This window comes from Dromaius novaehollandiae, chromosome 16 (assembly GCF_036370855.1).
Source record: "Dromaius novaehollandiae isolate bDroNov1 chromosome 16, bDroNov1.hap1, whole genome shotgun sequence".
Classification (NCBI taxonomy): Eukaryota; Metazoa; Chordata; class Aves; order Casuariiformes; family Dromaiidae; genus Dromaius; species Dromaius novaehollandiae.
The window spans coordinates 6,939,294-7,079,153 of NC_088113.1; the positions used below are offsets into that span (position 1 = coordinate 6,939,294).

General features: G+C 54.5%; 3 protein-coding genes across 7 annotated transcripts; 1 reads left to right on the top strand and 2 right to left on the bottom strand.

The window, feature by feature from the left end:
• Positions 1-5,796: 5,796 nt before the first annotated feature.
• On the top strand, positions 5,797-20,591 carry GSS (glutathione synthetase). The gene is made up of 13 exons (XM_064521391.1): positions 5,797-5,993; positions 7,754-7,890; positions 9,135-9,280; positions 10,883-10,958; positions 11,571-11,710; positions 11,857-11,973; positions 12,483-12,563; positions 13,859-13,936; positions 15,779-15,845; positions 16,479-16,673; positions 16,936-17,017; positions 17,653-17,842; positions 18,614-20,591. Exons 1-13 carry the CDS (start codon positions 5,804-5,806, stop codon positions 18,735-18,737), a joined length of 1,623 nt encoding a protein of 540 aa, XP_064377461.1. The 5' UTR covers positions 5,797-5,803; the 3' UTR covers positions 18,738-20,591.
• Positions 20,592-22,549: 1,958 nt separating this feature from the next.
• ACSS2 (acyl-CoA synthetase short chain family member 2) lies at positions 22,550-61,741 on the bottom strand. 3 transcript variants are annotated; one of them, XM_064521393.1, is made up of 19 exons: positions 61,359-61,741; positions 60,816-61,011; positions 41,081-41,172; positions 40,155-40,258; positions 39,737-39,809; positions 38,866-38,941; positions 35,988-36,102; positions 34,295-34,333; positions 31,379-31,516; positions 30,945-31,115; positions 29,891-30,024; positions 29,183-29,315; positions 28,651-28,707; positions 28,248-28,328; positions 27,448-27,550; positions 27,230-27,298; positions 25,751-25,927; positions 24,615-24,689; positions 22,550-24,430 (listed from the first exon to the last, which is right to left on the bottom strand). In XM_064521393.1, exons 1-19 carry the CDS (start codon positions 61,480-61,482, stop codon positions 24,303-24,305), a joined length of 2,085 nt encoding a protein of 694 aa, XP_064377463.1. In that variant the 5' UTR covers positions 61,483-61,741; the 3' UTR covers positions 22,550-24,302. The 3 variants fall into 3 exon arrangements, with proteins under 3 accessions (XP_064377463.1, XP_064377462.1, XP_064377464.1); XM_064521392.1 differs by having other exon boundaries at positions 27,442-27,550; positions 61,359-61,740; XM_064521394.1 differs by lacking the exon at positions 34,295-34,333 and having other exon boundaries at positions 27,442-27,550; positions 61,359-61,738.
• A 9,931-nt stretch (positions 61,742-71,672) lies between these two features.
• MTCL2 (microtubule crosslinking factor 2) lies at positions 71,673-119,355 on the bottom strand. Of its 3 annotated transcripts, none has more exons than XM_026101134.2 (15): positions 118,586-119,355; positions 104,714-104,938; positions 101,445-101,603; positions 96,991-97,053; positions 90,725-91,960; positions 89,361-89,483; positions 87,709-87,834; positions 86,988-87,218; positions 86,176-86,283; positions 85,550-85,717; positions 83,128-83,379; positions 82,875-82,946; positions 82,280-82,350; positions 80,413-81,856; positions 71,673-80,039 (listed from the first exon to the last, which is right to left on the bottom strand). In XM_026101134.2, the coding sequence occupies exons 1-15, from the start codon at positions 119,267-119,269 to the stop codon at positions 79,890-79,892; spliced, it is 5,112 nt and encodes a 1,703-aa protein (XP_025956919.2). In that variant the 5' UTR covers positions 119,270-119,355; the 3' UTR covers positions 71,673-79,889. The 3 variants fall into 3 exon arrangements, with proteins under 3 accessions (XP_025956919.2, XP_064377465.1, XP_025956920.2); XM_064521395.1 differs by having other exon boundaries at positions 82,875-82,940; positions 89,361-89,486; XM_026101135.2 differs by having other exon boundaries at positions 89,361-89,486.
• Positions 119,356-139,860: the final 20,505 nt, after the last annotated feature.

Consider the following 139,860-nt stretch of genomic DNA (forward strand, 5'->3'; position numbering starts at 1 on the left):
GTTCCTCTCCTCCCCTTGTAACTAGCACCTTCTTCCAGTTGGTGGAGCAGGATTTCTTGGGAACACTTGCACCAGCTCCTACTCCCCAGGCAAGGGTTGACCATAGATCCTCTGTCTATGCTCCTGTAACCCTCTGGTGTTTCTAGTTTTGGCTTGAAACAGTTGTAACAGTCACTTTCTGAGCCAGGAGTTTGTCTAGCAGCAGTCACACAGGAGGTGGAGAGAAGGGGGTGATTGACGGCATTCTCTGACCGAGTCACCTCACCATTCGCGGGAAGGGGGCACACGTACATGCCAGGGACATAACCCAGCTGCAGTGCATCAGCATCTATGTTGGTCTTGACATTTTTTCTTCCATCCATTCCCACTTGCACGCCTTCCCGCAGCAGCTCACCTTTTGTGTTGTTAGCTGGAATGCCCTTCTCAAAGTAAGACCGTGTGACTGCAAGCTGCATCTTCTTGTCCTCATGCTTGTGGACACTTTCCGAAGATGAATGATCTGGGAGCATAGCTTGGTAACGTTGCCAATATGTTTCATCTATGTCACCTGGCGCTTTTTCACAGGAGATCACACCTGAGGATTCAGACTTACCAGGTTTCCTTCCAGTAACAGAGCTGCTTTTGCTTTTGCTGGTAACTGCCTGGGAAACATCTTCACTGAGGAAGAGTCTGTGGGGAGGGACATGGCCACATCTGCACAACAGGAGCTGATTCAGGACTGAATCTTCAGGAGGCACCTGGGCAGCATCAGGCTTCAGTTTCTCTGAAGGGGCGTTATTATTGTCCTCAAACATGCTTCCCTTCTCCAGTGGCTGAGCTAGGTCGTCACTGTTCCCAGTGCACGGTGAGCCCACGGCACTAATGCTCTCTGAAAGCGGCAACGCTCCAGCCACAGAGCTCTGACTCTGCCCCTTCCTGCAGGGAAAGGGGGTGGCCGGGCTCCCCCTCTCACTGGTGAGCAGGGGGTTGCTTGGGCTCTCCTCCTTTGGAGAAGAGGGGGCCTTGAAATGCTCTCCCTCCTGCAGGAAAGGCAGAGGATTTGCAAGATCTCCCTTTTGTGGGAGAGGGAGAGGGGGAGTTGAGAGGCCTTCCTGTGCTCTCTCTGTGCTGTCTGCAGAGGAAGACCTCTCCTCATTAGTGAGCGACCCCTCAAACTTCTGTTTCCCTACAGACCGCCCAAAGCAGAAGCCGAGGATGCGCTACATCTTCCCATCTGTCCTCCTCCGGGCTGGTGAGAGGCAGTGAGTTTCCTCAAAATTGCAGTTATCACTGGGTCAGGACTGCCAAGAGAGGCTGTATGTTACCACACCACTTCTGGGTAGCTACCTACTAGGATGTCAGGGCTTCACAGAAGCACCACGTCTCCTCTTCAGATGCAGCCTGACATTCAGGTTACATAGTGGAATGCAATGGACAGAAGAGCTTCTGTTTAGCGTATTTAATGTATCAGTTTCTGCTTCTTCCCCAGTTTTTAATTATGATCAAAGACTGTAAAGGTATAATATCCAAGTCCCTTTTGAAGGAAAGTTTGTAGGATTGCAAGGTTTCTCTTTAAAATGTTGATCTTGTCGTGTTTCTCTGGGACTGAGCTACACAATGGGGTGTGTGAGGGGTCTGATTCTACCTTGTGTATCTTCAGATGACACAAGGAGCTGGTTCTCACCCGGAGGTTCAGCTCTAACTGCCACCGGCTCCCTTGGCACGTGGCAGAATCAGCTGATTGAGGATGCCCCTCCAGAGGCTGGGGCACTCCGGGGGGGCCCCTGGCAGGAATCCTCAGCGCCCAGTTAAAGCAAGAGTCAATGAGTTAACACACAAACCACCATGCTCAGTTGACTGCAATCTGCCAGCTCTCTCAGATGCTGCTTTCAAGGAACATGAATTTACCTGTTCACCAGCTGAGGTCTTGTGACTGGAAATGCTTTCAGTTTTATGAACCACAGGAGCTTTCGTCTAGTGCAGTTTTCTTATTACAACTTATTATGACAACGTTGCTTGACATTCACAGAGGATATTCTCTCTGGGGTATGTCCCTCCACACGCAAAGGCAGCTAGCACAGCCTTATGGTTTGCAGCAGGAGGGTAAGTAACAGGCAATTGATTTCTCCATTCCCTGCTCACTAGGTGGGGTTTCCTGACTGTGATGAAGGACAGCGTCTGTGTGGGTTGCTCAGAACTGAAGAGCTAGGGGCTTCTGCTTCCGGCAGAGGAAACCTTTCTGACTGGTCTGGAAAGTCTTCAGAGGCTTGCTGAATCCAGGAGACAAAAAAGGTTTTGGAGACTTCTCTTATGGGCGCTGCCTGGTATTTTGTGGATGATTTACTTGCAGCAGGAGACTCTCTTCACAGCTTGTATTTTTGTCACTTAGGCTATTCCCCAAGAGCAATAGAACACCAGTTAAGTCATTTGGTCCTGGGCCTTTCTCCTGCTGTCCTCCCTGCAGATGACATTGATCCTCTGTATCAGTGCGGGAATAACGATCACTCACTGTCACAGTCAGGGATCTCTAGAGAGGAAAACGTCGGTTACTTTCAATAAATGGTAATTCTATCCAGCCCCAAAATTGTAAGATCTATTCCAATAAATCAGTAAAGTTATTGTCCCCAGTCCTAAGACAAGACATGATATTGGCAAGTATTGGCAATGGGTCTGTTATAGAAAACTTCTCTACCAAACCATTATTCATTCTTCAGATCAAAACACTCCTGGAGCTTAGACAGGATTTGTAGTCCAGTGTCCATTTTACCTTTGCAACCACTGTGATTGCGCAAAGCACTTGCTTTCCAGCAGGAGCCATTAACAACAGTCACTTCCACTGTCACACCATGTTGTGCTCCCACTGGACATAGCACCTAAAATGTGAACATGGTCTAAGTTTTTTTTTAAAAGAGGCATCTTTGAAAAAGCTGCCTTCAGTCCTATAAGGGTGAAACTTTTACAGAAATCACATTCACTATTCACAGCGCATTACATGGTTTCTAAAGCTAATGGGAAAGTTGGACACCTTGACTGTCTCTGCCAACACCTTTCCAGAGCCAACACATTGCTACTGGTATTGCTTCTATTCTGCAGTAGTTCTTCAGAGTTGAACCATGCTCTACCAATGAGACAAAAAATGTTTCTGCTAAAGAAATCACGATCTTTCACCGAGCCCAGGGTGAGTGCGTACGTAGGGGGTGTTCCCTGCCATTTGCCTCAGCTGGGACGAGAGGGTTGGTGCAACAGTCGCCACACTGCAGCCTCCTCTCCCTTATCTGCCACGCACCAAGACCAGCCCTGACAAAAGCAAAACCATACCCACAGCACTGCACACAGCCACGTCGCAGGGGCAGAAACCATCACAAGCTTCAACGGAGAGAACCGCAGTCCCTACACGGACATCTCAGGACTGAGAAACCCATAATGTAACTATGTGGTGGGTTTCCATAAGGGTGGAAAATGGAAAAGAACTGGTAAAATTGTTCTCCCATCTATTAACGCACCATCATTCTATAGTCAAGACAAGGAAAAAACGGTGTTGAGGCAAGAACAGACTTCTCCACGCATGCCAGCACTGAGTACTTCTGAGCACACCTAAGGGCTGGGCCATTCCCTTTGCCCCAAACTCAGGCAATTAAAATATGTAATTTATGTCTTACAGTTTCTGAAATGGGCTCCTAATTTTTTCTCTTTAACCTTCAGAACTAAGCAGACTGGAATTCACTGGAATTTCACTCTTGGAAACATAAAGGATGGTTTTCATTAGCTTTAGCTGAAAACCGGTTTCCCAAAAGCTGCCCTAAACAAGGGAAATTTGCTAAGAGGGACTTGGCTGCTCTGACAAACCCCCTTTCCTCCCAGCTGGCTCTGTCGCCCTCCGCAGGCCACCTCAGTGGTCCAGGCGAGACGGGAGACCCAGTCGCGATCGCAGATGTCTCTGGGAAGACGCCTTGACGTTTTCTCGTGTGGATAATACGGGACACAGTGGTGGCGTCTGCTTCATCCAGGGTGTGCGTGTGCGACCACCCTGACAGAGCCCCCAGCACCACTGTCCCCTCCTGCGGCTGAGGAGACGCTAACCCAGGCGGCCCCCACTGCGGGGACGCCCCCAATGCCACACTCTCCTATGGCGAACAGCCCCTCATGTCACCTACCCCCTGGGGACAGCGCAGTGCCAGCTCCTCCCGGGGAGGCCCCCAAATCAGCTTGTCCCATGGAGTGTCCCCACATCATCTCACCCCACGGGGAAGGCTCCAGTGCAGGACACTCCATGAGGTGCCCAATGTCATCTCACTCCCTGTGTTGCTCCCACACCACCTCGCCCCATGTGGTCCCTCCACCTTACCTCACCCCATGGGGTGTCCGCCCACATCGCGCACCCCATGGGGTGCCCCCATGTCACCTCGCCCCATGAGGTACCGCCACATCACTCACCCCATGGGGTGTCCCCCCGCATCGCTCGCCCCATGGGGTGCTCCCAGGTCACCTCGCCCCATGGGGTGCCCCCACATCACCTCACCTCATGGGGTGACCTCCCACATCGTGCACCCCATGAGGTGCCCCCACATCGCTCACCCCATGGGGTGCCCTCACATCACCTCACCTCACAAGGTGATCCCCTACATCGCTCGCCCCATGGGGTGTCCCCCCACATCACCTCACCTCATGGGGTGTCCCCCCACATGGCTCGCCCCATGGGGTGTCCCCCCACATCACCCCATGGGGTGTCCCCCCACATTGCTCGACCCATGGGGTGCCCCCACATCAGCTCACCTCATGGGGTGTCCCCCCACACGGCTCGCCCCATAGGGTGCCCCCACATCACTCACCCCATGGGGTGACCCCGCACATGGCTCGCCCCATGGGGTGCCCCCACATCGCCTCACCTCATGGGGTGTCCCCCCACACGGCTCGCCCCATGGGGTGCCCCCACATCACCCCATGGGGTGACCCCCCACATCGCTCGCCCCATGGGGTGCTCCCAGGTCACCTCGCCCCATGGGGTGCCCCCACATCACCTCACCTCACAAGGTGATCCCCTACATCGCTCGCCCCATGGGGTGTCCCCCCACATCACCTCACCTCATGGGGTGTCCCCCCACACGGCTCGCCCCACGGGGTGCCCCCACATCACCCCATGGGGTGACCCCCCACATCGCTCGCCCCATGGGGTGCTCCCAGGTCACCTCGCCCCATGGGGTGCCCCCACATCACCTCACCTCACAAGGTGATCCCCTACATCGCTCGCCCCATGGGGTGTCCCCCCACATCACCTCACCTCATGGGGTGTCCCCCCACACGGCTCGCCCCACGGGGTGCCCCCACATCACCCCATGGGGTGACCCCCCACATCGCTCGCCCCATGGGGTGCTCCCAGGTCACCTCGCCCCATGGGGTGCCCCCACATCACCTCACCTCACAAGGTGATCCCCTACATCGCTCGCCCCATGGGGTGTCCCCCCACATCACCTCACCTCATGGGGTGTCGCCCCACACGGCTCGCCCCATAGGGTGCCCCCACATCACTCGCCCCATGGGGTGACCCCCCACATGGCCTGCCCCATGGGGTGCCCCCACGTCACCTCGCCCCGGGGCCGTACCCCTCCCCGCGCCGAGGTCCCTCTCACCCACCAGCTCCGCCCCTCCCAGCACTCCCCGCCCCCACTCCCGCCACGGTCCGGGGTTCCCCACCTGACGTCACAGCATGACGTTATGCCGCTCTGTGACGCACTCCCGCCCCGGGATACCGGACCGTCCGTCCCCGCCCTCGGGCGCGCGGCCTGCTCCACCCCACAGAGCGCCCCGCCCCCTGCTGCGGCTGCGCATGCGCATCCGGACGCTGGGCCGCGGCTCCCCCCCTCAGCTACGGTGGCGCGGAGTGGTATCGTCCTGCCCCGCGCTGATAGGCCCGCGGCGCCGCCAGTCGGCCGCCGAGGCGGGGCGGAAGTGGGGGCCTGGCCAATCGTCTGGGGCAGTGCGGCCGCGCGGAGCGGGCCGAGGTGCGGAGGGGGCAGGTACGGGCAGGTAGGGGCCGGGGGTATGAGGAGCGCGGGGGCGCAGGGAGCTGCGCAGCCGGGGTTGTGCGGGGCCGGGGGGCTGCAGGACACGGTGCTGGGTGCCGGCAGGGCTGTGGGGTGCTGGACACGGGGTGCTGTGGGGTGCGGGGTGCCGGCAGGGCTGTGGGGTGCTGGGTGCAGGCAGGGCAGTGGGGTGCTGGGTGCAGGCAGGGCTGTGGGGTGCGGGGTGCCGGCAGGGCTGTGGGGTGCGGGTGGCCGTGTGCCGGGCAGGGTGTCGGGGCTGGCAGGGGGTTGTGCGGCTCAGGCCTGGGCAGGAGCTGGCAGCCCCGGGACAGAGCTGCTCCGCCTCCGCGGCCCCCCGGCGCTCGTCTCCGCAGTCGAGGTCCAGGCGAGGGCCTGGGCCGCGCTGGGAGCAGGGCCGGCGTCCCGGGCCGGGCGGGCACGAGGAAGCAGCGCCCGGACTCGTGGGGCAGCCGCGGGTTAAGGCAGCTTGAGGCAGGCACAGAGCAGTGCTTGTTCTGGCACCTTGCCCCGCCGTGGGGCGAGGAGGGTGCAGGGTGTGTGCAGTTGCCTCCGCTGTGGACACTCATTTCTGCGCTGCCGAAGGTGGACTGCCTGTTCCTCCTCTGAGGAGAAGCAATATTTGGATTAATCGGCCACAGACCTCCCTTACGTAGATAAAAGGGGTCCCTTCTCCCTGAGCCGTTTCGTAACAGCAGCGACGCGGTGGCAGAGCTCAGCTGTGAACAGAAGTGTTGGAGAGGGCATCGCATCCCAGCTGAAGCTGTGTCAGCAGCTCTCCTGGCTGTGCAGTGACATAAAACTTTTGAGCAGGATTCCCTAAGACTCGTGATAAACCGCAGTCCCCAGCCTTTGGGACTCGCAGTACTAATTGCGGAGCTGTACGCCCATGCGTGTGGCCGCGCGGGTTTCAGCCCGGCCTGGAGGAATGAATCCCAGGCTGGCTGCGTGCAGCACAGATGATAAGGAGGTGCCTTCATCCAGCACTCACATGGGTCCAAGCATTGCCATAGCACGTGCATAAAACCGCTGTGTCTCCTTTCTAAGCTGAGCTGACTTGGGGCCGTAAACAGCCTGGTTTGCTCTGGGAATGCCCCTCTGCTGACTGCTGTGACAACATGCTAATTATGCCTTAATTAGTGTCATGTACTACCACCCGGATCAGGAGCAAGGCAGTGTTGTAACCGTGCAGCCTGGAGGTGCTGGTGTGCTGTGGCATGTGCCTGCGTTGGCGTGGGCTGCAGGAGCAGGGTGTGTTGATGTGGAGCACAGCCCTGAAGCTGTGCGGTTAGTACAGAGCTATCCACGTGCCTCTGCACCATGTAACTGCCCTCCGTGCATCAGTCTCTTTTTCTGAACATTATTTCCATGTTTGCCAATGTGATTCTAGAGAAAACCCTCCTCCCTGATGTGGAGGGACCAGGGCTTGACCCAAATTTGACTGGCATTTTCTCCTCAGCATGGAAAGTCAGGGAGAGCCATGTTTGAAAAATGTTGTGACAGCTCTCTGGCGACGACATTGCTGAGCTCTCTGTGCTGTCTGCAGCCTCCTCGCATGCGTACCTGAGCTCCTACAGAGCGACAGCTCCCCAAATTACCTACCTGAGTTTCCCCTGGCCCACCGCCAACCCTCCCGCCTGCTGCTGTCCCCTGCGAAATGGGAAAGGTTGGGTTGTGTGTCAGGAAAGGCTGGGAGACTTGGGGCCAGGCAGGTGATTTCTGCTCTGTCTCCTCAGTACTGGCAATGGCTGCCCTTTGGGAAGATGTCCTGTACAACGAGCTGGTCATCCGGGAGGCAGCATCGCTCGCCGTGGATGCCGCGCTCCTCGGAGGCATGCTGATGCGGACTGAGGAAGAGCCCAATGCTTCAGACGTAAGTGCCAGAACAAAGTGCGTTCGATCCTGGTCAGAAAGTCAGAGTGAGTCAGCAAAGCGCGGGAGCAGCGCAGGAAGGAACTGGCCATAACTGCTGGTGTTTGCTGGATCTGCATAAAACAGGCAGTGCTTTGCTGTGAGCACACAGCCGTGCGGTCAGAGCACAGCTGGCCTGTGGGCTGTGAGTGTCCCTCGTGCCCTGTAATGCTGATGAGTGTCTCTCCCCGAGAGACACCCTATGATACAGTTCTCTTTTTTTCCAGTGGGAAGGATGGGTCTGGGGTGGCTGGGAAGTTTGCCAGTAGCTTTGCATGTGTTTGGGGAAGTTTGTCCCCTCCTCGAGGTTATCTGACCAAGACCGTCTCACTGACCATGCGGTCCTTGAACCACAGGAGCCTCCCTTAGAGAGACGTCTTTTGTTTTTGACGTGGCCCTGGCTACAAGTCAGCCTTTGCTCCATGAGCAGGCGGAGGACATGGGTATGGTGGCGGTGAGGACAGCCGGACACGTAGGATTCCCTCCGGTAGTTCACTGGGGGTGGTGGTGCTTGTGAGGGACTCGGCCTGTTGGAGGAAGATGCCGTGAGGCGTTGCTGTGGAGGAAGTACTCCTGCGCAAGGGGGTGAAATGTTTTGGTGGCGGCTCCCGAAGGAGCCCAGGGGCAGGCAGCCAGCTGCCCTCAGAGCTAGCTGAGGTACGCAGAGGAAGGTCTCCGCCACGGGATTACTCTTTGTGCCGACCGCAGCAACCCCCGTTGCCGAAGGGACTCGAGGGAAACTCAAGAGGTGTGAGGCAGAGGAGGGGAGCCTGGGAAGAGAGGCCAGACACAGAGCTCAGAGGAAGATGCACTGATGCACCAAAACTGAGAACTGGCAAATTCACCTTTTCTCTGAAACGGGGGAGTTTTGGAGGTGGCATTCTCCCATCAAGGTGGAAGTAGAGTTTCCTTTAGATGGAAGGCCTCAGCCCAGCTTTAGCTCTGGAGCCGCTGCTCCTGCCTCCGCAGTCCCCCATGCATAGCCTGTAAAGCAGAGCCGTCCAAAGTTAGCGGTCAGCAGGTTTCAGGCCGTGTGTCCTATCTGTGGTGCATTGAAAGAGCTGGAGAGGTGGATAGCTTGAACCTTCAAGCAAGCAGAGGAAACACCTAGTTTTAAATTTTGTCTCCTTTAGACTATATAGTCTGGGGCAGGTTTCCAGCACTGTAACATTTTGAGGAGAGACCTAACTTTTGTCTTGCTTCCAGGTGGTGAATTACGCTCCCTTCACGTTGCTCCCATCAGCAGTACCAAGTGCCCTGTTTGAACAAGCGTATGCTGTTCAGCAAGATTTTAACCTGCTCGTGGATGCCATTAGCCAAAACAAAGAATTCCTGGAGTGTACTCTTGCCAAGTATGGGTTTCTTTTTTTTTTTTTTTTTTGATAGTGCCTTTTAAAGAAATATTTTAAATGTAAAGCATTTATTGCTCTTCAGCTCATGCCTTCCCCTGATATTTCTCATACTGCTTTCAGCCATTCCCAGCTTCTATCCAGATGTGTCCTTCATGCTGAGTGTGTTAGAGCATAGGCACGCCTGTCCTCTGCAAGAATCTTCTCTCCTTTGCCGTATTACATGTCCCAAGATTAATTTTCATCATCTCTTTGTGCTTTGGGGTCTCCTTGGGCCTCACAGAAGATGTGAGGTCTGGCCAAGAACTGACTCCCCACAATGCCTTCAGTTTAGCCAGTCTTCTAGGCCTGTGGCTTCTCGGCTTGCTGGCCCCTAGGCGTTAAATTCAAGTTGCTGGAGGCTTCTTTGAGCCCTGGATTTAGTTGTCTGTTTTGGTCTTGTTTCACATCTGCCATGTGGCCATGGCTGTCTGATAATCAGCAGTTCTGCTGCATGCTACGGTTGCTAAGAGGAGGTGTTTGTTCCTTCCCCTACCCTTACTCTGATGGAATCACCCCAATCCCCTACCTCCGCAGCAGTGGTGGGGAGGTGAGCCGTGAGCTTTGGGTGCTGACAGGTCAGCCAGGTTCTGGCTCATGGGCTCTGCTGGATTTATTTGTGGCTGTTGCCCTGTGCTGGAGCAGAGGGGTGGAGAGGAGTCTGAGCCCTTTGGGGGTTGAGGAGGGGCAGGCATGGGGCATGTGGCCGTGGTGATGTGCTGAACTGCTGTGGCTGAATGCACAGAGACAGAGCCAAGAGCTTGGATGGGACTGAACCAATATAAGAGTTAAACACCTGCAGGAGCAGGCAGGATGATCCCCTTCAGGGCTTCTTCCCCTGGAGGGGATGGCCATGATTGTGGTCCCTATAATCTCTAGGGTTGATGCTTCCACAAAATCCGTTTTTCTTTGTGCTGCTTTTTCTCTACTGCCTGGCTGCGCAGATGCTGGCTCTCTGGCACCTTGCTTCAGGGACAGAGAAAATGAGACTGCTTACCAGTATAGTCCATGTTTTGCCAAAGCCTGACCCCTTGGAGCCTCTTTAACCCTTGTTCCTGCTCTGTAGCTACCTGCAAACAGAGCCACGGCTGGGGGCGTGTTCATACCTGTGGTTAAGGAACGCAGAGCTTGGGGTTCTGCTACCTGCCCTGTGCCCGCTCCTACACGATGCCCCAGGGCTGTACTTTGGAGGTGCTGCTTGTAATTAGCTCAGGAATTTGGGGCTCTGGGTAAAAGCCAGACTCTTCTGGCAGGCCCACAGAGCGCTTGGCACTGCAACGCACAGGACTTTGAGCCCAACAGGACAGAGGAACTTGTTGAAACTCCTGAAGTTTCTTTTGTGAACTTTGTAGTGAAACAGAGAGATTCCTGATTTCTTTTCTCTGTCTTCAGAGTTTTCCTGTGTTTCTTTCCCTTTGCTTGCCTCATCTCTCTGACCTGCAAATTAGTCCTCTCTGCACAGAGGTGCTTTTAGTAGCATAGCTGTGCTGAGCTGAGAGAAGAATGAAATCTCTTGTTTCTCTGTGACAGCATATGGTGGCCGGTCTGATTTTTCTTTCTCTCTAGCACCATCAAGGTAGATGACTTCACAGCTCGACTCTTCAGAATCTACACGCAAGTTTTGGAGGAAGGATTGGCTCAGGTACCTTGGCAGAAGACCCCAGCCATCAGCAGGCTTGCCACTTTGCTTTGCAGTGCGATTGCCTGGTATCTGTGTCTGCAAGCTTCATTGCAGCTCTTGGCTTTGAATTGTCCTGTAGTCAGGCAGGGTGCTCCCTAGGTTACGATGTCTCGGTTCCAACCTGTGAGCTCACTATCTTGTCCCATTTGGCAGTCATGCCTTTTGGATAGCGCTGCTGGAAACAGCCAGGCCTCGACTGGGAAAATTTAGTATGTGCTTGTCTTGTCTTCTGGGAGTCTTGGGAGGATGCAGGGACGCCTTCTACGTGCTCTGTCAGGACCTGTTCTGAGGGGCCTGTCCCTGCAGAAGCTCATTTTCTCTCAAGTGTTGGTAGCTCCTCTAGTGTACTGAGGAGGTTTGTGGGGCCTGAACAAGGGCCAAAGGACTTACAGGCAGGTCTTGCATAGGTATTTATCAAAGTGAGAGTGACTGGATCTGCCCCCAGGAAGATTTTGAAGTGCGGTCATCAAAGGGATTTGCAGTAAAAGGCAACAAGAGAACTTTTCTGTTATTCCAGACATGCAGGGAAATGGAAATTTGCTCCCTCTTCACCTTGCTTCCCCTCTCTTTTAGTCTGTGTTTTTAGGCATAAACCGCTCTGATTACATGTTTGACCGTGGTGCGGATGGGACACTGGCTCTGAAGCAGATTGAGATAAACACCATTGCTGCCAGCTTTGGAGGCCTCACTTCCCGAACTCTAGCCGTTCATCGGTAAGGAAGCCAGCTCTGCAACCAAGGCATTGTGGCAGCTGTATGGCAGGGCCTGTTACCATCTGTCCTTGCACGCTCTCCAAACTCCTGCTCTACAAGTCTGGGCAGTGGCTGTCATGAAATTTAGAGCTTCTTTTGTGCCACAGGCAGGTGTTAAAGACGCTGGGAAAATCTGAGGAGGCATCACATCTGCCGCCCAACAATCCATCAAAAGGGCTTGCCTTGGGTATTGCAAAAGCCTGGGAGCTGTATGGTTCACAGAGGTAAGGAGAAAGAAGCTGCCAGAAGCTGTGTTATCTTCTCTCTCTTGGGGATGCACACATTTTTTAATCTTAAACTGCACTTCTTGAAAGATGCCTGTTTGATAGACAAGCTACTCTTGAAAAGGTTGTGACCATCCTGTGAAGAGCAATGCTGTCATGTTAGCATGCAGGGCTGCTCTTTTGGGCCTCTGTGTGTGCAAGGTGTCCCATCACTCCTGGATGTGCCGCAGAGTAGTGCAGAGTGACTCTGGAGGAGTTGTGTGGTTCAAGAACGCTGCGTGGTGCTTAGTTTTCCTCCTGTCCTTTTCCCTTTGTACTTATGCCCAGCACTGGCTTATTAATGACACAAGATCAGTACTGCTCTCCGTTTGCATGCTCAGCCTTAGAAATGCTGGAGAAACCTAGCAGGAGCACTGCAGGAAGACTGAACCTCAAAGAGATCAAAAGCTTGTGGTTCTGGGTGCATGTGGTGTTTCTGGGTTTAATTATGTTCTTGGTATCTCTTCCAGTGCTGTGGTGATGTTCCTGGTGGAAGAAGTCCAAAGGAATATTTTTGATCAGCGATGTGTAGAAAATGAACTTTGGAACAGGTAATGGTTAAATTTCTTGGGATAAGAAAGGAAGGAGATGGTGCAATTTTGGCGGGGGTGGGGGGTGGGGAAGAGAAGCAGAGTGAACTGCTGGAGGGTTGTGATATTTCCCTCGAGGCAGCTTGTCAGGCCCACTTCTTCTCTAGGCTCTCCTTTCAAGCAGGCGAGGCTATGAGTGTAAGAACAGGTCATGGAAAGATGAGGATGGGCAGAATTCATTTACTTTTTACTTTGTCACCTGCTGTGAAGAATAAAGTAAAAAATAAATGTATTTTTCTCTGGTGGAAGAGGACATGTCATGACATGTAATGGGATAATCTTTATCTTGGGCTTATTGCTGAGATCTGTTATGCAGCTCTCTTCAACGTTCTTTCAGTGGCCTTCTGCCTAGTCTCAGCACCCACCTTAATCTTCGCACACACCTTCCAGTGCCGCAGACAAGCTCTTTGCTGGAAATACCAGCAATGATCAAAGCCCCTGGTCTCCAGGGCCAATTTCTTGTGGACTTTGTGCCTGTGTATTCCTGGGAGCTGCACCAATGGTGGCTTTGCTGTGGGACGGGTCTCTCCAACAGGACAGTCAAGAGCAGAGCTGCATTGGTGAGGGTCCTGCTGGTTCTCCTGCTCGGGACTGGGCACATGATGTTTCATAAAAGCTTAATTAAGGAAGCTTCAAGGACGTCTGTGAAAGATCTGTGCAAAATAAGCAATGTGGCTGTGGATTAAAGGGCATTGGAGAGGGGGGTGTTTTGATGTCATCTAGCCCTGAGCCCCTTCAGACTGTGCTGGCGCAGTAGGAGACCTTACAAGCTCACAGCTTTGTAGGAAACATACTGGCTGCTGATTGTGTCTCTAGATCAGCAAGACCACACTGCCTCTTTGTGGAGAAAAGACTATAAAGCATGAAGTAGGGAAATACATAGAGGAAGTAAAACTTTTATCTGCAGCTTTTGGCTTTGAAGCCAACAGTGAATAAATCTGTCACTTAGGGATAGAAAAAGCAGAATACTAAATTCTCTTAGAAGCACTTTAGAAGGTGAGAGATGAGTATGGAAAAATCCAGCATGTTTAAGCATGTATTCTTCCTACAGTGTTCGGGCTGGAGAGAGAGGATGAGTGCTGAAAACAGGGATTGGTTTGACCTGAGGAATGCCACCTGCTCCATAGTACAAAGCATGAATTTACTTGTGAAAGAGCCTACACATTCTCCTTGTTGGGTCCAGTGGTTCCACTTTTGACTTCTAGCTCAAGTAACTCTATGCACAGCCTGGTGACTCTCCTGTTCCTCTCTTACAGGAATATTCGGGTCATCAGGAAGCAGTTCAGAGACGTGTTTGAACAGGGGTCTCTAGATGATGCCAGGAGGCTGTATATGTGAGTATGAGCCAAGGTGCGCATTCCTGGCTGTCTTTTGGGTACACAGAGTTGGCTATATGACAATATTTTGACCTCTAAGTGAGAATTTTCAGTGGTATGTTTTTCAGTGTTAATAGTGGCTCTCTGCAAATGCACTTCTCTTCTGTGCTTCAGGGCTGCTGCTCCTTCCTCTGGAGCAGAAATGATTTTGTTTTCCATGTTGGTGGGATTTTGCATATACACTTTAGTCCCTTACACATGAAGACGTAATTTCCCTCCTTCAAATCACAGCCTTCAGAGCTCTCCAGGATCTTTGCTTTCTTCATGTACGTCTGCTATGAAAGTACTGGCTATTTCAGAGGTTTCCTCAGAGACATTTCCTGTTTACCATTCACGTGATGCTCTGCTAGTGGGACTTGGACTGGGTTATTAGTGCTAGAAGAGGAAGTATTACATGTCCTTACAGGATTTGTTAGTTTTGAATGCATTCAGCTTCTCATCCGTTCCCTGCAAAGACTGGGATGCGGGCTTATAGACTCCTTTCACAGCAAGGCAGTCGATTCCAAGTGTGATGTTTATCCTGACTTCCGGGGTAATGTACTTGGAGCTACGCAAGCCTGAAGGAAGAGGTGGTTTCATGCTAATGTTATTTCTATTTGTTATTTCTATTTAGGTTAACTTTTCAATGTAGTTTTACATTTGGTGCTTTTGCCACATTTAATTAACACATTTGTCATTGCCAGACAGTTAAGGGGAGAGAGTCTCCACTGTACTTCCTCCAGAGCTTCCTCTGTCTTTGCTGATGAATGCTTTTAAATAACAGTCCCTGCCTGCTACCCAGCTTCTGTGTTGTTACTCCCTGACCACATGCAGAGTTCGTATGGCCAAAGCTTGGGTGTGTGGTGCTGCAGGTATGCTAACAGCAATGCACAGGATGTTTTGTTGCCGGGGGCAGGATGTTGAATTGGTGTCCTGCCCTTGAGCTGGCACTGGAGAAGGACCTCTCAGCTCCAAGAATCTCCTAGGCCTGGCTCCCAGTGGTAAAAGCTATTTAAAAAACTAGATTCTCGCCTCCCTCCTGGGCTGAGTGTGTGAATTATCATTATTATTAGTGAATTATTGAGACATCAGTTAGTCACACAGAGGCCTGATGTAAGCTCCCTGTGTCTTGGGGCAGGGCAAGCCAGCTGGAGCTCTGTGGAGAGAAGCAAAGGGGTTTGCAGTCGTCAGCTTTCTCTCGCAGAGAAGAGAGCTTCCTCTGGGAGGTCAGCCAGGCTGGTCCCCCTCAGGAGGAGGAGGAGAACAAACAGCATGCTCAGGAGGCCTAGAAGAAGGGGCAAATACGAAGAGGGAGGGGATGTGGAGATAAAAACAAAATGAGCTTAAAAGGGAGTTTTGGCTCCAGTGAAACCCTGTTGTGCTGGCTTTGCAGTGGGACAGTCTGGGGGCAGTGCATGAGCAGGAAAACACAGACGGGACCCATTGTAACTGAACTAGATGGTTGTTCGCTGATACTTTTTGATGCAAGCAGTAACTGTGGTTGCCGAGGGGGTCGCATACAAATGTAGACCTCAAAATATTGGAGTGGGCCTTTTGTGGAGGAACGTGTCAAGGTGTCTGTTTCAAGCACCTTGTTAGAAGGGTGGACACCCTGATACAGAGGCTTAGACCTGCTCTTTTGGTGTGGGAGAAGCTCTAGCTTCTGCAGCCCAGCCAGCTGCTCAGCCTGGTCCCATAACGCTTTGTCTGATGCCATCATGCCCCAGAGCTGTCTGTGTGACCCCTGGAGTGTTGGAGGTCTTCGGCAGAGGTGTGGAAGAGCTGGCCTCATTTGGTGATTGTTTTTGGCTTCTATTCCAGAGATGGCCAGGAGGTAGCAGTGGTGTACTACAGAGAGGGCTACGTGCCACAAAACTACAATCTGCAGGTCAGTACTGACTGCTGTGGTCTGAGGAGCTGCAGTGCCCAGCAGGTCTGAAACTTCCTATGATCCCAGGTGGGATCAGTCCTATCCTGGGTAGGATTAGTCCTGTCCAGCATGGCTGATTGCATGGGAAGCTGTGACTCTGCAATATGTACGAGTGCCCCTAGCACTCTCATAATGCTCCTGCACAGGCAATAAGAAAAATGAATGGTTCTTGGAGGAGAAAGCCATTTGTGTGCTGACCCCTTATCTGCAGCACTGAACCGCTTCTGTACAATATGGTCTAGTGTAGATATTAGCACCTGCTTAAAGAGTTAAGACTTGAACTATGGATAATTTTCTGCCCTTGAGTATGTGTTAGGACTACTAGGCTGGAGGCGATAATGATGCAGACCAGATCTTGCTGTTGTCTGGAAGTGCCAGCACTGGGCAAACTGGAGAGGGGACGGAATTGAAGGCATTGAACTAACCTGGCTGTGCTATTACTAGAGGCAGGAGGGGATCCACATGTGCATTTGTCTGCTTGTCTCCAGCATGCCATGCTTCCTGTGGTGTTTTGTATGTCAGTAACTGAATAGAAGAGGGTGAAGAAAATCTTTTTTTGCTGGTGGGATGGTTCCTCTCTCTTTGTCTTAGAACTGGGAGGCACGATTGTTGCTGGAGAGGTCAAGGGCAGTGAAGTGCCCTGACATTGCTACCCAACTTGCTGGGACCAAGAAGGTCCAGCAGGAGCTGAGCCGGCCAGGGACGCTGGAGAGACTACTGCCTGGCCATGCGGAGTCTGTTGCTCGCATAAGAGCAACATTTGCTGGACTTTATTCCCTGGACTTGGTGAGTGTGAGCGGGGTGAGTGGAGCATGTCTGGAGCAGGAATGAGTGTGCAGTTATGCTCTTGGCCTGTGTAGTGTTTCTCTTCAGTTAAGAAAACTGCAAAGTGGTAGTTAAAACTGATCTTGGAAATGCATTATAAAATCTGACCTTCTTAGGGGGGTTTGTAGCCTTGGTAGGTACCCTGGTGGTCCTGCTCGGAGAGGGCTGCGGAGGAGCCCCTGCTTTTCCTTGATGCTTTGCTGTTGCCATCCTTCCCTGCCAGGGAGAAGAGGGAGACAAGATGGCTGCTACAGCTATTGCTGACCCTGACTGGTTTGTGCTGAAGCCACAGCGAGAGGGTGGAGGTAGGAGCTGGAGTGGGTGCTGGGGGGTTTTCGTTGTTGTTCTTGCCATATCCAGGACAGGCGGTAGCTCTGTGATGGCTCATGGTCCTGTACTGAGGAATAAAAGGATGTCTTGTAGCTACCCCTTTCTTATGTCCCTGTAATGGGTGCAACACAGAAATTCGCTGGCATGTTTAAAAGCTATTTTGGTCCTGCCTATACTTTAGAAACAGCTCTCTTTACCACCTCTTCCCATCACCTCATGTGGCCTTACTGACTCTGGTAAGGTGTTGTGAGGGAACTGAGGATGAGCTACCCAGCATCTCACATGCATGACCATGAGGCCCATTATGGATGTGACCAGCAAGAGCAAGGCATTCTGGGCTGGCCAGGAGCAGGCAGCTTGTCTGCCCCTTCCTAAGATCCTGGCCCAGCTGCCCTGCTGACCACAGATGCGGTGGGAGCTAGTCACAGCGGTAATGTTGGGCAGCTTCTGAAGAGGCTACCCGAGCCCCTAGAGCTGGGGACAGTGGGAACTCAGACAGCACATGGCAAAGGCTGCACCTATTTGGGCTGCCTGGGCCGACTGTATAGCTGGAGCAAATGACTTCTGCTGCTGTGCTGGGATGTGCTTGACCTGCTGGTTTTGTTGTCAGGGAACAATCTCTATGGTGAAGAGCTCAGGCAAGTTCTGGAGAAGATCAAAGACAGCCCTGAGAGAACCTCTTACATTCTGATGGATAAGATCAAACCACAGCCATCAAAGAATTACTTGCTGCGGGCTCACACTCCTCTGAAAGTTTCAGAGTGCATCTCTGAGCTTGGGATTTTTGGCGTCTATGTCAGGTAAGAAACGTGAGGTAGATACCTGTTGTAGCCAGCACTTGCTTTGGCAACATTTTCCTCTCTGCACTGTCTGAACACAGCAACAGGGCAGATGTCTCTGTGTAGGTGAAAGTAGATGGAACAGATGTGGGTATTCAGTCACTGTCCCTGTCAGCTACTTTCTGAGCACTAGGTTCAGATGCTGAACTGCTGCTCTGCATCTGCTGCCAAGCAGGTTGTTTAAAAACAGCAGAGCTAGTGCTGGCAGGCTGGTGTAATGGCCACCTGAAATACGAGCATCTCACCGCTGATTTTTTGGGGTGGTACCTCTCAGGATCTGGATGTAGCAGCAATGCTTTGCTGATGCCCTGGAGGTCTCAGAAATATCTGAGGGCATAACATGGTTGTGCTCAACCATAAATAACTGCTGTTTTTGTTTAAAATCATCTTAAATCCATGGAGATGTTTCCATAATTTATAAATTGAAGTCCTTCTCATACAATTTTAGAAACAAATGTACTCTGGCAGCATTCACAACCTGACACTGCTTGTATGCAGAGAAATCTGACAGAAATGGCCCAGCTGAGCACACGGCTGTGTTATTGCTGTGCAGAAAACAAGCACAACTTCGTTATTAGCAGAGGCCTCTGCACTAGACTGGAGGGGCTTTACGTGCCAGTTAACGGCCCTGGGTTGTAGCTTTGATGGGGAACGTCAGTCTAATTCTCCAAAGCAGTAGAAATGCCAGAAGCTTTCTGCTGTGCCGGTGCTCAGTCGTCCTTTCCTTTGCAGGCAGGGCAAGGAGATGGTGATGAACAAGTCTGCCGGCCACCTCCTGCGGACCAAGGCAGTCGAGCATGCGGATGGTGGGGTAGCAGCTGGTGTGGCAGTGCTGGACACTCCCTACTTGGTGTGAGGAGGTGATGCCCCATCCTGCCTGCCTTGCTCTGCTGCCCGAAGAGCTGATCTGCCACAGGGATGTTTTCCTTAGGGTGCAATTACCAAGGCCTGAGGTGTTTGGGATCATGAGAAGGGACTGTACGAACATAATGGTTCCAAAAGTCCTGCGTGCCAGCCCCAGCTTCTCATTTGCAATTCCTCCTGCAGGAAGAAGGGATTCCCTTCCTCTGCCTGCTCAGTGGGTCCAGCCCTGCCCCAAGTTCATGTCCCAGCCCTGACCTCCCAGTATTGCGTTGATTTGGATGTTTCCTTGGGGTCTAGCCTGCAGGCAGTATTTATTGCAAACTGAAGGGTAAGGTGCCACACCAGGCACTTGTGCTGTTCCCAGTTCTAAGCTCCTTGATGCTGCATTCTTTTCCAGAGAGAAAGAGGAAACCCAAAGCCTGGGGAAAAGAAGGAGAAGGGGGATGTGAAAGTGTCAGCCTTCCTCTGTGGGCTTCGTGGCCCAGTGCCCCTTGTGCTTTCCCCTTTGCCTCAGTGCTTTCCAAATTGTAGTTGGGAGCCCATTTCTGTGTGTCCACGGCCCCTCCAGCCCTTGCTTAGGGACTGCTGCCCTGATTCCTACCTTTCCCTATGCTGAAGGATCCTCACATCCTGTGCAAGAGGCAGCTGCTGTGGTATAATTCTTCCATGGGCACCTGTCCCACTCTTGCTTTGCCCAGTTCCTTCAGGAAGTTTTTTTGGACTGAGTGTTCATCCCAAATAGAACTGTCTTGCTGTTCAGGACCACATCCAACTGCTTCTACAATAAGAATGAGAGGTCTAGCTGCTGGTAGTGTGACATGCTCTGAACAGAAGCTGACATGGCTGCCCACTCTCTCTGTCCTTCCTCGTGGCAAAGGAGAGCAACTGGAGCCTTCTATCACAGCCAGTGTGTGGATTTTTCTTGTTTTTTGTTTTTTGTTTTTTTCTTGAATCCATGCGGGCTTATGCCAGTGCATCCTGCTGAGTCACACGCTGAACAGCAGCAGATCAGGCAGATACTATATGAAGCAAGAGCCATGGCAGGGAGCAGGGCAGCAGCTGAAAGGTCTGACCTCTTTAATCATCCTCCCAGGACTTGTGGTATGGTGTGACAGGTAGCTTTGTGGGTGGGAAGCAAGGGTGCACAGAGGTGAGACCGAGGGGAGCAAACCCAGCCTGAGCTGCCGAGCACTCGGCGTTGCTGCCTGCTGGGTTCTTCTGACGCAGGATTTTGTTAGTTCCTAGATGGAGCTGTGGCAGCCCGTTACTGCCTCTGTGGCTGTGCCACTGCTGTCACACTGGGACCAGTGTAAGTGGATGGCAAGAGAGGTCTCCCTTGGGGTTTCCTGAACTGGTGGAGACAGTGCAGGGGGGAATTAGGCTCTGCTCTGTGCCCTGGAGGAGACCGTGCTCTAGTTCCTAGGGGCTTTTGCCCATTCCACTGATGTGGCCCTCCTCCACCCAGCCCTTTGCTCAGCCAAGCAATTCATAGTGAAACATGAGAGGAACCTTTCTGGAAGTGGCCTGGTAAAGCACCCAGGTAGCCTTAGCTCTGCTTTTCAGTGACACCTGACAGAAGACCCTTCAAGGCAATATTTCTTAAGACTGAATTTGCTGATTGGATCTGTGCCTACACCCTGCCACATGCATAGCTGCTCTGGTGCTGTGCAGCAGCCACCTAGGGCAATATTCAGGCTGGGTGCTTTAATCATGAATCTTTGAACTTGGAAATCTTTCAGTTCTTTAAGTGTAACTGGTTCTACGATTCCTGGGTTGTTGGTTAGTGGTGGAGGGGGATCTAATTACCCCCATGCAAAGATTGATTAAAATGTACACTCAATCTGAATGCTGTTCTTGTGTCAGTTTTGTCTGGGCATACACATGCAAGTAAGATTTGCTCATGTTTTCTTGCTCTGTGCCAAGAGCATCTCTTACAGTGCTGGGCCTCTTGACTCTTTGGCTTTACAGCTATCAATTATCACCATACCAGGAATTGCAGCACTGTCAAAGTTTGTGGCTGTGAGGCTTGGAGGGACTGGTGGGGCTGGGTCAGAGCTGTCATCATTCCATTCTCTGTTGATCTCTACTTCCTTGCTCATCTCCTTTGTGGCTGCACCAAAATGTGGGGCTGTTATTTTTCTATGTATGTAACTGGAAACAACCCTGCAGGCTTTGCAGGCCCAGGTTCAGGAGGCACGAGGGCTGACAGTCTTTCTCTGTCCCCACAAACAGAGTGTTTTTTTTCATGTAGGACTTTAGGAAGGAAAGCCAAACCCAGCAATGGTTCACCAGGGCAGCAGGCCTGAGCTGTACTCAGACCCCTGATTGCTGCACTGTCCTGCATTAAGTAAGTCAGACCTTCTCTTCTCTCCCTGGCAGATGGTCACTGCTCCAGAGGAACGAGCTCAGCTCCTGTGCTGCTGTGACATGCCATATGCTGGCAGGTAGCATGCTGCCCAGGAAAATAGGATTGAATCTCTTTTGAAGGGATTTGAACCTGCAGCCAGGCTGTCAGGGAGAGTTCACCACCAAATATCGAGGTGGAAAGAATGAGGTGCCATCTTCTGTGGCTTGTCTTGACATTTACCTGCTCTCAGAGGCAGGTAAACGTCTCTAGATAGAACAAAGGCAGTGCTGAGGTTGCCCTGGTGGGATGCCTTCCTGTAGAAGAGGGACACGGACCTGAGCCAGCTGCTGCCAGGCTCTGTTTGTGGGGCCATGTGTTGCTGACCTGTTCCTAACCCTGCTGCAGGGGTGTGCATTGCAGCTGAAGGGCTTTTTCTGCCCATGCTGATGCAGCTGGGCTCTGTCTTAAGCAAGTGTTGTTTGCCCTCATCTCTCCTGGGCTCTGCTCAGATAACCTGCCTGTTCTTGGAGCAGTTGAGTTTTTTTAGGCATGAGGATATGGTTGAAACCTCTCCTGTGGACAGACTTTTCAGGGAGAAGTAGTCAGCACCTGGTATGATTCTCCCCCCCCCCATAATGTGCTCTCTGACACCAAGTCCCAGGCAGTTGGTTCCGCTCGACTTTGTTGCTGAAAAGCCAGGTTTTATCTGAAAAGGTCTTACGGAGACTAGATCTCTAGACCGCTTCAGCATCTCAACTGTCTTCTCTTCTCCTCCTGCCCCAACCTTCTGGAAGAGCCTAGCAGGATTGGAGGTAGCCATAGAAGCAGAGCTCTGTCCCAGCATGACCTTTGGGCAGTGTTGTAAGCCTGTGCATGGACCTTTCACTTACCTCTGCACAACTTGCCCATGGTGCACCAGAAGATTAAAGACAAACTAGCAGTTTCTGATCATGTAAGTCTCTGCAGATCCATGCTGGGGATGCACAGGCTCTCACCCTAGAGCCCAGCTGTTCTGCTCTATCCCCAGTGCAGGGAGGGCAGCACAGCTTGAATCCTTTAGGATTCTTTTTCCTTTTGGAAAACAAGGGGGGAAAAAAATCACCTCCCACCTATAAATCTATCAATCCCAGTCTGTGAAAAAGCATTGCACTTGTAGTCACCTACCTCTCTCCATCCCCAAAAGTAAGAAGGATCCTGCTGCTGCTGCTTGACCACAAAACTGCTGGTTTGCACTGGATGCATGAGCCTAGCATGGCAGAGCTGACTCTGCTGCACCTGCAGAAGTGCTGTCAGCACTCAGTGCCGGCACTGCGTTTGTAGGCACAGACCTCTGCCCCGAGGAGCTCATGATTTAAATAACATACCCAGGATAATGCAAGGCAGGTCCAGTGGTCCAGGTCCCGCTGGACTCGAACACCAGACAAGCATCTACAACTAATGCACACACACCATACCTGTTTCCATTTTGTTTCCTTGATTTTTATTCCTTTTTTTTTTGCATAGAATTCTAGCTGTCTCCAGCCAAAATTACATAGCAGAGTAAAATAGGAGGAGAGCAGGTGTAGGCTTTCTTCTAACAAGGTGGAGCAGTGGTACAGAGCTGTGGGTGGAGCATACGACACAGGCACACATTGAGGTTATATATCACAGGCAAGTACTGTGCAAATGAGAGTAGCAGGTAAGAAATGAGACTTGGACAACAGCCTATCAGAGGACCTCTAACACTTCCCATGAGCAATCTGCCTTTGAGACAGCTGCTTCTTCCTTTCCAGACCATCTAGAAGTCAGCTCCTTTTACAGGTAAAGCCTGTATGTTGGGGTTCACAAAACAGCTGTTGCAGCAAGTTTTAAAGCCCATTTCTCCTTTGGTTAAAGTGTAAACTCAAGCAGCTCCTGTGTATTTCCAATACAGACATTGCAAAGGAGGTATCTTTCCCAGCTCAACACAGGGCTGGAGTTAAGTTCAATCAACTTGTGGAAGAAGTGTTGGCTTTGGCAGTACCCTTTGGCTAGAATTAAGATTTTCTCCCCCTCCCCATCATCAAAAAGCCATATCAGATTTAAGTAAAAGCTGGCTTTAAATGCCTTTCACCATTTTATTTCTCATGAGAAAACATCTTGGAATAACAGCCCTGCCTGCCTTGGTTTCTTTGTTGCAGCAATGGTCTTGCTGCCCTCTAACACACACTTGCTTTGCCTATAATGGGAAAAAATGCCTCTCTATAGTGTGTGGGGGTGGAGGGGGGGGTGTTTTTTTTTCCCCTCTCCCCTTTCCTTTGGTATCAGTAGCACCCACTCCTACCCCCAGCCCTTGAAAGAGGCAGCCAGCTGCCCTGCCTCTGCTAAGCTTAGCTGGTGGCATCAGAGAGCAGATGGAGACAGCACTCTACAGAGCACACCAGACCAAGACCGTGTCCTCTCAGCCTCAGGTTCTCTGTTCCTGCCACAGCCAGCAAAGGATCTTGGATTGGGAAAAATGCAATAGCTGGCAACACACAACTAGAAAATAACAAACCTTGGTACCAAAGAGTTGTATCAAACCTGCCTAAAGAACAGAGCTCCCTTGAGCCTTGCGCCATTCCATTTCAGGCTAGGGGGGCCTCTGCTAACAAACAGCTTGGACAGTAGATGCAGGACTAAAACTCACTTACATAGCTCTGATGGGAGAGTGTTAAGTCTTCTCCCAGCTTACAGCACTGGGTAGAAGAGGAAGCTTAGCTGGGGTGTGGAGAATGGCAGATGCATCTGCCTTGCCTGCCTGCATTGAGTAATTCCAGTACTTCTGTGTTGCCAGCTTCAGCAGTAAAGTACCACTTCCCCTCCAACCCCTCAGTTCCTTCCCGCTGCAAGCAAGACACCAGGGCCCCTCAATTACATAAAATTAATTAACCCCCCCCAGCCCCCTCCAAAAATCATGAACAAGGTGATGAAAAGGGAAGAGCACAAGTCCCTCTGTCACAAGTGAACGAGACTGGAACCTCAGGTGCATGATACCGATCTGCAATAAGACGTGCGCACTCCTCAGAGGCATGGACGTACTAGTGAGATGAGGCCTCTCCAGAGCCAGCCTTTCCCTCGTTTATAGCATTTGTACATTCAATTCATCAGGTGAAGGTTTCTTCTCCAGGGCGGACAGCAGTTACTTGAGGGACCCGCTCATCAGGACACTGCTGCTGCTACAGTTCTGCTCAGTAGGGACAGGTCATGCTGCTACAGTTTAGTATCACATCTGCTGTTGAAAAGATGGTTTATGATGCCTGGGTTTGCCAGGGTGGAGATGTCCCCCAGATCTTGGTCGTTTTTGGCAATCTTCCTTAATATCCTTCTGGTAATCTTTCCTGTAAAGGCAACCATGAAAGGAAAGCTGGACTCAGGATCATTTCAGCATCCCTGGCAGAAGAATAGGGAGTGCCCAGACCTACTGCATCCCACTGGTCCTGGGTTTTGTCCCCCTGGGCTTCAGTGGCCCAGGAAAACACTTTAGGGATTTCCATCCTCTGGCACTGTAACTACACCCCTTACCTGAGCGAGTTTTGGGCAGGCCAGGGGCATACTGGATGTAATCAGGTGTTGCTATCGGTCCAATCTTTTCTCTGACTAAAAAATAAAAAAAAAAGAAGATTTTTATTGTGCCTACCAGGAGATGCCAGGCACATCCTTTTCAGGCAGGATGACTAATTTAAGACATACTGTGGCACCGGCTTATGGGGAAGCTTGGTGCCCATGTGGTGCAGTGCTTGGTGCTGCTGCACCAGAGCCTCAGAGTTGTGGAAAGGGGGAGCAGGACCTGCAGTGCCAATGGAGCTACAACACATCTTACCAAAGGCAAAAGTTGCCACAGTTTCATTCTTGCTATTGTCAAGACACCCTTATAATGGCTTTTATCAATGATTATTGCCATTTTGACAGAGCAAGAACCAATCCCCCATTTGGTTCCTGCAGAGAAGAAACTGCCATGGATGCATTTCCTGTATTAAGGGCTGCATTCCTCTGGCAGTAAAAGAGCTCCTCTGAGACCAGGGCACAACCAACCAAAACATTACCCCAGGCAATGAAGCACTTGGGGAAAACACGCTGGATCCCCATCTATTTCTACCCTGTTCTTCTAATGTCTGACCTGCTTTGGACCAAAGCTGTGGGTTTGTCACTCCCAAGCCAGGAGCACACTGTCTGGAGGTGGACTGCATGAAGGCTGCAGTAAGGCCACCTCCTGCCGAAACTCCCTGCAAACTCTGTCTGTAGGTCCTTGCTCAGGCAGCACCTTCTGGCTTTAGGAGATGGGGTTCCCTTCTACTCAAAGCAACCAAACTCTGCTGCAAGTCTACCCAGGAGAGCCGTGGGAGCAATGCCCATGCAGAAGAGCACTGTTGCAAACAAATGTCTGCTGGCTACCCGAGTTCTTTGCTCAGCTGCCAGCTTCCAAGAGGTAGAGGTGGCATCACATGAGCAGCCAAAGGCCAGGAGATCTAATTTTAGTCTTCACCAGCCGTGCTCTCCAATCAGAGGGGGCACCTTGTCGCAGTTGTCCACACTGGATTCCCCAGACTACATGCACCCTCGTTTAAGCACCCAAGCCCTTAACCCTTTGCCTGCCCAACACTGCCACCCCACCCCCCTCTTCCTGCCATGCGGACTCCCAAATGTTTGGCTCTTGCTACCTTGCTTTTTCAGCTCCTCTGCCAGGTTCTTGGTGAAATCGTGGCCATCTTTCAGAGTCACAAAGCAGTAGAGGCACTCGCCTTTCAGCGGGTGCGGGTGGCTGACCACTGCAGCCTCAGAGATGGCTCCATGCTCCAGCAAGGCTGACTCCACCTCTGCTGTGCTCAGCAAGTGGCCTGGAAGCAGAGAGGGGCAATGCTTTACAGAGCCGTACAGGGCTGGGGCCCTAGAGCCTCCCAGCAGTTGGGAGGAAGAAGCCTGCAAGCATAAAAAGCCCTAAGCTGTAGGTTTGAGACCACCAGTTCCACATTTTGAGAAAAGAAAACAGCTCGAGAAATAAACCCACTTCAGCAGTGCACTGCTTGTGCTGTCCTGCACAACCGACTATTGCTCCCATCAGTGCAGGATTAGCTAAGAGCTGCAGACAAAGGCTACGTGCCCCTGGCTATTATCCCTCTTACCTTTAGGCTTCTTAAACAGATTTGTGAATTGTTCACAGCCATCAGATTAAACAAAGCAAAGGCTGAGAAGGAGCTGGACTTGGTAAGAGGAGACCTGCCCACAAGGTCACCCGGAACATGCAGAGAAGAAAGAGCCTGAATCTGCAGAGCGCAAGAACTGGCTCTATTGTGCACTGCTGAAGGTCATCATTTTGGGGAGATGGAAAAAAGCTCCTCAGCATGGGGCAGGAGCACAATTCACTTTTGTACATCTCTGCTCCAACTGTACCTGCATTCTGTCATTCTACCTTGGGACCGCTGGCACTGAAAACCAAGGGAAGATGGTCAACTCCCCAAATGATCGCTTAGTGAAGAACAAGCACTGCCGTCGGGGAAATCAGAAGAAAGGATCTAGTTTGATCCAGGGGCAAGCACAGCAGACATCTCAAAACCAGCGATAAGTACCTGTAGGCTACAGCCTCCAGGAAAGGAGGAACGGAGCTATTTAATGCAGTATATGGAAGGCATGGTGGGGTGAAATGAAGACACCTCAAAAGACTCAGGCAAGAGAGGTGGGAGAATCTCCATCCCTGGAGACTTTCAGAACTCACATGGACAAAGCCCTGAGCAGCCTGATCTGGCCTTGAGGTTAGCCTCCCTGGAGCAGCCGCTTGGATTAGAGACTCCAGAGGTCCTGCCCATCCTAAATCTTTTTATGATTCTAAGATCTCCTGTGACGCTAAATGCTTCAGCATGGAAGCGCCTTGAATGCTTAGAAACTTCCTCTAAGAGGCTACAGAAGGCTCCTTCCCTCCTCCAGCATGTTTCCTCTGGAGGGATTATCCCAGAAAGTCACAAAGTCACAGTCTCTGCTGACTTGGAAACAAATGAGATCTTGCAATTAGATCCAGCTTGAGGACAGTTTGCTGGGCAGAGTCATGGATACAGAACTGTGTCCCATAAAGCAATGTTGTGGTTTTAACTGGTATCAAAAAAAGTACATTGGCTCCCACTGAAGACAAAAGATGTTTTTCTTACCAGAAACATTCAACATGTCATCAATTCGTCCTGTGATCCAGTAATAACCATCTTTATCTCTCCTGCAACCTAAAAATAGCCAGAAATGACAGCGTGAGGAAACAGTGCCAGCCCTCAGAGCAACTGATAAGGGATTCTGAGACTAGGACATAGCAAGATTTAAATTGCTGTCCCCAGGCCTCTGCAGCCACGCACTCCTCCGACAACCTTACCATCACCTGTCACGTAGTACCCAGGGAACTTCTTGAAGTAGGTGGTTTCAAATAGCTGGTGGTTTCCATACACCGTGCGCATTATTCCTGGCCAGGGCTGCTTAAATACCTGATCGGGAAAAATGCAGACATGAGTCAGTGGGAGCAAAAACCACCCAGCAGTGTTAACTCTTGGTCAGTTGTTTCAAATCACCTTTATTTACCCAAACAACCGTCACCAGCAGGTGCAGTTCCTACACTGCTCCACAACCTATCTAGCTTAGCATAATTTATCCTTTTGCAACCGACAGGCACATAGAAGCAACTATCTCACACTGAAGAGCTCTTTCCAGGATCAGGATATCAAATATCTGCTATTCTACCTATCCCACTCCAGGATTTTACAGACTGTATTTCTTGTGTGATGGGAGGGGAAATAATCCAGCAGGGGCAGCAGTATGTAGTAATAAAAATGCTACAGAGGTGATTGTGGGTGATGACACTCAGCCACTTGCTAGCCCTGCTCTCACTGCAGTGCTGCTCTATTGGGGAAGTCTCACCATGCTTGGCAGAGGGGAAGGAGCTTCTTTGAAGAGCTGTTGCCTTCCTTCTGTGTTGCTCATCTGTGCAATTGCATCAGTGATTGCTTACACAGCTTGTTTATGGCATAAAACTCAGTTATGGCAGTAAAGGTTGTTCCTACCACTGAAAAGGTCCCTTGCCTGGAACCAAAGTAGGTGGAGATGCGTGTACTCTACTAGGAATGTGCCAGAGCTCGTGGGGAACAGACAAGGGGAGGGTTGGGAGGACAATCAGCCCCTCTTTACCAGGTAGCCTTCTGCTTCTCCTTCCAGCTCTTCCCCCGACTCGTTCAAGATGGCAGGGACCACACCGAAGAAGGGGAACGTCTGCCATGAGGACCAGAGAGCAAGGAGAGATGGAGGTGAGCCCACACACTAAAACCCTGTGAACCAGATAGAGTCGGGGGGCAGAACAAGGGCAGCTTTGGAGATGACATGGCAAACAGGGCCTGTAAGTGCAGCTGCACAGGGCAGGCCAGGGATTTTGTGTCATGGCCACCTCCCCCTGCGGAACTCCTTCCCGTGGACCACTCTGGCCAGCCTGAAACCACCTCAGCACATATGCCCAGGCTGGGGCATGCACCGGGCCAGCCGCTGCTGCTGGGCCTCGCCACAGCCCTCCCGGCCGGGGGAACACACCACTACTCACGGCAGAGCCCGGCTTCATGGGGGTGGCGGCGGGGAGAGGCGTCAGCATGTGGCCACCCTGCAGGGAGAGGCAAAGTGAATGCGGTTAGGCGATGCCAGCCTGTCCCACAGCTGTCACTTGGCTCCAGTCACCTCACGTCACAGTCAGATGCTACCTGCTTAGAACAGGCAGAGACAGGGCCTCAAGGAGGATACAGGGGGGCTGTGTTTGGGCAGGAGGTCCGGGAGCTGCTGGAGAAGAGAAAGAGGGGGAGAGGGAAGCTGCAAGCAGGGATCAGAGCAGACTGTGGCAGCAACCATCTGAGAGGAAGGTCTCCCCATGGAGTGTTTGAGGTCCATGAAAGAGAGAGGAGAAGGGGAACCAACTGATTCACTCATGGGGCACAGAGGAGGTTGGGAGGCTCCCGGACAAGCAAAACAACTATTCCCCTAGCACCAAAGCAGCATTATAGCAAACCTGCAAAGATAACCCCGCTACCTGCCAGAAGCATCAGGGAGGGAGAGGTCCCACAGCCACCCAGGCAAGAACTCACCGTCTCTGTCTGCCAGAACGTATCCACAATGGGACACCTCTCTTCTCCCACCACGCGGTAGTACCACAGCCAGGCTTCAGGGTTGATGGGCTCCCCAACAGTCCCCATCACCTTCAGAGACTTCCTGCTGTGCCTGCAGAGCAGAGGCAGGGGCTCGCAGAGGCACGGCAAGCCGCAGGGAGAAGCTACTCCTAAGCCTGCCGGTGCTGCAGAGCCTGCAGGTGTCTCTAGGCTACCCAAACACTTGGGGTTTCCAGGCACAGTTTAGTCCCTCTGAGTGCTCTCCCATGCGCGCAGAGGAGAGACCTCCGTGGTTTTGATATGTCCCACTCCAAGCTCACAGCAGGCCAGACACAATCAGCTCTGCTCTCTCTCTTCCCTGGGTTAAGGAACAACAAACACAGGCTCTCTGTTCAGCGCACCTCTGCAAGCTTCGGCTCAGGAGCAGGGCAGAGCAGAGCCTGCAATCTCGGAGCTTTGCTGCAGCTTATGGTAAAAGAGAAGGACCTGCTCCAAAGTGCCATAATGGAGCTAATGCATAGGGTGCCTGCTCATCCCTGGGTTGAATGCAGAAGATCCTGCTTTGTTCAGAAAATGCAATGGGGAAGCTGCTGTTCAGAGAAGAAGTTGTGAGCCCTGGTCCTCTATCAGGAGCCTGGGGCTGTGCCAGAGCCAGGGGTCCTCACGCCATAGCGGGGCAGCACTCACTTTTTGACAGGCTCCTCCCCATACTTCATCAGCAGCCGGATGGCTGTGGGTGCCGTGTAGAACTTGGTCACCTTGTACTTGTCAACAATGCTCCACATTCGCCCAATGTCTGGGTAGGTGGGGACACCTTCAAACTGAGTGGGAAACAGAGCAATGACACAGCTGTTCATCAGCACCACCTCCCTGCAACCATCTGCAGCACGTTCACAAGCAACAGGCGCTGAGAGCTATGGGGAACAGCAGTTGGATCCCAATGTGTCCTCAACTGGCATGCAGGGGACACTGTGCAGTGTGAAACCAGTCTGGTCCATGGCCTCATCTTATCCCCTCCTCAGTATGGATTTATCACCCCCCCACCCCAACCCCAGATGTCCTACCAATGTCCCCACAAACATCCTAGCAATGAGAGCACTTGGGTGGCTATTGCAGCAAAAGCTGCCCCAGCAGACCAATGACACTCCCCACAAGGCATGGGGTGATTGGTCCAAACATGGAGTTACAGAACCACAACCAAAGGCATCAAGAACCTTAAGAAGATTCTCCAAACGTGAAAGTGATTTTCCTGTTTGCATTTCCCCATGGGAGTCTTGGGAAAAGGCCTCTGGCTCCCTGTTTTGCCATACACTGTCAAGGGAGATGCAGGCACAGGAGTTAAATACATGTTGTCAGACCAGCTTGAGCAGTATGAATATCACTCCCTGCTCATGATCCAGCTTTCATATTAGCCTGCAGAAGCCCTGACTCCCCTGGTACACGAGACTTGTATTTCTAGGGGAAAGAAAGGGGAGCAAAAACTAACAACCCAAAAACCATGCACACAACCTAGCCCTTCCCTCTACAGCACTGAGCAGTCACCCAAGCCCTCCTGGGGACTGCTGCCCTTCCTCGCAGAGAACAACACACTGCAACATAGCACAGAAAGTATGGGGGGGGGGGGGTTGCACAGAAGGAAAATGTGTCCTGCCATGCTCAGCACAGAGCAATTCAAGGATGCAGCTCAGCATCATGATCAACACCTTGGTGGAGAGGCACCCAACCGCCACCCAGCACTTACTAATACACTAGTTGCCCCATTTGCCAGGGGTCCGTAAGTGAGGTAGGAATGGCCTGTTATCCATCCGATGTCAGCTGTGCACCAGTAGATATCCTCAGGGTGGTAATCAAACACATACTTAAATGAGGTGGCAGCAAAGAGCATGTATCCACCCACGGTATGCAGCACACCCTGCAAGAAGGCGGCACAAGACCATCAGGGCAAGCTCCCAGCCCATGCCCTCCCCATCCCAGCCCATGCTCAGCCTCACTGGTCCATTTAGCACAAGCAGCAACTGAACAGGAATGACCCACACATCCCCTCTCCCAAAGCCTCCATAGCTCCTCTTCCTACTGAGGCCTCCCAAAGCAATCCTCGCTGGTTCCCGTCTCTGAGGTATTACTGCAGTTCAGAGCCTGTCTCCATGGTGCAGTGAGCTGGGCAAGGGAGCGTACCTTGGGTTTCCCAGTTGAGCCGCTGGTGTAGAGGATGAAGAGTTCATCCTCCGCGTCGCACCACTCGGGTTCGCACTCCGTGCTGGCACTGCTCATCAGCTCATTCCACCACATGTCCGTGGCTGGATCCCAGGGGGTCTGAGAAAAGTGGAAGATTAGAAATGGGACCTCCAAAAGAAGAGAGAGCGGACAAGGGGCCGCAGCCCAACTTCTCTGCCCCTCGTGGCCCATCCAGGCAGGTACTCACAGCATGGCTTCTGCCTAGAGCCTTTCACCAGCCGTTGGCCACAAACCATGCATGAGAGCTGCAGCTCCCATTCGAGAAGCTCCTTTCGCAGCCCACAGCCACCAGGAAAACCTTTAAACAAGGTCTGACTACAAGACCTGAAGCATGTTTTCCCAACCACTGGCAACGCATATTAATCCCTCTCACCAGCAGCTGTGAGAGGGGCTGCACTGGCTGCTCTGTGCTGTCGTGGCAAACGGGCTCCCCCTCCTGCTTTCTTGGAGCTGTCCCCAGCGGCAATCAAACACCAAAGCAGCAGCCGTCCCTTAGCATGGCCACATATTTACCGGCCACAGACAACTCGCAGGGACCCCCACAGCAGACGCCAGAGCTATAACAGGACTATCAACACTTTCGACTGGTCAGCAAAGGTCACCCTGAAAGTCACCTTGGCTGGCAACAGCTCCAGGATGGCACAGCTCAGTGCAAGGCCTGATTTCCCCTGACCTTCTCTCCTTTCCTCAGAGGAACTTGGGAACAGCTGATCGGGCAACACTCCTCAGCCAGAGAGCAGACCTCCACTTCCCACATCTCTGCGAGGCCAGGCACGCTGACCCAAAGCCTTGCAGCACAGGAGGCCAACTTGCAGCTGGGGCACATCTCCTCCTTGCAGAGCCAGGGCCCATCATGCAAGCACAGCCTGCACACAGTCCTCAAGCTGCAATCCAGGCTCCAGCAGTCACTCAGATAAGACTGTCTCATTAGCAAACAGGACTGGAATTAGAATCTGGTCCAGGAGGCAGAGATGTGAATGGCCAGATGCCACCACAGAGAAGTAGGAAGGAAACCTGGACACCAGAGCACCTGGCTGCAGCTCAGCTCATGGCACTTGCCAAGTCGGTGGGTGTCCAGGCTCAAGGCTGTCCTGTGTGTGTGAGCTCCCCGGCAATGAGCTGGACCTGAACAGCTCCTAGCTCCAGGCTGTACAAAGCAGCTGAAGGGAAGCAAATGCCAGTACTGGAAGTCTTCCACCCCAAAATTCCCTCAGCTGGGATGTCTTGAGGCAGGGAGAACAGCCAAGGGATCGCACAGTGATTCTCTGTGTCCCTTAAGATGTTAAAGTGCCACTGGGATCCCACAGTCCAGCAACAGCCAGAAGCTCAGCACATACGATGCAGGGAATGCCAACTGCTCTGCCCCTTTGCTGATGGCATGGCACACCTGAGTCTGTTTTGAAAGCTCACATGAATCCCCCAGCTCTCTCAGGTAACTCCTGGAACCCAATTTCCACACCTCTTGCACATCATCAAGCTCCCAGCAAGGTACAATGTCATACAAGACCAAGTTAGGCTCCCACCGACCCCTCAGTCACTTTCCTGCATCCCTCATTCAAAGATACCTTAATTTTAGCAGCAAACTTCCTCCAACCTATGGTACAAGTCAGAGCCCCGGTATGGCACACAGCAGTGCAGCCAGGCCTGTCTTCAGCTCACCTGCTATCCAGGGGCTGCCAAAGAGCACATTGCCTTTTCCCAACCCAGCTAAACAAAGAGGTTAAAAAGGACACACAGCAGAGACAAAAGCGGGGCTGCCTGCAGTCTTTGAGCGGTGCTCCACACACTTGAGTTGGGCACACTTCTAAGTAACAAACACAGACTTTGGTGCAACCATGCAAGGCATCCTGCCCAACACCAGACACCCTGCTCCAGAGACGCAGGCAGGTCCCTCTGCTGTTTCCTGCCAAGCCCCCAGCCCCTGAGCAGCTGGTGTTGGAGGACTGGAGAAAGCCTAAACCTCAAAAACCAGCTCTTGCTAATAGAAGCCTGCCCAGGTGACTATGGGCAAGCCCTGACTCTCTGGGTGCTCTGGTAGCGCATGTGTGTTGGCTGGCCATCGCTTCACTCAGGCGGGTTCCTCAGGTCGTAGCTCCGGGGAAGGTGTTAGCAGAGTCCACCCACTGGGTCAGGCACTGAAGCTCCAGGCTTCCTGCCCGCAACACACAACAGAGGCTGGAAAGTTGCATGCAATTCCTGCCAATCTCATTACAAAGGGAAGCACATCGTGAGAACTGCTTTTAAAGGGAAACAGATGAAATGTCATCGTAACCCTGGAAGCAGGACTGTGAATCCCAGTGGTTCTGCATTTCACCTTGTCAGCAAGTTCACGTGCATTCAGATGTCTTTACAAAAGTGGATTGCCTCCAGCAGCAAAGTTGGTGCCACTGCATTAACACCAAAAATGCACAGAGCTCTGGCTGGACAGGCAGAGGGTGCCGCTGACTCCAGGTTACACTCCACAGCTTTTTGTTGTCATAGAAAACAAGGAGGTTCGGACCAATCCTTCCAAAGAGGAAGCAGAAGACAGGCTATCGGCCCTAGCAGGCCCCAGCACACGTCCCCATGTTCTCCACAATCTGATTCTCCTTCGAGAGGCCTCCAGCCTTACAGCAACCACAGGCGCCCCAACCACATTCACTCACTGCTCTCACTCGGCTGGGCAAAAGGGACACAGGCCTCCAGTGACTGCAGCCAAGCAGCAAGTGATATCTATCACTAACATGCAACTGCTGGTAACCCAATTAGGAAGACACGTGTGGCCGTGCAGAGTCAGAGCGGTTAGAAAGGTGGAGCACTGGAGGGAAGCAGGGGGAGTGGAACTGAGAGAAAGAAGGCAGTGCTGCATGTAAATACCTTGGGATGGAGTCTCTGTGAGCTCTCAGTCTTTTTTTCCTGTTAAAAATCCACAAAGAGGGTGTGAAAGTTGAGAAGCGGAGGATCCACATCAGGCTTTGCAGGCAAGGAGTAGTACAGGGTGCTGGAGGATTGGCCTGGCAGGGTGAAAAGCCCTCTGATGCAGGGCCTCGGCCAGGAGATGCCCTCCAGGTGAAAGCCTTGCCATTTCCATTGCATTCCCTGGATATGTGCTGCCTCCGCAGCAGGTCTCTGTAAGCCTCCCCACTGAACACACACACACAACCAGTTGGGGACAAAAGCCCAGAGCAGGCAGACAGCCCGCTGGCCTCTAAAGGCACTCCGCAAGCCACAGGCACAGAGAGAAAGCACTGACAAGGGAAAGCGATCCTTACTAAAGTGTCTGAACAAGTCCAACAGCAAGAGCTGGAGGGTAACACACAGGCTCCCTCCAGCCTCCTCCTCCTCCTGGGACATTCTGCACAACAACTTCACATCACCAACAGCAACCAGCGCAGGGGGTAAGCTTTTCTACAGCCTCCCAACCAAGAACATAGCATAAGAATGGTGGCCTGGTCCAGTTTTCCCACTCCTTAGCAGCTACCCTATCCTAGCAAGGGGAGGAGCAGAGGAGGCCAACGTAACATGCCCAGGCGGGCAAGCAAGAGACAACACCTCCATAAAACTAATATAGCTGCACAAGCAAAACTAACTCAAAGACACATAATCTGCTGTACTTGTTGTTCCAGGGATCTGCACAGGCCATCCCTTTTGAAAGCACAGCCCAAAGTTCAGTCGAACGTACTCTCCCAATAAAACCCATTTCTGGGTAAGCACCAGCCTGCGCTTACCATATACCAGCACCCGGAATACCTCAATGCACTGCTACAAGGTACCCAACATCTCTCTGCTCAGTCCTCTCTCTGCAAAGACTTGGGGCAACTATCCATATTCAACCAACGGAGAGCATGTGTGCCCTCACCATCTCTCACTAGCCATCATGGCACCCAGTTCCACCAGTAAAGGGAGGACACGCTTTCTGCTGGAGACCATAAACAGTCTGAAAAGAGCCATTTTCTATCAGGTGGGGGCACTGGCATGTACACTGGCTGGTCCAAGGCAGATGGACAATCCTGAGAGATAAAAACAAGACACCTTGCCTTGCTAATGTCAGCTACACAGTAGCTGCATGATTTCTATCTTATGATTAGCTATTATTACATCGTGAGACTGTTGCATCCAGGCCACAAGTAGAAATCTCCTATTTTTCCCTCCCACTTCCACTGTCACAGCTGCAGTGCAGGAAGACATGGCTGCTTGCACAATAGGGAAAATAGACATAGGATTAAGAAGGAAAAGTCCTTCTCCGGGCAGATGAAAACATGCACCTTGTCCCAGTCCTAGGGGCTTCCAGCCTTTGGAAGATATACCCTGCTGTGCTTTCAGGGGTCCTGTGGGCTGGCAGCTAGTGACAGTGTTAAAGGAAGCAGCAGGGAGAGGATCTTGGAAAGAGATAGGAACCCTTTCTCATACCACTTGCAATGCAACGACAGGGAGCAGAGGAGGAAACATAACAGAAGTCAGAAAACAGGAGCATCCAGTGAAGCGCTGCAGTGGTTTCACATCAGTCGATTTGCTGGGCTGAGACCCATATCAAAACCACACCATCCTCCCATCATCCCCAAAGACATACCTGCATGTCCTGGCAGAGCCTTTTGAGAGGGGGAGACTTGCTGCACGTCCCGTCCACCGCTAATTCTTCCCTCCCCAGGTGCTTGACCACGATGCACTTTTTCAAAGGGGAGCCCCTGAAAAGGGGGATAGAGTTGTCAGATGAGACTGCTCAGACAACAGCAGGCTAAGCCTGCCCTTCACGCGTTTTACAAAATACACTGGAGGCAGAGAAGAGGCACCTGAGCTGCATGTGTTCAGCTAGAGCTAATGCTGCCTGCCTGCCTGTGCCATTAACTCACTAAAAACAGCTGCTCTGGCTGCAGCTCATGGAGGGAAGAGGCTGGATTTCCCCATAGCCAAACAGCTCAGCATCCCGGCTGCACACCAGATGGGGTCTGACCACAACTGCGCAGGAGGCCTCCAGTACCAACCCAACAGTCCACATGTACTTCAGTTATCTTCACCCCACCGTCTGCCGTTTGCCTCCCCCCTACCTTGCTCAGCCCCCCAGCTTCTGCCAACTTTTCTCTAGTGATTTCTCCTGCCAGCAGAGGAAGGGGCCATTCACACCCATCCAAAGCCCCCAGACAAAGGAAGGAGACATCAGGCCCATCAGCTCCTATCAGTGTGCTCTGCCATGGTGTAGATCCCTAGCACCAAGATGATGCTGTGGATGTCGCATGCACTCCTGCCAACAGATACAGCAGCTCACAGGAGGAGGCACCTTTGTGTATTCTTCCAGTGCATCCACCAACGGGCACTTACTGGAGTTCCCTAACAGTCCCATCCCTTTTCAACCACAGCTCAGGCTTTGCCTACAACAAGAAGTGCCTTATATGACCAGCATCCCTCACTCTGGCAGTACTTCTTCTCACAGGCGACATGAACTTGCCAAACAGATCTTCAGTTTAGGCTGTGCTCATGACTGGAAGGGGCTCCCTGCCCACGTCAGCCCCAGATCTCTGCGTCAAGCCCTTCAGGCTCCACAATCCTGCAGACTCAGCCATGCAGACTTCAGGCCAACCACGAATTGCCAAGGGACATGAGCCCCAGCAACACTGCAGCATAGGAACAGAGCTTGGAGAAGAGGAGAGTTCTGTTCACAGCCTACGAGGGATTTATGAAGTAAAATCCCTAAGCGGAGTGCCCCACAGGAGTCTCTTACAATCCTCTGTTTGCAAGATGCCTTACAAATTCCGAGTTTGCCTGTCTGTGAGTATGAACGAGACCTCCCACAGCACCCATGAGATGTCAGGTGGTTGCTCCCAACTTGAGGTGTGACAAGCCATCCACCTTCAGAAAGAAGAAAGGCTTCCAAAAGGCTTCCAAAGTTCCAAAACTATATACGGAAAAGAATGGCTTTTTGTCCCATTACTGGGGGATTAACAGAGCATACATACGATGTAAACAAAACAATCACATCTCCTTTCAACCCAGTCAGGGCACCAACACATTGTCTCCATCAGTCAATTACATCAGCTTTAATTCCCAGCTCCAGGATAGCCTCTGTCCTGCCACATAGCTACTTCCACAAACACAGAAGCTTGAGTTTAAAATTCTTTGGAAGAGTCTGAATTTCTAATGTGCAGAGTATCTGCCGTAAATTTGCATGTGTGACCTAACTTATAAAATCAAATTCAGTCTCACGTAAGCTACACATTTTTCTCTCACCATTTGCGGGGTTCATGTCTGAGCAGAAATTTAGATAACAGCTGATGTCTGTCAAAAACTTGATGCAAATCGGAAACACAAAGCTAAAAATGTCCCTCCCAAAGTCTTCTCTGTACCAACGCTGATAAGAACCCCATGTGAGCATTTACTCACTATCCTGGTCTGTAATATAATGAGCATCCATTAATGAGACTTCCAACTCCAGGGAACATCTTAAAGCCTCAGGCATTACTTGGAAATTTGAATGCAAAAGTCTGGCTTACATTTCTGAATGTCAGCAACACTTGTCTATGAACCTGTTGCTTTTATCCTACCTTACCAAACAAGGAGTACTTTGCCTGCTGCTCAAAAGGTTACAGAAAATTCCTGAGCAGTATCCGTCTGGTTTTCCCCCAAAGATTACCTACTATTATGATCTCTATCTGTCTTATCCATGCAGAAGCTAGAGCAACTGGAAGACATGGTTCAGAAGTGGAAGCATAGGGATCTGGATGTGGTCCTCTGGGTGCCTGTGACGGTGTGTATAAGCCTGGTGAGATCACTTCACTGTGATTATCATCACATCTTACAGAAAGGGAAACAAAGTCTGCCTGTCTCCTTATGGTTTACCAGTATCTCAGTGAAGATGCTTAAAAGAATGAAACAACTTAACCATATACCTGCGCCCAGCTAGGCACTGATCCCCTGGTGCACATGCTGTTTCATTTCAACTAAAGTGCCTGTTCCTGTCACACAGCTGTTTCCCAAACTTCAAATATTTCTGGTTTATATCTCTGTTTCTCATTACTGTCAAACAAGAGACTTGTGGGCAAGATTTGAAGCCCCATCTTAATGTGCACCACGGCACTGTGTCAGACTCTTTGCAGCTTGCATGGAGGTGCATTATTCCTTCCCGCTGCAACAGCTGCCGCAGGCACTGCGAGAGCTGCCATGGGCCATTGCAGAGGGGCTGCTACAAGAGTGGGGGTAAGACAGTCTGTCTCCAGCAAATCGCATCATCCAGCATGTGGGCTTTCAGGTCAGAATGAACAAGACAAAAGGTTTAAAGAAAATATTTTTCAGATGAGGGAATCCATTTGTACATTACTTTGGAAAGGCTTATGAGTGCACAGCAGTTCATATCTGACCTGCTGCGAAGCTTGTCACCCTGTAACAATTTCCATTTCCATTTGTGCAGCAGTCAATTCCAGCAGAAATGCCCTTCTTACAGGAGAACCCGAACTTACTTGTCTTTACATTTCTGGAGGGCTTCATCTGCAATCTGCTTCAAGCTAATCAGCTTGTCCCCTCGATAAAAGGCATCTGCAAAACCCCAAGGAAAACATTAGAAGGGTTCCTCAGCCGAGGCAGCCTGGGACATCTGAAAAAAAGAAAGCAGTTTCAGGAGGGGCAAGCAGAACTCATGGACCAGAGTGAGGGAAAGTAGGCAGCCAGCCACTGGGAAAGGTTTCCTAATAAGCCCTTTTAGCCTAGAGAAACAAATGCCAAGAGAAATGGTGAAATTCCTTCCCTGGGAGAAGTCAAATTTGACCCGAGGACTCTCTTGGGAATAGTCTGACATGGCCAGAGCACAGACTGCAAAGTCTAATGGGTCCTTTCTGTAGCATGGACCTATTAATAGTTACATCACTATCACAGAAAACAGTTGGGGAAAAGGCAGTGGACTTGCACACAAATATTACCACTTTCTCAATCCTTTGCTTTACAAGGTGGAGAGTTACAATACAAATATTTCCTTGAAATTGGTGAGGGAGGGAATTCTCATATTCAGACTGCCCAATAAATGATGCATCTTGGAAACATCTGGCTTATTTTGAAGATGAACATGGATGAGACGCTTTCAGAAACGTTATGAGCAGCTGGTGACAACATGCATTACAGAACAAAGTGGGAGGGTTGCTTAAATACTTCAGTGCACATTCAAAGTGGAAAACAGTACTCAAGCACAGCTACAAGCAGTTTATCTGCCTTACAGCAGCTCAGCTGAAGCACTGCCCTTCCTCCTCCACATCCAAGTTCATTTAGCTTCTAAAATAAAGACCTTTCAGACAGCCAAGAGTAACAGCCCAGGGTTGGGGGCCTGGAAGCACGTTTTACCTGCTGTAATGAGAAGTGAACAACCACAGTCAAGAATCCGCTCACAGAGAGAATCTGCCGAGAAACCTGCAAACTGATGGACATCGTACAACCAAGTTAAGAAGTGAGAGAAGAGAAAACAACAGCGGCTATACAGTTCATCCAAGACAACCGATAGCACCAGGTGTTGATGGAGAGAGCTAAAGGAGAGGGAGACTCCCTAGAGACCTATCAGTGGGAGAGAGCAAAACCCCTGAAACACCATTCCACAGTTAAAGGCAGAAGAGGGCTAGGAAGCAGCACCTTAATTTAGTTTCCACTCATCTCATAGTCAGCACCCATCTTTCCATCTCTCCCAGTTCCTCCCCCTGGCTCTTGTGATAACAGAGCTGCTATCCCCTACTCAGCACTGAGATCAACGTGCAACGCTTGTTCCTACCACAATGGAATGAAGAGCCCCAATCCTGGCACAGGCAAGCATGGCTACAACCAGCTCCAGGATCATTGGCATGTAGATGGAAATGCGGTCTCCTTTTTTCACGCCTGTGGAGGGAAAATGAGAATGTCATTTTTCCATGCTAATAACCTGTCAAAACAACTGTGAGTGCAAGTCTTATCTGCCCCTCAGATGGCTAGTACACAAGACACTATAACCATAACAAAAGAACAGGATATAGGAAGAAACTAATGACTTTATTTCAACAATTACATGCACACAATAAAGCTTCAGGTGGAGTTATAGCTGCACAAGCCTCGGGCATTATATCTCAGCAATCCAGGCAACAGCACATATCCATAGGCATGAACTTCCACTGCCATTTCCCAGCAATGCCCACTTGGCCAAGGCAGACAGACTGGGAGTGCTCTGGCACCCGGCAATGTGAGGAGCATCATGCCAATAATGAAAGTGCAAGAAAATGAACAGAGTTCCAGGTTTTCCAGACACACCGGGTACACACTTTGCCTTTCAATCTCTACAGCTTGAAAGATAACTTGTAAGGTAACTGCAATGAACGCTCCATATTCTGATCGGACAGGGCCCCTGAAGGAGGCAGAAATGCAACCACTGTGACCTGGAAGACGTCAGGGCAGGAAGTCCTGCGCACAGGTTCCTCCCCTATGCAGCTTACACAACCAGCGTTAATTAGCTTTCACAGAAGGAGCTAATATGAAACCACAAAAGTGCTTTACAGAGGAAACCTGCATCTACCCCACTTTACAACTATGGAAGCATAAAGAGAAGTGAAGCATTTTGCCCAGAGTTACTCAACAAACTAGCCGCTGTGCAAAAAATGGACCCAATCTCCAAAATCCTGGTCTAATTCATCCCAACTGTACAACACTCCTCTGACTCCACTTGCATACCTTGGCTGCGGAGAACATTGGCAAACTGACAGACTTTGTGCAGCAACTCATTGTATGTGATTTTCGCAGACTCCCCAGGCTCGTTCCCTTCCCTGGAAAAGCAAGGTAATATCTGTTAGTATAAGAGCATTACAAGGTAACAGTGACTCTGCAGATTCAGAGGTCCTTACTGTTGGACAACATTTGTGTCCTCACTTGCCCTTCTGAGCAAAGAGTAACTAGAACCCAGAGATCCCATCTCAGACTAAGCTTCCCCAATAGCAGGAAATTTTAGTCCGAAGTCCCCATTCCCACACAGAAAACTAAATCTGAAAACAATCGAATTCATGCAGTGGAAGCACATAGTATTTTCAGGAAGGAAAAAGAGAGGCAAGAAGGGGCTAACAGAAACAGAGTTAAGGGTGCACACACTCAAGAGCAAGCCCAGATTTATGGTATGGCACCCTTGTTCACACACACTTATGCCTGCAGACATGTTTGCATGAAACATTGGCCAATGTTGTCATGCAGCAACGCCCAGCCCTTAAATACCTACCACCTGATGGACTGGAATGGGATGCCAAGGGCTGTCTTATTTTCCAAGGTCATATATAAATATACCCATGTACGTTTGTAAGTGTCACGTCTGCTTTGCGCCACACTCTCTGTGGTCCTCCACAAACCAGCTCTGGGCTTCAGCAACTGAGGTGCCAGTTCAGTGGGACCTTGACACTAGCATTAGACACACACTGATGGGAAGAAGAGCCAAGAGCTACACGCAGAGATGGAAGCGAAATGGCACATCCCCACGGAAACAGTGTGCTACTGAAGTAAAAACCAGCTAGATTTAACATGATACAACACTTCAGCCATTGCAGAAAAGCAGACGTGGTGGGACTCACAACGGATCAGAAGATTAACACAGAATTTACAACGATTTCACACTAGGCAGAGCAGCAGTCTCCCATGCCTGGGATATACATTCCCATCTCTCTCAAGGCAGCCAGCACACAAACATTAGTGATCCGTTAAAGAATCGGGGACTATCATCCTGAGCTGAGTCCCCCCTAGAAAAGTGTCCCCATCAGCATGTGCAGCCAAATGAAAAACTACACAACTTCTGGGGAGAAGCCAATAGTACATCTATGCAGTCTCCTACCTTAGGACTGCAGCAAGACTCCACCAAACTTGGGAACAGAAACCTCACATCTTAAACGTCTCATAGTCCAGGAATACAAAAATATTGACTGAATTCTACCTAAAACTAACCACTGCTCCCCCTTCCCCTAGAATACAGACAGAAGGAGACCTCTTCTGAAACATAAATGCATAAATGAACACCCTTATTTCTCATGCAGTTCCCCAGGAATGGCCATTGTGTGTCCCAGTGACAGGACTGATATGCTCAGACAGCAGATGCACTCCTCCGGGAAACAGAGTAAGCACTGGGGGAGGCCCATGGGTACATGCTGCCCACTCCCTGCCCCGCACGACAGGGGCCGCAGGACTGGTGGTTACCTTTGGATCATCCTATTCAAAAACCACCGATGGATCTGCCCTTCACAAGTTTCGCTCATCCCTTTCGATACCTGTTCACACTTCTAGTTTCCACGGCGCTCTGTGGCAGTCAGGTACCCGATCCCCTGACACCTGCGCTGATGTGCGCCGGGCAGCGTATCTTCTGGCCAACAGCTCCTGAAAGGGGATTCCCTGCTTCATCCTTTACGCAGGTTTGGCCCCTTGTGAGTGCGAAGAGGAGAGGAAAAAGAAGGCAAAGAGGAAGAAATGGGTGGGAATGAGAACTAGTGCTTGGGGCAGGAGGTTCAGCTCTGCCCTCTCAACAGCTTTTCCCCTCCCTACTAAGAGCACCACTTCAAGCCAAATGACGTGCAAAACCATTAAATGGGGTCCCCTACCACAGGCCTCCCAAAGAGTAAAGAACAACTAACAAAACAGCTCTGCCAGCGCCGTGCAAACCAGCTTGGGTCCAGAAGTACGTCGCCATCGCTCACGTGGCTCCACACCTCAGCGGTGAGCAATATCTCATCGGTGCAATCATAACGGTGCCTAACGTCGGCTGGAGCGCGTGTGCTGCTCTGCGCCACGGGGCCACCAACCCCTCGCCTGCAGCCGGGGCCCGTGGCCGGGTGGGCATCGCGGGTGGGCCTTGTGCAACCCCCAGGCAGCACCGGCCCTCAGCACAGCACCAACGCGCACAGCAGAGCCCAGAAGAGACGCTCCCCCCGCCCCCGGCTTCGGAGCGGGGTCTGATTACAGCCCTTGCTAAAGCAGAGGGCGTTTGGGAGGCCGGCCCGGCGCAGGCCGGCCCGCAGGGCAGGCTCGCCACAGCCCTCGGCCGCGCCGGGCTAATCTGGGCAGCGCGAAATCAGGTTTGCCCATCGACCCGGCGGCGTAACGCCTGCCTGAGGAAGGCGAGGAAGGCTCCGCTTTGCGCATTAAGCTCGGGAATCCTCTGACACGAGCCGCTGGCAAGGCAGGTCTCCGCAGCGGCTTGGCTCCCTGCCTTGAACATTAATTGGCTTCATTTCTAATTGGTGCCTCCGTACCACGCTGCAACAGCGCCTGCCCTGCAAACAGCTCTCCAAGGGAGCTGATTCGCTTCAGCCTGGGGCGGTTGCTCTTGCGGCAAGATGAGCCGATGGTGGGATGGCGACAGAGCCAATGGGGAGGGCGCCGGCGCGCCCCGCGCTCACGCGGCAGCCAGCGGCCGAGTGGCGGCTCGGGAAACACCGGCGGCCTCGGGGCGAGCGGCTCTGCTAGCCTGCCTCGGGGAGAGCCGCGCCGCCCCGCTGGGTCTCGCCACGCTGCGGTCCCGCACGCGGCACCCGCAAGGGTCCGAGCCTGCCCGGCGCTGAGCAACGCGGACAGGAGTCGCCGCTCTGCTCCCAGCTCTCCCAGGAGCGGGGCGCGAGAAGCTGGTCTCCACGCAGCAGGTCCTCCTCGTCCTCACTCAGCTCCGAGAGGGAAACGCAAGGCAGGGTGTGCGCCCAGGCTTGTCCTTAGAGCCAGAGAGCACAGGGCGCTGCCAGAGAAACGAAGAGCAGGAGAGCAAAGTCAAAGGGAAGTTAAAACTTTTGCAAGGGTTTTCAGAGCGCTTCAAAAGTCCTTTCATAGCTTTTTCTGCGTGACACTGAAAGCGCTCCCCTGGCATCAACAAAAGACACCTCGGGCTTCAAAGCCAAGAATTCAGATTTCAACAATATCTTTTCCTTAATGGAAAATGAGTCACGTCCATATTTCTAAAGCAAAAGATGCCTAGTTTTGCCGCAAGGACCTCTGAGCAGTCTCTCAAGAGCAAGTGAAGTCTCCCTATGTCTGAAAATAGTTTGGAGCACCCACAGCTACACTCAGCAGATTACAATAGCACTCAGAGATTATTCTGCCCTCTTCTCTGGCACAAAAAAGAAAAAAAAACAAATTATGTATTTTAGACAGGACACTTGCAGCAATGCCCACACTCACTGTTCAAAGAAAAGAAGTCTATGCTTCAAAAATGAGCTTGCAAATCCCTGCAAGCAAAGCTCTGTGAGTGGCATCTACCCTTCGGTGCAGAGCAGATAAAAGCGAGAGCTGTCGGTGCTGAGCGTCTCACAGGAACTAAGTGACTTGTCCAAATTCAATTAAAAAAAAAAATCAGAGAAATAACATGAAAACATTACCAAAGTACTCACTTTAATACCCACAAAGTGCCTCATCAAATCCAAACGCACTCAAGTATATCTTTTTTAGGAATTGCTGATGAAAATAGATGGCAGCCATATTGCTGTCACTGCTAGTCTGTTATCTTTGATCTAACGGCAAGTCTTCTTTTCAAAGTAAAAACCAATTTTCAGATCCTCAGGCCTCCCAGATACATTGTTGATGAACTATGTGGCGAAACACAGTTTGAGCCTGATGTTTTTCTCTTCTCCCTCAGACTGAATCCTGCATTTAACAATTGGCAACCCAAATTTTACAATATTTCCTGGCAATGATAGAGATGTATTTGAGATTTTTAGCACTTGAGAAGCCCATTTTTTACACGCTCTATGTTGCGTGCATGCTCAGCTCGAGAAATGCATTTTGTGACCATATGGTCTCAGATGACCACTCATCAACTACATAAATGCAAGTCCTCTAAACTAAACACACAGACACACACTGGTGACCTTCCAAGCCAGAGAGAAGAGGCAGACTTTCTTCTGCGATCCAATCCTTTGCTGAAAAAGTCAACTATCATGCAAAGATGATACCTTCTTCGCGGCCTTCAGCCATTTGTTACTAGGACCAGATAGCCGAAGAGCCTCAGGAAGCACCACCACAAGGGTGTACAGGGTGGGAGTGCCACGCTCTATGCAAAATAAAAACCCACACAGTTTAATAAAGGAGGCACAGGCTCTGCAGAGTACTTAATAAGCTTCTCCCTTCTGTCAACTGTCAAAATAATGGCCTCCCCAGTTCCGAAGAGCGGCCACGACACACACAAAACTCAGAGCACAGACCTCCTCTGGCTCTACCAGCGTCTCAACAAGATGCAACTCTGTGGAGAACTCAACCTGAGCAGGGGAGGAAGAAAACTTCAGATGGGAAACCTGAACAGTCTCACCACACTTGTGGTGAAAACACTCCTTAGAGAAGGTTCATAGACCTACTGCCTGCTCAGCAGAGAGTTTTGGCCTTGGAGATGTAGAGCTGCAGCCATGTTTCACTTGATGCATGCACAGCAAAGGCTAAATCAAGGTTAAACCTCCCTGCAAGAGTGACCAAGCAGGCCAGGAAAAGATTTAGTGTCACAGGTACACTGTGCAGCAGGGAAAATGGGTTGTAGCAGCAGGCATGCATTTCCTGAGTGGTGCATAAACTTGCACATTGTCCCTGTGAAGCAGTGGACACTGAAAAGCCAGATATGGAAGAGGTAGGAGGAAGAAGGATGAGGAGATGCAGCATGGAAAAGAGCGAAACTGTGGCCAGATGTGCTTTTTGCACCAGAGCAGGTTAAAAAGTTACCATGCTTTGTCAAACATTGTAACCGGCAACAGGACTTCCTTCCCAAGCGCTGTTTTGCTTTATGTAACCAGGCCAGCCTGATTTATTTGGTGTTGCCCATCCAAGCAAGTTCAGTCCATTTTAACTGCTACTTCTCAACTGTAGGATAATAAGTAGGTAGAGACAGTAACTTCTTAAACTGCTACAGCTCAGTGTCCTAGGAGATGAATGTTTCACAGAGCACCCAAACTGAACAAGTCAAGCTGACCCAAAAATGAAGGAGCAATGCTGCTCAGTGCGTGTCTTGCACCATATTTCCAAAAAATGATTATAACCTGTTTGACGAATGCAGCCTCCCTGCGCAATGCTCTCAGCACTTGTGCAGAAGCCTGGGAAGCACAGGTTGCATGAAAGATAATCACGTTTTTTTGGGTAATTGTCAGTGATAGTTGTGATTTACAAGGGTTATAATACCACTAAGAGAAGCTTCAGAGTCTCAGGCAATCAGTACACATTACACGGAAAAATCATGCAAAGGAAAGTGAACAAGCTACAGCACTAAGCCGAAGACTACCTGACCCCTGTGAATACTCCCACTGAGGAAGACAGGGGCTGAAGATCGCTCAGCTGAAGATCGCTCAGCTTCCTCCTCTAGGCTCCTGTGACCATGCTGCTCTCAAATGAGAGCACTGACACAAATTTAACAAGCTTCTCCATAGCAGTATTCCCCTAGCAGAGCTTTCCTAGACTGACAGCTGTCAGTTACCAAGGACAACTGGGGTTTGGGGCCAGGCAGAGTCCAGCAGAGAGGTGGCAGCAGTATGGAAAAGCACCAGGGAGACTGCTAGAGCTCCTCTTTTCTCTCCTTACAGCTGGCTGGAAGAGGAGAAAGCAAGAGAAAGGTGGCCGAGCCTCGCTCCAAAGCCTCCCGGCACTGAACTCAAAGCCAAAGCTCCAGGGATGCTCCCGGCAGCTGCAGCGGCCAGTCCCTTTGGGAACCTGGTGGGCAAGTTTTGGGAGTGCAAACAGCCTCAAAGCTGTCAGGTTTCATTCTCCAACGAGCAGAGAGGCCACACCAGCCCGTGAAGCAGTAGCGTTTAATGCAAGGAAAAGGCTCTGCACTTGAGGCAGTGGCAGGGCTCCCAGCTGAAACATGAAAGGGAAGAGTTAAAGGGTCCTTTCCCAGGTGATGATCAAGTTAAGCAACGTAACAGGGAGGACTTGCACAGTGGAGAGCTGTGAACAGCTCAGCTGTAGCCACCGGGACTGTGGGAAAATCTGACTCCTAAGTGTTGCTGGTGCCATCCAAAATAAAATGCAGTCAGAGCACCAAACCCCTTCTAAACCTGGGTCCATGCCAGTGCCCGAGAGGTGCGGGATGGAGCCCGCAGCTCCTGCTCCTCCAGCAGCTTGTCCCCAAAGCACAGACGCATGGAGATGGCAGAAGCCCTCTGCCCATGGCAGGGCAAGCACCCTCCGTGCTGGGTGCCACGGTGCTCCTTGCTCCTGTGCAAGGTCACAGCGGGTGGCCAGCCAGCCCAGGGGCTTTCTGCTCTGGCCGGCCTCCAGAACAAGAGCGACCGAAATACCAGACAGAGCTCAGCTGGGCCAAGCTCCTTCCATGTGTGGAGTGGCTTCACGCGCCTGCCATGCGGGTAATAAAAGCCTCAGGCCTCTTAGGCACCTGCACGAACACCCGCCGGCTGCGTGCTCAGCTAACGCAGCTCACGGCTGCTCACAGAGCTCTCCAGCGCCATTTGGCCTCCGTTATTCTCAGAAGAGCCAGGAAACCCGTGGCCTGAAGACAGGTTTGGGTGGAGACAGCTTGCGGGTGTGGTAACTACAGCTGCTGAGATTTAAGAAAAAAAAAGAAAAAAGAAAAAAAAAGGACAGCCTTCTCCCTCCACACCTGTCCTTGCTGATGCCATCTAACACCAAAAAGGCCTTTGAGTAGGAAGTGCCCTTTAAAGTCTGTCCTTGAGGAAACAGATTTAGGTTGCAATGTGAAGTCTGGAGGGACCAGCTGTATAAAATAATCAGAAAAAGACACCATTTCATTGAAAAAAAAGTATATATTTGCTGGCACATGGACTGTTCAATATGGAAATGCTCATAAACACACTGCCCAAAGTGCAAGCATTTTCCAGCAGGAGTTTTGCACAGACGACTCCAGCAAAAAGCTAGTAAGGCTAAAATGGGTGAAAAAACTTCATGAGAACATTTCATAATAGCAGGACAGATTGCCCTGCCCTTGCTTAACATTATCCAAGTTCCCGATCTCCCACCTCCACAACACAGGCCAGCAAACACCCAAAGCAGTTCTGGGAAGGGGGAGAAGATTTTCTGGTAACAGGCTTGCCAGAAACATCACCCTCTGCATTCCCAGCTGCCACGCTCAAACCCTATTTCATCATGACACAGATCAAGTAGGAAGAGAAAGTTGCATAACAACAGAGCCGAGCCTCAGAGAGGCTGGCAAAAAAGGTTTCCAACTACATTCAGAAATATTTGGGAGTACTTTGAGAGAAAACTGCTGATGTAAACCAAGCAACAGAAAGCCTGGGGAAAAGAACAATCAATTTAAGAATATCTCCTTCTAAATCAACATAGTTAACTCAGAGACCTGCTCTTCTGTGGCGACACAAATCAGCCTATGACTTCCCTCTCCGATACCCCCATACACACAGGTAGGACCTAACTAAGCTCTCAGGTCTGTCTCTGTTTGAGCCAGACCATGTACCTGAGGTGAACAAGTTCCCGTTGCTGCAAAGAAACCCAGACCACGCCAGCAAACAGTGCCCTGGGCGTTGTGCCCACGTACGAGCAAAGCGGGCTGCCGGCTGTCAAACTCGCAAGCCTTTCAAACTGTGCACCAAAGCAGGGGCTGGCCCAGGTGTCCCACCGTGGACAAGATTTTGCAAAGCTGTTGGAGCCGATGGTGGAAGTCTGGTCTCCCAGTTCCTCCTTTGGTGAATCTCAAAGCACTTTAAGAACAAGGCCAACCCTGTTTTTCACTCAACGGCTGAAAAAGCCAAACTGCAGAGGTAGGAGCGTACTTGTGCATTACAGAGCTGAGAACACAGCCACATCATCCTACCCCTGAGCTCTGTGCAGTACGACATGCCACCTCCAGCCCTGGTGCCCATTCTCTCCAGCCCAGCGGACTCAATCTAGGGCATCACCGTGCCTGTACTTCACAACACAGCTAAAAATAGAGCGTATTTCTAAAGAGACGTTGGGCTACCAGCTGCTCTCTGAACAAGGAATCAGCCCTCTGATCACCTTTACAAATATCAGTCCCAGTTCTGGAAGTGGACCCGTACAGATCCACTTCTCAAGTTCAAACAAATCCATGCAGGGTGTAAAGTGCTGACCTAGTGCAGAAGTTTTAAGAAACTCCCATAAGCAGCAGAAAGATTTCTAACCTCTCCAGAGGCTGCTGGTGCAGGAAGCAAGAGCTTGCCAGTACGGAAATACAGCCTGCAGTGAGAATACCCAACACCCTGCAAGTGTCCCACAGCAAAATCTGCATTAACCCTTCTGTTATTCATTCTAAGTACATTCTCAGCTACTATTTGCAGCCTTCAGAATTCTAACAAGTATCAGAAGCTTCTAAAGAAATTTATTTTTTTGCCATTCAACCCCTGTTCACTGCACTTGTTCTGCGAGCCATGCCTACAGTGCAGAACCCAACTAGAGGTGAACACCGTTCAAAAATCACTGCTATCTTTAGTGACCCTCTAGAATTCCCTCCAATCTTTCCACTCATTTGGCAGGCTATGCCCAAGAATTTGCTCCAAGCCCCTTTCACTAGACTGTAGGATGCTCAGACATCACTAAAGGAATCAACACTTCACAGCGTACACTGCTGTTGGTTAAATAGCCAACATAAGCAAGCAAGTGAAGTGGATGAGATAGGGTTTGTGGTGCTTATGTTTACGCCCAAGAGCAGAAATGCTCAGCAGTTGTATTTTTGGAGAACACAGGACTGACAGCAGTCTCTAAGCCCTGTTTCAAGGAAAGTCTTCTCATTGCTTTTTCACATTTCCATGACCAAACAAAGCAGAGAGTTTACAAGCAATACAGACCACATGCAAATCACCCTGGTGCTTATGTCAAGTTATTAAACGCTGACATGCATACGTTCATCAGCAAGGGGAATTCTGCTAGTCCATCACCTGCGGCTTTACGTTTTTCTTACTTATAATAATATTTGTTTGATATTCAGTAACAATAAAATAGAGGGGATATACGCTAATTCTAATTATCTTCTTACTTCCTAAAGTATTTCACAATACATAAAAACAGCCAATAAAGAAAAATGATGGCCTTTTACCTATTTTATCTAAAGCAAATGCTGTTTAAGTTTATTTTTTAAACACAATGTCTAGGGATCATGTAGTATTTCAACACAGCTCATATGCAAGACTCGTTGCACCAAGTTTCTCCAATATTTGGGTTATCTCAGCCATCACTTCTAATCTTGCAAGCTAAATCCACAGAACACTGCACCAGATTGTGACAGTTTGCCATAGGAGAAAACATCTTAGATGTTTATCATAAGTAACATTGGCAGAGAAGCGTGGACTGCTTTTGCCAGTCCAAGAGGAGGAGAGCTTATTTCAAGTATGACACAGCTGACTCCTTGTTTAAACACTTTGCAAACAGTCCATGCAATACACAAAATCCTGGATGAAGCTTTCATAAGTAAAAAAGTCAACAAGCTGCCTGCATCTGGTAAATGTCCCATTTTGGAGAATATTGCATCTCTGGGTGGAGCACGCTGCCAATTATTCAAGACTTTCTACAAACAGTGCATGCCAGGCAAGGTGATTTCAATGGAGGCTCAAAGAACATCCATCAAGCCCATGACAGGAAATTAAGCCTTTAATCAGATTTTTGGTAGACCTATCAACTTCATGCCTTGGAAACCTCCAGAGGTGATGGCCAGATGTCATGTGCTGAACTGTCATCTCATTCCATATTGGAAATATCTTAGACGAAAGTCAATGGCAACAGAACATGCCTAACTATCGGGCAGGCCAGATGCAAAAGAGAAACCAGGAAGGCCAGCAATTCCCCTGGAGGCATTCCCCTAAAGAAGGAAGGGGACACCTGCCAAAACAATGAGCTTTGAATGTCTACAACAAAAAGTCAATTTACAAAGGACTGCCAAGTCTCATGATTTTTGCACCACACCCCATTTTGACATTCAACCCATCGAAACTGCAGAATACCAGCTATCCTTTCAACAAACTATGCAGAGATGCAAATAGAGAACTGAAACCCTACGCCAGACACAGGCAACGGCTCTAACACAGCCCCAGAGTCTGAGAACAGGCAGGAAAAGTCCGGCTCATCACGCTGGTGAGATTCAAGAAGTTTTGTCAAAGCACTGGCAAATCAGTACTATAGCCCATGGCTTGGGGCACAGAAAGCCCAACAGGCACAAAAACACAACCGCCCGTGGGGGAAGCGTCATGCTTGTAACAAGCACCCACTAGAGATCTCTTCTTGCAGAGCCTGACCACCTTGGCCCCTGTAAATGCCTCTAATCGGAGAAAGTCTCATGCACTTGCAGGCCTGATTCCTTCTCCATGTCTGTTCCTTTCGTGCCACGTTGCTTGGGAAGTACATACAAACCATTCACACAGCTAAAATAAAATAATTGGGTTATCTAGTCAGCAGAGAAAACTGAAGGCTTGGATCCTCCATGGAGGAGAGCATGTCCTTAATGTGCACGAAACTTCACCATTCTCTTTATCCACCTGTAGTTTCACCTCTCCTGTCAATATCCCCCATACGCAACTGCTGCGTAATCACAAAGCTCCTGCCAGCAGTAAGCAAATTATTTTTAAAATATATTGAGGTGCCTGTAATCTATGCCAATGTTACAAAACATAATTACAAAAGCAAGTTTCAAAGGCTATGAGAAAATCCAAGAGCTAGCATATATGCTCATACATACACCTCTCTCCTCTCCCAGGTAGTGGTGTGCAACTATGCACTCAGAAGTGTGTGGAAAGAAGGCTTTGCAAAGAGTATTAAGCCAACCTTTTAAGACAGTGGTGCAAGAAGCGATTCATGAAAACCTCTCAAATCCCCTGTGCTGAACCAACAAAGCCAGGCCCTCTGACAGTCCAGCGAGCAGCATGAGGAAGAAATACCAAATATGAACATGATGAACAAACCACAGGTTTCATTTACACTGAGCTACTACACGTCAGGAATGGGACTTTCACAGCAGCTCAGCCACCAGCCTCTTCAACTAGAACAAAAGAAATACCTTGCTCTGGGTCAGAACCAGGGTCCAGTGTTTTGCCCCCAACAGCAGCAGCAGATGCTTATGGGGGGCATGCTAGCCGACCACCTTTGGCGGTCCAGACGCTAGTCTCAATACTGATTCCCAGGGAACCTACAGCTGATCTTGAAAAGTAACCATTAAAAGAGAGGAAGCAAAGGGCAGGGCTTAACCAGATCCATAAAAAGACCATTTCCATTCCTGAGGAACTTAATTTGCTGAAGGTCTTCCTGGAGAAAATGATCCGTGACGCTGTCACCTACACGGAGCATGCCAAGAGGAAGATGGTCACGGACATGGACGTGGTCTACGCCCTGAAGTGCCAGGGACATACCCTCTACGGCTTCGGCAGTTAATTTCTTGAATAACTTCTCATGGGAAACCTCATCCAGGGCTGTCTGAAAACAGTCATATCTGTGGGCTTCCTGACACCCTCATGGAGCTCCAGCTGGTCTGTGAGGCAGGATCTCCCCTTCCAGTAGCTCTGCTGACTCTATCCCCACAGGCTGCACTGCTCCATGTGCACGGTGACCTTATTCCTTACTACAGAACCCACCACGGATGCAAGCCAGATTCACTGGTTCTTAGTTCCCAGGACCTCTCTACAGCCCTCTCTGTAGATGAAGTCAGGTTGGCAACCTCCCAGCCCTCAGCACAGTGGCCCTTTGCAATAGCACATTGCACACCCTGGCCAGCAGTTCTGCAATTTCACATTCAAGTTCCTGCAGTGGATGCCATCTAATCTTGGGTGGTTGCCATCTAATCTTGGACTCTTCTATTGCCATCCAACTTATTTATTTGGTCAAATACTTCCTGGCTATTCCCTTCTATATATATAGACAGATACTGTTTCCCTGTCAGTAACTGCTACCAAAGGTTTCAGAGCAAAACACCAGGAACAAACAGCTCTGACACAACCCAAACGAAAGCTGCTTCCCTGACTCCGCACCGCTGCCAGTATGCGTGCTCAAGACGGAGGGCTTCTTTGTACCACCGCTCTCCTTACAGCTCAGCCTGGCAGCAATCGCCCAAGTGCTGCCAAGGGCTCACTTTCTTTGCAGACTTCGACCCAGGAATTGTTAAAAGGGATCATGAGATGGGAGAAAAGCCCCATTCTGCCTGCGGGGAGCAGGTTTACAGGTTGTCTGAGCTCAAAAAAAGCTACTTGCAGCGCAGATCTTCAATACTACTGAACGTCCTCCGACAGAGGCATGAGTCCTGGGAAATTTCACAACAACCAAGACTACAGATAACTACAGGCAATGTGTAGTCCAGCCACCAGCATCCTTTAATACTTGCCTTCCTCCTGTGTTGCAGAGAGGGGCCAAACAGCGGCAAAAGCTGTGCAGGCAGGACACCCGCCCTGTGCAGAGGGAGGCCTGAGCATAGCTGTCACAAATTGCTGCTTCCAGCAGCCTCCTCCAGCCACTCAAGACAACACAGCGCAACCAGTAGTAGCAACAGCTATGTGGGTCCGAGCCTCTCGCCTCCCCGCTCATCCTCCTGGCCCGACAGCTACCTGCAGCGCACCCCGAGACCGAAAAGGTTCTGCAGGACGAGAACGGGGCCAGGAGTCCCAGAAACATCACGTCATCCTTCCCAGCATCTCCGTAGGAATCGCATGCATATCTGGCAGGGATGAGTCAAGCTGTGCTTTCAAGTCAGTCTTCAGAAGAAAAACACATTTTCAAGTGACTACATATCTGCCAGCTGTGTGAATGGCTCCTAACACGACAGAACACTTAAAACACTGACTCAGAGCATCCAGGAAAGCAGCCCCAGCACACCTGCACACGATGGTACGAGTCTGAAGAAGGTGTTTTGCTGCTCTCAGGTGTTTAGCTCATCCCTTAGGCAAAGCCCCTCACCTGTAGGCACTGTCACAGAGATTTCACCAGAAATAAAGAGAATGGAGGAGGCAGCATACTGAGCAAAAGCCTGTTAACAGAAATGCACTCGGGACAGGACAACCTCAAGACATGACAGAAGAAAACTGGTGGATGCCAGATCTCAGCAAACATGCATGCACATACACACGCAGCCTGTGGAAACAAGCTCCAGGCTACGACCACTATGTTTTCTGGGCCATCCCCTCGGGCCAGGCCAAGCATCTCCAAACCCTCAGCAGGTACCACCACACTGCCCCAGGGCAGCCCATTACCCATATCCCATCCGCAACTGCTCCCACAGTAGGGCAATCAGTGTCACTAAATGAGACTGGTTAATTCTCAGTCCAGCATGGCCTTACTCTAAACAGTCCCCAGCTGAAGATGGAGATTCCATCCACCAACAAAGAAAAGTCAGGGAGCTACACCTGAGAACAAACTACAAATCACTTCAGTCCCACTTTGCACTTGTATATAAGGACCCAGTGCTGTCTATGCTACTGCCACAGCACTAATCATACTGGCATTCACCTCCTGACTGGCAGCACCTGAGAACAAAGCTTTGGGAAGAGGCTTTGTGCAAGCCCTGCACTACCTTTTGGGCTCGGATCAGATGCTTTGAGACAGGTTAGAGCTCCTGGAACAGGAACAAACCTTCCAGAGCTATGTAGCGAACCTGCTGACCAAGCTCAGGTGGATGCTGGTGAGCCAAACCAGTGCCACTTCCTTTGGCAGAGGCAGTGCTGCCTTAGCACTTAGCAGACGGTGCTAGATACAGCATTATCTCCTCACACCTCTCTTTAAATGAATTTGGTTGGCCTTCCCATAGCTAATCCTCAAGTTCTTCACTAGTTCCTGTGTCTTCCAGTTCTCAGCAGTTAGTGACAGTGCACATGCTGCCTTCTGTGTCTTCACTTATATGTCCTTTCACTGTGGTCTGGGGCTGAAAATAAAGACATATTACTGTTTTTGCTGAATTTCTTAACATTTCTGATATCGCCAGCTGATGTCCCTGGCTGTATGCACTACATGCCTAGGCTGTACCCAGTAACTATTCAGAGTTCTTCCAGACTTTCTTTCAAGACTCTTCAGTTGATTTAGGGAAACCGTGCAAGGCGTTCTTACTTCCCGCCTTGCTTCTTTTCAGAGAGGCCTGGATGTGTCCGAGCTGCTATAGCTATCTTCTTTCCTCCACATTTTAATACCAAGTTTTTATTAATGCTCTCACCATTCCCACTGTTGCAGTAGCCAAGCAGCTCAGAATCAGAAAGCAGCTCTGCAAAGCAGAAGTGTTCTCTTTTAAAGGTAGGAGAAACACCGTTCTAAAGCATGCAGGAAACTGGACAGATGCTGCTACTACCAAAAGTTTTGTAACAGCCACACAAAGTCCCAAGGATGGCATAAAACACACCAGAAGACAGCTACCCTTCTTACCATGACTCAGACTACAACTATCACAGCTCTCAAAGGAGTTTACAAGATCTGCAGCTTAGTGAAACACAAGTGTATCCTATATGTTTTATTACTTAATTCAGGTGCACCTAAATTGCCCCATTCCCAGCTACAGAGCAGCAAACAGTTGAACAGTGCAATAAGTAAATGCCTGCCAATAATTAAGACCACAGCTCTATCACACCACTCTCAGCACATGCCAAGCCAAGCAATGGGGAGGCTACACAGATCACTGAGGATGTACTCCAGAAGACCCCTCCCAGAAGACCCCTGAGATTTGCAGGCACAAGTAGGTCACCCCTTTTCCAAATGAGAATTCCCATCGGCAGAAGGGAACTGTACTGAGCCTGGGTAGTGCTGCAAGCACTGATGAAACACATGGTAACTTCTCCATGAGTAATGCTGCTCCTTGCTATAAAGCTTACTGGAATTACCCTCTTTTAAGTAAGCCCTTCAGAGTAGTTAACTGAGGAACAACAGCATCAGCTATGGCTCTTTAGTAGCACCAGCCCAGTAGCTCTGGCTGCTCTTGCCAGCTTGCAAATGTATGCACGGAAACGTGTATCAGTGAGTGCCTAAGTAAATGCAACCCTCCCGCTAGTGAAATTTCTTTCTTCTAAACAAGTTGTGTGATTTAGGGACGTGCTTTCACTACTAGAAAAAGTGTTGAAAGAGGCTGCACCACTGGAAGTATAAGTCATTCAGGAAATTACTAAAGAAATGAAGAGTCAGTTTGGCATGGGACACTCCAAAGTCCTAAAGCCAGCGGGAGTAGCTGAGTGCATCACATCGAAGCTGGCTATGATTAAGCACTTCTGAAAATCTTGATGTTAACAGACACCACTGCCAGTGCCATTTGTGGGATAGTAATGGAAGACTGATACGTGTAAAGGTATCTAAAGATAAAAGCACACTGCCGATCTAGATTCTGGAGGTCAAACACTTTGACTGTTCTCAGCAGTTTAAGGCAAGAGTATTTCTGCAAACAGAAAAGGTCCAGACCCTGACAGCAGAAATGCAACTGTAACACAGTCGGCATCTGGCTTCATTTCAACTCTGAGATGACACATCCCAGAATAAAGTATCCCAGATTGAGCTGTGGCTGCCACTCTGATAAGAACAGCAACCGGTCCAACACCTACCAGCAGCCCGCAGGGGCCCCGGGAGATAGCACGTGTGATATTTTCTACTTTTTTGTTGCAGGCATGTGCTCAGACTGAATGGGCATTTGGACTCTGAGGAACAGTGAGGTGCAAAGGGAAATCTGTATCCTCTCCAGGAAGCTGCTGTCAAAAAACTGTTATTTCCAGTTTCCTGCTGAAAACCTCTAGTGGCAGTCAGGGAGTAGTGCTTTGCTTTTCAACTGATTGTTTTTTAAACAATGCTCTCCCTTTCTTACAGAAAAATTTATCTTAAGAAATCTTACAGCTACAAGCCCCTAAATCCTTTATTAGATTAAAAAAAAATCTCCATTTTATTGTTGTATGTCATGTTTATTCCAGATCCAGAACTGGAACGATTAGCAGTTATTTTTCTGTTTAAACAAAGCTGCAGTAAGTTCTGGCAGCCTTTACTATCTTTGCTTCTCCTTTCTAAATATGTTACTTCATATGCAAACACAAGAAAGCAGAAAACTGATAGGCTCTTCCGAAGCCGGCAGCACTCAGCTAAGCCCAAGCAGCCAGGCCCACGGTGAGACAAAACCACAGCGTGCCAAGTTCTGCCTCCAGGTCCCCCCAGGAAGCTGCCAGTACGACAAACAGGCTGACTGGTTTGAGAGACAAAGTTCACCCATAAGCGCTCTGCTACACACAGATCAGGAAACTGAATATGTTTTGTCCAAGTACCTTTAAACCCAAGGGTCTAATTACGGAAAATATCAGAGAGTTTTGTAATAACCGTTTTGTTTCCTGAATTCCCACCTCATTGTATTTTTACCTCCAGAAGCTGACCAGGCAGACACTTATTCTGGATTATTAACAGGCATTTCAGCACTACCAAGAGTTTGCCTATGCAACAGAGGTGAGCATGGTGGAAGCGTACTGTTTGCTAGCTTTAGTTAATGCTAGCAACAACCACCGGAAAAAAGTCTTCAGGACTGGTCCAAGTCTCATGCAAGTGCCCTCAGCATCTCAGCCGGTGTGCCCAGTGCGTTATGCCTGCAAGGTCCACGACAGCTAGGGCAGGTATCTACCACAGCATTCACTTCAGTCTTCCCACACAATTATGACAGAGATTTCACTTTTGAGAGAAGCACTTTATCAGAAACATTTCCTGGCTCTTCCGTTACGTTTTAGGCCACATCAGCAACACCAAACACAGAAAGAGGAATCAAAAGCAGCAGGGACAGAAATACTTCTAATGTTCATGAGCGGCAGGAGCTATCATAGTGAAACAGGCAACAGAGAAACTGCAAGTGTTTCCTACTGGCTCAGGGGGGTAGTTTTGAACTACACGGTCCTAACAGCACCTAGAGGATGATACCCTGATGGCAAACGTCACCTAGGTACCAGTTACGCAGTACGAAGAGATCCCACAGACAGCCCTTTGCGCTGAAAGAGCAATCTCACACGGGTAGGTCGCAGAGCTTGCCTGCACATCTGATCACAGCATTGCTCAGAGCCTGGAAGGGCCCATAGGCCAAGGCACATCCCCAGCTTCAGACCCTTGAGCACAGCTGGTTTCTGCAATACAAGATGACGAGCAGCGCTACAGGAATTTTCAGAGCAGCTTGGCAAGGACAGATCCTGATGAACCACTAGCTTCTTCCTGTCTAGGCAAAACTTGAGGCAACCACAGACAACACAGTAACAGCAGCTCTAGTTTTTGTCAGGACACACTTCTTAGAAAGGCTCTGCAATGCCTGGAAACACTATTCACTTTTCCCTAATTCCTCCTCTCTGAAAGCAAAGGCTGTGACCCTGTATCTTTTCAGAGCTCTCATACAGTTGATCAGTCACCGATACCTCAGTATAATCTCAGCTCTTTTCCCCATCTAACTCTCCCCATGTATAAGACATTCCTTGAAGGAAGAAATTTGCAAAGGTATTAAAAAAAAAAAAATTCCTAGGAATTCTCTTTGGCTTTTGGAGGCTCTTGTTTCTTTTTTTGGCCTTTCATAAGCACAACAAATCTCAAGGGTTTTAGAAAACTGGGCTTGCTCAATAAAGTGTTTTGCACAAATGCGCAAGCCCAGGGAGCAGACACTGTTTTGTCACTGGAGAAAGGTATGTGTCTGGAAGGCATGCGCGTGTTCCCAGAAGAGTACTTTTACAAACAACAGCCCCTAGCCCTGTTACTTCTATGGGTAACAACCCCTAGCCCTGTTTCCTCAAGACCCTCCGTGCCACATGTTTGTGCTGCCCATCTTTTCAGCGTGCCTCTTCATCACGAATGATAGATTCTGAAGTGGACAGTGCGGTGTCTGAGGCTTAGCTGTGAATGAAGCACACTAGGAGAATTTGCCCCAAAACTGTGTCTGGAAAAAACTGCCTGCTAAGAGGAAAGGGAGATGATATTTTAGCACTGCAAACACAGAGACTGACACGCACCTTTTTAATACCCGCTGCAAGTATTGCTTAGCATCACAATATCCCCACAAAGCCTGCCAAAATAACTGATGAGAAAAACCTTTACTAAGGCCAATTTAAAGCTGTAGGTTGCTGCCTATGTGTCACACACAGGTGTTGAGGTGGAATAAGAATGATGAGGCAATGAGGAGCATCCTCTTTCCGTAAATCCCAGCATGGCTGCCAGCCCTGGCTGCCCGGGAGCCTGCCAAATGGCTTTTGTTTGTCCTTGACACACCTTTACCTGAATGAGCTCACAAAGGAGTTTTCCTCCAAAAGCTGAAGTTATTTTACATCTGAGCGAGTTGGAGAACGTAGCTGGCTGGTAGGGAGGTAAACTCTTTCCACCATTTCACCTGCATAAGCTACAGTCTTGTCAATATGATTATTTGTTAGGTGGCAATTCTTCTACTGAAGTAGCAGGTGCATGTCTGGAAACTCAAGTATGAGCCCCTAGTTATACAACTTTAGAGAAAACTAAACTGCCATAAACATGTTCCTTTGTGCCAGGGGGTGGCCACAAGCCACTTTTATGCCAGCGACGTGGCGGGGGACTCTGACTGCACCAATTTATTTAGAGCAGCACAGTTGTTCATCATTTAAGAAGTCCAAGTATTTTTTTTTAATTGCAATGACAGTTAGGATTTATACAGCTGCTCCTCTGAAAGCAATCACAATAACCTAAGCTAGCACTGCATCTTCGCAAGCTGCATGTGTTTCGCTTTGCTTCTGTACTGCCACATACAGTTATGGGTACACAGATGCAAGATAAATGCATGAGAGTTGAGTGAAGCAGCAGAACGAGAGTGGGCAAGGCAGCGTCCTCGGCTCAGGGAGCAGAAGCGAGCTGCCAGCTGAGCCAGGTCTGCTGCAGAGCACTAATTCTGGATTTCAGAAGTCTCTAGTGAAGCCCATTTTATGCCAATATGAAAGTTTCAGCTTCATGTGACTTCAGACTAGTAACTACTCCGAAAACAAACAGGCAAACAAACTCAAGACAGGGCTGGAAGCCCTGTCAGAGCTGTCAGCCTTTTAGAGAATTTCACAGAGTTAAATAGCTCAAAAGCAAGAAATCAATACATCATTTCAGCATTTAGAAGAACCTTTCTGCCATAGAGGTAGAAACTTGACAGATGGGCAGAATGTGGAAACAGGAGGTCCGCGTTTAATTCACTTTCTGATTTTGGCTGTTACTTGTTTCTGATCCCATTTCCCTACCCACAAAGCAGCGCCTACCTATTTCACAAGGGTACTGTGGCACCTGCCTAAATAAGGTCTGTAAAACAGTACGACTGCTCTCAGCTTTAGTGGGTACAGCGACAAAGGCAGAGCCAGAAGTTCCTGCTACTACGCTGTGCCACTTCAGTGCATCCCCAGACTGGTGAAGAAGCTCAGTTACGCAGCCCCTTCGTGGAAAGCAAACACCTGCTGTACCTATGAAAAGATTAAAGCCTCCTAGGTTTTATCATGCTTTAATTCACCCCAAGAGAAATCAGTATCATTTATATACTTGGCCATTACACTTACACACTGTCTACATTATAATAAAAACAGGACTTTACCAGTAAAAAGCAATTTTGTCCCCCAGCTTTTTCTCATGGACATTTCTATCCAACAGGTTGTAGCAGATGTTGGTCGTTGCCCCTTTCATCCATTCAATAAAGATCTTTCCTTTTGTCACATCGAAGTTGTACTTCAGAAAGGGCCCAGAGTGCTGGGTCTTCCAGTAAAACTCTTTGGCGATGTCACCCCAAAATTCTGCAAAGAGCAACATTTGGATGCAGGATAAAGGGATAAATAAGTAATTAATAACAACAATAACAAAAACCGCGCTTCTCTGTATCTTAAGCAACGCGCTGGGAGGGCCCGGAGCCCGGGCGGCCGCTCCCGGCGCAGCGGCAGCGTGCGGGGCTCGCCCCAGCGGCGCAGGGGGACCGCGGCCGCCGCCGCCGTGCAGACCCCGCCGCCCCGCGGCCTCGTTTCCCGGCACCCGCAGCGCCGCCGCCGCCGGGAGCCGCCCGCCCGCCGTGGCCGCAGGCCCGAGCAGGGCGGCGGGTCGCGCCGCGCCGCGCCGGCCTCCCCCGCCGCGGGGCCCCGGCACCCACCGTGCGGCGCCTCCACGGAGCGCTGGTAGAGGCGCTCGTAGTGCGGCAGCGAGGGGACGTGCGCCGCCGGCAGCAGCTCGGGCCGCGGCCGGTACAGGCGGGCCTGCTCCTCGGGCAGCACCATGGCGGGGCGCCGGCGGCTCTGAGCGGGCGGGCGCCCGCCGAGGCCGCTTCACAGCGGCGCCGAGCCGGGGGCGGGGACGGGGACGGGCACGGCGGCGGCCCGCCCTCGCGGGGGGGCCCCGCCACCCGCCCAGCTCCCGGCGCGGCCCGGCACCGCCCGGCGCGGCCCGGGCAGGCCCGCGGCTCCCGGGGGGTGGCTCGGCCGGGCCCGCCATGTACGGCTCCGGCAGCGCCGCCCCCCTCAGCCATGTTCCCCCGTCAGCGCTGCCCCCTGTCAGCGCCGCCCCCCGCTTCAGCCGTGTTCCGCTGTCAGCGCTGCCCCGTCAGCCATGTCCCCCCCCATCAGCCATGTCCCCCCACGTCAGCGCTGCTTCCTGTCAGCGCCGCCGCCCCTTCAGCCATGTTCCCCCGTCAGCGCCGCCCCCCTTCAACCGTGTTCCGCTGTCAGCGCTGCGCCTGTCAGCCATGTCCCCCCCATCAGCCATGTTCCCCCCCGTCAGCGCTGCCTCTTGTCATCGCCGTCCCCCCTTCAGCCGTGTTCCCCCGTCAGCGCTGCCCCCTGTCAGCCATGTCCCCCCCATCAGCCATGTCCCCCCCTGTCAGCGCTGCCCCCTGTCAGCCATGTCCCCCCCATCAGCCATGTCCCCCCCATCAGCCACGTCTCCCCCATCAGCAGTGTTCCCCCTGTCAGCTGTGGCCCCCCCTTCAGCCATGTCCCCCCCAATAGTGGTGTCCCCCCATGCAGCGGGGACCTCCCCACAGTGTCCCCCTACCAGCCATGTCCCGCCCCATCAGCAGTGACCCCCTGCCAGCCATGTCCCCCTGTCAGCCATGTCCCCCCTGTCAGCAGTGTTGCCCCTGTCATCCAGTCCCCCATCAGCAGTGTCCCCCATCAGCCCTGTCCCCTGCCAGCAGTGTCCCCCGTGAGCCAGCCATGCCCCCCCCAGGGCCAGCGTCCCCACCTCGCCGAGCGCCGGGGAGCGGCCTGAGGCGCCCCGCGACGGCCGCCTCCGCGAGCCCTGGACAGGCCCGGCGGCTGTGGGCAGGCCCCTGCCTCCACCCCGCGCTGGCCCTGCTCCGCACCGTGCGGAAAGGCACCACTGTATGTCACACAGCCCCACGCCACGTCTCGCAGAAAAGCTTTAACCCCCCTGCAAAAGCGGGTTATCCACTGATTCCCCCCAAGGCAGATGGAGGGGGATTTACTGCGCAGGGGGAGCAAAAAAGTGTTAGGCTCTTTGCCACTGGATCCCCTGAGCTCGACTTCATCAACAGAGCCCACGCAGGGGCTGTGGGGGTGCTGGGTACCTGCAGGCTTGCGTCCCACAGCTGCTAATGGGCTAGACACCCCTGAGCATGTGCGATTTCTGCAACAGAGTAGAAAATGCAGGTGCACCACAAGAAGTGTGGCAAGTTTCAGGACTCCAACCCGAAACATGAAAATGTGTCACTCCTTCACCAGAAGTGCCTGTGTTGCATTAGATCCTAAACAATAAGGTAAACACCTGACACCAATTTGTAAATACTCATGGTGTGAAGCACAGATGGGTGAGTACAAGCCTTGCACTTTAGTTCAAGAGACTCTGCTTCTCTGTCACTGAGTGGCTATGTGAAAACAGTACATCGGTTCTCTGTGCACCTTTCCCTCTCCTAAATGTTACAAATCCTGTGCAATTTGTGAGAAATTAAATAAATTTTTCACCAAGAGGACAGACAAACACTGGAACAAGGGACCAAAAGGGCTGTGAGGTCTCTGTCTTTGGAGATCTTTAAAATTCAACTGGACCAGAGACTGAATAACCTGCTCTCACTGGACCTGCCCGGAATCAGAAGCAGGACCAGGGGCCTCCAGAGGGACTGGCATGATTCTGGGATACTCTGATCTTAGAGAAAGGGGCTGCCTACATGTGTGCCTACCATAATGGACCTGTTGTCAACTTAGTCCTAATATTTGCATGCAATAAGGATCACCACACTGAGCAGGGCTGCCCTGACTGTATTGCCGAGGCACTTTTCCGGGGAAGGTCTCCTGAGAGAGCTTCAGTTCTGTCCAAGGAGCTGCTCACCCTGTTCCTGTGGGCAATCTGTGCTGTATTTTGGGCTTGGGCCAAGGAACACTCAAAAGATAAAGTCCATACCCTTGAACTTGCCCAGTATTGTACAGGCCAGGGAGCAGGGCCTGGTGTCAGTGACCAGGTACAGTATATTGTGTGATCATTGGTATTTTCCATGGTTTAATGCACTCCCTTGGAGCATTGCACTGCTGTACACCATGGGAGATGCAAAGCAGTGGATTGGTGAGCATTATTTGCCAAGGTCAGGGAGTTTCTACCTGGTCAGAGATGGTAGAAAGCATTACAGACACATTCTGCCTTGTGCAATCTTCCCACCAGCAAAGAGGCCAGAAACAAGTGGCTGGTGGTTAGAGCGTATTTCCCTCTGAAGACACTTCCTTGTTTCAAAGCGCACATCTGTGCTACCAGATACTGCAGCTCCCCAGTTTGGCTGTAGTCTGCTGGCTATTCACCCTGCTCAGGGGCTAAGTGTGTTCTGTGGTGCTGTTTGGAAGGAAGGCAGTGCTCAGGAGTAGCTCAGATGATCCCTCACTCCACGGGCTGTATCCTACTGGCAGCATCACTCACACATGCCCACTACAGCTGTTCAACACTACCTCAGCAGGCTTTGCAATCCCAAATAGGTCAGCTGCTCTCATACTACACTCTAGGGAATATAACAACATTTCCTTAGTTTTACACTATAAAATCACTGTCCTGGAAGGCTGCAACATGGCCTCACATTTTTCACTTCATTGTCAATAGCTAAAAAATCACAAGAAGGAATAGATCTTGGAGTGCAGAGACTACAGCTCTACTAGTAAAGCAAGTGGATGAAGGTGAAGTCTCCAACACAAGCTCACATTCATCCAGGCTGCTTAATTGTTAACATGGTCCCTGTTAAGTTTTGGCCTGGGCCGACCACCATTCACAGTTGGGAGTAGCAGAGGCCAGGGGCTGTGCCAGGAAGGAAGTGTGCATGAGGTCATTTGTGTTGAGGGGGAAGATTGCATATCTGTAATGATGTGAGCTGTGTCAATTGCTATCTAAGCCAAAAAAAAAAAAAAAAAACCCAAAAAACAGGCTCTGCCCTGTTTTATTTAGCAGTATTGCCAGAGCACAACACTACCCTGTGCACGGAGGAGCTAGAGAGGGTATGGCCAACATGCACCAGAAGGGGCTTGTGAGCCAGCCTGCCCCACTTTGCCTGGGACCCAGGGCTGGCTCTGTGGGCAGATGCAGTATGGACACAGTGTAGCTCTGGAAGGTGTTTCCCTCCACCAGCCAGCATTATTGCAACCTCCAGGCTCCCTGCCACAAGAAGATGGCTTTAAAGAAAAAGTGAATTTGGTCCTTCAGGCTAGACTCCTTGGCCCGGGCATTTCTGAAGCTCCCAAGGATCTGAGAGAGCTGCGGTCCTCCAGCATGCCTGTGGACCTGCAGGCCAGGACAGCACCAAGAGTTTTGGGGTACATGTGGCACATCCTTCAACTACACCAACTGGAAAGTGCACTGATCCTCATCATCTGTCTCCTGCAAAGAGAGACAAACCCACCGCTTCTAAAGTCCTTCAGAAACCACCTCACATTGAATATTTTCTGAGTTGCCAGACCTTAGTTTCAGCAGCTTCAGTCTAGAGGATTTTGCATTTGCAAGCAGGGCTCATTACAAACCTAACAAACCTCCTGTCCCTCATTCTTGGGGCAGGAACTTCACCACTCTCCCTGCCATGGGAAGGGTGCCCCTCATGCCGAGGTGCAGAGCTGGGAGGTACCCTCTGGTTTCCTTCTCATTGGCCTTTTGCTTTCAGCGATTTGTCCAGCTTAAATTCTTCTCCAGGCTCAGTGACAGCATGATTTCTCTCAAGCAACTGTTGCCTGCTGTGGGCAGGGCTTCCTGAGCCACGAGGCTGGGGCAGCACCATGTCCCAGCAGCCTGTCAGCTGTCCTCTGTCCAGCATTGCCCAGTATGGGCTGCCACAGCCGGGGGATTTTGTTATTGTGCTTCAGCTGTCCACAGCTGTGGCCCAGGAAGCTGCCTGATGGGGACCAATTGCTTCATCTCGCACATGGCACCTATGAGGAGGAAGACTCAGGATAGCCTTGAGAACATTTAGCCTGCCTTCTACCCGTGATGAACTGCTCTCACCTGTCACAGCAGTTTAATAGCTGTCCAGGTGTTGCATGGACAGGGCTGGGGACCACACAGATGGTCCCTGCTGCACTGCATGACCATGCTTTCCTCTTCCAGCTCCTCCTGTCCCACAGCAGCTTGCCTCCAGCCAGGGGGTCGAAGGGTGCATGTGGTTCGGCCAGGTGCTGCAGGACATGCTCAGAGCTCAGCTCCCAGCTCTCCTCCTGACTCACCAGGCAGCCTCGGAAAAACAAAATTTCTAGCCCTTCATTTCCTCTTCCTGTAAAGGAATGAAAACACATGAAGGGGACACATTACTGCACCTTAAGGTCCTTTGAAGAAACCTGGGGGGGGGGGGGGGGGGGGGGAAGGGTACTGGCCAGGTTCAGTGGTGCCTTGCTCGCGCAGTCTGCTTGGGGTGCTCTGGAAACAGCCTCACATGGCAGCGATGCTGAGCGGAGCGGCCCTTGTTACGGGACTCTCCACTGCACATTTCCTAACATGCAAAGCCTCCGTGTTAGGCTGTTGGGGGTGGGGAAAAGAGGAACTGGAAAATCAGAATGGGCCATGCAGCTCAGGCCTTTGCAGGCCGTCACTCTGCACCAACCTGTGAGCATGGCACATATCTGCAAGGGGTGCAGGCAGCAGGAGGCACATGGCTCATTCTGCCAGGGAGGAGGCAGCCTCGCATGCAAAACTTGAGTTAATCTGGGAAAGAGGGGTGCTCCAGGAGAGCAGCCGACTTACTCATCTGGATAATGCCAATAGGAATCGCAGGACATTTCCTTCTGTTTGGCTTTTTTGCTGAAAACTGGGTAGGACTCCCATCCCTATGCAAGCAAATAACTGAGCATATCAGATATGTGGTAGCCTGAGGCAAGCAGACCTCTCCTCCCTTTTCGTGCCCTTGCTCTCCACCTCATGCCTACCTCCTCTGCGGCCCTGTCCTTCACCCACTCACTTGATCAATACTCCTCTTGCTCTAAAATATGCTCTGAGGATAAGTCCATGTTAGCAAGGAGTGGTCAAAACCTTGCTGGCCAGCCAAATGCGTATGGCTGAACCACCTCGAGGGTTCCCACACGCTCTACCTCTGCCAGAGCAAGGACCCTGCTGAGGCACAGCCCAAGTGTGCTGCGGCACGGCCACGCCACGGGACCATGCGTCTGGCCACGTGCAGGGAGAGGTGCCCCACTGGCCTGCGACGAGGCTCTGCTGAGTGCGGGCTCTGCGTAGAGGGGGCTTTTGGTGAGCTGCTTGGGGTGCTGCTGAGGCTAAGCCGAACCAGTGGAAGGGGCTCTTCCGCAAGCTGTAAGGATGAGATCCGAGTGCTGTGATGACTCCAGGGAGTCTGGAGCTGGGGGACAGAGAAGGCAGATGGTGCATGTGAACAGGTGAGGGAAACGGCAGGACCAGATCTTTGTGGCTAGGGCCTGGGCTGGATGTATTCACTCCTTCACCTTTGCCGTCTGGCTGAATGTCTTTTTTTTTTTTCCTGAGTGAGCAGCATGCAGCTCAGCAGGGAAACACAGGAGGAAGCTACCTGGGAAGGTACAGCGGTGTCTGATCTGCGGATCACCAAGGTTGGTGAGACGGCTGACGCCCACGTGCTTGTGCCTCTGGGAGGAGGGCAAGAAGCCACCTTCTCTCACATTGCTGCTCTTCTTATCCCAGAGCAGCTCCTGGGCAGGCTAGCCTGAACCTGGGCCCGGTGAGCTGTAACAGGACCAGCCTGGCAGGTTCAGCAGCTCATTGATATATGGCTGTTGAGGATGGTAATCAGAGAAGATATCTTTTTAGCAAGGACCCAGCCCCCAGTGAAGACATCACAGGACAAACAAGATTATGGCTTGCATGAACATGCCAGAGGCAGTGGGAGGCTTTATCAGAATATGCTGTAGCAAGAGGGAAAAGTTTTCTTGTACTAGAGGCAATGTAAAGGGCAGGGAATTGAGGAGAAAAAGAAAGGAGCAAAGGAACTGGAAGGAATCCCAAGTGACACCAGCAAGTGCTCCTGAGATCTGCAGAGCAGGCGCAAGAGAGGGAGCTGCTTGGGCATCCGACAGTGAGGATCAGCTTACGGTCTGGGCAGCACTGCCAAAGGGGTGTGCTCAAGGTTAGATGCACTAAAATGGGCTCGCAGTGCTCGTGCCCCTGGCAGGCACCCTTGTTGGCCTCTGCCACACCAGCGCCTGTGCAAGAGGTGGCATCGATGGCTTCCAGCAAGCAGAGCGTGGGTGTCAGGCCGCATGTGAATCCAGCGTGGTTGGTGGTGCAGGCTCTGGCTTGCTTTGCAGAGGCAAAAGGGAACATGGGCAACCCAAGCGGCTCCTTGCTGCTGCGCACTCGCAGCAGGCACTGCTCGCCGTCCGACTCCTGGCCAAGCCCAGAGCTCACTTGGCCTGGGGCACCCCAGAGGCTCCTACCCCAGTTTTCAGCCCTGGGTCAGTCCGGGCAGCCCCTCACTCACGCCACGTGAACCAGCACGCCGCGGCTATGGGGTTAAGCACACACACCTTGCTGCAGATCAGCTCCTCCCCCGCTCTGGCTGCAGAGGAAATTTTAATCAGTGCCGCGATAACAGCCTTTCAGTCCTGCTGGGAATTATCAGCGCCTCTGTTTGTAAATGTAACTGTTCAGCCCAAATACCAGACCCAGGCTGCAGCGCACACAGCTCTGCAACCCTTTGGCTTAAGCAGCCTCCCCCTGCTCCGCCCAGTCGGATGCTCCCGGCCCCAGCGTTGGTATTGGGCAGAGAAAACAGGCTGGGTTGTCCTGAGTGCATGGATCAAGCCAGAGCCATCTCATTCCCACCTGCACAACCGCTGGGAGAGAGACTGCTGAATTTCAGTCTTTTTGAAGCTTCGGAGAGAAGCTAATGAATATCAGAGCCTGGTAATTTATCCCTCTGCAGAGTACACTCTATATATGCATAATCATTTTACATTTAGAGGAGCTAATAATGCAATCACTGTTATAAATCAAACCCAAGAGACGTATTACTGCTGTTTGCCAGAGCTCTTTGAGCGATCTAGACACAAAAAAATGGCTGTCTGCCTCCTGGACGGAGCCAATTAACCTTATAAAGATGCAGTCTCCTCTCGCAGCAGCTCATTTGCTTACTTGGGCTCTGCCAGCTGCTGCTGCTCTCGTTGTGGAGGAAGGAGCAGGGGCAGTAAGATGTTCAGCAGGGGCCTGGGCTGCAAGGGGAAACAAGACTTGGGAGAGCTGGATGAGAGATGGTGCCTTGATCAGTGGCTTCTCGGAGAGCTTAGCGTTTAATAGCTGGTCTCATCATGCAGTTTCATGGGTGTCCCAAAGCTTCAGCAAGTATCCTTCCCCATCCATAAACACAGTCGTCTCCTTTATGCCTGATTTTACTGAGCAGTAGTAGATAACCGGGGTGGAGAAACCCCTGGCGCGTCAGGGGCTGCGGCCCCTGCGGAGCAGCCGAGCTCTGCGGGCTCCCGCTGCCTGCGTCTCCGGCAGCACAGGCCGGCCGCAGCCTGCACAGGGAGACAGCAACGGCGTGCCCTCTGCTGATGAGCTGCCAGCCGTGCAGGCCCGTGGTGCCAGCAATGCAGGGACTGTGGTGGCAGCGAGGCAAGGTTTGTGGTACCAGAGATACAGCGTCTGCAACACCAGCGATGCAGGGTTTGCAGTGGCAGTGATGCAGGGTCCAAGCTGCCAGAGATGCAGAGCCTGCAGGTGCAGCAATGCAGGGTTTGTGGTTCCAGTGATGCAGGAGGGCAGTGCAGGCAGTGCAGGGTCCACAGTGCCAGCACTGCAGGGTGTGTGGTGACAGCAGTGCAAGGTTCATGGTTCCAGCAATGCAGGGGTGGCAGTGGTGCAGTGTCCACAGTGCAGCAATGCAGGGTCTGAGCTGTCAGCAATGCAAGGTCCATGGTGCCAGTGATGTAGGGTTTACAGTGCCAGTGATGCAGGGTCCAGACATGAATACACTGCAGCCAGGTCCCACGGTGCAGTGTGTGGGCTGGCAGTCCTGGGTCTCATCCTAGCAATGGGCTCTGGGTGCAAAGGTCCCCACACCCTCCCCTAGCACTGTCTGCTCCCACTGCCTTCCCCAGAGCTGTGGGATGTCTTCTGGTCCCTGGAGCAGCCAGGAGCTGAGCCTCCTGAGATGCTTCTCTGGCACCCAGAGAGGAATAAGGCCGTTAGCTACACGCAGAGGTCTGGCCTGGGGTGTTGCCCAGCCCTGCACCCTGCTACCTTGTTCATGCATGAAACATGTTCATGGGTGAGGGTGAGGACTCATATGTGGGGACAGAAGTGTGTCCCATGCTCAGGCAGCTGGAGGGGGGGAGGTGACAGAATTGCATCAGCTCTTGGTGGGACTACAAGGGCCCTTGCCAGTGCCCAGCAAGCAGGCCTGCCTCTTGCTTTGCCTCCTTCTGGCTTGACCACATCCTGCCACTCCACATGTGGACCAGGAGCAGGACAGGCCCGTTCTGAGGGAGTGGGATTTGGGGTGTTGCAGAGATGTGCCTGTAGCCAGGTGGACGTGGAAGCAAAGAAACGCTGCTGGAGTGGGGCTGGTGGGGAGCTGAGGTCCTGTACTGACACCAGGGGATGGTGTGGCCTGGTGCCTCCCCAGTACTGAACCCACATCCCTACCCCATCTCCAAACTGGCATCCTACACGCTGTGGTTTTGCCTCTGGACTTGAGATCACCCCAAGCTGTCTTCCCTGCTCAGGCCTCAGGGCTGCAATTTGTCCTGGGGCCAGGCTCTTCACTGAATCCGGCCCTCATGGATTGAGCTCAGGGAAATTACTGGAGCTTTGCAGGAAACGCAGGATTGGGAGCATGATGCGATGCCTTCTCTGTGGGCAGAGCAGCCAGAGCAGGGCTCCCGTCCATGGAAGGTGCTGGAGAGAGACCGGGCACAGATGGCATCTCTGCTGTCCCCAGGCAGACATGGGACCTCCCAGCAAAGGACCGGAGACCTCCTTTGCCCATGGCATCCTCTGCAGCCCTTCCCCATGGTGCCATGGTCTCCCTGTACCCACAGGAGAGCCCTGAGCCACCTACCATCCTCCCCTGAGCTAGCCTGGCTGGGCCAAGGGATGGCATTGTCCATCCCTGCAGCTGTGCTGGTCCATAGCCCTGGGCCCAGTGCTCCTTCCTGAGCTGTCGTGCTCCATCATGCCCTTGTCATCCTCCATCCTGGCACCCATCCTGGGAGAGCGCAGGGGGTGCACCCTGGGTCCTGCCCGTCCCGCCACCTCCCAGGCTCTGTGGCTCAGTTGATGACTCCAGTCCCCACGGCTGGGTTAATTCACTTGCTCCAAAGCTGGCAAAGAATCACCCCTTCTGCGCAGGGCAGCAAAGGCCGGCATGTGATGCCAGCTTGTGCCCCAGGACAGCCATAGCACGTGCTGGCCTGGCCACGCACAGGCTTGCAGAGGACTCCCATGGGCAGAGGAGCCATCTCTAGCTCCAGCTGCGCATTCATGGATGGATGGATGAGGAGGGCTGTGCAAGCCTGAGCCCTTTAGCTCAAAGGTGCCAACTGTATGGGACAGTGAAAGCCCATTGGACCTTGCAGTATCACGGGATGGGGCAAAAGGCAGCAGGTGATGCTGCTGAGATGTGTGTCTGGAGACAGGCAGCAGCCTCCTGCACCCCAGCCATGTCCTCAGCACCTGGGACCCCTGAACTGGGGTCCAGGCACTGCTCACTCATGGCCTCAGCTGTCCCCCAGCCCACAGTGGGGCACAACCTCTGGGACTTTGAACAGGCTGTGCCTGACGGCACAAGGAACAACGCCAGCGAGCTCAGGCTCTCAGCAGACGCTACAATACGGGGACTGTTTCCTTTGCTGTCTGGGTCATTACAATACCACAGGAGCTGCTTCTTTGCAGCAATTGGTGTCCCCAGAAGGCTGTGCAGGCAGGGGCTTGGCAGCGCTGGCACAGGAAAGCAAGCGCTGGAGACGCTCCACTGCTCCGACATGCTGGCAAAAAAGAGGACTTAGAGACAATCTTGGACTGTTTTTTTCATAGAGAATTTTTTAGTGTTTATTTTTAACAGACTTGGTTTAAATTTTTGTTTTCTACAATAATTCAATGTAAAAATCCCAGTACAATATACAACAGTTTGAACATTTGGAATAAGAAATCCAGCTTGGCGAGACACCTAAGTTCAGCTAGTTTCTAACACAGGTAGCAAATTCCCTCCACCCCTCCCCCAAAATCACCAGCCAGGAAGGCATTTGGATGGCAACACTTTACAAATGACACCCCCCCACACCCCGTCAAGACAGTGGCCACCCTGTCTCTGCTGGTAATGCAGTGGGACAGTCCTTTAAACACATCACCATGGAAAGGGGCAGGAGACCCTCTGTGGGATGGCTGGGAGCCTCCAACACTGAGGGGCAACGCCTGCCCTCAAGAGAGGCCAGCTGGCCCTTGTGCGCAAATGATGTGGGATGCTCTGAATGGGCCCTGCATGCAGTTCCCTCAGGGCACAAGGCTCCTGTGGGATGGAGAGGAGGCCTGTCCTCCCCTTGGCAGCAGCACCAGTAGCCCCATGCCCTGGTGTAGCCATAAGGGTGTTGGAAGGGGATGGCCATGTCCCTGCATGGCCCCAGCCCAAGGGAAGCAAAATGAAGATGATGCAAAGGTCCGTGCTCTAGGGTCTGAGAAGTTATCTCAGGGATACCCCTTGGCTCAGGCCTGTGACCTGGCAGTCTTTCCGGAAACCCCTTTGGCTTGGCCCATGCTGCTCAAGCAGCATGAGATGGTCCTGCTCAAGCAGCATGGGGTGGTCCTGCTCAAGCAGCATGGGGTGATCCTGCTTGAGCACCATGGGATGGTCCTGCTTGAGCAGCACAGGATGGCCTGCTCAAGCTGCATGAGCAGCTGCAAATGGCAGAGATGGCCTTTCATGTCTGGCCTTTCTTGCCCCTCTCCAAAATCCTCCACTTGTTGGAGAAGTCTTCCACAAAGCTTGCACAGATGTGTATTTTAGAAACGACCACAGGAGGCTCTTGTTCAGCTCCTTGCTCCAAAAGAGCTGTTGCTAATGCTAAATCAGGGCACTGCTGACTTTGTCTAGCTGAATTTTGAAGCCTTCCAAGGGCAGAGATTCTCCTACTTCTCTTGTGACCAGTTCCAGCTGTACCACCTCCAGGGAGAAGTGTTTCCTGGTTTCCAACATGAATCTCCCAACCTGCAATCTGTGGCCATTGTTTCTACTAAAAAAGAGCTCTGAGCAGTGGGGATGGGATGGGGGCCTGGTTCTCCATCTAACCTAGCCCTCACAGTCCCATCTCCAACAGATCGTGACTCTTTTGCTTGCAAGAAGGATGGTTGGGCTGAAGGTGGCTTTACTGGGTTGGTAAGAGATGGGATACAAAGCAGGGAGAGAGGGAGATAACAACAGCAGGAGTCAGACATGCTGGGAATAAGAGAGTACAGGGAGGACAGAGGACAGGAAGGATGGCAGGAGAGCAGGCTGGGAGATGGGAGGGGAGGGGTAGAGTTGAGAGGTGAAGGAGAATGAAAGGGAGGTGAGAGGGGGAGATGTGGGGTGAGGTAGGATAGCTAGAGATCAGTAAGATGAGAAATGAGAAGGGGTGAGTGGGAAATCCGTGAGGTAGGTGAGATACTTGGAGGAGAAGGAGGGATGGGGAGATGGGGAGAGGTGGAGGATTATGAGGAGGAATAAGGAGAGGGTGGGAGGTAGAGAACACTGAGGAGGACGGGGGGGTTATGGGAGGCTGAAGATGAGGAGGGAAAGGGAAATGGCAAGAGGTGATGGAGCATGAGGAGGGATGGGGAATGCCGGGAGGTGGAAAAGGCTGAGGAATGTTGGGGAAATGATGGCAAGTGAAGGAGAATGACAGGAGGGATGGGAAGATGATGGAAGATGACAGAAGACAAGGAGGAGTAGGGAGACTGAGATGGAGGAAGAAAAGGAGGGATGACGAGATGGTGAGAGATGGAGGAGGACGAGGCGAGATGGAAGGTGACGCAAAGTGCAGGAGGATGAAGAGGAAAAGAGTGTGAGGTTGGAGGTGAAAGAGAAGGAATGGACAGATGGTGGGAAGCGGATGATGATGAGGAACAGGCCAATAGTGGGAGGTGTTGGGGCATGGGGAAGGATGGGGAACAGTGGGAGGTGGAGGAGGATGAGGAAGTTTGGTGAAATGATGATGGATGGAAGAGGATGATAGTAGAGATGAGGAAATCATGGCAGGTGAAGGAGGACAAGAAAGTATGGGGAAATGGAGAAAGAAGAGGAGGGATGAGGAGATGGTAGGTGGAAAAACATAAAGATGGGTGGGAGATGGGAAGTGGAGAAGGACATGGAGGGATGGGAAATGGTGGGAAGGTGAGGATGGATTTTGAGATGGAGGGAAGTGGAGAAGGATGAAAGGGATGAGATAGGAGATAGAAGAGGATGAAAAAATGGGGAAGAATGAGAAGTGGCACAGGTTACAGAGGGTTGGGTTGTTGATGGAAGTTGATGAAGGATGAGAAAAGATAGGAAGAGGATAAGATGTAGAGAAGAAGAGGAGGGATGAGGGGATGGTGGGAGCTGATGGAAGATGAGAAGGGATAGTGAGATGTTGACAACTGGAGGAACAGGAGGAAGAAAAGAAGCTGAAGGTGAAGCAGGAGGTTGGAAGGGATGGGAAGGGGATGGAGGAGGAACAGAAGAGATGAAGGGATGGTGACAGATGAACAGGGGGTGGGACGCCGTGGGCAATGCAGGAACACAGAAGGAAGGGATGGATGTGGTGGGTGATGGAGGAGCACAGGGGGGAGAGATGGATGTGGTGGGTGATGGAGGAGCAGGTCAGGGAGGGATGGATGTGGTGGGCAATGCAGGAGCAGAGCAGGGAGAGATGGGATGTGGTGGGTGATGGAGGAGCACGGGAAGAAGGGATGAAACATGGGCGATGGAGGAGGAGAGGATGGAGCGATGGAGAGATGGGTGATGGAGGAGCAGAGGAGGGAGGGATGTGAGTGGCTGATGAAGGAGCACAGAAAGGAGGGATGGGATGTGGTGGGCATTGGAGAAGGAGACGATGGAGGGATGGGACCTTGTGGGTGATGGAGGAGCAGAGGAAAGAGATATGATATGGTGAGTGATGGAGGAGCACAAGAAAGAGGGATGGGATGTGGTGGGCAATGGAGGAGGAGAAAACAGAGGGATGGGAGGCAGTGGGCCATGAAGGAGCAGAGGAAGGAGGGACAGAAGGCGGTGGGTGATAGAGGAGTACAAGAAGGAGGGATGGGATGTCATGGGTGATGGAAAAGGAGAGGATGGAAGGATGGGAGGTCGTTGGCAATTGAGGAGCACAAGAAGGAGGGATGGGATGTGTTGGGCGACTGAGGAGGAGAAGATGGAGGGATAGGAGGTCATGGGCCATGGAAGAGCAGAGAAAGGAGGGATAGGAGGTGGAGGGTGATGGAGGAAGACAGAAAGGAGGGATGGGAAGTAATGGGCAATAGAGGAGCACAGGAGGGAAGGATGGGAGGTGGTGGGTGAAGGAGAAGGAGACAGAGGGATGGGAGGTGGTGAGCAATGGAGGAGCAGAGGAAGGAGGGATGGGATGGTGGTGGCAGAGGAGCAGGTCAGGGAGGGAATGGGATGTGGCAAGAAAGGGAGGAGCACAGGAAGGAGAGACAGGAGAAGGTGGGTGATGGAGGAGAGGAGGGAGGAAGGAATGGGAGGTAGTGGTTGATGGAGAAGAGGGAGGGATAGAGGCATGGTGGGTGATGGAGGAGCAGGGCAGGGAGGGCTGGGATGTGGTAGGCTAGGGAGGAGCACAGGAGGGCTGGGACATGATAGGTGATGACAGATCACAGGAGGGAGGGATCACACAGAATCATACACAGAATGATTGAGGCTGGAAGGGACCTCTGGAGATCATCTAGTCCAACCCCCCTGCTCAAGCAAGGATGGGTCGTGGTGGGTGATGGAGGAACACAGGAAGGATGGGAAGTGGTGGGCAATAGGGAGGTGGTGGGCAATAGAGGAGCAGAAGAAGGAGAGATGGGCCATGGTGGGTGATGGAGGACCACAGGAGGAAGGGATAGGTCATCATGGGTAATGGAGGATAGTAGGAAGGGATGGAATGACCACATGCCATGGTCAATGGAGGAGGAGAGGATGGAGGGATATGAGATGCAGGGTGATGAAAGAGGAAAGCAGGGAAGGATAGGATATGGTGGGCAATGGAGGAGCAGAGGAAGGAGGGCTTGGAGGTGGTGGGCGATGGAGAAGCACAGGAAGGAGGGATGGGAGGAGTTGGGCAATGGTGGAAGACAGAAAGGAGGACAGGGAGGTAGTGGGTGATGAAGGAACACAGGAAGGAAGGATGGAAGGTGGGTGTTGGAGGAGCAGAGGAAGGAGAGATGGGACATAGTGGGTGATGGAGGAGCAGGTCAGGGAGGGATGGGACATGGCAAGCAAAGGAGGAGCACAGGAAGGAGGGATGGGAGACGGTGGGTGATGGTAGAGCAGAGAAAGGAGGGCTGGCAGGTAGTAGGTGATGGAGGAGCAGAGGAAGGAGTGATGGGAGGTAGTGAACAATGGAGGAGCACAGGAAGAAGGGATGGGAGGAGTTGGGCAATGGTGGAAGACAGAAGGGAGGACAGGGAGGTAGTGGGTGATGAAGGAACACAGGAAGGAAGGATGGAAGGTGGGTGTTGGAGGAGCAGAGGAAGGAGAGATGGGACATGGTGGGTGACAGAGGAGCAGGTCAGGGAGAGATGGGACATGGCAAGCAAGAGAGGGGCACAGGAAGGAGGGATGGGAGATGGTGGGCGATGGAGGAGTGGAGAAAGGAGGGATGGGAGATGGTGGGCGATGGAGGAGTGGAGAAAGGAGGGACAGGAGACAGCAGGTGATGGAGGACCTGGCAGAGGAACGGTTTAATGTAGTGAGCCTGGAGGCAGCTCAGATCTGCCACTGGTGAGGGGCAAAAGGGCAGAACAGCAGGGGCAGTGACGGGGACGGAGATGTGGGTGAGACGGGCACGTGCAGCATTCGGGTGAGCAGCCAGGTGGGATGGGATGGGGGTGGCACCTGGGAGGAGCAAGAAGCACCAAGAGCACCGAGGAGCAGTAACAGGAGCGCCATGCAGGGTGGCAGGGCCTGGGGAGACGATGCAGAGGACCCGCATGCGAGGACAGGGAGCCTGGCTGTTGGCGTGGTGCAGCCCGGTGGCGCGTGGGGGCCAGCACACGAGGAACGGGGATGGGGACAGCCAGGCTGGCGAGGGAAGGGGTGACACACGCAGGCTGGGCGGCTGGAGGATGGGGGAAAGCCGGGCCGGAGGAACAGGGCCACCCCACGGCACGCCGGCGGGAGGTGCCCGGCCCCAGGGAGGACATGGCCGAAGGGTTGAGCTGAGGGCTTGCAGGCCCTTATTTATCACACGACAAGCAGGCACGTCACACCGGGGTGGCACGGTGGCGCGGGACGGGGCCCCGTCATCAGGGGCAGGAGCGCCCTTCATGCGACCTTGGGGCTGCGCCAGCGGAGAGGAACCAGGAGGAGAGGGGCAATGGCAAGTAGATCTTTGGTGGAGGGCAGGACTCGGCCGAGCTCGGCGCCCGGCAGCCAAATTAGCCACTCTCATTTCAAGTAAATTTTCTACCGGGGCTTGGCCAAAGCACTGCACGGCACCTCTGCCCTCGCGAATCCCAAGCGCGGAGGTGCCGGGGCTGCTGGTGGGCGCCCGGCTCAGCACCGGACACGGGCTGCCAGGCCCCGGAGCGCCCGCCGCTCCCCCGCCGAAACGCCCAGCACCGCTATTTACAGAGTGAGACAGAACTGACCAGTATTACAAATAATTAAAAGGCAGTTGTAAAAATGAGAAACCACGTTCCAAAAGTAGAGAGTCTCTAAAAAAAAAACCAAACCCGAGTTATCAATGAAAATGCTAAAAACCACCCCGAAAGGAACTATGTACAGCAGGAGAGACTGCCCGCGTTACCGCTGCGCCTCCCGGGGCACGGGACCCCGAGCGCCCCGGCACGCGCGAGGACGCGGGGCCCCCGCGGGCCCCGTCCGCCGTCGGGGCTGCTGGTGAGGGTGGGCAGCGTGCTGCCCGTGCCGCATCCCGCACCCCCAGGGGACGAGGGGCCGTGGGGCTCGCCGGGGCGGCCAGGCGCCCGCGGGAGGAAAAGGCAGTTTGTGCAGAGCCTGCTGGGCCCTGGCCGACGCCGGCGGGTCCTGAGCCCCCGGCAGTGACCGGCCATCGCTGCGATGCTGACGGAGGCTGCGACGTGGCAGCGGTGCTCGCGTGCAGCCTGCCTGCTGCGGGCACGGCGCAGCCGGACGGGAGGGGGCAGCAGCTTCAACAGCAAGAGCGCTCTTTCAGCGAAGCTGCAAGATGCGATGACAGCAATGCGCAGAGCCCCCAGAGCAATGCGCAGAGCCCGTGGAGCAACGTGCAGTGCCCCCAGAGCAATGCACAGAGCCCCAGAGCAATGCACAGAGCCCCCAAGCAATGCCCAAAGCCCCCAGAGCAACGCACAGAGCTCCCAGAGCAACGTGCAGAGCTCCCCCTAAGATCCAGCCACCTGCAGGCAGCTCCACCTGGGCAAATCCCTCCCTGGCCCTTCTCGCAGCCGGGGGGAGAACAGATGGCACCCAGCTCGTCCCCACGGCAGACTCTGAAAGAGGTCAGGCCAACGGCACCCTGCGATTGCCTCCCTCTCCCTCGGCTGCAAGGGGAGCGCAGGTGACTAACGCTGCTCTGGGAGCGCTTTGGGGGACAACCCCGGGGCCTGGCCGTGGGTGGACATCCCGATGCCCACCGCATGCTCCCAGCAGGTGCCTTTCACCCCTCCAAAACGGAGCTGGGGAAGCACCTGGTGAGCTGCAGGCAGGTACTGGGGCTTCACTAGCACCTTTCGCAGCCGCGCATTATTTTTGGAGGGCGAGATCTGCGGCTGCACCGGAGCACCGTGCCGCCACGGGGGCTGCATCCTCTTCCCTCCCCGGTGCTCCCTGCGTAAGGCTTGTTCTCGCGGCTACCAAATGCTGCGTGGCGGAGACCGCGGTTGAAGCTGCAGCCTCCCAGCCCGCAATCTCTTAATCCAATTGGTGTTTTTCCAATTTAGCTCCTTTTTGTTACTTTTAAATTGCACTTGGCTTTACATTGCAGGCTGTCTGGAGATGGGCACGGCCAAAAACGGGGGCAAAGAGGGGAGGAACATGTATCTGCAGCACTTGGATGAGTGAGTAACTAAAAGCGGCTCCAGGAAGGGAGGCGGGTGCCCTGCTGCTCCCCTGCCAGCTCTCCGCACCGGGAAAGGGTGGACGTGCAGGGAAGGATGACTGCAGCCCCCCAGGCCGCGGCTGGAGCAGGACGCAGGCTGGGGAGGAGCCGGGACGGAGCCCGGCCTCCGGGCCATCTCGGGGATCCTCCCCGCTGCTCCTCCCGGCCGAGGAAGCACGTGCGGCAGGCGGCAGCGGGCTGATGCAACCGCGCAGCAATCGCGGCCGGGCAGGGATGCGCCGGGGGCTGCGGCCGGCGCTGCCTGCGGCCGGCGGAGCGTGGAGCCGGCACCCTCCGCCCATGCAGCCGCGCTGCCCGGGCCGGGAGACCACACGGACAACGGCATCACACGGACATCCATCGACTTTATACAGTGGGCCCTGCAGGGCTTCTCCCACCGGCCCTGCCGCTACCTACGTTAACAGTGTCACTGCGGCGTTTTCTCGCACGGCCGCCCCCGTCGGCTCCCCCTCCGCGGGGCCCTCGCGAGCCGCGGCCCAGCGCTAGGGAGTCCTTGGCGTGGTGGGCTCTCAGCTGGCTTTCCGGAGGCCGCTCCGGGGCGGCTCTTCCCCGGGACCCTGCAGCCCAGTGCCGGCTCGCGCTCCGGCGGGCAGAGGCTCCGAGGCGCAGCGGCTCGGCACCGGCTCTCTCCTGCTGCCCGCGCTCCCCGGCGGGAGCGGCGAGCCTCACCGCGCGGCTCCTCCGTGCCAACGGCCCTCCGCGCCCGGGAGCCTCCGTCGCCGGCTTGAGCGTGACATCTGCTTCTTAAGCATCCCCGCGGGCGAGGGAACAGTTAGGAGACAGATGTGGGCGCACCCGTCTCTGAGAGGGGCCGCGGGGCCGCGCTCGGCTCCCGGGGCACGGCTGGCACCCGGGCGGCAGCGGGAGTCGGGGAGGGCGCTCTGCGGGCAGGACAGCGGAAAGCAGACGCACTGCGTAGCCCGGTCCCTCTGCCCTCACTCACTGGAGGGCCCCAGCTTCTCCTCGGCCCTGCCGGGCTCCGAGGGGTGCAGTTTGCACTTGGAGGGGGAGTGGCGGACAGCGGAGCGGGACGGCCGGGCGAAGCACGAGGTGAGGGACTGGGAGCTGCAGTCACACGCTGTGTCCTGCAAAGAGAAAAGCGGGGGGATTAGAGGGGCTGCGCAGCCAGGAGCTGCCGCCGGGGCAGGAGGGCACCGGGAGCCTCCCATCAGCACTGCGGGAGAGCCCGGAGCGTGGGCGGGGGCAGTGCGCCCTGATCCTGCTCTGGGAACCAGGCTGTACCCCTGGCCGCTCAGAGGGACTCGTCCCTCCTGACAGAGCAGATCCTGTGCTGCGGTCACAGCCAGGCTGCCCCGGCAAGGCACCGAGCCGTCCACCAAAGCAGCCCACATCTCGGCCCGGGCAGGAGGGAACATCCTCTGGGTCTCCAGCAGCATCCAGACTCCTGCCCTGCCCTAGGACATGATGCTACAGTCAGGACAAAGCAAGAGCTGTTACCTCGCTGGCTATAGCCGAGATGAGGTCCGGGTCCCGTGGGGTTGTGTCCTTGCTCCCTTGGCCTGGGGACAATGGCTTCGGGTCCTCACAGCTGCTTTGCTTGAGGACTTTCTTGTTCAAGATGCGGGAGACGGTTTCGGCCTGGTGGTAGGTGGCAGGGGTGGGGTGCTCCACTTTCTTGCTGCCCTCCTCACCAATGGCCTCCTTCTTCTCCACAGTGGCTGTGGGGCTCTGCGCCCTCCCGCAGACGTTCCTGAAGAACTCCTGCACAATGCCGTACTTGGGGGCTTCGGGCTTGGCCCTGCTTTCCGGGCAGCCCGGTTTCCAGATGGACTCTGTGCTGCCGGAGTGCTCCACCACGCTGAACAAGCTGGACAAGCCGTCATTGATGTTGCTGAGGACGGGGCTATCTCTGGTTGTTGTGGACCGGGCCCAGGCAGACCCATTTTGCTTGCTCTGGTGGAGGTTCCAGAGGCTCCTGTCCTTGGTGGCATCCAGCTTGGAGGAAGACCTTCTCTGGAGTTTTGGGGAGCCGTATTTCGGGGAGCAGCACGGCCGCTCGATCCTGGAGTGGACCTTATCCAGAGAGGATGAGATCTGCTTGCTGCGCACAGACATGAGGGAAGAGCTGCGCGGGGACCAGCTCTTGCTGTGCATGCTGCTCCGGGGCAGGTCTGTCTGCAGGCCGACACTCACCGTCTGGATGGTCTGGGTCCCCACGTTCGCCAGCCCCACTGTTTGGCTGGAAGTGCTTTTCACCTTCCTCTCCAGCGAGCTGGAGCGGATTGCCTGCCGCACGCAGTTGGTGATCTCCTTCATGTCATCGCTCATGTTGCCAGAGATCTCCAGGTCGTGCAGGGAGGATGGGAATCGGGGAACTGGGGGCACCGTGCTCTCCACGGTGCCACCGTCCAGCAGCTCTCGGTGCTGCTTGGAGAAGTTGCACAGCCACTGGCTATATGTGTTTTCAGCACTGTCTGACTCCTCTGGCTCTTTTGGCTTGGCCATCGTAAACAGGAAACCAGGTTCAATCATAATCTTCCCCTCCTTGTTGTGGACCAGAGGTGCCTCCAGCCTTCGGACCACAGGGGGGCTGTAGTAGATACGGATCCCCGTCTTGTCGGGTGCCGTGTAGCTCCTCTGCATTTGCTTCTGGGATGGGTCATGCCCAGAGAGGTTGCTTGCCCGGGAGTAGTCCCAAGAGGAGATGCCCAGCTTCTCTTTGGCCAGGCTGTCGGGGGCAGGTTGCTCAATATTCACATATGTACAGTTCGGGGGAGGAACGCTGGTGCTGTCCCGGATGCCGCTGGGCAGCAGCTGTGCAGCTGGAGATGCCTTCTTGCCTCGGGAATGGTCGACGAGCCCCGGCACAGTCTTTCCAGGGAGATAGGGAGAACAGTCGAGCAAGCTTTCAAACTCTGACATAGAGGAAATGGACTTTGTCCTGAAGGGAGAAGAGAGGACAGGGATCACAAGATGCCTGGCAAGGCTACTAGGCTGCCAGTCGCGGGACTGGGTTGTGGGGTGGCACGCTGCCGGAGGCACCCAGCAGATGATGACTATCCTGATGGGATTCCTCCTGGGCACCCTCAGGGGGCAACAGGGGCTCTCCATCACAGGCAGCACCACAGTCTAGACCTTCAGCAGGGCAGTCTTCCCTCTCCCCACCCTGTCACCCACCCCTGCGCTGGCCCCACACCCGGCCAGGCCTGCAGGCCTCTCTGCATGGCAAGGGCGAGATGTGGGCACCTCTGCCCCAGCTTGGAGAGCTGCTGAGCCTGGGGACATGCTGGCTCAGCCCCTCGCAGCCTGTTCCAGGCACTGGGGAAGTACCAGGTGCCTTCTGCAACAGGCACAGCTCTCTCACCTTTTTAAGTTGGTTCCCTTGGCTTCTTCTTCAGAGATTGTCTCTTTGTCTGTGATTTTTTCATTGAGAGCCTAGGAGGACACAGAAGAAAGCTCTGGCATCAGCACTCACAGGATCAAAATACGCAGATGTGCCGAAACGGGGGCTGCGCCCTCCTCCTCTCCAAGCAGTAGCACCTTCCCCTGTGTGCCATGGCCCTACATCCAGTTCCCATGGTTACAAAGGGCTCCCTGTGCCCACAACCATTGTAAATCATCTTTTTTATGCCCAGAGACCCCACAGAAGCCCCCAGTGTTGATCAAGACAGCATGAGCCACCTTCTCTACTGTCTTTTCTCCCTAATTCTTGGCATGTCCCTTGCAACCACAGCCAGGAGACTGTGTGCTGTTCAAGGCAGTGATTATTTGGGCATATGCCAGCTCCACCTGCCTTTCAGCATACAGCCGAGCTCAACAGAGCTCTGTACACCAGCATAACACAAGGCACTTGAGCAGGCTGCGCTGCACCCCAGTGCAGATGGGGTGGGCTGCACCCCGAGAAGAAGCCACGGGACCAGGCAGCCTGCCCTCACCCCCCTTAACCCTCTCTTGCCCACCTCTTTCCAGTTGCTGCTGTGCTTCTCCATTTCAGAGTGCTTCAAAGCCCACGGGTTGGCTCCTTTCTGCAACTGGAGAACACGCCGGTCACTTGACACATGCAAGGCACAGCGGCGTGCCTCTCTGGGCAAGCAAAGCAGCTGCCCCTTGCCCCTTGTGCATGCCCCAAGACCATTTACATGCTCTTGGGGCACGCACAGGGATCAAGCAGCAGAAGCCAGAGCATGTGTGCGTGTGCAGGGGATCCTGTACCTGGTTGATTTTGTTCTGCAGGTCCTTAGCTTGCTGCTCTGCCTGCTGCTGCTCTTCCTTGAACCGGGCCAGCAGCTCCACCTTCTCCTGGTTCCAGTTCTTCTCGCTGATCTGGAGCTGCTTGGTGAGGTCCATGACAGCGCTGTAGGACTCGGCCAGGAGATGCTGGTGCTCCTCTCGCTCCCTCTTCAATGCTACCTTCCAGTCTGGCAGAGCTCGTTCTGCGATCCCTTTGCCTGCCTTTGACTCCAGCTGTGGGGACATGAGGACGAGCAGATAAGTCCCCAGGACTGCCTCCATGCAGGGATTTCAGGGATTGTGCAACGGGCTTGCTGCTCCCAGGAAAGGATCAGGGAAGGCCGGGAACAAAATGTCCCCCATTCTGACAAGCGTCAAGGTGGAACGCTAGCTACCGGCTCAGCACACATCCTCTCACACCTTGTGTTTCACCTCATCCTGGGCAGGCTGTTGGCTATCAGGGACCCAGGGTTCAAGCGCTGTGCAGGATACCCATGGCAAATGGGCAGACTGTGCTTTGGCTATGGACACCCCAGTTCCCAATGCTGGTCCCTCAAAATGACCCAAGTTTCCTGAAAGCAGTGGCTCATACATGGGAGAGGACAGGGGCTTTTTAAGGAGGTACCATGTGAAGACAGGGCCTGGGCAAGCAATGGACACCCTAGACCTCTGGCCAGCCCCGAAGCAACACAGATGCAGAGAAGTTACCCCTGAGCTCGCCATAGCAAGCAGAGATTGTTCCCACCAAGGGGCTCTGCTGATGCCTGTGCCTGACCCCAACAGCCATCATGGGTACCAACAAGCCCAGGTGTGTGGGAGGCCCCAGTCCAGCCCAAAAACCAACTCCAGCTCCCCAAAGCCAGGAGCTTGTGATGGCTGGAGAAGCAGATGGCCATAGCTGCAAGGCAACATGCCACTGAAGAGCAATGTCCTGCCATGCTCATGTCCTTCCACCTGTCTCAGAGCAACTATGGAAAGGGGCAGAGGGCTCGAGCAGCCGTAGGGGTGCTGCTTCCTCTGGTGGTACCAGCAAACAGGGCTGGAGACCACGTCTCGCACTGCTGGCTTTAGGCTGCGTTACAGAGAGGTGTGGTGGGGCAACAAGCTCGTGTAGCATCTCCAAGGAGGAGGTCCTGTCACACAGGACAGCTTGCCCATGGACACATTTGAGGCCAGCCCGCCCCGTCCTGCCACCACGCACGGGCCAGACAGCCCAGCAGACGGGCGCCTGGCTGGACGTCGGCTGAATGGCCCTCCTGCCCCGCAGCCTGCCGGCAATCCCGCCAGCTGGACCGTGTCCTGCTCCGGGCCGCTCAGAGAGGGGCAGCGACCTTCTGCTCATCTCTCCGAGGGAGGGCAGAGCCGTCCACGAGGAGCTGCTCCGCCAGGACGCTCCGCCAGCCAGGAAGGCCCCAGGTGCAGGCAGGGATGCTAATGCCATGGGTCCCTGCCAGCCTGGTGCAGAGATCATGCTTGCAGCAGCTCTGCTCTCCTTTGGGGAGGAGTGAGGGGAACTGAGGACACCACTAAGCTGTTCCCAGATAAACCCTCCTCTGGAAGCACTGGTGCCCGCTCCGACGAGCAGCGTGGGAGGTTGCAGCTGCACACCCACCAGTCGCTGCCGCCAGCACGGCGTGAGGGGGCTGAAAGCACTCGGAGCCCCCGCGAGCCTCAGCACACCAAAGGCAGGGCAGAAAGGGGCTGGGGGCCACACAGGACCACCTCTGCGGGCAGGAGCCTGGCTCCCCCCAGCCCAAGGGTCATGGGGCTGTAGCTTCGGGCAGGCCCCCAGCAGCCAGGTGAGCCATCACCACCTCTGGCCCTGGGCAGCAGGGCAGAGCCACCCCTCTGTGTCCGTAGGTCCCCTGTGGCTCGTTGCAGCCACACGGCCTGTTTGGATGGGTGCAAGCTGCTGACCCACGGTGTAACCCATGGAGAGCTGGGCTCCGAGCGCCTGCCCAAGGGACACGGAGGTGCCAGCGCAGCTAGCCAGCTTCCCCGGGAAGGAAAGGGATCAGCATCATGCGGGGATGACGACAGGGGAGCGCAGCTGGGAGGCTCTGGAGATGACACCTCTCATCTCCTGCAGAGCCCCAGCAGCTCCATCTGGCCCAGGAGCATCTGCAGGAGCCACGACCTGCCTGGCCCACGGGCTGGGAGTGCGCTGGGCCGAGGCGCCCATCTCGCCGCTCTGCCTCTCCTGCCCCAGTCCAGCTCCGCAGAGGAATAAAGCGCATCCTCTGCTCCAACAGTCAGATTTTCGAGGCAGCCCCGTTGCTATAGAAACTCGCCTGGCAGAGCCGGCTGCTAATCGCGATTCCTGCAACGCCATCCCTTCCTCCCCGGCCTTCCCCGCTCCCAGCCCCCAGCCCCCGTGCCGTGCGGCACACGCTGCAGCTCTTACTTGGGCGATGTGGCACTTGAGCTCGGCGCGCTCCATCTCCCAGGCGGCCTTGGCCTTGGTGAACTGCTGCTGCAGCTCGTTGGCGCCCCGGCGCTCTTCGCGCAGCTCCGTGCACAGCTCCTTCAGGATCACCTTCATGTCCGCCAGCGTCTTGATGTACTCGTTGGGCTGCCGGCAGGGAGGGGACGGGGGGTGAACACAGGACACTGGGCCCAAACACCGGGGCAGGCAAGGGGGGACCAGCACCCACCGCCCCGGCAGGGCTGGGACCTTGCGGGCCCCATGCAAGGCTCTGCCTCCCTCTCCACCTTGCCGCCTCCCCCGGGAGACAGGCCCACGCTGGGCAGAGCGGCTGGCTGTGCAGCCCCCGTGCTGGGCGTTCGACCCCCCACCCTACGCAAAAAGGGTGCTCTGCCCACACCCGTGGCCCCTTTCCGAGGGCTGCGTACAGGCACTGCGTCACGGCCACATCCACCCCCAGGGCACGGGCACGAAGCTGGCCCCATCCACGCAGCGCCGCGTGCCACGCAGCCGTGGCGGGGGTGCAGAGGATCCCGCCTGCCCCACTCCATCTTGGGGACGCAGTGTCCCCCACCAGGCAGGGCCCATGGGGACCCCCCACTCACCGTGTTGGGGGTCCAGGCGTCTCCGACGCATGTCTTATTATCCGCTTGCTGCTGCGGGGCGAGCTCCTCCTCCTCGATCAGCAGGTACAGCTCCTTCATGCTGTTCACCTGCAAGACAGACGGCCCGGCGAGGCTGCTGAGCACGGCCCCAGCTCGGCGCCGCGTGGTCCTGCCCCGCCGGGGCGCACAGGGGCTCGGCAGCACGCGGGAGGGTAGTGAGGAGATCCATGCAGAGCAGAAGCAAGCAGGCTGTGGGGCTTTCTGGGCGACTGGGGACATTCAGGGCTAAATCCCTGGGCCAGGGACATGCTGGATGGCAGAGCAGAAGGTGGGCGACTGCCTTCCCCCCTCCTACCGCTCCCCCGCTCCTCCGTACCCAGCAGCAGACCTTAGTCTTGTGCCAGGAGCGGAGTCATCTCCTAGCTGTAACCAAGGGCAGCCCATAAAGGGGTTGTTGTTTGCAGGCCTCGGACACAGGCCACCGCTGCGCAGACGCAGCAGGGACTGTGTGGAGGTTTGCTCTCCCCAGCGCCGTGCTCAGAGGCGGCCGAGAGGAGAGCTGGTAGGAGCCTGGGCATGGGGCAGGCAGGTGCTGGGCACGCTTCCCCGGCTGGCACACACGCAGAGCAGCTGCCTTGGCACAAGGCACAGACACGGAGGTGGGCAGGTCCCCAGGGATGCCCAGCAGCATGCAGAGAAAAAGCAGCAAGATTCTCCCCTTGGTGGGTGCTGAGCACAGCACGCAGCCCCCTGCCCCGCTCTGCCCGACCGCCCCTTCCTGGGCAGCACGGGGCCCGCTCTGCCCACGGTACCTCCAGGAAGTCATCACCCTCGCTGTGCACGATCTTGCCCTGGCGCCAGCGCTTGAGGAACCACTTGAGCTTCATGAAGAGCAGGAGGAAGTTCTGCTTGAACTGCTGGGACTCCTGCACCAGGAGGTTCTTCTCCTGGCTCCAGAACTTCTGCTCCAGCCGCCTCTGCAGGTTCAGGCTCTGCAGCTCAAACTCCCGCCTCAGGAGAGCTTTCTGGTGGTCTTCCTTCAGCTGTGGGAGAGACGTGACTGAGCAGCCAGGGCCTCGGCCCATCACCTGCTACTGCTGCTGGGAGATGTGACCTTGCAGAGGCTGCTGTGGGAAGGGATGTTGCCCCTCAAGGGTTCTGGCTGGCAAGGGCTAAGCCTGGAGCGCGGCCCCATATTTTATGTCCCCAAGCCAACTCATGATAAGCTGCAACCTCCTGGTAGTGTGCTCTGACCCAAGGAAAGTGGGGCTCTGAGGCCTGTCAAGGCAACATCATGCAGGGAAGGTTGCATGGCTGCCTACCTCCATGTAAGGAGAGGCACTCTTGGCCCCTGCACTCTTCGGGGAGGGGATAAGCCAAGTGTCAACCTGAGTGACACCTAGATCCCCAAGGGAGTTGCAGGCTTGGAGCCAGAGCAGAGCCCAGGTGCAGGAGGCGCTGGTGGCAGCATGGCCATGCCTACTGGGACCTGTCTCTGGGGCCCATGGGGGACTAGGGCTGCTGCCCACTCACCTGGCAGATCTTCTGGGAGAAGTTATCCACCTCATCCTTCCTCAGCTGCCTCTCCTGAGAGAGCTGCTCCTGCATGCCCCGCAGGCTCTCGTTGGCTTCCGCCAGCACCAGCTGCAGCTCCTTCATCTGCAGCAGCAAGAGGGGCAAGGTGGGTCCACGCCCACCCTGCCACCCTGTGTGCGGCCACAGGCCAGGGCCGGGAGGCCACAGCAGCATGGTGGTGGACGTGTGCTGAGAGAGCTTATTCCATTTCCCCACGTGCCTCACGCGTCACAGCCACAACACAGAGCAGGCAGCATCGTGCACCTGCCTGCTTTCCAGCCAGGCCCATGGTGGGGTCATGCGAAGGCTGGATCAAGATGGCTTCCAGAAGCAGATTTTGAGCTTCAAGTGCTCAGGGAAAGATCCAGACTCATTCCGGTGGTCTGGAGCCCAGCACTGGGCCTGGGGGGAGCTCCCACGCACAGGGGCCCAAGCCCACCCACCAGGGCAAGGGGGCCTGCAGGCAATGGGTGCATCTCCCCTCCACTTTGTGAAGAACCCAATCCACCCACACGGGAACGACCCATCACCTGGGAGCCTGGGCTCCTGCTAGTTAGATAAAATAGTGGGGTTGAGCTGCAAAGCCCCCAGCCTAAGAGAGACTGGGCTGGAGCAGCAGGGGATGAGCACTAAAGCTTTCCCTGAGGAGTCTGTCTGGTCCAAGATCCAGGGCCTGGACTGCCTGGGGCAGAGCAGGAGGGCCAGGACACCTCAGCTACAAGCACATGGTTGCCTTCTGCCAAACAAGCCTGCAGCAAATTATTTTTCCAACCAAAGCAGAGGAGACTCCATTGAATGCTGATCTGCCAACGGCCTGTTTGTCTGTGCTGTGAAACGCAGGGTGAGGTGAAACGGGAGAGAGCCAGCCTCTCTGTCGGGTACAGCGCCGACCACGTAACACGTGGTGCCGGCAGCAGGCGATTTAATGGGCAGATGGATCCTTGCTGACCCTTAATCCAGAGACATCTCCAAAAAACTGTGCCCACAGCCACACTGGGGTCTGAAGGCTTGTCCCCAGATCTCCTGCACCCTGACCCCCTCAACAGCTGAAAAAGGCATTTGACAAATACTTGGAGCAGATGCTGGTGGGGTCACACCTGGATGGCTGTGTGCAGTTTTGCGTCTTCCCCTTTCACAAGAGGAATGTGGAAAAACTAGAGGGGGCTTGGTGGAGGGTGGCTGAGACGGTCAGGACCCTGGGGCACAGTATCTATAAGAGGTAGATGGAGCTGCACTGGCTTAATTTGCAAAAGAGAAAGCTATGGGGTGACATCTAGCAGCCTGCAACTCCTTGAAAGGAAACCAAACTCTTCTCAGCAGTGCCAGGTGATAAATCAAGCAGCAACAGTCACAAACTGGGGTTTGGGAGGTTTAGGTGGGTCACCCCAGTGGCATTTTCAGCCTCTGCTGGGAGCACAGACCTCACAGGGGCGCGGGGGAAGCCCCATCCCCGCAGCACTAGCCAGCCCAGTCCAAGGAGGACTCGCTCCTCTCCACGGCACTGACCTGGGCCCCCAACCCTGCTGCCCCATATCCTGCCGGCCCCACACTGCCCTGTGCCCAGCTAGGACACAGCCATGCCCAACCACCCCGGGGAGGCTACTACATACCTCGGTGGCATAGGAGTCGTTCTCATCAGGTCGGCAGGTTTTGTAGCTCCGGGAATGTGCGGTACTGGGGTCCATGTCCTTGGTGTGGGTGATGCGGTAAGGGTCGGCGTCCCTAAAATCAGGCTGCTGCATGCGTGGGCAAGTTAATGAGAACAAACCAAAAGAGCGGGAAGAAAAGAAAGCCAGAAAACAAAACAATGGGTCTCCGAAACAGTAAAGAACTACAAGACAACAAAAAGGATGATAAGGAGAAGGAGCTTCATCACCATGGCGGGAGACAATGTGGAAACCAAAAGGAAACACAGGATGAGGAGACACGTGGCCTGGGTTGTTTGGGAAGGGGAAAAAAGAGAGAGAGAGGGAAAAAATGTGCAAACACCAGTTACGGTGCCATGCAGTGACTGGGGGAGACCGGGACCTGGGCTGGTGGGACTGCAGTCCGGCAGCATGCAGAAAAATAGAACTCTGAACAAGCGAGTGTGCTCCAGAAAGGGGCCTGCCCCTCCGCCGTGGTGCGAGCGCAGCCTGCGCCCCACACCAGCACCTCCCAACCCAGGGACTGGGTCTTGCTTTCTCCCTTGGCGCCCAGTCCCAAACGGGATGCACCTCCACGCAGGAGCTGGCCATCTTGGGAGAGGAGGCTGGGAAGCAGGGCACTAGCTGCTCTCCGCTGCTCCAAAAATGCTCATCATCAGACCCAAATTTGCCTTTGCATCCTTGCTCTACAAATTATCTTGTCTGGGAACTCTCTCCTCAGCGTATATCGCATGGGGCTGCAGTTTCCTTCCCCTGGGGCTGTTATCTTGGCCTTGCAATCTGGGATGCCTTCCAGGTCCCACATGCTGCTCTTCTCTCGCCCAGCTGGTCTTGTGAACCAGTGGTCGATCCGGGATAAGGGAAGAGCTTCAGAGCCCACCTGGGGATGTTTGGCTCTGCAAGGAGCCCAGCATCTGCCTGCACACAGATGGGGGACAGCAGCCGAACAGCCAGCCCCTGGCAAGGTCACAGAGCGCTGAGGTAGGATTGCATTTGCGAGCCCCTCGCTGAGGCACGGCAGGCTCGGTGCAATCAACACAGGCTCTGTGTCTGGAAGTGCTAATGTCCCAATCCAGCCCTTCCCACCACCCAGCTCAGGCCCTCCACCTTCTGTCCTACGCACACTCTGTTGGAGCAGAGTCCTATCTTGTCCTTGGTTTCACTGGCATGCAGCGAGTTGAGTGTTAGTTCAGGTTTTGCTCTAGAGAGGCACAAGGGAGGTTACGTTACAGGTCAGGTTTTGCTTTGTTAAAGCAGGGGAAACAGCGTGGCAAATAAAGCAATAACTGCTGCAAAGGAACTGCAGTGACATGGGAAAAAGTCTGTACCTGGAAGTCGGAGCTGTGCTCTTTCTGCAGCGCCTCTTTGGTGGAGTCCTGGCTGCTGGGGCCGGAGAAGGGGAAAGAGTCTGTCTGCTCTTTAAGGCAGTCTGCGAGGTGATCCACCTTCCTCATGAAGCAGCCCAGGTCTTGCTGTAGGACACCAAGCCTCATAATGAGAACGTTCATCAGCTTGGAGTCACTGGGGGTCTCGCTGTTGTTATCCATCGTCTCGCTCAGCATCCCACCCACGCACTCGTTGTCCAGGCACAACTTGAGGCTGGACGTGAAGCCATTGGTGTCCGAAATCAGGACATCAATTGCTTTACTGACGAGTGCTGCCTGGTCCCGGATGCCCAGAAGGGTCTCAAAGTCCTTGGACTTGAGCAGCTTGGTGGGGCTGCTGTCCGGAGCCTTCCCACTGCCAGGTGCCCTCTCCTGGGCATCATTCTCCCCGCCAACGGGCCCGTCCCTCCAGAGCTCGGTGGGGACGCACTGTGCGGAGTCTCCGGCCTCAGCGTCAGTCTCCAGCATGGGCCTGGTGGTCTGGCAGGAGGCCAGGTCACAGCGCTGGAGGTTGGAGAGCAGCACGCGGTTCTCATACTGGAGCTTCTTCACCTTGCCGCTCAGCTCGCTGATCTGCACCTTGGCCGTGGCCAGCTCCTCCTGGGATGGCTCGCTGATCACCGAGCAGCTGTCCTCCGACAACGTGATGTCCAGGTCATGGTCTGACTTGTACTTATTCAGCTCGTTCATGAGGAGCTTGTTCTGGTCCTCCAGCTCCATCAGCGAGCGCCTCAGCAGGTCAGCCTCCTCCTCCACAAACTGCAGGTGCCGTCTCAGCTCCACGAGGCTCTCCCCAGAGTCCCCGCAGTTCGAGGAGGATGACAGGAACCGGATGTCCTGTCCAATCAGCTCTTTGTCCCCTTGGCCCTTCATGTCATCCATCTCTGCCCGCAACCCACGGTTTTCAACCTCCAGCTCCACTATCCTCCGGCTCAGGATATTGGCTTCCTCCTCCACAAGCTTCAGATGGACTTTGAGTTCGGCCTCCCGGGAGTGGGGAGAGTCGGCCAGCTCCTCTATGGACAGGGAGCTATCGAGGTCCCCATACAAGGACCTGTATTTGACCAGCTCCTCCTTCATGCTGTCATTCTCTTTGGCCAGCTTAGTCAGCTTCTTGCACATCAGGGCCGACTCCTCCTTTGCGAAATGCAGCTGACACTTCAGGTCCGCACTGTCCTCCTGGGAACGAAGAGGCCACAGGCATTAGAAAACACAGTCTGACCGGCTGCATCTGCTCAGACCTAGAGGTTGGGTGCTTTTCTGCCCAGCGCCAGAGCTATGAGCTCCTGAAACAGCCAAAGTGCTGCTTCAGTCCCAGCCAGCTGAGTGAGCCCAGGAGGCAGGAGCACAGGACCAGGCTCTTCCCAGGCGCTGATGGCCCTTGGACCCATGGGACCCCTCTTGGGGAGACACTGCCCTTGCACCCCGGTGGCCCTTGACAGCTCAGCACATCGGCCAAGCCAGGGGGAACTGCAGCCGCCAACCAAGCGGCAGAATTTGCCCCTTCAAATTTGAGCTTCATCCTAGAGGCTTCCGGAGAAGAAGCAGCGTGGAAGAGCCCAGAGGCCCAAAGGTACAGCAGCCAGCCCCAGAAAGCACGGCAAGGGGCCACCGGCGAGCTGGGGACATGGGGACAGAGCCCAGCGCTGGCAGGAGCCTCGCAGTGCGCTCTGCCTTCGCCTCCCTCGCCTGCTCCGCTGCGAGCGTCACTGCAGCAAGGCATGCGCGCGGGGAGGAGGGAGCAGGGGGAGGGAAAGCTGTCAGACTCCGCAGGGGAAAATAAAAGCCACAAACAGGTTTCCTCCCCAAAGCTGGCAAGCGCTGAAGTGATTTGCGTTACTGCGGATACTACGAACCCCTCCTAGGGGCTCGCTCCTCCCGCCCAAGCCCCGAGCAGGCAATCAGCCCGCGGCAGAGCAGCACATCCTATCTGCTCTCTCCCGGGGGGCTCCCCGCACGCATCCTCTCTGCTCCGCGTCTGCCGCGTGCGGCGGGGAGCCCGCGGGGACAGGCGGCCCGGGGCCTCGCGCAGTGCCGCCGCACGGATGCTAACAGCCACAGGCACGAGCTGCGGGATCGCAACGGCCAGAGCGTGTTTTAAAAGAAGGGCTGGGGTTTCTGCTGGCAGACTCCCAAAGTCCCACCCCCGGCCCGGCCCCTTTCTTTTCCAACAGCTGCCCTTTCTGCCGCAGCCTCCGCACGTCAGAGGACGGGGAGGACGGGGAACGGAGCCAAAAGAACCCCACAAGGTTCAGCAGCCCCTTCCCAAACCCCTTTTACTGCTCGAGTCTGTTTTCCAGGGTTTTGTTCAGCCCGATTTTAAATTTAGCAACAAGGATTTCAGCTATTTGCCCAGGGAGACCATTTCGCAGCTTTGGCAAGGTTTCTGGAGGCAGAAGGATTTCCTGACGTCCAGCTTGCGGCTTCCCGTGCCGCGGGGTCATTCGAGTGCTCCGAGCACCGGCGCACTGACCACCGAGGAGGGGAGCTGGCGGGGCTGCGTCGCCCCTCGGCGAGACGTGCTCCCGCGTCGGCTCCTGCCTCGGGGCGAGCGCAGGCCGGAGAGGGGCCGGAGCCCCGCGCGGGAGCGCCGAGGGAGCTGGAGCCGGTCCAAGCGCGGGAGGGAGCAGAGGCATCCCTGCGCTCGGCCGTTAAGCGCAGCAGCTGACTTTCCCAAGCAGAACCGTTAGGAAGCCGTGCAATTTGGCGATTGCTTTCTCAGCCCCTCGGGCGCTCCGGGGCGCTTTCTTCCCAGGCACATGAGCTCGCACAAAGCGCCTCTTGGTTGCAAATCTCCCTGAGCTCATTTCGTTTCCTGTTTTCTCGGCTGGGAGAAACAAGCTGCCCTGGGACTGCTCTGGGCCAGCGAGGGCTCCCCGGGGGCTGGGGGAGCACATCCGACCCCTCCAGCCATCCCTGCTCACATCGACACCCACCAGCCATGGCCATGGCCACATCACCCAACATCTGGCAGCAGCTATTTACTCTGCAGCCTTCCAGGGCTGCTTAATAAGCCCACGGGCGATCAGGGCCGCAACGGGTGCAGGGGGTGAGGTGTCTCTCATGGGACCACGGGAGCACTGCAGGCGGCTTTGCTCTAAGTCCAGGAGGTCACCAGCTGCACATGTGCTCCTCTAGTGCTGGTTACGTCAAGAGCCGAAGGGAGAAAATCCAGCCTGCTGCCCTTTTCCTGCACGCCGCTCCCGGGAGAGAGCAAGGAGCTGCGGCCTGGGGACCGAGCAGCCAAGGCGCCTTCCCTGGGGCTGGCGGCAGAGTAAATGGAGCTCCTGGAGCTGCTGGCACAGAGGTGCCCCGTGCCTGGACCTGCAGCAACAAGGCTGGCAGCCACTTATGTTTTCCACTGTGCGTCCAAGGGGTTTGGGGTGCTGAGCCTTTTTCCAAAGCGTGCAGCCACGACGACCGGAGCAAAGACGGTGGGAGCGGCAGGGCCCAAAAGCCGGCCTCCTCCTCAGTGCCGGTTTGCAAGCAGGGCTCCCTCGCGGTACGCGCAGCGCTTGCACAGAGATGTGACCTTGCTAAGGCGCATTAAAGCTATATTCTGCCTCAGAAGCGTGCCCTTCATAATTGGCTACGGAGATTAACGGCGGCAAGGGCTAGCTTTGTGCTCGCCGCTGCCCGCCTGGGGCAGACATGACATCAGTTCCTGTTTTCCCAGGAAAAAGGCAGCTGGATGGATTTTCTCGCTGGCCCTCAACACAGCCAGCACATGGCGAGAGGGGCAGGCACAGGGCTGCTGAGCTCCTGGGCTAGGACCAAAACCACCTTGAGGGCTGCTGTGGTCCAGGGGAGAGGGAACAGACCTCGCCTTTGAGTCTGCCCCCCCCCCCCCACCTATTTCATTCGAGCGCAGGGGCTCTCCCGGGCCGGCTGGGCAGGAAGCGGGCCCAGGAAGCCACCGATGAGTCACGAGGGGCCGCACTCTGCCAGAGGCGCCCAGGCGAGCCAGCTCAGCCCTGCGCCCTAGCCGCGGGGGCCGGGGAGCAGAGAGAAGGCCACGTTTGTGTCTCAAGAGCCTCAGCCACCGCCAGGCTCTTGGGGTTACTTGTACTCAGCCCACAGGTGGGAGTTCAGCATTGCAAGAGCGTGCAGAGAACAGCCCAGCAGAGGCCAGCCGAAAAAGGCAGTTTCTTCAGTAAAACAAGAGCTCACAGCAGCCCCAGGAAGCTTGAGGTTTTCTTTCCAGCGCTACCCACAGCTCTGAGCTGAGGCCAGCTCCTTCCTGCCCTCCTCAGAGGGAGAGACCCACCGCAGACCTCAGGCCACATCCAGCCTCGCATTTCTGGGCTGTCTGCAAAGGTGACGGCCAGAGAAGCAGAGGGTTGCGTTACTGCGGCCGAGGGCAGGGTTTGGTTTCCTGTCCCCTTTGGCTTCCCAGCAGGAGAGGCAGAGGTAGGGTTGTATTTCAGCCTTGGGAAGGGGCTGCTCTGCCAGTGCTGGACAGGCTCCAGGACAGGCACATCCTGGGCTGGCCACAGGCATAGGTGCAAAGCAATGGTCTGCCACTGGGGGAACTGGACTCTGGGAACATCAGCTAGCCTGAAAGAGCCTCCCAGTGACAGAGATGAAAGGGGGATCACAAATGAAAAGCTAAAACAGAAAGTCTTTGAGTGCCTGGAGCTCTTTGTCCCATGGCTGCACAGGGACAGATGTGCTGGCCATGACAAGTCAGAAACCCTCGGGATGCTGAGCGGTCCCTGCACCGAGATGCTCTCAGCAGGGCATGGCAGAAACTGGTTTGTGTGTCCCCCCCGCCCCTGCTCAGCTTTGTGGAGGGGAGGACCATGCCACTTGCAGCAGAGCTGGCTCCCCGCTTCGCTTTGCAGGGAAGCTGCTCCTCCAGTGCCAGCCAGCATGTGCAGGCATCCCTCCGCTCTGCCTACAGCTACTGGCCTTGATCCTCCACTGGGGTCAATCAATCCCACCGACTTCTAGGGGACTGTGCTGGTCACTGAAGGCAGAGGTTGTCACGCGACTGCAACATCAGCTGTGCCTCGCTGCAGCCTCCTGAGGCCAATGCGGCACCGCACCAGCGTTTCCTCCCCTCTCCCCCCAGGTGACAGAGGTCCTGGTATCGCCAGAAATAGCCCGCGGCCACCAGGCTTGGCTCGTCCAGCCCAGAGCCCCACACCAAGGGCATACAAGAAGCTGATCTCTAGACGGGGCAAGGAGGAAAGCTCTGACTTATTGATCCTTTCCCACCTCAGAAGTAGGTCTTTCAGATCTTTTGCCTTTTGAAAGTGGATTTTATGAGCAATAAGGCACTTCTTTATCTATTACCAAAAGAGCAGCTCTGCACCTCTGAGTCCTAGTAATAGAATTAGCAAGTCACAGACGCTCATCTCAACAGCGAGTGACAGATGAAATCCTTCCCCCAGTTGACAAATAACCCATCTCCTGCATTTGTCCAGCAGCCCATAGCATGGCAGCGACAGAAGAAACTGGCAAATGCACAGTATCGAACCGTTCCCCACAGACATCTCAGCTGTCCCTCAAACCCCCCAGACCCATGATGGCACACATGGTGACACGTGCGCCCCTCAGGCATGGGCACCCAGGCCAGACAGACTGGAAATATCTCCTCATGCAGCATCACCACTCACCCCTGGCTGTGGCTGTAGGACAGCTGAAGCCATGAGATCTCCTGCCTGTTCCGTGCTCCCCTCTGTCCCATGGCAGGAGCTGAGCCGGGATGCCCCAGCCCGCAGGAGCTCTGCCACCCGTCAGGTGGTACTTTGCTCCCCAACAGGGCTCTCGGGTGATCCCTTGAGCATCACTGCCAACACAGGCAGGAGGAACGGAGGCTGCAAGAGTCCCAAACTAGACCAGTAGCAGCTCCGCATTGTGAAAGGCAAGTCTTTCAACTCATTACTGCAGTACTGGGTTGTGACAAAAGCAAAGGGTTAAAGCTGCTGGCCCAGCCACTGATGCCCCATTGACAAGTGAGACAAGAGGGTGGTTGAGGACGATGGAGATGCCTGAGTGCATCAATTCCTCCCCTATGCAGGGGCCTGTGAAAGGCAGAAAAGCCTTGCAAGCAAGGGGATGTCACCACCACGCCCAAGATTTATTTCTGTGCCAGGCACAGCCAGCAGCAACCCCCAGATCACATGCAGCATCCCAGCTGGTGCCACCACCTCTGGTGCAGGCAGGCCAACACCACATGCCCCAGATGTGCACAGCACAATTACCTGCACCGACGGCTTCTTCTCGGTCTTCCCAACAGAACGAGACCCCCTTTTCTTCAAGGAATTCTGCAGAGAGAAGAGAGAGCTTTTACCCATGGCAAAACCCCAGGGCAGCAGGACCGGTCCACTGCGCGCAGGGTGCCACTCTGCAACACCCCTCGGGGCAGCCCAGAAAGGCAACGCTGACGTCTCTGGGAGCTTGTGAAACCCAGGAAAATGCCAGAGCCGTGGCCCCAGCAGGCTGCAGCCCCTTGCTTTGGAGGACCCGGGCTGCCAAGCTTTATGTTGTGGAGATTAGCCAGAAATTTTCCTTACAGGCGTCGAGCACCACACGACTAGTGAGAGAGCAGGAAACGAGCCACGGAGAGGCTGAGTCACAGGTTGCGGTGTCAGAACTGGATAAAGCAGGAAACCCAGTTCTCAGGCCAAGCGGCAGCTCTCGGGGCATCCCAGTTTGGGAGCAGCAGATGAGGATGTTCCTCATCACCTCCTCCCTCCACACGGGCAGCAAAGAAGGTCCCAGGAGAGCCCCAGGCAAATGAAGGATCTGGCAGCAGGGCTACGTAAGGCAAGCCAAGAACTTCATTTTACCTGTTGAACTATATGTGCTCAGCTGAGCCCTGGAGCCAGTGATTTTGGCTGGGGGATGCGTCATTCCTCGAACCCACAGCCTTTGAAGCATCCATAAAACAAATTAAATCTCATTCACTGTGGCTTTATCACATTGGCTCCAGGCAGGGATGAATCACTGCTGCAGAGCTCGCACCAAGCCCAAACGCTCCCGGGCAGCCCCGGCCCTCCCCAAGGCCTGGCCCAGCCCTGGGGAGCTCTGCCTCATAAATCCCGGCAAGCAATGCCACTGCGAAAGAATTTGACACTCCGGGATCTCTGCGCCGGGCTGTAAATCCCCAGAGCGCAGGGCACCGGCGAGCCTGGACACCAGCTGCGCTCCCAGGCAATCATCCACTCGTGCCTCCATCAGAGGGAGCCACAAGGGAGAAGGGGAAAAAAAGCAGGTGCCCAGGGCCAAGGCAGGGGAAAGCGGGGCCAGTTACCTGGGAAGGAAAGGTAGGGGGAAAACATGCAAGCGCTAAGGTGTCCCCAGCCATATTCCCACTCCCTCCCACCCTGGGGGCTCCCGGGGTCATGGGCACGGGGAGGCGAGGGCAGCCTCCGGGCGTGGGAGCAGGAGCAAGGCCGGGCGACGCAGTGGGACCGGACCCCAGGAGCGGGGACGTGCGCCCAGCGCCAGGCACCTGCAGCCGGGAGGCTGTGCCCGCCAGTGGCAGGCTGGTGCGGGGCCCCTCGGACGCCAGCCTAGGCACACGGCTGCCCTCGACCTCCTTCCAAACTGGCGCTGAGGCCCAGCAGCCAAAGAAAGCAGCTGTGAAATGCAAGCTGCTGCCTGTGCCAAGGCACCGAGATCCAGGCTTTCCTATTAAGGGCAAGACCATCGCTGGATCTGCTGCTGCAAACGCTCCCCGAGGGCAGGCTGTGCCACGTCGCATCCCTCATCCCAAACACCCTGGGGGCCGGCGTGCCCTCGCCCCACAGCCGGGGGGGGGGGAGCTGGCAGAAGGCGTTGCCTGGCCCCGAGCACCCCAAGAGCAGGGCCCCGGGTCAGGCACCGGCTGTCATCACTGCGGCTGTGCCCAAGGCCCCAGATTCCCACGGCAGGCAGCTCCATGCACCCGGCTGGCACCTCCTCCTGCCCCGGCAGGGCACCTGGACCGGTCCCACTTCTCTGCTGCCTCCTGCACCAGCCGCAGGCTCACGGGAGATGCTGCTGGGAAGGACCCCTCTGCCATAGTGGGGCAGAGCCAGAGGCGCAAATGCTTAGCATCTAGTGATTAACTGCCCATCCCCACAATTATCCAATTATGGGAGAAGCCACTTGCAAGGGAGAAATAATCTGCCCTTCGGGGCAAGCCCAGCCCTGCCCCAGCCTCAGGTTCCTGTTTGCTTCCTTACTAACAAGCTCTGCTGCTGCTCTGCTCCCTCCAGCTAGAAGAAAGAAGGTGCCCGAGGGCCATTAACTCGTTTGTCTAATTAGTCCTCCCCAAACACCCTTGCTAGCCTGGGGCTATGCCATCGCAGGGCTCTGCTGGGGAGGACCCACTTTACCCACGCGGGCTCCTCGCCAGCAGCGTGGCCTCCGCTGGCACCCGGCTCGCGGAGCACCGCGGCTCGGGCACCTTCCAAGAGCAGAGGCATAAATAAGTCAGCAGCAGAGTGTGAAATCCCAGCCAGATACCTGCTGGCTTTCGCAGGCAGACCACGCCACACCTAGTGCTCCTGCGCACCAGATCCACGCTGCTCGGCAAGCCCGGCTCCTGCGTGCCCACACGGCCCTGCGCAAGCCCTGACCAGCCTGCCGGAAAGCCGAGACGCTCACTACAATCACACCTGAGAGTCTGGCTTTGCCCCTGCACGCTCATCGCAGAGACTGCCAGGTTTGTCTCCAGGGACACCCCACCAGCACAGACGTGCAACCTCCAGGAGACTCGGACGGAGGGCTGCTGGCCCCAAGTGCTCTTCTCCATCAGGTTCCTGTACAAGAAGGGGCTGGAGCTGGACCAGCCCTAGAGAGGGCCAGCTCATCGCCCCTTGGGGCACCGGACCTTGCTCTGAGCAGGTCCCACGCCAGTTTGCTGTGTCCCCTTTGGCCTCGTGTACCTGTCGAGAGGAGACATCTCGTGTGCCACACTCTGCAAGTCAGCAGAGCCAGTGTTAACGGCCCAGCAGCTTCGCATACGAATCTGCTCTCCTTTGCTGCTGGAAGCCTTGGCAAGGTGCTGCCAGGCATCAAAGACTGCTTGGCTGGATACGTCCCCCTTGCTACCACACAAGTCAGCATACAGAAGGACACTGCTCCGCAACCCCTGGCACCTCGTGTCAAGATGCACGGGGACGGCAGGCAAGAGCGATCTTTGGCCAGGGTGAGACACCAGCCCCTCTCGGCATCCTCACGCACAGATCACGCGGCCACTTTCTCCGCCTGTTCCCCAGGGCGCAACACTCCCGCGGTCTCCTCCCGTTGCCGTCATTTGTTATTCAGGCCGTGCTCTCCAGCCGCACAGAAACCCACTTCACGCCTGCGCACGGGGGCTGCCAGGGGACGGACAGCACTCGCTGCCGGTCCGCAGCGCTCCGGGGCTGGGTGGGCGGCGGAGGGGACGGCCTGAACCCAGCCCGGCCACACAACTCCCCCAGAGCTGGGTTCGACGTGAACTGCGGCTGGGGCACGAGCAGCCCCGGCCACCCCAAGCCACGTCCCGGCAGCACGGCCAGGCCGGGCAGCGGGCACCACAGACGGGCAGGCTCACGGTCTCCCTTGGCTGCCCGGGAGCAAGGCTCGGCCGCGGTGTCTCCTCCAACATGCTGCCCCGGCGGCTCAGCCAGCGACGCTTCCCGAGGCTCCCCAGGGACACCGTGTCCCGGGCAGTAGGGAAGTGGGTTACGAGTGCCGTGATGGATTGCAAGCCTTCGCTGTCACCAGGATGCCTTTCCCTCACCGATGACTGAGCTGGAGCAGTTTCTGTGACCAGGCCCAGCCCAGCAAACAGCCCGTGCTAGCGGGCAGAGGCCACACGAGCAGCCGGGGGGGTCTGCTGCCATGCAGGGAGCAGCATCGCTCCTAGCCGTGAGCTGGCCCCAAACCACGCGTGGCACGGTGTGCTCCGGGGCTGAGCACGTGGGAATGCCCGGGGCACACGGGCACAGAAGGGACCGTGCATCCTGCCGTGCTCGCCGGCGCCCCGGGTCCCTGGCAGCACCGCCAGGACCCAGCTGCTCCGCAGCCCCTTGACGCTCGCCCCGTTCGAATGAGCAATGCTTGTGCAGGAGGGGGCCGACTCCATTCGTCTCCCGATGGGAGAGCCAGAGCAAGGCGAGACCGCAGCGTGGGAGCAGTCTGGCCTGCCCATCGCCTCCCGCGGGTGGGCAGCATACGGGCAGCACCGGGCACTGCGCCAGGCAAGGGCACGGTCTCCACTGCGTGCCATTCACACGCATCACGTACGGCTCTGGCTAGAAGGAACGGGGCATGGCCCAGGTTGTCAGGCTTCGGAAGAGCCATTTTTACTGAGGAGGCATTACGAGAGGCTGCGCCGAGCCCTGCTGCGGTCAGAAACGCTATGTCCCCGCTCTTAGTGCCTCCTTCACGGCAGGGAGGGAGGCAGAGCAGCGAGCAAGGCGCTGCTCGGGTTTCAGAAGCATCCCAGCTGGGCGGCTTGGGTTTCAGCAAAGCGAGCAGGGCCGGGGTGCCCGCGGCGGGAGGCCACAAAGCCGGCTACGGGCAGAGCCTCGCTGGCTTTCCCTGCGCGGCGCTAACAGCTGGGCATCGGTCTGCACCGCTCGGCACGCGCCTTGGCGACGCCTCTCGCTCCCTCCCTTGGCCCCCCGTGCCACTGTCCTCCATCCAGGAACACGTCCCTGCTCCCCCATGCCCCCCTCACCTCTCGGAGCTTGTCCATCTCGTTCTGCACCACCTGCTTGGCCAGCTCCGTCTCGATGAGCCTCTGGCGCAGGTCTTCGTTCTCCTCCTCCAGCCTGATCCTCTTCTTCTCCACTGCCTCCAGCTCATTGTGGAGCCGCACGGAGACGTCCTTGGCCACCTGGGGACAACACAGCTGTTATCGGACTGGGCACAGCACGCTCAGGGCTGGGACTGCAGCTGCCCAGAGCACCGGGGCAGGACCTTTCATGTACCTGCAGCCCCGGGATGATGCCCAGGGAGATCCTCAAGCCACTTCTGAGACCCTGAGGAGTCCTCCAGGAGTAGAGAAGGGCTCTTTCCCATGCTAAAGCACCACAGCCCTCCATGCAATCACCTGTCCTTACTGCCACGGGGCCACAGGCTACGATATGAATAAGTGGCTAGCCAGGCAGCACAGGGAGCTGGGAACAGCAGGGAGAGCAGACGGTCAGCACCTCCAAAGCGAGCATCTGGAGATAGAGCCAGGGACGAGGGGTACACGTGGGAGCCCTTCGCTGGTCCGCGGCACACAGGTACGAGTGGCAGCGGGAGCCGGAAGGTCACTGGGCACCGTCCCTCCAGCATCCACAAGCTGCATCACGGCAAAGTGTCACGTGCCCATGGTGGGCCTGCAGCAAAACCACAGAAAGCAGGAGACCTTCTGCATTTTTGGTGCCTGCCTTCTCCATCATGCACAGTGACTGCCACTGCCCCACGTCTGCCCTGCGCTCCCCTCCGAGGCGCCTGCTCCTGGTAAAACCCTGCTTTCCCCAAGAGCAACACCATGCCATGGGATGCTCTTTGCCTTTTTACACTCCCCGGGCCCGGCATGCCGGCCACACCGCAAGGCTGCTGACGCCAGCGCCCACCACGGGCTGGAAAAGCCAGCGCCCAGCACCAAAGCAGGTGGCGTCTGGCCGCGGGGCAGGGAGGGAGGGAGCCCCGCACGCGCGGAGCCAGGAGAGCCACGGCACGACAGCCGGGGAGGAGGGCTTCCCACCGCAGGCCCCGGGGAGAAAGGGGAGCTGCTGCATTGGGTTACGGAAAAAGCTCCCCGCTGCCCCGGAGCAGAGGGTGCCCCCGCCTAATCCCCACGGCTATTCTAGCAGGGCCGGGGAGCGATCGCCATGCGGCCGGCGGAGCCCGAGCGTCCCAGGCACGGCCCGGGAGCCACGCCGGTGCCTGCAAGCGGGCAGCTGTAGGCAGTGAGCGCGAGCTCTGCCCCACTTCCCACTTGACCGAACAAAGCGCTCATTCCCGCGCGCGGGAACCGAGCCAGGAGGCTAACGCTGGCCTCCGGGGAGGGGGAGCGCATGCCGACAGACGTGCCCACGCCGCTCGGCTCCGGCGTCGAAGCTGGGTGCTCGAGCCCCGTGTCCCGTATCCCTGCCCCAAGGCCGGCTGGGGGCTCCGAAAGCCCCGCGAGGCGCGTGCTCGGGCCAGGCAGGTCCGGGTGGCACGCGGCGGGATCGCAGCCCCTCTCAAGGAGCCTCTCCAGCTCCACTCGTGGCATGTTTCTGCTCCAGGACGGGCTGTTTTCTGCTGCTAGGGCACTTGGCAACTCCAGCACTGCTTTGTGCAAGGGCCTTGCTGGCTCCTGCTCAAGCTCTGTCCTGCCTCTGACAGCACGGGTGGAAAAGCACGGAGCGGCCCCCTCTCCGCACGCAGCACTGCGCCTGCTCCCGGGGGAGCCAGGCGAAAGAAACGGGCCGAGGCCAGGCCTGCGCGAGGCCTCGCGGAGCCCCGCGGCCATCGCTTCCTCCTCCTCGGCGCGGGGCCGGGAGCCCGGCCTGGCCAAAAACGCTGTCTGGGGAGGGCGGCACCTGAGCAGGCACAAGGCGGGGGCAGCAGAGGGGCCGGCAAGCGGGACCTGTCCATGCTGGCCCCCGGCAGGCCTGCGCACCCCCCGCTGCGGCGGACAGGGGGTGAGCGAGGGGCCCTGCGACCCCACGTCCCTCCGCGCTGGCTCCAGCTGCCGGGAGATTTGCACGCCCGGACTCTTGGCGCGAGGGAGCGCACGGGGGACCTGCGCGCGGGGGCACACCGTGCAGCTCGGACGCAGGCTTAAGATGCACCCGTCACCCGAGCTCTGCTCTCTGCAGCCCCCCAGTCTCCAAACCCGGCCAGAAGCCTCCGCTGCTCTCCACAGGGAGCTGCCGGGACACCTCTCCCGCGGCAGCGCCCACGGTTTCTGGTTTAAAACGTGTCCGTGTGCAAAGATCGCCCTGCAAATAGCACCGAGCACCTCCCCACCTCTCGAGAAAACCCGTTAGCTGCTCCTTGAGCTGCTCTCCAGCCCCTAGAGCCGTCCCCGGGTGCCACCGCAACCCTCCCTCGAGAGCCCTGGGCAAACACCCAGCTGGCGCCGGGAGCCGCCGGCAGCTCCTCGAGGACCGGCCGCCCGCCGAGGGGAGAGGCGCTCCTCGTCCGCAACTCCCGCTCCCGGCGCTGCGGAGCTCCCCGCGCGCTCGTGGCCCCGGCTCCCCTCATGGCCCCCTCCATCAGGCTTCCCGGCCCCCCCTCCTCCCCTGCCCCCCAGGCTTGCGTGGCTGCAGCCCCAAATCCCTATCCTTTGAGGTAAGGGAGCTCCGCTCGGGGTCCCGTGGCCGGCGGGGGATCGGGCCGCACGAGGCGACCCGCCATGCACGGGGGTCCCCAGCCCCCGGCGAGGGGCAGCATAAGGCCGCGGCCCCCGGGGAGCGGCCACCCAGTGCCCCGGCCCCCCCGCAGCCCCCCGGCCGCGCAGGAGGGGCTGGCCAGGGCTGCGGCCCGGCCCCGTGCTGCCGGCGCGGGGAGCGATTGGGCAGTTCAAACCTGCGCCGCCAGCGAGCGCAGCCCCATGCCGAGCCCCCTCCCTCGCTCCAGCACGGCCAGCCCCCCTCCTCCTCCTCCTCCTCCTCCTCCTCCTCCACCATCTGTGAGCCGAAAACGCTGCTCCTCCCTGCTTGCACCACTGTGGCTGGAGGCGAACGGCGACGCCCCACGAAGGGACGGCTCCCCTCAAGCTGTGGAGGGCTCTCCACACTGTCGGTCCCCTCCCTGGCCACCCAGCATCACCGGCCCCCCAGCAACGCGGGGGCGACCCCCTGGGACCCACCCTCACGCCCTCCCGCGCCCCTGTGTGCACCAACAGGCCCGCACGCCGCGTCGCGGGGCACTCAGGCCCTCCCTCCAAAAATGTCCCCCGCCGTCAGGGTGCAGGAGCCCCGAGGGAAAGCGAACACGGGAGCCCCTGCCGCCCGGCCTTACCTTGACGTCCTGCTCCAGGCTGTGGATGAGCTCGCCGTCCACCTGCCCCGTCTGCGCCACGCGCAGGCTGCGGCGCTCCGCCTTGCGCAGCCGGTACTGGAGGATGCGGCAGGTCTTGCTGGCCTGGTCCAGCTGCTGCCGGAGCTCCTGCAGCTGGTAGACGTCCTCCTCCATGTAGACGTCCCTCATCTCCAGCATCTCCGCACGCAGCTCCTCGATCTCATCCTGAGGGGAGACGTGCATCAGAGAGGCCTGCCCCACACGGGCGCCCCACAGCCACCATTTCTCACTGCCGGGACCTGTCCTGCGCACCCAGCCTTGCCAGGTGCCCGTGGCACGCACCGGGACAGGACACACTGATGCGGTCCCTGCAGACACACGTTCCCAGCTTTCCCCTTTCCTTTCCCCATGGCACCCAGCGCTGAGGCTCCCTCCTCCACCGCAGATGCTCGGACCCTTGCTGCCTCCCAGGCCGGTGGGGTCAGCGTTTGGGGTGCTGCCCGGCCGCGGCGCTCCCGGCTCTGCCACAGCACCGGCTCCTTTGCCATCCTCAAGATGAGCCGCCCCTTCCCCATCCTCATGGTGGGGAAAGAAACCCAATGTTGCGGCCCAAATGCCCTCAGTCCACTGCCTTTGGTGCCCCAGAGCCCAACCACGGGAGCGAAGGCCATGAGAGGGCACAGGCAGAAGGGGCCGGGGAGCACCGGGCTGGGAGATGCTGCCCCACAGCTGATTGCAAAGGGTTGGGGCTCCGCACGGCAGCGCTGACCCCACACATCGCCTCCCAGCCCAGGAACGCCCGCGAGTCCCCGGAGGGTGACATCCCGCCGTACCAAGGACACATCCCGGTCACAGCAAAGGACTCTTTCTCCAGCCCGCAGCTGCCTCCCAGCACCTATGAATGGTGCCTCTTGTGAAGGGCCCGGGGAGACGTCCGCAGCCGGGCCACGGCGACTGGTGTGCCATCGCGCGAGTCGAGCGGCGCCCACGCCACCGCGAGCCCCGGGGCGGGCTGGGAGGCGGCGCACGGACCCGGGGCCGCGGGGAGAAGCCAGGTTCGCGTTACAATGGAGGCTCTTTGCTCTGCTCCGGAAGGGTCCCTAGCGCGGCAGGGCCACACGGCAGGCATTGCCCCACAGAAACCAGCAGCCCACGCTGCACCGGGGGCGAGGCGCTGCCTCCTGGCTCCGGGCAGCGTTTAACTCCAACATGCTGTGAGCCTTTAGGAGAAAAATCCTTCTACTCGAGGGACTCAGCTCCCTTGGAGCTCCCTTTTGCTAAGCGTTGAGAAAGCTCCCGGTCCCCCAGGAGCATCAGGGAGATGTCCCACTGGAAACGGAGCAGGACTGACTATTTCTAGGCTTAAAAAGACACCAAACAAAAAAGCAAATCAAACCCTCTCTCCTTTTCCATAGGAGAGGCTCAGAGCCCGCTGGATAGCAGCAATCCTGCTTCTCCAGGACAGAGCACAGTTGCAATCATAGCATGTAACAGGGCTTGCCCGAGGCCACGCAGGCTGGACTGCAACCCACATCTCCCTACTGCTTTGGCTCCAGCGTCACCAACGCCCTGCGCTAGCCATGCAAACCCCTCCAAGCAGCTTTGCGTTCTGCAAACAGAGAACCCCTGCCAGGCTCCTCGCCTGCACCCCGGGAGCGGCAGGGACACCCTCCGACCGAGGCGGGGGACGGGACCTCGCTCCCGAACACAGGGATCAGCTCCCCTCCTCCCAGCCCTGCTGGCAAGGCGGCCCAGCCCACTCCGAGACGGGCCGCGGAGGCTCCCTGCGGGCACCGACACTGCGAATTAGTGCCGGGAGATTACAGGATGCCGTGCCACGCAGCCCATGTGCGGCGGGAGATAAAAGCGCGGCAGGCTCACGCCCCAGGCAAAAAGCAGCCCTGCGCTGCCACCGTGGCACCGAGCCCCTCCGGGTCAGAAGCGACCTCCTACGGGCGACACGGATGTCAAATCATCCCTCCCCCCCAGAAGGGGGGCACCATTTCAGTGCCCAGCCCCAGAGCTGGCACCAGGCACGACAGCCCGCGCAGCAGGCAAGGGGAGGATCTGGAGGGCTTCGGTGGGCTGCCGCGATGCCACGAGAGCCACAGCCAGCTGAAGAGCACGGCAGGCCTCGGTGGACACCGCAGCACCTCGTGCCTCTCCAGGCACCAGTCCCGAACCAGTGGTCCTATTCGGATGCGAAACCAGGCCACCAATACCAGACCCACTGCCAAAAGGTGGTCTCCAGCTCACAGGGAGGGGGGCACCATCCTGCAGCACAGAGAAGCAGTCAAGCCCGGTTTCCCTCACGTGTCCACCCACAAGCACGCCATCACCCACGGAGCACGAGGGCGGGCTCAGCCTTTGACCGCAGTCACACAAGCAATACGGTCTTCTGCTCCACTTGCATTTGAGACCAGAGCAATGGAGCCACTATCTGGGAAAGGAGGCAATGGCAGTGGCCTCAGGACCATCCCGTGCTGACCCCAGGAGACCACTGCATGTACCGGGGGAGGCAGACGGCCGTTAGTAACTGACTGCTGTTGCTGGAGGGGCTGACGGCTGCAAACCCCTGGCCCACGGTCGCCTCCCTGCCCAGCCCTCCCTCGGCACCATGCCTGCCCTGGCTCCGGTGCAGCTGGTGGCCACCACCTTTGCTAGCCCCAGGGCCGCAGTGGGACCCCAGGCAGGTCATGCCTGTGCTGCAGGACCCCAGCTCCAAGCTGCGGCATGCAAACCCCTCCGACTCAACAGCTAAAGGCTGCCACTGCTCTGTGGCAGGAGGGCAGAACCCCTGGAGCAGGAGCCCTCAGCACGCCCCGGGGCTCCATCCAGCGCAGGCATCGCTGGCACGGGGCACCACCATCCCCGAGTCCTCGCTCTCCCTCCAAACCCCGTCAGGCTGAAGCCCCGCCAAAGCCATCATTCCCCTCTCCTGCCCCAAACAGGAGCTTGCGGCGCCCTCCGAGCCGGCGGGCCCCGTGCCTCTCCCCGAGGCAGGACGCAGCCGCGCGGGGGGCTCTCCTGAGCCACAGGCACCGCGCGGCCGGCTCACGGCTATGGGCGCAGCACCAAGGCGCAACACTGGCCCACGGCCCTGGGGAGCCGGCACAAGCGCCTGTAAATATTTGAAGTGAAATACGGAGGAAGATGGGGGCAGGGAGAGGATTCTCTGCAGGCAGCAGCAGCTACAGCAAGGAAAAATGTAGGTCGTCTTGGAAAAGATGTGTCAGAGGAGGGAGCCAGGCAGGCGAGGGAGGGAGCCTGGAGAGGAGACGGGAGGCAAGGACAGAAGAGGCAACACGGGGACAAGAGCAAGAGCCTGCACCGGGCCCATCAGGAAAGCGGTGAAGGACCGGCCAGTCCCAGGGCCACCGAGCATCCGAGAGCCCCGCACAGCGCAGTGTCCCCAGGCCAGCACATGGCAGCAAGGGCAGGCTGCCACGAACAGCTCTGGGTGGGCAAGAGCTGCCGCAGACAGGTCACTGCACACTGGGACACCTTGGAAACTCGGCTGCTGCTTTGCTAGATGGGGCCAGGCCCTTAGAGGGGAAGGAGCAGAGGGTGCACGGGGAGGAGGGTGCTGGCCCATTCCCCATCTGGGGAGCCTCCAGCCCTCCCGTGCAGAGCCACGGTGCTAGTGAGACCCAGCACCCTCCAGAAGCCAAGGCGGGAGGGAGAAGATGGATGCAGCAGCTCCCTGCAGCCTGGGGGGCAGCAAGTGACGCCCCAGAGGCTGGAGCCCACGGTGCCCACCTCTTTGGGACCTGCCCCGGCCCTCCCATCACTCCCTGGGCAGGAGCAGAGGCACAAACCCCTCCTGTCCTTCTCCACCAGCAAGCTGAGATCAGCCAAGGGAAGCCTGGCACGGAGAGGCACCCATTAGGCTGCCTCAGGATTTAGGCAGCGAGCAGAAGTGGACACGAACAATAGCCTCGCGGGCTGCGGCGCTGCCAGCGCGTCAAGTCCAATGATGAAAACGAGGCCTCATCTCCCAGGGCACCAGAGGTTTCAGCTCATTTTGCCACCAGGAAGCAATTGCAGAGCTGGGTCCACCTTTCCCCTCTTCCTTGGCCTCATTAAATTACATGGTGACAAACCTCTCGTTCGGCTCAAAGCCCCCCGGCGCTGGCGCGATGCTCGCCAGGACGCAGGGACTTGGCACCGCTGTCACTGCAGGGCCAGGAGGAGCAAGCTGCCCGCTCAGCACCAGCGGCAACCCAAAGTCTGCTCCAGGTTTTCAGCACACAACCGGTACGTGACCCACCTGCAACAGCCGGCATCCCCAGACAGCATTCAAGGACTGTCCCCTCCAGTCCCCAGAGACCCCTGTGGAGCTGACAGCACCGACCAAGGCTCTTTCCAAGTCTCCACTAGCGCAACCTCAACTCAAGTCTTCCAAGCAAATGCTCCAGCCACCACACTTCCACCATGGCCGTTATCCTCCACATCACACACTGTCAGACCTGCCTTCCTGGCAAAAAGCCCGTGCCGTTAAAAATCTCCAGTCGCTGCTAAGTGCAATTCCTGTTTCACAGGTGGGCAGAGGTGAAGACAGGGTCTCCAGGCTGCTGCCTCGCGCTGGGGCAAAGCCCCTCTGCTCCTAGCAGTGACGGGGACCTACTGCCTGAAACCAGGCACCAGGGACCAGCACCAGGGAAGGTGGCCGGGGCAAGCACATATTGCCCCACGCTGGCATGTGCACCCTCTGCCACCCCAAAATGGACCTCTCCAGGGCAGGGCTGGTGGAGCACCAAGTCTCTGCCATAGCCAAACAGGGACACAGCTAAGGGTCCTGCAGCATCTGGTGGCCCGTGCACAGGCGGAGCGAGTCAAGCGGTGCCCGCCAGCCTCCCACTCCCTAGGGAACAGGGACATAACCCCAGGCATGTGCTCGGCCAGCAGGAGATACAGCAGCCTGCATCGGGCCCGAATCCAGGCGGCAGCAAGCCACCCTCCCTCACCCCAGCCGCCTTGTCCAGGCTCAGCGCCCTGCCGAGCCCCGGCGCACCCAGCCCCGCGTTCACCCGCACAAAGCCCCATCTGTGAGAGTCGCCCCGAAAGGCGAAGGCAGACCCCGAGACGCGGCAGCTGCAGGGATAAGGCACAGTCGCTCCCTGTTATCTGTAAATGCGACATGACAAATAGGGAACATCAATTAGACAATCCGGGATTATCTTCCGGCCAGCCTTCGGGAGCTCGGCAGCACAGCAGCAGCGGCGTCGCCCTGCCAGCACGGACGCCTCGGTGCCAAGGATGCCGCTCCCCCAGCCCACCGGCCCCGCGTTAGGCAGGGGCTGGCACTCGTCAGGCGCAAGATTCGACCGAAAGCCGCGTGCAAGGCTAAACACATGCACCACGACAGAAACGTTGGTGCTGAAGGCTAAAAATGGAGTCCTGGTGATTACATCCCTCTTCCACCTCGCTTACAGCCAGGGGCTCTTGAGCCAGGAGTAACAGTGTTATCCAGAAAGGCAGCCAGAGCGGCGAGCACCTAAGACGCAGGCAGCAAGGCGCCCTGGGGATACCTGGCCATGCACAAGGACTTTTAGCAATGACGATGCCTTTTGCAGGAGAGCCACGACGTTCAGAGCGCGCAGGAGCTGCTGCTGCACCGAATCGAGCTCTACAGCTGGGCTGCTCGAGGACTAGCGTGAGATGGTCCCCGCGAGGCCGCAGGACAGCGGCGCTCACCATGCACCCCTCGAGCATGAGGCTCCTGCCCTGAGACAGACCCAGACCGGCACAAGAGGCAACTTCAAGCTGCTGCCGCAGGTCCAGCTCGTCCTCAGCCCCGCCAGCAGTACCGAGGCCACCAACGCCCTTTGCTGCCTAAGGCGTTCAGTGATGGTTCAAACGACTCACGCTAAGGAGCTGGGGACGGGCTCTGCCACGCACCTACGGCTTTTTCACCAATCTGCTCCCCAGCCACCTTAGCCAGCCCCACCACACACGGCCCAACTCATGGGTCTTAGGCACTGATCATTGCAAATGTGTCCAGTAACTTCCTGCAGGCCAGCTCAGCCACAGAAATCCACAGGGACTAAGCACAGCACACGTCAGGAGACAGAGCGGCGAAGGCTTGCATCCACCCTGGTCCGAGGTCCCCTGCCAGCCCTGCCCAGGATGGTGCCCCCACGCTCGGCGCTCGCTGCCGTTGTGCCTGGTGCCAGCTCGCCAGCACTGCCATGAGCACGCACCAAGGGGAGCGCAGCAGGAACGTGGCCAGGGCACTTCCCCGCTCGGTCCTGCACACACCCCACATGGCAGTTTCACCAGCCTGGAGAGACCAGTAAAACCCCAGTAAACCAAACCGCCTCGGGGAGCTGCTCAGGCAGGTTTTGAGGGAACCTCAGGACCTTTCATGGAAGCAAGCGCATTGCACACTGCAGGTGAACAGGCGTTTTGCAACAGCGCGGTGGAAAACAACAAACTCCAGCGCAAATAAGTGGGCCTGGGCTTCTAAAGGACAGATCCTGCACGGCAAACTTGAAAGCCACACATGCCACAGAAAGACGGGAGTATAAATTCAGAGCGGGATTCGGTGGGAAGCAGGCGCAGGAAGCCTTTTACCATCAAATTACCACAAACGGTGGCCTGAATGCAAACGAAGAGGCACACGGGGCTGCTTGGATCTCATTCAAGTGCTGACAGTATCAGCTCCCGTTTGCAACTCGTCTTCCTCAGGCAGCAGTTCACCGAGGTTAAGCGAGAAGAAACAGCCTTTTCCGCTCAGCGGGAGCGACAGCTCCGTCGCGCGAGCGTGGGCTCGAGCAGCGCAGGGAGCGGGAGCAACGCACGCTGCTCCAAGCCCCCGGGCTGGGCGTCCCGCGGACTCGGCGCTTTCGCATTTCCCCTGCACCCGAGTTGGGGGCACACCTTGAAAACAAAATCTACGGGAAGGGGGCTCCATGGACAGCCCGGACTCGCTGCGTTAAGAGCTCCCATTTGTTTGCGTCTCGGGTGGTAGCAACCACTATTTTCGGGGGCGGCCACGGCCGGTGCAAGCAGCTGCCCGGAGAAAGCCCAGCTGCGCAGCCCCGAGCTGCCCCTTTCGCAGGGTGCCCAGCTCGGTCGGAGGGGGTTTTGCAGGGCCGGGAGCAGGGAGGGAAGGGAAAGCGGTGCCTCCCTTCGTTCCGACGGCGGGAATTCGCCTGGGCCCACAATGCCAATAAATCCATCAAGCGGCGTGCAGCCACAGCCCCCCAAGCCTGCAACTGCAAACCACGGCTCGAGACGTTACACAGGGACGGGGCCGTTCCCTCGGAGGCAAGCTGTTCGTCTAAGCCATAATAAATGGATTAGGATTGGAGGCCAGAAAGATGCCAGCAAATTGGAAGAGAGCTTAGAATGGAAAAGCCGACACTCTGCCCGGGGCTGGGAGGCCGGATCACAGCAGGCACAACAGCTCAGCAGCACCAGCGGGCGCGACCGCAGATACGGGCTGTAACCAACTACCAGGAGAGCCGCCCAGACAAAAGGTGTCGGATAAGAGGCGGCAGCGAGAGAGAATCACAGGGGAAGCTGTCAGCTGGGAAAACGCAGGAAAACCTTCCCTGCGAGAGCAGGTCCGAGGGTGGCGATGGGCGACCCTGCGAGGGCCCCCGCCAGCCATGCCCACGGCCGAGCCCCCATGCCATGACTGCACCTTTGCTGGAGTCACGGTGCATCTTTTCAAAAAGCAGAATAAAAAAAATCCAGTCATACAAATGCGAGAGCAGAGGCAGGAGTAGGGAGGAACCCTTCGGAAACATCTCAAATTCAGGGTGTTGCAAAGAGGAAGCATCGTAAATGATGACAAATTAAGTGTGAACTGGAGCTGAGGAGGGCAGAAGGAGACCTGGGAGGGCAAATAAGCAAGGCCATGAATACAAATCACAAGGAGCAGCTGAGAGACAGGAGACCTGAGTCAGCACGGCCTCCACACGCCCAGGGAGCCGGACCGGAGGAGAGAGAACGACACCAAGGAGGAGAGAAACGACTTCTGTCCAACGTTATTCCTTGCAGGGGCTATGATGCTCCCTGAGCAAGGTGCCACGGAGGGTCAGGGAAGAGCCCCCTCGCACGGGAAGGGGGCTCAAGACCTGACCCCACTTCACTGGGGAGGAAAACGCTACCATGGAGCAGCGGCGGGGGCTGCCCAGCATCTCCCCTCCAGTGCAGGGCTCCTGCCTGGAGGACCTGCATGCATTTGCTACCACTGCATTTCACTTCTCTGCTGCTCCGCCACCCTCGGGGCCACCAGCCCCCCCAGGTCCCAGCGCAGACACCGCACAAGCCCCAGCAGCACGTCACCGACCAGCTTCCTCGCGGGACGAGGCGCAGCGCCAGCATCCCGGCACTAACGTACCGCTCACCGCCTCCGTTCTCCAGCACTAACATGTTTATCCACTTATCCATCGCCGCAGCCACGCTTAATCTTCTGTCTCCTGCACACACATAAAGGAGCAAAAATTTTGTGTTTTCACAGTAGTTACCGGGGAAATCAGCTGTCTTGGAAAAGACGCGGGGAACCCACAGTGCAAAGGGACTTGTTTAAATACGCAAGGGCCCTCGGCTTGCGAAGCAAACACACCCCACTTCTCTTTGCGGGAACCAGTCGACACCTGATGGAGGAAGGCGAGAGACAGCATCAGCCTCCCGCGAACCTCGGAGAAGCCGCCTCCCCCCGGGAGATCACTAAGGAAACCGAGAAGCTGCAAGGCAGGATACAAGTGCTCTAGTTCCAGTTGAGGGGAAAAAAAAAAAAAAAAAAAAAAAAAAAAGCCATTTTCAGAGCGGAAAGAGGCAGGAGCTACAATCATGTTCACACAGGCTTTTGCAGGACCGCAGCCTCCAGCAGAGGCACCAATTAGGCCGTAAAGGGCAGGACCGGGAAGGGGCAGAGCTTTCCGGTGGCACCCCCTGCACGGCCGCAGCCCTGGGCCACGGCGGGCGGCAGCGGGCAGGGTTAAACGGCGCTTCGTCAGCGGGATTCGCTAGCTTTCGGAGGCAGAAAGCGGCGACGGGCTCAAAACAGGATCAGGCAAATAATGATGACATCACCGGCTGTCACGCCGCTCGGAGTAAAAATACTGCAGGGGTTTGGCAGCGCCAGGCTTTGGGGCACGGCCAAGCAGCGACCGCCTGCCTCCGGGGGACGGACAGCCCGCCCGCGGGACAGCACGGCCACGGCACGCGGTGCCACCACCCCGCAGAGCGGCACCCGGCGTGGGCCACCCCTGCCGCGGGGACCGTCCCCGCGCCGCGGCCCTCCAGCCCAGGTACACGATACAGCGGAGGAAAATGAATTTTTATAAATGGGGCTGGGAGCTGCGTGCGTTTTCAGCATCGCCGGCTTTTGGGATGCTCGGGGTGCGCCGTGAAGCAGACCCGAGCCCGTCGGGCAGCGCCGCGCGCCTGCGATCCCCCGGGAAGACGGGGATTACTGTCCAGGAGCAACGAGCAAGCCTCCCTCCGAGATTACAGAACAAAAGCAGCAGCTTTCAATTAATGCTGAGCCCCCACCTGACAGACGAGGGAATTATGCTATAATTTGCTAGGCGAAAAAAAGAGGAGGAGGAAAAAAACAAAAAACAAAAAAGCCACACACATCAGACTGGGTTTCCACCGGGAAACGGCCGGGGCCCCTGGGCTGTGCTGCATGTCCCCTGCACGGGATCCCAGCAAACGCAGCTCTCCCGGCACCCAGGGTGGATCAGGTGCCCGGGGCTCGGTGGCAGCCGCTCCTGGCACCTCTGCCGCAGGGACACCCTCGTGCAAAGGCCTGGCATCAGTATCAGGAAGGGACCACCTGGGTGCCAGATGTGCAGGTTTCTTTACATGCATTAACCGCAGCTCTAGCCCAGCTCCGAGGGTCAGTCAATACCGGCCGTCCTTCCCCCCACGTCGACACAGCAAGCCGTGCGGATGTGCCAGCGCTGTGCCCTGCGGCACCCCTGCCTCTTGCCAACACGTCACAGAGAGCAAAACATGCCAGGGAGAGAAAAAACAACATTTTTCAGCTTTGCACCTGCCCCCATAAATTAGCAGGCAAACAGCTGGGGGCTCGCTGCAGCACAACACAAACTGCGCAACGGGCAGAACGGAAAGGGGCTGCGAAGTCGATCCGGGGCGCCTCTGCTCGGATGATGCACGGCACGGCCCCACACCATGGGCTGGACCCACGTGCGACGGGATGGCCGGCGGCACCACCAGAAGAGCACTTTGGGCCAGGGCACTTCTGCAGGATGCTCTCAGAAAGATCCCACTGGGTCCTGGCAGCTTCAGGGCAAAGGAGCCTCCCATCCAGCTCGAGTGCTCCTCCACGGAGCTGGGAAATGCAAGCAAATCCCAAGGGAAGTGGGGTGGCGTGGGGCAGAGGACAGAGAGCAGGGCCGAGGTCAGGCTGGACGGCAGGCGGTGGTTGGGCTCATCCCCCTTTGCTAGGTGGCTCTGCAATAAGTCGCGTGCTTCGGCGAGGAGACGGCTCGGAGGCTTCCCCTCCCCTCGCTCCAAACTCTCTCCCGTGCCCACTCTTTGTCTGCCTGTCCCTCTGCAGCTGCTGCTGTATCACATCTCACATTTTCCGACCCGCTGAGCAGGGACGGGAGCTCCTCTCCGCTGCGCGGCAAGATGGGGAGAGGGCTCCCACGCCACCTCCTCCCCTTCCAGGGCTGCCTACCGGCGCACAAGGACTGCCCCGTCTTCGGGGAAAGGCTTTAAATGAACCATTTACGGCGGGTTATGGCAGGTGCACCCAAGGCAGCTCCCTCGCGTGTCGACAGGCACAACCCAACCAGATCGGAAAGCGGAAGAGAGCAGCCACAGGGTTTCCAGGGTGTCTCTGCTGCCCTGAATCACGCAGGCTGCGCCGGGCCGGAGGGCTGGCGCTGCACCGACGGGACGCCCAGGCACGCGGCTCGCGCACAACCTCCCCTCCGCCCCAGAGCCACCCCGGCGCGCAACCGAGCTGGAAGAAAACCGACCCTCGGAGTAAATAAATAAATAAAATCAAACCCTGCTGATTTCATCTGTGCATCTAGCAGCTGGCGGCTGAAAATCTCAGAAGTCTCGTTTTGACTCATCGCGCAACAGAAAACCAAAACGCAGGCCCAAGAGCCACCAGGAGGCTGAGAAGGTGCAGCCCCACACTGCCAGCGTCACCAAAAGCCTTTGTCAAAAATTTCCCCTCTTTAAGCCTTAGAAAATCTGTGCTGCAAAGAGAAGCAGGTGAGGTGTGCTTAAATATGTACGCTTTATTATCACAGCCAAGGGAAGAGGCAACACCAGCTGGCACAGCTACAGAGCACCGTGATTTGCTCGAAACAGCTGTTTTGAAGCTCATAAATCCCCTGCACATCACAAAAGTGTAGTAGCGCTACGCACGTCTAACCTGACAAGGGGTGAAGCCACAGACATGGCCAAATGCCAAAACTCTCCCACCTCCCCAAAATCTCCCACCCCACCAAACAGATGCTAGGTTTTACCCTGCTCTGATGGGTAAAAATTTGATCTGTAGCTATTTTTACAAGCCTTAGGCAATAAGTCACCTCTGACAAGTCCAATTCATTAATATCCAAAGGGCAAAGCGCTTCCAAGGCCAGAGGCACCTCTGGCCCCAACCTCTGGCACTGGGGTCCCCAGCTGAGGTGCTTCCACCTGGGCTGACCTGGTCAGGTTATGCTTTTTCCCCCGTGGTGCCTTAAGGCCCCAAACCCATGAATTTACAGAAGAGCCCAAGCATAAGTGAGCAGCTCCCCATACCCCACCGCAGCCCAGCACAATTTTCTCCTTGGAGGAGGAGGAGCTGAGCAAAAATCACACCACAGCTTCCTCCTTTTTTTGGAGGACAAAGGGTGCATGTGTCTGTCTCTGGCGGTGGCTTCTGACCAGCTGGAGTGCAGCGCACCACTCCCAGCAGCCTCCTCCTCGAGTTTCAGGAGGAGCGAGCTAAAACCCTGAAACACGTTTATTAGCAGGGCGCGCGCACCGAGAAGGTGAGACCAGAAGCACCGACGTGCTTGCCAGCCGCTCAAGCCCACGCCTTACTCCAGAAAAATATTGCGTCCTACGCCCCTGGAAAAGCCACTACGGAAACACGAGATGCGCACTCTCCACGATGCTCGAAACACGCACCGTAAGACACGCGGCAGCAGGCAGGGATCTGTCCCTGGCAGACCTGGGAGCACGTTAGCTGTGATTTCGGAAGGCAAGTTTTCCTGTTGGGTTCCCCACCTGCCAGGGCTGCAAAAAAAGCCCTGCCACACGCGGCCCTACAGCACTTGGCACAACATGGCTTTCCGGAGTCCGCAAACAAAAGAGAAAATGGACCTTTACAGAAATCCGTATCTGCCAAACAACACAGCAGCAGAGGGTACCAAGCACATTGCCACCGTAATTCTGGGCATGCGCATCCAGCGGTGCTTTCCTTTCATGACTTCTCCTGGCCAAGGGATTCAAGTTGTCACTACTTATGTGGCTAAAATACCCAAACCCCACTACGCCTGCAGCTTGCCATGAAGAAGATCATGGGAAAATCTACTAGGTAATCATGCAATCTGCAGAAACAGAAGCATTTTCAGCTGCATTCTTGGAAACTGTAGAGGCCTCATCTGTATTTTTCCAGCTCCCAGTAAATCAAAGCCCTTAAGCTCTTGCTGCTAATTCTGGCAGGAGTTTGGACACCAGCTGTGAACTAAGGCTTTACTAATGGACAAAGGGCCTGATTGAGCATCTTCAAGCCCGTTAACCAATGCCTAACGTTCACCTCATAGCTAAAATCCCAACGCATTTACAAACTTTGGCAACAGCATTTGAGAGCTGGCCAGTTTTCCAACCTGTGGTATGAAAAGAGCAGCCACCAAGGCACGACATCTGCTCTTGAATCCCCACCCAGGTGTTTCTGCAGCCCAGATTACTGCACAAACATCTCCTCCAGAGCTGCACCCCACCAAATAGCAGGGGATGCAAAACACTCGCAACCCCTGGGGATCCAGCATCTCACTCAGCCCTCCCCGTACGGAGCAGCACAGCTGCTCACTCGCCCTGCTGTCTTCCACACCGAGCCACCCCGGCTCGACATGACCACGTGCAGAAAGGCTCTGCAGCCCTGTCCCCAAGCACATCATCTACCCTGCCTTCAAAACGTGCCCGTGAACTAGACAGCCAAGCTGCACGCCTGGAAAAAGGCCCCAGGGAGCAGGGAGGCACCACGCTGACAGCATACACAAGAACCGATGGGAAAGCAAATGAGTTGGAAAATCTCTTCCCCAGAGCCAGGGCAGCGTCAGCAGGCAGAGAGGGCAGCAGGGCGAGGAGCTCTGCTGGGAGCATCCCACCCTGTGCCAGGGCAAACCATGCCCAATCGTGCTGGATTGGGCCAAGCCATGGCGTGCTCAGCCATGCCAAGCCGGGCTGTCATGCCATGCTGAGCTCAGCCACGCCAAGCTGTGCCAGACCAGGCTGCTCCTAGCAGTACCAAGCTGGGCTGAGCTGAGCTGAGCCACACTGGGCTGGGCCATGCCAAGCTGGCCTGAGTCAAGACAGGCTGTGCTGGGCCAAACCAAGTCATGCCATGTTGGCCTGAACTAGGCCATGCTGGGCTGAGTTGAGCCATGCCCAGCCATGCCAAGCCCAGATGGGCCATGTTAGGCTGAGCTGAGCTGGCCCAGGCTTTCCAAGGGCCTGGCGATGCCAGGCCAGGTCAAACCAAGCCAGGCCCGGCCACGCCAGGCGATGCCAGGCCAGGTCAAACCAAGCCAGGCAATGCCAGGCCCAGCCACGCCAGGTGACGCCAGGTGAAACCAAGCCGTGCCAGGCCACGCTGAGCCGAGCCACACCACGCTACGTCAAAGCGAGCCATGCCGGGTGCCGCGGCACTGTGCCCACCTTGAGATAGTCGTTCTCGGAGCGCAGGTCCTCCAGCTCGCGGAGCAGCCCGTCGTGGCCGGCGTCCAGCAGCTCCTCGGTGAGGTCGGAGAAGGCCAGCGAGGTGCTGAGCTGCAGGCGGCTGCTGGCCATGGAGGCGGCCGAGGGCTCCTCGGGCAGCGGCGAGGCCTCGCCGGCCGAGGGCGGCGGCGGGGCGCTGCCCGGCGACTCGCTGTCGCTGCCGCTGAGCCCCAGCTCCAGCGAGAGCAGCTTGGCCTCCTCGGAGGCGCTGCAGTCCGACACCTCCGAGCTGCTGTCCGTCAGGCTGGCCGCCGGCCCCGGCCCCGGCCGCGGCGCCCCGGCCGCCGGCTCCGCCCCGCGGCACCGCCCCTTCGCCCGCGCCGCGCCGCGGCCCGCGGGGCCCCGGCCGCCGCCACCGCCGCCGCGGGCCGCCGCCGCCGCCGCCCGCGGGCGCTTCTCGGCGCGGCCCTCCTTGGCGCCGCCCGGCCGCCGCGGGTGCGAGCCGCCCGCCAGCCGCGGGGCCGCCGAGCCGGGGTGCGCGCCGCCGCCGCGCCGGCTCCTGGCCAGCGACCAGCCGGGCACCTCCTTGGGCCGGGCCGGCGACGGCGCCCGCTGCAGCTGCTTCTTCTTCTTCTCCGGGAGCGGCGGCGGCGGCGGCCCGGGCGGGCCCTGCTCGGCCTCCATGCCGCCCGCTCGGCTCCGCGCTCGCTCCGGCTGCGGCTCCGCTCCGGCCCCGGCTGCGGCAGCGGCTGCGGCTCCGCCCGCCCCGTCGCCGGGCGGGGCCGCGCGGGCGGCGAACAAAAGGCGGCCGGGGGGGGGGGGCGGCCGTGCTCGCGGCAACAGCGACCCCTGCGCCCGCCGCCCGCACCGCGCCGCCCGCCCGGCCCCGGCCCCCCCATGGGTGTCGTGGGGCACCCTATGGGTGCGGGTCCCCGGGGCATCCTCGGAGGTGGGGGTCCCTGGGGATGGGGACCCCCGGGCAGCAGCGGTGGGGTGGAGCATCCCTGTGGTCCCCCGGGGCGCCCCTCTATGGGTTGGGGGGGGGTGCCCCGGGACATGCTCACACGGGAGGGTGGGTGCATCCCCGGGGGTGGGGGTCCTGGGAGCATCCTCAGCGGGGCAGATCCCCGGGGCCCTCCCATGGGTGGGGGTCCCCAGGGCACCCGCGTGGGCGGGGGTCCCTGGGCCCCTTCCCCTGCCCGGGGCTGGCTCCCAAGCTGGTTTTGAAAAACGCTGCTCCGTGCCCAGGGCAGTGCGACGCGCAGCCGGAGCAGAGCACGGACCGGCATTGCTGGACCCCCCGGCCCCTGCTAGGCGCCCGCCGGCGCTCGCCGCCGCGGCTCCTCGGCCGGCCCGTGTTTATCCCCCGTGACAGTGTTTATGCCCAGGCTGTTTAAAATGAAGTGCCAGCAGCCCGGCCTGGGAGGCCTGCTTTGCCTCGGCATTTTCACCACGGTTTCGCCAGCCCCCCCTTGTCTCCGCCGTCCTTTTCCCAGGGATTTCAGGGCAGCTGCCAGCCTGGCTGGACCCATGTCGCTCCAAGCTCTCCTGGAGGCTTGGGGACGGTGTTCCCGCATCCGCGGTGGGTTTGCGCAGCGCCGGCACCCAGCGATGGCGAAACGCCCGTCTGCACAGCATCCTGCTCGCCGGAGGACAGGACCAGCGTCGGTGCCCTGCTTGTCTGCTCTAGTGGCTGGTCTTGAGCTAGCTGCTCCCGGGAGAATTATTCAATAAATTTGAATTAAATGCGGGCGGGCAGCTTCCTGAAGCCTCGGAAAGAAAAGCGATGAGCTTAAGCGGCCCCCTGGGCCCGGCGGAGGCCTGGACGGCAGCCAGCGGCGCCCGCGTTCGGCGCATCCCTGAGCACGGGGAAAGAAAGCTCTGCTTGCCGGCGTCTCTGCCGCAGCCACCGTGGCTCTGCAGGGCAGGAGCCCTCGCCGCCGTGCAGCCGGGTCCTCCCGCCAGCCCTGCCGCCCGGCGGTGCTTCCGGGGGTCCTCCCAGCCGGGGGAGAGGGGACGGAGGTGAGGTGTCCGGGGGCGACACCGCGAAGGGCTGCTTTGTCTTGCCTGGCCCCGCTTTCCCGCGGGGGCTGGTGGTGCCCAGAGGCACGGTCAGACGAGAGACGTGCCCAGGAGCGCCAGGGAGGGGGTCCCAGGGCGGACAAGGCAGCAAGGCGAAAGCCTCCTGGGTGCACGTCCGGGGGGACGTATCTCGTCATCCGTGTCCTTAGCACAAATGGCTGAGCCCAGGCAAGCGCCGGGAAGAAGCAGGTCTCGGCCCCTGAACGTCCTCCTGGATCAGGCCCAGGCCTGGAGGGGCTCTTTCTGCCGCTCGCTCTCCCCGGCGGCTGCTGGCGCTGCTCCAGGCCTTCGATAAGGCTGTCAGGTTCGGTTTGGGTTAAGATGCTAAAAAGCTCGTAGCAGGGAGGCCGGCACAAGCAACGGGAGCGTGGGAGCGGCAGCAGGGCGGAGGCCTCGCTCCCGGGGAGGCCCTGACCGAGCCCCCATGCGCGGGCCCAAGGCCAAGAAAACCCCAAGTTTCAGATGAGCCCATAAATTCTCGGGGGGGGGGAAATATATTTATAAACGGTTTTAATGCCTCACCAATGTTTGGCATCCCCTTTCTTTGGATGATACTTGAATCTGATGGTAAGCACTTACACGTGCACCGTTTGAGAGGAAGCAGAAAGGTCCCGGCAGCACCACCAGAGTGAGGGGGTCACCCAGCCGGGCGGTTCATGCTGTGCCAGACGCCGGGGGGTGCAGCCGGCCCCGGGAAGGGCTGCGGCAGCAGGAGCGGAGCGGCAGGGCGTCTGCGGCCAGGCGGGCTGCAGGCAGCGGGCCGCGCTCGCGCCTGGCGCAGGGGAACGCCTTCCTTCCCAGCCGTGGCGCATCTGCCTGCGGAGATGCTTGATGCAACATGGTGTCGAGGGTGGCTCTGCTGCAACCATGGCAACGAGGCTGCTTTGGTTTTTCCACCATCCCAGGCAGAGACGATGCTGATTTCTCCCAATTTTGCTGCCATCTGAGAGACGGCAGCATAAGCAGGTGCCCAGGCAGGAGATGGGTTGATCTGCCCGGGGGAAGGGGCACAGCCTGGGGCTGGAGCCGTCCTCAGCGCCAGGCGAGGTCACCGGTGCCTGTGAGCGGCTCTGACGGCAGCTCAGCCTGCGCAGCCCAGAGCCCCAAGCTGGACCCCAGCACCGCATCCCTCCCTCTGGCACCGGCTGCCAGGCAGGCGGTTGCTGTTTGCTCAGTACTTTCAGCCCCCTGAAAACACAAGGGGAGGAAGGAGATGACAGGAAAAGCTGAGCATCCGAACCGTGCCGGGGTCAGCAGCAGCCTGTCAGCGAGCGGACCGCAGCGCCAGCGCAGCGCTGCACACAGGAGCAGACCGGCGTCCCTGGCCCTCCCTTCCAGCCAGCGGGTTTTGCAGACGGAGCGGGAGTGCTGCGCCGACGGGGGCTGGGGTCTGGGCACCATCCCGGGGATTTGCAGGGTGAGATCAGCCCCACGGACGGTGTCCTGGCATCAGCGCGACACCTGGTTTCTGCAGCACAGTAAAGCGTTTCCCAAGCCTGTGATACGGCTCATGATTCATCCCTGTGTCTTTTAACACCGGACCTGCCCCTAAGCTGCTTACGCACCAGAGCCCGGCAGCAACGATGCGGCGCCACTGGGGATGCTGCCGCTGCGGCCAAGCCTGGCAATAGCCCCGCGGCCTCGGCAGCCCTCGCAGCGGTGGCAGCCTCCCGAGCCAATCCCGCCGTGCGGTGCTGGCGGCTTTGCAGCTCATGCTCGCCTATCGCCGCCCGCGGCCGCCGGTTCCTCGCCCTGCCTCTGCTCCAGGCCCTCAGCAGCGCAGACCAGCCTGGCCTGCCCTCCTCGCGCCCGGTGGCCCGGGGGGCTCGGGGCTGTTTTGCTGCTTCTCCCCCCTTCCTGCACTCCCAGGAGCTGCTTTTCCAGGAGGTTTTGCTCGCGAGGTGCTGAGCTGCCATGCTGCAGTCCAAATTGCACAGCGCCTTGCACTGCCTTTGCCTCTTGCGTGCCGCCGCGCCAGGCGAGTCCAGCTCTGTGCAACGCCGCGTGGTGCAGGAGCGCGGGTCAGGTCCCGGCACGGGCGGCACGCTCGCTGAGCCCCCAGCCCCAGCCTGGCAGCGTGGTGGCACCAGCAGCGAGGACAGCCATCCACCCTGCCCCACGTGCGGGCAGCGCAGCAGGACACAGGCGCCGCTGCACGCCCTCCTCCAGGCACCGCTAACCCTGGTTAACTCCGACGTTTTTACAGCAAAACGAGGTAACGTGACACTAAAAATTTCAGACATGCAGCTGCAAAAATTAACTTTCCTAGTTGGCTTTGGTGAAAAGTTTCATGGTCCCCGACCCCTCTGGCTGGTTCCCCTCTGCTGCTGCTAGGTCCCCCCCGGGCCTCCCTGCTCGCGCTCTCCCCCGTGGCTCGCTCACTTCATCTTTCCAAAAAATGCGGGATGCAGCCTGAGAAATGCGGTGCCTTCTTCACATCTGCCGCCACAAGGGGAATAAAACGCCCTTTGCCCAGGTGCCCACGCAGCAGGACGCAGCTGCACGCGGCCGCTCCTCCAGCACCCCGGGAGCAAACCCGCGGCCGGGGAGCAGCACCGACCCGCGCCGCGTTTCCCCGATCAACACTCCCAGCCCGGGGTGCCTGCCCCCGCTGCTCCCGCTGCCCGGCCGAAATACTTGTCTTCATTGCCACCTGGCGACCGCTGGAAATAGTGCGGTTGTCTTCGAGTTTCTGTCAACAGCGCTTAAAGAAAAGCAACTTCCCAGACGTAAAATGAAACGTAAGCATCGCTGCACGATCGAAGCGAAATGCCCTTATTTCCATCATCAACTATCCGGAATATGCGAGTGGCTTAGAAAGCTTCAGGGGAGCTGCATTCAGTTCACATGGACGGTTTACAGAAAGCAGAATGTCAGGTAACTTCTAAAATCTAGATTATAGCAAAAAAGCTTAGGATAGAAAGAAGGCTCTGAAAATATCAAGTTCCTCGTTTTTTGGAATGAGATTTTTCCAATCGTTCACATTGAAATTACTTTATTACACTACGTCACTCTCAGTAAAAGAGAAATAAGAATTAAACAGCTTGACCCTGTTTAATTCTTTTTTTCTTCAAAAAGTTTTTTTGCAAAGACTTTCTAAAATCTTGGGCTTTCCTCAGATTAAAATGAGGACAGGTTCTGAGCTTCAGTGCACATACCATTTGCATACAATTCCTTAAAGAAAAAGTTACCAAAACTATACTTCTCAGTATATTCTGTTCTTTCCTTTTTGGTTTTCTACCTGTTCAGCAAAAGGAATTGAGACAGGAGGATTTACGGGTAGTTATACACATGAATGTGATCGCGTGGGTATTTCATACATAAATGCAAAATGCAACATTGTTTCAGCCTTCATCCGTCCCTTCCTGTGTATGTCCTCTCCCCATCTCTTGCACCTCGCTTGCTTTTGTGCCTTTCCCCGGAGCAGCGAGGTGCCTGTGCTTCACACACTGCCCAGAGGACGAGCAGCCCTGTCCACTTTGGGCGCTAGCAGTAAGGGACTTTGCTAAGACAAAAAGTCTTCCTTTTCCTCCCCTTTTCGGCAGGGCACTCCGGCAATGCTGCAAATGTAAATCCTAGTCGGGGCAGGCACAGAAGGCTGAGCTGAGAGCTCGTGTGGGCTCTGGTCCGTCTCCTTCATGGCCACCGAGGATGACTGGCGATGGTCAACAGCAGGGCCAAGCTGTGGCAAGAGAAGGGACAGCAAATCCATGGTTCAACCAAAGGATCAAAAATATATAAGGAAAACTCTATCCAGACACTTCCCCCTTTCCTAACTTGGCTGCTAATAGAGTATTACCTTCTGCTGCATGACAGTTTTCAGGGTTTGACACTTGCACTGATGAGCTGACTGAACCTTGGCTTTCAGGAAACCTCCCACACACTCATATGGCACGATAACCCCAGAGTCCTATCCAAATTAATTTTTTTTACTGTACCTCATAGAAGGGAGGAAAGCAAACCAACTGACCCCTGAGGCCACATCAGCACTCAGGGTTCAAAGCCCTGACACAAACACCAGCCTAGTTGTGTTTGCGCTCACCTTTTAGGGACTTTGTAGCCAGAAGCATGGGGCCACCCCTGAACAGCAGGTGGGAATAGGATGCAGACAGCACCAATGACTTTCTTAGAAGAAATCTCCTGGGGAGCATGAAAACTTCACCCTGTAGCTGTGCAAACAGACCCCATCAGACCATGGGACACAGGTAGCAGATGCAGAGATAAAAACATGTCAATACTTGCCTTTCCCCTCAGCACATCTTGGCTGACCTCATCTGTCAGCTGGGCTAGAGGTAGCCAAGCGGTGAGCGTGCATTACCCCATGTGCCCCAAAAGCTTTGCCGTTGCTGGCTGGCCATGCTGTGTCCACTGGCAGGGGCTCACCAGCTCGTGAGCATCTGATGCTGGTGAAGGGAAGGAGATTTTCGCCCCTCTCTAAACCAAGCCTTTGCATACAGGGACCATTCTCCCTAGGGAAAAGTTATTCCCTGACGTGAAGTTTTAGGCATTGTTCTGCTGCTGCTCCCCCGTTCAGAGCCCTGGGGATAGCTGGCACCTCCTCCTGTGTGAAGCCATCTGCTTGGGGAGTCATTGCTGGTCAGGTGGGATGAAGAAACCTGGCCTCTCCTGGCAAAGGGAAAGGGCTGGGAGGGTCCTGGGTGAAGCCTGTGGTGGCAGCTCCATGCAGGAAGGAGGAGGAGAAGCAGTGAGGGGTGTTTGCGTGAGGAGAAGGAGGGCTGGGGCATGTGAGAAGCAACCCAACAAATTTAAATGAGCTTGGACTGTAAGAAGGCTTCTTTGATCAAGTGAGGGAGTCTTTTGCCACTCTATCCGTTATGCCCTACATTTACTATTTCTTTCTCTTTCATATCTCTCTGCTTCTCATGTGCTGTTTAAAGGCTATTTCTAATTAGCAGAGGGGTGCTCAGGCTGCAAAATTCAGAGGAGAGCCACTGCAGAGACTAAACCCTTGTAAATTCAAGGGAATCTAGCTCAGCCAAAAGGGAATGGTCCACTTACAAAGTCCCTATGAATTCAAGTTTTGAACAGCCTCTGTGCCCAAAAGTGCTTGCATGAAGAGTATAAGGAGGGTCCCACCTTTAGCAATCGGAGTTGGACCTCCCTGCACCTCTGCCCCCTCCCCTCTTCTTTCAGCAGGTACTGCAGACCTGCAAATGTGGTGGTCAGGGTTGCTGCTGTCCCTGCAGCTGTGTTTCTTTGGCCTGTAATCTTAGCTTTGCTCACCCAAGCTAAGCAGTGTTGTGTTGGCTCAGTACTAAAGAAGAGATTTAGGATTCCTTTTGAGATGCTCTTCAGAAAAAAAACTTACACATACATCACTTTTTCCTGAACTTGAACAAATGTGATTTTTTTTATGATTTAGGCATTTCTAACACTGTAAAGCCTTCAGAGCACATGATTTCGGTAAAATCAAGCCAAGTTTTAAGCAGTGGGTGCTGTGAAAAAATAATCTTGAATGAGAAACAAATGTTTGACACAAGATACAATCACAGTTCACTTATTTATAGCCTGAAACCTAGATTGCCTTGTCTCGGCTGTATTATTTTGTCCTGTGCACCTGGCACCCTTTCTATATGGTGTGGGAAATGTTATGGCAAGAAGTGGTATTGGTGTAGCATCAATGTGTTGATTTCTGTGCAAATGTGAACTCTTGAGAAGATGTGCTGGGTGGTGCTGGCACTGGAGCACACGCGGTGGCTGGTGCACAAAGGTTCTGTGGGGGAGGACGGGAGTCTTCCTCCCTTGGCTGCTGCCTTCAGCGCTTGAGCTAGGGTTGATGCTGAGCTGAGATTTCCACAAAGGTTTTCTCTGCACTGGTGTGGGGTGTGTATACATACATACGTGCATGCACACACACACTTGCTTACACTTAGTGTGCCCATGTTCTTTCTGGTGCTCTGACGCAGTGGGAAGCTGATGTGCAAGGCCTTGGTGTGTCTCACTGGGTGCTGCTGGTGACAGAGCAGGGCAAAGTAAGGTGCCTTCAATCCTGTCTGCGCTGAAGATGGCGAATAGAACAACTGTAATGAGTTGGCTGGTGCACAAGAGCACAGCCACCGTCTTCAGATGGAATCAGAATTGCTTGGCTCTGCATAACAGCCCTACTTAGCAGTAGTTGATGGAAAGCCTATTTCAATTTAATTGCTAGGAGTCTGTACTTCTGAAATAGAGGATCTGATCTCTAATCCTGCCTCAGCTATACAGCTCTAAACAACTCTCATGGCAGACCAAAACTTCTAGCTAGGCTGGCTGATCACATGTTGAAGTGACAAGATTTCTATGTTGTGCTTGAATCCTGAAAGGTCTGGATGCCATTAACACATCCCTTCCCTTTTTTTCCTCTTAGCCACATTTCCCACAGAGTAAGCACAAGTCAAGCTGGACTTGAGTATTCTGTTGGTTTGATGCATGGCAGTCCTGGGGGCCGATGGGCCCATGATACAACATGCGGGTTCACCACTGGAGAAGTGCCCATGAGAGCTGAAGAGGAATCTTGGGGAGCCTCTCTGCCAAGCTGCCTCCCAGCATATTTCAGATTTAACCTTGCAACCAGCCCTCTGGGCAGGTGTGAGTACTTGTGGCTGTGCAAAACCAGCCCTGGGGTCTGAGCTGGGAGAACTTTACTGCAAGGCCTGGTTAGCCAAGGGAATGGACAGAGCAATGGAGTGAACGTTTACTTCTATCACATTGATCCCAACAGGGCAAGACTTGGAGTGGCCTGGAGCTGTTGCAAAGAGCATTTAGCAAATAGGGTGAGGATGCATAAATACCAGCCCAAATTCCTCTCTCTGCTGGCCACCTTCTCAGAGGCTGAGGAGGGCTATGGAAACCAAAGGTACTTACGCTGCTGCCTGTATGTGATGCCTGCTTCGGGACCAGAGTGAACAGTGCTTTCCTCTCTCCAAGCCTGTCACACTAGCATGCTTCACTCTGTTTTGGAAGATAAATCCAACTGGATGTTACCTCAGCAGGAGGCTAGAATGCTTAATGGATGCTTGATAAACCACATTTCCAATCTGCTAGTATAAACTGAACACATTAATAACACTTTGGGGCTGGTATCTAAAGGAATTGGAAATACTGAGCTCCTGCAATTGCAAGCTGGATACTAAATTTTAGTTTTGGAAATGCATGTGGGAGACATATCCAAACATCTGGGTCTCTCGTCTTCATGTACAGACTGGCTGCTTACCAAATGTGATTCCCAGCACATGGCTAAGGGCTATGCATTGCTGGCTTGTGGCAGTATGAGGCGTTAGTTGTCGAGCTGATTTGATACGCTTGATGTCAAATGCTTGTAGCAGATAGCAAAGCAACAAGCCGTTTGCCACTCCTCCTATTTTCTCACTGCAGTGCTGGCTGAGAAAGGCAATGTGTTTATGAAACAAGACAGAAGATGTTTCTCTGGGGAGGAGAGTTGTTCTGGCTGCCCATGAGGGACGGCAGTGCCATTGAAGTCACCTCAGGCGATGCTTTTCAGGAAGATGGAAAGCATCATGTGTCTCTGCCCTCAAGGTAGGATCCAGCTGGTGGCCAGCAGTGTGCAGCACATGAGCCCTGGAGCACTGCGTTTCCTTTGATTCAAGGAAAAAATAAACAAAAAAATCCCAGGGAATGGTCTGCAAATGCAGGCTGACTCTTGAGACAGGAGAATTTATGCTTTTTTTCCATAGACTTAGGTGGAAAATAAGCCAAGTTTAATTGGGCGGGGGGGGGGGGGGGGAAGCATCTGGATATCAGAACTGTGCGTTCCTCTCATGAGGAGTGGTAGTTGCACCCTCCAGCATGCTCCACGGAAAATCCTGGGGGAAGGCAAGTGCTCACGTGAGCCCAGCACAGTCTCTGGGCAGGAGCCTGCTTGGTGCATGGGACGGGCTCAGGGCCCTGTTCCAGTCCCCCAGCCCAGGTGCACGGCCTGGGCTGCCCTCTGAGCACCCTCCCCCCCAAGCTACCAGCTGCCCTTCACCTGTTTTTTTCCCTGAGCTGTCAGCATGTTAGAAACCTTCCAGGTCCAATTCTTGTTGAAACTAGTATTTTCACAAATTGTTCTGCTTTTGACAAAATTGGTGAAGTTCTATTAAAAATTGTCAGTTCTACTTGTCCATTGGGTGGCTCACAGTTAGGCCTTGACTGGCTTCTCTCTTTGCAGACAATTTCGCAGACAAGATTTCATAAATATTACTTTGACAGCTGCCGTGTGTGTTTAAAAACAGGCACAGCAAAGGTGGGTTGGTCCCCAAGCAAAAGGAGTATGTTGATTTTTTGCAATATACTGGATACCTGCATCCAGTCTGAATCTGGTTTTCCTCCGCTTTGGCATTTGGCAGTTCTGTTGTGGGAAATCTCTTAAATATGGGGGAAGTCAGTTAAGCAGTTGGTCCCCTTCAATCACTGCCTCCAGAAAACAGAACTACAAATGTAATTCTTTTTCAAGCTGATGTGAAAAATTCCTCTGCTCTGATCCAGACTTTGACTCTTCTATATTCCTGAGGCCTATGTTTTCGGGTCCACTATATGATCTCCTGGCCTGTCCAGCGATAGTTGGAAAAAAAGATAGATAAAACAGCTTTGGGGAGACTTTTCAGGGATTTTTACTGGAAGTGTAGAGCAACTCCTGATGCACCTGAGCAGTTGAAGACTCTCCAACTGTTGGACATGAGCTATATGACATGGAGGCCAGTGTGTGGGAGGAAGAGTCTTCCTTCCACTGATCCCTGTCCTGAGAACCAAGCATGCAAGTCTTGAGGAACTTCTGAGAGAAAGAATTGCAATAGGACACTTTAGATCTGCTAAATAGTTCCCGCACTTCTAGCTCCTCCTCTGAGCCCCTAAATCCTTTCCAGCATGTGGAACAGCCTGGCTTCCATAACGTGACGCAGGATGCTTTGCTTCCTCCTGAAGAAAAAGCACATGGTGAGGTCATACTGTAATGAGGCTCTTTCCCTTCTTGGCCTTTTAATTACATCCAAGAGACAGTGAAAGGCCTGCAAAGCCATAGCACCAGTCCTGCTGTGCTGCGGCAGCTGCTTGCATCGACCTGAAGCCTTGGCAAGAGTGACAAGACTCAGAAACGGATTTAATTAGAGCTGGTGATTTTGCTGGTCTTTTTTTCAGGCTGCAGTCTCCCACGAGATGGTGCTGTGGGATAGGGGACACTGCCATGGAGACAAGACTACAGGATGGTTGCTGTGGCTCTGTGGCACTGAATATAACAGAAAATTAATTTGTGGCTTCAGTAGAGGAACTAAGGACTTTTAGTGGTGTCTATGCAAAAGTCTCTTCAGGGAGCACGGGTGGTGAGTGAGCACACCACAACCAGAGCAGCATCGCTGCAACCAGGAGATTCCCCTACGTGCAAAAACCCAGCGGAAGCAGTGTATCCACCAAATCCCCCTAAACAATAGATAAATGGCAATGTTGTTTTTGTGCTGAGCCCCTTTTCACCCAGAGGAAGACATGAATGTTGTTGATCTTCTCAAATCCCTCTTTATGGGCAAAGAGGAAGTGCATCTTATAAGTAAAGCCAGGAATTTTCTGTTTGTATATATGAAATCTGAAGACTTTAATCATTATTAGCGCAGACTGAATTCTCACAGAGAAAGAAAGAATAGTAATGCAGTTAAAATTGCTACACAGGCACTTCTTAGTTTCTGCTCCTTTTCAGGGGGCTGTGCTCACCCTTCCCCTGCTCCTCTGGCTCTTGAGGTCGGAAGTTTCATTTGGGTGGTCGTGGGGGGAGGCTGTGTGTGTCAGCATCTGGAGTCCTTTGCTAGGAGTATGGTGTTCATGTTGATGCTTTCTTCCTTGCTCTGGGATCCATTTGGTCATTTTTCTGTTTGCTAATATGCTTTTATACTTTTACTCTTTCTTCTTTGGTCTGTAGTGCCAGCTTGCATCTGAATTTACTCTAAACATGTTAGATAATTTGTTCTCTGTTACTGCTAAGATCAGCCCTGTCCAGCCCCAGGTCTGTTTCTTTACCTGAGAGTGGCTGAGTTGTTTACAGCTGTGAGGTCTCCAGTGGCAGCCTGGGCCCATCTCCCCCCATCTCATGCTGTGCTCCTCTACGTGGTGCCTGTGTCTCCGCTTCCCAAGGCTTCTGCTCTCATGCCATGCCCAAACCTCTCCACAATATCATTGTGTTAGAGTCCTAAATATCTTATTCTACACAGAACAAGTGCTTGTCACTGCTATCTATATAAAACCATGGTTGTTCCACACAGAAAAAAGTAAAACAAATCAGTCTTAGGTGCCTGGTCAATTAGAGAACTTGCTATCATGGCTAAACCAAGCAAAACAAAGCTGCAGGCAGGTCAGAAGACTCTAGCCAGAGCAAGCCTCTGTCCTGAGGCCTTGCAAACTCAGTACAATGCTTATGGCCTGTTACTAGCAATGGCAATACTGTATTCCAGGGCTACATGGTTACACTTACCTTGGAGGCACTAGAGGAATGGATGTGGGCTTCTGTTCTGCATCTCTTTTGGTGGCTTTTCCCTCCAATTACAAAACCTATGCACTGGTGGGTTGTTTGGGGGGCATTTTTGACACTGGGTTCCTAATCTCTCTAAGTCTTGTTAGAGACATTTTTTCTGAATATGTTCTCTCAAAAAATGTTCTTCATTAATAATATTTCTGATCAGTATGATGGAAAGGTAGGCAATTCTTGGAAGATTTCTTTGGTCTTTTACAGGGAAAGAATACCTGAAAAAGTGAATGAATGAATAATGTTTGCCAAAGGAATCAGTCTGTCTTGTTAGGCAAACACCTAGATTATTCTAACTTTAAAAAGATATTCTAGAAAATGTAAAAAGATTCAGGAATCAAATGTTGGCCTGAGTTTTGTTCTATTTTTAATTTTAGATCGCTGCCATGCAGAAATACAGATGTTACTAGGGTTTGATCTGAAGTCCTCTGAAGTCAAAGGAAGATTTTTCCTCAAAGTGATTCTGTAACAGTTAATACTGGATGGAGGGATGCTAAAAAATTTAGAGTAAGAGAAATCCCCATTGCTATTCTGTTGGCTCACCAAAGGATGCACCGAGACATCCACAAATACTGAAATTGCCTTAACTTCTTGTGCACGCAGGCTGTAGTTCAGTGGCAGCCGAAGCCAGTGGGTGCATTTCCCATTCGTGCAGTGCAGGCTTGTCTGGGTCCTTCATGTTGTCTGCGGCAGCTGCTGTTTCTTGACCAGCCATCCTGTTGTGAGATTTCTTCTGCCCCGGTGCAAGCAGAAAGCAGAGGCCTGTGCTCTCATTAAGAGATGCTCTCACCTCCGTTCCCCTGCGGCGCTACCGGTGACTGTCAGAGGCAAGGCGGCTTCACCGCATTGCATTGGTGCAATCAGTTTAAGTTGGTTGAATTTGGGGTTTTGTTTTTGTTCTGAGGAATAGATCAGCTAGGTAATAGGCATAACACAAGCTGCAATCCGTTTCTATAGCATGCCAAAATCAAAATAATCCCTGCAGTTATATTTGGGTTTTTTCCTCCTACTACCTGGCAATCAGCAGGGCCCTCTGTTACCGTCCAAACAATTTTAAGCTTCACTTTAGCAGTAGTAAGATTAGCTAAATATTTCATCGAAGCATTCTTTCCTCTTATTTACTTCTCTAACTCTGGCAGTTGGGTGTAAACCTCTCCCAGATCTGTCCTTAATAAACTGTAATGTGGCTTTTATGCATGCCTGCTCTCTGAGTGTGGTGGTTTGTTACGTGCTGCTGGTGGACTGACGCGGTCATGCCAAACGTTGTTGTCTGCTCCGGCTTATTTTGCAATGATGCAAGCCGAGCTGAGGCCGCAGTGCAGTATCACCTGCTCCGGTTTTCTGTAGCAACGATACCTGCCTCTGACTTGCCATTTCTCCTCTCTTTAGGCCTTACCTGGGAATAATGTCTTCTGCAAAGAAATATCCAGCTCCTCATTTTGCACTGAGGATTTGTATCTCTGCCTCATCAGTCCAGTCCCGTCTCCTTCTTTTCCAGCTAAAATTTCAGCCTGTCCCTTGAATCTCCTCTGGAGATCTGACCATCAGCTCAACCTCGACATGGCTGAGAGCACTCTCAGTCTTTTTCCCAAAGTTCTCCCCCATCTTTCTTGATCTGCCTCTGCTATCGTGATTATCATTCAGGTCAGAATTTCCCTCTGGATCCTGATGTTGAGGCTACTTCTAAATTTTGCTTTTTCTGCCTCACAAAAAAAAGAATCAACCTGTCTGATTCATCTATGGAGGTGGGGTGTCTGTTCTTTTTAGGCTGTCCAGGGCTCTTATATTTTTGCCTGGTGCTACCAGGTGTACACAATAAAGAGGGACGTATTAAAGACATTTATATTCACAGTGGGTCTGGAGCTTGTGGCAGGTTTGCTGGAGACTTTTTGTGCATACTCAGCTTTGTGGATATCCTTAAACTAACCCTGATTACTTCTCTAACTGGGCTTCCAGGAGGGTTGAAATCCTGGCAAAATGCCACAGATCTCCTCTGTTTTACTTTTTTTCCCTGCTCACCAAGGGTTTTTATTCACATGGAAAAAGGACCCAGCTAAGACATCCCAGAATGCTGGGAATCTTGCTGCATCTCGACTACTGCACTGTCCTCATCTTTGGCCTCAACAAATGCAGTCCGTCTAATCAGTTAAGATATTTCTCAGAGAATCTTATTTCTACCAGCTGCCCTGACCATCTCCCTTTCTGTCTGCACCCCTGCTGCCTTCCCTTTCCCTGTTGTCCTCCCCTTCAAGGCTCTCCAGGTGTATCCCTTCCCTGATGCCAACCTATCCTCTTGGCCAGCATCTTTGCAGGGACACGGTTGACGTGGTGTGATTACTGCCCATGGGGCTGTGCAGCATCATCTCCTTATTGCTTACCTCTCCAGGTCCCGCTCTCACCTTATTCTCTGAGGGCAGCTGTAGATCATGGGTGGAAGGACAGTCACTTTGCCTCTGGCTGCTCCCAGCCCAGTGCTGCCTGGATCTCTGCCACAAAGCCCCCATGCAGTCACGTTGCCTTTGTATTTGATACCTGTTTTGTAAGGAATGGCGTGTCTTCTGTATGCTTAGTGTCTAGTGCAACTAAATCATTGCCCAGTTTTTATAAACAATAGTGCAAATTATTAATTGCACCCGAGAGAAAACTTGCCATCTCCTATCTTCATGCAAGAGAGTCTCTCAGATCTGTATGCAAAGAGAAACTGGATGTGCTGTATGGTGGGCCTGTGGCCTGGATCTCTCCAGCTTGCTTTGTGCATCTAATAGGCTTTGTTTAATAGAGCAAAGTCATCATGTCTTCATTGACCACAAATCTAAAGCAGAACAGTTCAGGCTACGGAAACTGGATCAAATCACTCAGGAGTACCACAGAAGAATAATATGAGTGCACAAGGACAGAATGAAAAGACCGAGGCCTAGAATGATGAGAGGACCAAGGACATAAAGGATTAAAAAAAACCCTACTGTACTCTATACCAGCTGTAAGAGGAAGACAAGAAAAGTGTTGGTCTGCTCCTCTATGCAGAGAAGGCTGGACAGGTGATGCCCAGCACATAGAAGTGTGTCATGTTGCATTTGCTTCAGCTTCAATTAAAAAGTTCAGCTGCAACCAGGCACCTAACACAGTCAGAACTAGGGACTAAATAGCAACATTTCAGGCTAGAAGAATGCAAGAACAAGTTAGAGTATAGAAAATTGCTTTCAAATCATCCAGATTCACTGAAAATCACCATGGGGTGCTCAGGGAAAAACAACCTCAGAGCTGTTCACCACTATATTTGAAACCTTATGGAAAATGAGTGATGTCATGTGGCAAAGATTAAACATAATTCTCTTTATAATGGAGGCAAGGAGGCTCCAGGAAGGTACGGACCAGGCAGTTTAATTTCAATTTCCAGTGAAATACTGGAACAAATAATTAAGCTATTAGCATATGATGGGGAGGTGAGCAATGCCTAGAACAAACACTTTCCAAACCATTCTGATTTCCTCCTGTCACTGCATAATCAAGTTTTATGGACAAAAGAAAAGTAGTAGATGTCATGAAACCTGACATTACTAAAGCTTTTGGCTTTTTCCCATTATATTTTCATAATCAAGGTAGAGAATCCTGATTAGAAGAAATTTTAATCTGGTAGTTGCAAAGCTAGTTGGAAAACCTTGCTAAAAAATTGTTCTTTGTTGAAGTAGAAGGTTCTACTAAGTGGGGTTCTGCAAAGGTTTTCTCCTGGGTTTATTGTCAAACAGTATTTTCATTAATGATCTGTAGGATGAGGTAGAGATTTTTCTCATTAAATCTGCAGATGAGGCCAAACAGAAGGTCTCAGCTGCAAATATGTCAGAGAAGGATTAGGATTTAAAACGATCTTGAACAAAGAGGGAGGGGATAAACTGCTTTCCATGACCAGCATTCATGGGAGAAGTCATGGTCTTGTGTTGCAGCTAGGGAGGTTTTTTAGACACTGAGCACAACTGTCTAACAATAAGGGTAATTAAGCACTAGCAAGGCTTGTCTCAAAAAAGTGTGAAAGCTTCAACAAATGGGTGCTTTAAGAAAAAGAAGCTACACATGTATATGTCAACATACAGTTTGTGTGAAGGTGATCCCTCCCCAAGGTAGAGGAAGGACCTACTGAGGTCTCCTCCCTCCTTGTTTCCAGTCTGGTAAGGGAGGAGAGGAGGGTTGCTCAGCTGTGCTGTCTGAGAGTCACGGCAAGCAGTCAGGAACCAGTCCCACGTTTGGGTGCTGGAGGGCAGTAACATACATGTTCTCCTGCTACTGGCTTCTATACCTTTTGTTGTTTTTTATAGATCATCTTCTACTAACAGACCACCAGAGTATTGAAAACACTGACTCTGCTGTATTTTTTCAAATTTCTTTAGCTGTGAGGGAGAATTTGGGCATTCTGTTTAGAATGTGTCTTATCAGCCAAAGAATTTAATATGTGGATTTGGTGTAATTTGGGCATCCACCAAAGAATGGATCAGTTAGGCATAGATCTCCCAATTGCAGTCCATTCCCAGAAATTCTAATACTCCAAAATGTATTTGTACCATTCAAATTTCTTGGAACAGCATTCTCTTATAATTTGCACTTATTTCTATTTCTGGGCTGATACAGCTTTCATGACATTTTTTCATTTCCAGTTCTGAATTTGAAAAAGGCATCAAAATGCAAACCTGAAGCTAGTAAACAGGAGGGTTCATTTTAGATTCCATAAAGAGGTCAAAATTATCTGTGTGTGAAAACTTTTTTCAGGACATATAACAAAGACACACTTTGCAATTTGAAGTAGAGATAGACCTAGACCTGACTTCTCCCAACTTTGGACTCACTCAGCACCTGGGTTAGACTTCTGCAATAGGAACCATTCCTTCCTAGAGCCAAGCAAGATACTTTCATGGGGCTTTCCCAAAACCTTGGATTAAATGAGTTTATGAACCTAGACTGGGCCTGGATGGTCATTTTGCATCTCCTTATTTTTATAAGGAGAAAACTCTGTCTAAAGGGAATCTATAGGCAACAAACAAATTGTGTTACAAGGTAATAAGTTTAGGGTTTCATCAATATTCACTACAAGTACATGTGGGTGGTGTTAGGGGCTGAGCAGACATTGCAAGCACCAGCTGTTGCTTTATGGCAGGTTTTCATGCTTAACAGTAGGAGACTAAACTATAGCATCATGCAAAATGGAAAGCTCTCATGAGCTGTGAGCAGCATAGTCAAATATATTTCTGCAGATCCCTCTCTAGTCATTAATGGGAGTCTGCGAGTCTGTATCTAGGAAGGGCAGCCTGGTGGTAAGGGGCTCAGGGACCACATTCAGTTCCCTACTCTGTCACAGGCTTTCTGTGAAACCTTGGTCAAGTCATAATTGGAAAGCATAATTCGTTTTAAGATTTGGAGGTCCACAGGAGCCTTACTTCCAGACTGAGTAATGTACTGTACTGTCTTTTGACACACTGTCCCTTAGACTCCTTAAACATGAGCCACCTGACTGAAAGTAGCTGTCCACATTTTATTTCCTTGCTTGCACGCTGGGAGCCTCTTTATTTTCTCGGACTTTAACTGGGAACATACCCCTCCCCAGTGTCTTGTCACAATATCTATGAATAGAATGAAGGAAAAGTGTTCACTGGGTAGGTGCAAGCAACTCTCCTTTGCACAAAGATCTTGTAGACCTTTTTGTCCTTTTTGCAGGTCTTGCAAGTAAGAACTTGCAGTCTCTACTTGGCTTACAAGACCCAGAACACACCAAGGTCTTCAGAGATGGAAAGTGCTGAAAACAGGCTTTGCTTTCTTCTACAGTGAAACCCAACCAAAGACCACATGGCTGGCAGATGGCCTGTCCTGGGACCACCAGCACACTAAAGCTAGCACCAGAGTAGGTAGGTTGATGCCACTGGGACATTCCACAACTGTATTGACAACATCTGGAATGACCTTAGCCGAGTCACCTAACTGCTTCGCATCTCGGTATCTCTTATGTAGAATAATAATTCTTTCTTCCACTCACTGTCTGTCTTGAGAAGTCAAATAGAGGTGACCAGTCTCGGGATGGTCTTTTACTTCTTTCTATGACTCGTCTATTATACAGGGAAATTCAAAGCTTGGTAGTAGGCTGTCAGTGCAATTTTACATCTACTACTGCGAGTGAAGTGCCTGGACTAACGTCCATAGATGGTTTTGTTTGGGTTTTTTTTTCAGAGTCCTTTGAAATCCAAGTGCAGCTGGTAATTCTCTTTCAGTCTGATGTTTGCAAACGGTTATTGTAACCTTACCAAAAGCTTCTCTTTTAACTAAGAGTAAATGTTGCTCTGAGACTAGAACCTGCTTTGGTTATAAGTTTGTAGAATGTGTTCAAAAACCTTTCTTATTTGAAAGATTAAAACATGGTCTCCCAAATCACCCTTTTTGTTATTGTTAATGGCAACTTCTTGCCATGATACCAAGTTTCAATTTATGGAAACAGGCTTTTTTTTTGTTGTTGTTTATTTTTAGCACAGATTTCCATGTTGAATGCCTTTGGGCTAATTGAACTGAAGCATCAAATTACAATTAAATCAGAGCCCAAAAACAGTTGTAGTTAAGGCTCTTTAAGGGTTATTTTTACTACTTTTTTAAATCAAGATTTAAGACTACTTCTAGAAAAATCTTCTTAAATTTTACTTTATTTTTCCTTCACCAAATGATTAATTTGAAAATTGTAGCGTTTTGTTTCTGATTTGCCAGGGTGAAGAAGGTGGAATCAAATACCAGTTTACATATTCTGTGGTCAAATGACAAGACCTTGCAATGGTAGGAAAAGGCATTTGCCAAGGGAGGAAGCAATTTCCTGTGGTCACTAAAGGACTCTGTTCCCTTACCAAGGTTGACAGAAGCATTCACTGCCTTTGGCTACATCATAATTGCATTAATGAAGACTGTGGTTCCCAAAGGCAAAGGCTTCAATTAGAAGCAGTATCAGAGGTTTCATCACTGTCTCCAATGTTCCCCTGCCAGCAGATAGGTCCCGTCTGAATTTAGTGATGCCATTCCCTGCCTTTGACCACTCAGCTCACACTGTGTTTTTGCCACCAGCCAAATCTCTCTACAGTCAGGAATACACACTGGGGGTGCTAATGTGGAAATCGGATCTCATCCCCAGAGTCCTCAGTGCAGGAGAGATGACACAGGAGTTATCTCCAATCCATCAATGAAAACCAAATGATTTGGAGGATCAGCTGTTCTTGTAAGGAAGGAGTTGACCACCATGTGTCAGCTGGCTGACTACTTGCCATGTCTTCGTATAATTTCTGACTGGTTTGCTTACCTTAGCTGCTCTTTCAAGTTCAAACTGTGACCTGACCAAGAATCACAGTATCCATGTAGGCTAAACTGTAAGGGACTACTAAGTCATGTGCCTGCACTGCACTCACTTAGTAGGCTATTATCACTTTGCAAAATATAGGTGGGTTGACTGCAAGTGATGCTTTATTTTATGACAAAATCCTTGTATACAATGTTTGAAGACCCCTTTTCTAAAACTGCTGAAATTTTATAAATGTGCATCTATGTATGTATATAACTACATACACACAAATATGTGTGTGTAGGTATATATGTAGCAACAGGGAGAGGCAGAAGTCCAAATGAGCATTCACGCTGGGACTGTCAGGGACCTGACAGCCACTCCACCAAGACTCCTGCAGTACACCCACCTAGCAGGCAAGCCCTCCAGGGGAGCTTCTGCCTGGCAGTGCACAGTGGAGCTGCTGCTAAGCTTTTCTCTTCTGAAAAGTTACTGCTATGCACTGTGTGCTTGGTAGCTCGTTAATTTTCTCCAAAGGGTGACTACACTGGCAAAGTCTCAAATGGCCTCTTGTCCTCCTCACTGCACTTTGTGGAATCATTGCTCTTCAACATTTCAACTTCAGTAAAGTTCCTTTTAAAGCAGAAGAATAAGAGTAAAATAGTGTGGCAGCTTACCCGTTCTTTCTACATGGGAAGCAAGAGTACAGATGTGGGTGGAGCAATGTGCAGGAGAATTGATAGTCTAGCACATTTGCTTTGTGACTTCTGATAAGGAGGCACCTGGGATGGATGTGTATGAGACTTAACTTGATTCATAGCCTGTGTAGACCAGCCAGGTCCCACACTGGCTTCAGTGGAACAGAAGATGGGAAAACTTGTATCTAGCAAACACATTGTCCCTCAAAATAACTGTCTCATTCCAATGAGTATCAAGCACTACAGTTAGTCTTTAATGCTGTTTCATTCTACGTCATACACCACAAAGCAAGAAAAATGCTACTGTTGCCTCCCCCTCTCCACATCACCACCCACCAACCTGCTGCAATGTACCGTTCTTCTCTCTTTTCCCCTCGCCAGTGTGAGGAACGTTAAATTAAAAAAAAAAAAAACATAAAACACCATCTGGTTCCCACAAATATGATCAGATCTTGGGCTGTTTCCCCAGTGTAAGCTGGCACGGTTCCATTCTCCACAGCAGAGCAACTCGTCTTGCTCGAGCTACAAGTTTGGTCCCATATGGTCAGTGCCCAAATTATTTATATTATTTATACTACTGTTGTGCCTCAGGTCCAGGCCGCTTTATTCTAGCTCCTACTGTGCAGAAGCAGAACAAAAAACAGTCTCTGCACCAGGGACTAATGTTTGTTAATACCAGCTATGCTCATTTACCTGATAG

Excerpts from the sequence above, each read along its gene's own strand:
- MTCL2 (XM_026101135.2), bottom strand. The coding sequence starts at position 119,269 with ATGGAGGCCGAGCAGGGCCCGCCCGGGCCGCCGCCGCCGCCGCTCCCG. Across the intron at positions 97,054-101,444 it reads AGATGGACAAGCTCCGAGAG|AATTCCTTGAAGAAAAGGGG; the intron begins GTGAGGGGGGCA and ends TTCTCTCTGCAG. Across the intron at positions 87,835-89,360 it reads ACGACTCCTATGCCACCGAG|ATGAAGGAGCTGCAGCTGGT; the intron begins GTATGTAGTAGC and ends TTGCTGCTGCAG.
- GSS (XM_064521391.1), top strand. The coding sequence starts at position 5,804 with ATGCGCATCCGGACGCTGGGCCGCGGCTCCCCCCCTCAGCTACGGTGG. Across the intron at positions 5,994-7,753 it reads CCGAGGTGCGGAGGGGGCAG|TACTGGCAATGGCTGCCCTT; the intron begins GTACGGGCAGGT and ends CTGTCTCCTCAG. Across the intron at positions 13,937-15,778 it reads GATGCCAGGAGGCTGTATAT|AGATGGCCAGGAGGTAGCAG; the intron begins GTGAGTATGAGC and ends CTTCTATTCCAG.
- ACSS2 (XM_064521392.1), bottom strand. The coding sequence starts at position 61,482 with ATGGTGCTGCCCGAGGAGCAGGCCCGCCTGTACCGGCCGCGGCCCGAG. Across the intron at positions 34,334-35,987 it reads GGCTCTGCCAGGACATGCAG|GAAAAAAAGACTGAGAGCTC; the intron begins GTATGTCTTTGG and ends GATTTTTAACAG. Across the intron at positions 27,551-28,247 it reads GAGAAGCAGAAGGCTACCTG|GTATTTAAGCAGCCCTGGCC; the intron begins GTAAAGAGGGGC and ends TTTCCCGATCAG.